Source organism: Lissotriton helveticus, chromosome 5_1, assembly GCF_964261635.1.
Source record: "Lissotriton helveticus chromosome 5_1, aLisHel1.1, whole genome shotgun sequence".
In the NCBI taxonomy this organism is placed as follows: domain Eukaryota; kingdom Metazoa; phylum Chordata; class Amphibia; order Caudata; family Salamandridae; genus Lissotriton; species Lissotriton helveticus.
In genome coordinates, this window is record NC_136065.1 from 82,380,491 (window position 1) to 82,524,669 (window position 144,179).

General features: G+C 48.8%; 1 protein-coding gene across 1 annotated transcript; it reads right to left on the reverse strand.

The window, feature by feature from the left end:
- Positions 1 to 9,334: 9,334 nt before the first annotated feature.
- LOC144754172 (E3 ubiquitin-protein ligase TRIM39-like) lies at positions 9,335 to 102,289 on the reverse strand. The gene is made up of 6 exons (XM_078641753.1): positions 101,876 to 102,289; positions 87,882 to 87,977; positions 84,109 to 84,339; positions 78,483 to 78,505; positions 46,964 to 47,016; positions 9,335 to 10,338 (listed from the first exon to the last, which is right to left on the reverse strand). Exons 1-6 carry the CDS (start codon positions 102,287 to 102,289, stop codon positions 9,827 to 9,829), a joined length of 1,329 nt encoding a protein of 442 aa, XP_078497879.1. The 3' UTR covers positions 9,335 to 9,826.
- Positions 102,290 to 144,179: the final 41,890 nt, after the last annotated feature.

Here is a 144,179-nt window from a genome sequence, read left to right on the forward strand (position 1 = left end):
TCTCCAATAAGGACAGCTCCCTCAGGCCAATCCTTGACTATTGCCCTCTCAACAGATGCATCCTCTCAGAACATTTCCATATGACCACCCTGTAGGATGTCATTCACCTGCTGCAGCAATGCAACTTCATGACCACGTTTCACCTGAAGGACAACTATTTTCATCCCCATTCATCTGGCTCACCGGCACTACCTCTGCTTCATGGTAAGTGGGCGGCACTACTAATTCAAATTGTTGCCCTTCACAGTCACCATACTCCAAGGACCTTCACCAAATGCCTGGCAGCAGCTGCCGCCCGTCTCTGATGGAGAAACTCATGCATTCCTTAGTCTGCCGCATATCTCTGATGAAGGTACTCATGCATTCCCTAGTCTGCCCCCGTCTTTGATGGAGGTACTCACGCATTCCCTAGTCTGCCACCCGTCTCTGATGGAGGCACTCACGCATTCCCTAGTCTGCCGCATATCTCTGATGGAGGTAGTCACGCGTTCCCTAGTCTGCCCCCGTCTCTGATGGAGGTACTCACGCATTCCCTAGTCTGCCGCTCGTCTCTGATGGAGATACTCACGCATTCTCTAGTCTGCCGCCCGTCTCTGATGGAGGTACTCACGCGTTCCCTAGTCTGCCGCCCGTCTTTGATGGAGGTACTCACGCATTCCCTAGTCTGCCGCTTGTCTCTGATGGAGGTACTCACGCATTCCCTAGTCTGCCGCCTGTCTCTGATGGAGGTACTCACGCATTCCCTAGTCTGCCGCCCGTCTCTGATGGAGGTACTCACGCGTTCCCTAGTCTGCCGCCTGTCTCTGATGGAGGTACTCACGCATTCCCTAGTCTGCCGCCCGTCTCTGATGGAGGTACTCACGCATTCCCTAGTCTGCCGCCCATCTCTGATGGAGGTACTCACGCGTTCCCTAGTCTGCCGCTTGTCTCTGATGGAGGTACTCACGCGTTCCCTAGTCTGCTGCCCGTCTCTGATGGAGGTACTCACGCATTCCCTAGTCTGCCGCCTGTCTCTGATGGAGGTACTCACGCATTCCCTAGTCTGCCGCCCGTCTCTGATGGAGGTACTCACGCGTTCCCTAGTCTGCCGCCTGTCTCTGATGGAGGTACTCACGCATTCCCTAGTCTGCCGCCCGTCTCTGATGGAGGTACTCACGCATTCCCTAGTCTGCAGCCCATCTCTGATGGAGGTACTCACGCGTTCCCTAGTCTGCCGCTCGTCTCTGATGGAGGTACTCACGCATTCCCTAGTCTGCCGCCCATCTCTGATGGAGGTACTCACGCGTTCCCTAGTCTGCCGCTCGTCTCTGATGGAGGTACTCACGTGTTCCCTAGTCTGCCGCCCGTCTCTGATGGAGGTACTCACGCATTCCCTAGTCTGCCACCCGTCTCTGATGGAGGTACTCGCGTTTCCTAGTCTGCCGCCCGTCTCTGATGGAGGTACTCAAGCGATCCCTTGTCTAGACAATTGACTGATCAAGAGTTTGAGCTGGCAGGAGTGTGTATCCTACCCAGGCTATCCTCTTCCTCCTTCACAACCTGGTGTTTACAGTCAATGCCACCAAGTTCCTCCTCTAACCCTTTTAGGATCAACCTTCAGATTCTTTGGCATCTGTCCTAAATGCAGTCAACCTCGAGGCATATCCAAGCGACCGAAGGGTGGCTCATTTCAGCGGCTATTGCCTCTTTTTCAGCCACATCGCGTTCCCATAGTCAGACCGGTAATGTACCTCCTAGTGATTATTTCCACTTCTTGGCCATATTCTGCCATGCTCCAAATGGAAATGTGTCCACTGCAGGAGAGTCACAAGCAGAGCAAGAAGATGGAGTGTTAATATGGGCCAGCACCCATCACCCGCTGCAGTGGTACAGCAGTAAACATGCGTGGCAGGCCCTTATGGATCTCATTCTGAGCTGACCATCACCACAGACGCATCACTCTCCGATTGGTTGGCGCATCTCCTAAATATGGCAGTATAGGGTCTGTGGACACCTCATCTCATCCACCATCTGGAACATTTAGCCATCCAACTAGGCCTCAAACTGTTTCTCCAAAACATTCTAGGCAAAGTTGCCTGGGTGCAAACACAACATCACTGCCATGTACTGGCTCTACAAACAGTGTGGCGCACTGTCGCCACAGTTGTCAGCTCTGGCGCAGTTGCGACCGGATACACATCCTAGCTGAACACCTCCCAGGAGTACAAAAACAAATGAAGGAGAAAAACCCAAGAGACAAAGCAGTGTCTCCGCAGTGTTGGGAGTGGTGTACAAGAAAGGAAATTCTCCCTTTCTAAGAAGACCCCTCACTCACCAACCTAGTTGGTGACATGCTTCATCATTGGGGTCCCACCCGAATGGCCGAATGCCATCCCGGTGTGCTACGACACCTGATTACAGTGGAGCGGGTTGATTTTTCTTGTGCCAGTGAGTGAAAGGTGGTTTAAAAATTGGCCAGATATAACTCACAAAAAATATTTTATTCTGGAGCAACCGGACAATATTAACAATATTGGTGAGATGCCGTTCCTGGTTAGATTGACCGTCGGTATCTTTAAAGTGAAAAAAAGTGCATAAAAAGGTCTACATGTTTCTACCTGAAATTGATAGTACCAGGTTTTCGTCAGGACTTGTGAACGTGGCCCGGGCAGTATACACTCGCTAAGGTGTATCCTACCCTTGACCACTGTGACCTAACCGAGTACTCACGGTCAGGTATCCTAGGGGAGTGACGGCGGGTCCTGAGAGTAGGCGTAACAGCCGGTGCCTGGCTCCAAGCAATCATGAAACTGAGCAAGCACCACGACCCCGGCTCCTATGAGGTAAGCAATATCGCGTTCTTAATTTTCCCTTTCTACGAATTGGACGAAAGGACACCTGACCGTTCAGTACTCGGTTAGGTCACAGTGGTCAAGGGTAGGATACACCTTAGCAAGTGTAACCAACTTCACCATTGATATGCTATCCATGTTTAACGTAACTCTTCTGTTCGTCAGTTCCACACAACACACCACCAAAGCAACCGCCAGTGAAAATGTCATTGTTCTGCCCCACCATCCATCCCAGAACAAGCCACAACCAGGGGTCTCTTGCTCAGAAAAAAATCTGTACATGTCACTTTGTCTCTTCCTTTGCAAAAACATGCTTACTCTGTTTAAATTCTAAATAACATGCTGGCATACATGCAGATATGCCCGAGGAGCAACTGTCATTCACCCTCTATGGTGCGGTAAATCCACCCCTGACATGGCAAAGACCAACCTTGTACTAAACATTCTGCCAGCCCTGACCACTCTGCAAAACTGAGAGGCACCAACAAACATTTAACCTTATGGAGCACAAACGTGCGCTCTTTGCAATCCTCTTTGACAATAAACAAATCTCTTGCACGTTGTCTCCTGGCAACTTCACCTGCATCTTCTTTGTGACAATTCTAAAACAAATCAATACAGTACTCGGGCCCTCTGTCTTTTCTGGTGCTAAGGGCACCCCCAAATCCTCTGCCATGTCCAAAAAAATGCCCAACACCTCTCTAATTACCTGAATCTCCCTTCCCAAAAAAGAAGAAATCACCCAGATAACGTGAAATCAGCCTGTGACCAGCTCTTCTTGTCAAACCCCATTATAAGAAGGTGCAGAAAAATTCAACAAGAAATTGCCCAACCCATGAACAAAACTCTGTCTACATATATTGCCCCTTCAAATGACATCCCCAGCAAAGATATCTCCACTATATGAACTGATATTATGTGAAATGCTGAGTTAATGTCACATTTTACCTGTTCTGCCTAAAACTAATAGTATCAACTGATGCATCACACTGCTCTGTTGCATCTTACTGAGTCCTGCAGCCATTCACTTATGCCCCCTCCGGCCACGATAAATAGTGAACTAAACAATATTTCTCTGGGGTTTTCTTTGGAACTACCCCCAAAGAGGCAGCATCAAATCTGGCAATGACCACTCAAACCTGGGCCTGCAATCCTTTCTTCCTCCACTTCTTTCCTTGGTTTCTCCTTCATCATTGACTTAAGCTGACCAGCACTGTTGTCGCGGGCCTTGATATCTCAATGTAAAACCATCACTGAAACCCCCTTTGAGTCTGACGGCCACTTCCCTCTCTGGATAAAATGCCGGTCAAGCCATCATTTAAGGCTCAGACTGCTGCCCCCGGCCCGGGACCACTCCTTCTGTTCCACCACAGTCAACAGCCCAAACATTGTGTAAGTGGGTGTCTCCACACACAGCCACAACATTTACACCAACAACAGCAAAACTGGCGGAAGCACATTCCACTGTTAAATCCGTAACATGCCACTTCTGCGACCCCTGGCTGTCCTCTTCCATAGCTTCCCACCACCCACAGATGGGACAAGCCAGCAAGGGCTGGTATTGAATCGGCATACCACTTGATGTAAGTGCCGCTGGCACCGGTCGTGGTAAAGACGTGTAACACCCCATCAGCAGCTTTTGTGATTGAGTGATCACCTGTTTAGCTGCGATACTTCATGTCAGGATTCTAATACACTGGTAGAGCTGCCAGGGCTGGTTTTACAGAGGTCTCTGAGAGGTGGAATTGAGGGGATTGGCAGAGTTGTGTGCGGACCCCCAGTTCAGAAGGGCGTGAGGGTTATGGGTCAGTATTGTAGGACATTGAGAGATGTGTGCACCTAATAATTTTAGAATAATAAGATGCTAGGACACGAATGTCCCCCGATAGTCACTGATGGTTTTCTGACTCACTGTCAGCCTCTCTTGCAATGACATGACACACAGATCGTTAAGCTCCGGAGCGGCACCCAAAGTGCAACCCTCCTGGATACAATTATCACTGTCCTCCTGCCCTGCTGCAAGGGACTGCCACTGGTGGCAGCATCTCTGCTTGGTATGTTATGTTATTTCAAATTTGTAAGGCGCACAACTAGCCAAGGGGTTCCCGGCGCCGCCTGAAAGGCCAAGGAGAGAGAAAGAAGCAGGAAGCTTATTGATTGAATAGCCAAGTTTTCAGTGACTTCCGAAAGTGGACAAAAGTAGTCTCTTTCTTTAATGGCAGAGGAAGGGAGTTCCACAGGGTGGAGCCCAGGCAAGAGAACGATCTGCAACCCATACGTGACAATCTATGCCGAGGAACCGTGAATTTCATCTGGGTGGATGAGCGGAGAGAACGTGATGGGGCATATTGATGGACAATAGTGTTGAAGTATTCAGGGGCCTTGCCGGTTTTAATCTGGAACATTTTTACATTTGATGCAGTTTTCAACCTTAAGCCAGTGCAGTTCATGTAAAGAGCTTGAAATTGGGTCCGTTTTCGAAATGTGGCAAAGTAGGCGGGCTGCAGCATTTTGCACAACCTGCAACTTGTGTATCACGTCTTTGTTGGCCCCTAAAAAGAGGATGTTGCCATAGTCCAAGCGTGACATGACAAGAGCCTGGATTACAGTTCTTTGAGTAGAGACTGGCAGCATCCACAGAATTTTCCTGAGCCATCTAATCATCCATGATGAAACCTAGATTGCGGGCTTGATGGGTGGGCTGAGGAAGGGCACCCAGTTCAGATGGCCAGTGTTGGGGACCCCAGAGCTTTTTATTATTCCCCAGTATCAACACCTCGTTCTTTTCCCTGTTACGTTTCAGTGAGTTGGCTCGCGTCCACCATGCAATTTTGCGTAGCCCTGCTTGAAGGGATGATAGCTTGGACGCACCTTCAGCAGAAAGGGAGAAGATTATTTGTGCCCCTTGTTACATTTGTATTACTGCAGAAGGGGGGGTGCAGCCTCGGCTTTGCTGCTGTGTCCTTGTCTGTGTGTTTGCAGGGAGCAGGGGGGGGGGGGGTTGACGGGGCAGTCCATGCACCGGTCTCTGCTCTGGTGCAACTTAACTGGGCTGCCATGATCCTCAGGCCGGGGCACCTTGGCACTAGATTACACGACTGTTCATCCATAGGGTCTAGCTGGGCAGGTCAGAAGCATGGTGTCCTCTTAATGCAGATCCAAAGGGCCCAGGTCACCTCAGTCCATCATGGGTGGTGAGAGCCGGACAACCCTCAGACGAGCAGTGCCTTCATCTGAGCAGGCACTCATCCTGTAGACTGCTGGCAGTCTCTCTTTCTCTCTCTGTTTCCCACCACCCACCCTCTTTCTCTATCCCATTCTTTCTCCACTCTCTACCTCCTCCCTCTGTCTCTCTTACACTCACACTCTCCCCACCATCCCTCTCCTCGGTCTCTCGCTTTCTCTCCACTTCCTTCCTATCTTCGCCTTTCTTTCTCTCCACATCAGTGTATCTCTCACTCCCTTTTCTCTTTCTCCCTCTCCTTTCACTCCTACCACGTTCGCTCTACTCTCCTATTCCCCTCCAATGTCACCCCTCTCTCGCTCCCTCTCTACCCATCACTTCTACTGCTCTCTCTCTCGCCCCTCACCAGCATTGGAGACATGCGTCTGGGCACCAACGGAGATAAGTGCTCACGGTAGGGCCGAGGCAGAGTCAGCCTGGCTGCCCCCAGGAGCTCTGTGTGAGCGCGTGCACTATTGGAGTGGCGCCCCCTGACGAGTCCAGTGAGAACACCCTCTAGTGAACTAGAATTAAGGCACAGTGTGAACTGAGACCTTGTACGAAGGGACCACCACAGACATTGGCACCATCACAACTCCATAACTGGCACAGCCCATTCCAGAAGGAAAGGGGGGGTTAACTACAGACCCAGAGAGAGCGGTGAGAGCCTGAGGACCAAGTCCTATTCAACCTTCTGTCCTATTGTATAACTGTCCTACTGCATAACTGTCCTCATTCACAACTGTCCTACAGCACATTCACTGCGACAGCACGATACTGTTATATGCCTGGATTAGGCCCATGTAGCGAAGTTGCTCGTTTCTTACATTGTCCTATTTTTTATAAATGACATTTCTGCAGTGACCTTCTGCACAGATTTCCGTGCACGGCAATGTTGGATTAGTTTCTCTGAAACTGCTTTATTTACATATCTATCTTCAAACAACATTAACACGATGCCTCGTACATTATGTACAAGGCCCTTCTAAGCACTATGTACAAATGTCGTTCTATCTTCATCCACAGGGCAACAGGGCTATATACATGAGGGTCCGTATGGACCACCCCCCAACCTCCAGAGTATAACTAGGTGCATCTTTCCACTCCCTGGACAATCATTTAACTGTTTTATGCTTTAGAGCGTTCTTGGTTTTTAACCCCGCATATTCTCCTTGAGTAAGCCTCGGACAGCTCAACTTCACTACTCTGAGAGTCAAGGGGTGAGAGGTTCACTTGGTGCTCAGTCTTGGACCCCACAGTAAGGTGAAGCCCCAAGGCACCAGTGGCAACAGGTTCTCTTTGTTATAGTTTGAGTCCAGTTACCCCAGATTGACACTGAGCTCCTGAAAAAAGTTTGACAATTGCAAGTATCGTACATTATTCTGTTTAGTATATTTTTGCAAAATGTTTCGCTGGTAATATTAATTTATCACCAGCGAAACTCTTTTTAATCTGATAATGTTAATATTCGTACTGAAGTAAACCAAAACTACAACCCCAGAATTCATAATGATCTTAAATGAATGTGTAAGGCTCGGAGGTCCATTTCTCAGTGACGTCAGCTGCAGCCATTGGTAAAAGCATGAAGGTTTATATAAATGATAAAATACTGTGCAATCATTAGAAAGTCTGAGAAGCACCTGATAGAAGGTTCATCCGTGACCTCTAGATCTTGGGTCTGCAGATGTGCCTCATCCTACTGAGCTACCTTATAAATAGATGTCATGACACTAAAGCTGAAAGAGAACATACTCAGCCCAAGTCTTACTCAAGAAACAAGAATTACATCCAATCTCCATGAAGCAAAGACAAGGATATTAGGAAGCAGAAACCCCCAAAAGGGGTGAAGAGGTGATGAGTATTACACATCATTCCTGCTCTCCCAGGAAGCAGCATTTAAAACTCGTAGCAATGCTTTGGTTGACCTGGTGTGAAAACCTCACTCCAAGTGACCCGCCACCCAACCCCTGATGTTTTGTGTCAATATAAATTTTCATTTTAGGACATATGGTTTGTTGCTTTCTATTAACTACCTTTTTATCTCAGTCCCAGCATGCACTGGTGTTGGCTTAAAAGGCAGATTTGCTTCCGAGGGTCACACATGTAGCTGCTCTTCTTAAAGTTTCATGATAAAAATAGATTCTGCTTTTAATACAGGATGGCCAGTAAATACACAATAACATCTGGAAAAAATGTTGCACACAAGTTAATTCTACCTAATATGTTTGCAGGACCTGGAAATGTTTGTGGAGTCATGAAAGCCCTGCAGGAGGCTATTGTGTTGTATTTGTGCTGCTGGAATATAATCTTATTGCAAATTGTTCACAGAATCTGCATATCTTTGAACAATACACTAACATTTCATAAATTACAATAGTGGCTTGTGCAGCAGGGCAGATGTTTCACAAGAATACAAGTTATACATGGTGGTCCGGAAATGTGATGGAATCTTTGCAGTTTAGGAACTGCAATGTGTAAAAAATAGTTCTGGACTGTGATACATCTCAACTGGCCTCGTCATGCTCACCTTGTCCAAAAGGAGAGACAAATAGATACCCATTTAGTAGGTAATTTGTCAGAAAGGAAACTAGAACACCTGGATTCATTGCAGCTTCGCGACGTAACCACATTTGTGATCATAGACAAATACTTGGCTTCAGCGATGGTCCATTTCTTCTCTATCACCTTCAAAACCGTGAGTTTAGAATACCAGCGCTACAAAACACAATTGCGTTTGAATTAATGGATCTAAAAGAATCTGGGCAGGGCCGGCTTTAGAGTGAGAGGCGCCAGGTGTGACAATATATTTTCGCGCCCCTCCGCCCATGACCGCCATTTCCAAATATTCCCTCACTCCCACCTTCCAACAGTGGCACTCATCTCTACACAGCTCCTCTCTCATACGCATGTCTTTTGTTTTATAGCGCTACTCATGCCAACTCTAGGGTGTCAGAGCACTTTACACCAAACACACATTAACAGAGGCAATGAATCTTACAGGTGTAAATCAGTCTATAGGAAATGTTACACAAACCAATGAGGATCACCGTTCTGTGTTCTGCATGTACACGTTCTTTGCAGCCGGCATATTAACCCTCTGCGCTACTTAAGGATGAGTTGAAACTTTGACAAGACAAAACTTCGATCTCTCTCCAGCAGAAACATTAACCACCTCTGTTATCTTGACATTTTTATTGTTGCCTGAAACCTGCTGGACACACAAGGAAGCAGCAGGTGCTTTTAAAACCCAAAGTTATTTCTGCACACATCGCTGCTCCAAGGTTAGCGTAGGTGCGGCTGCACCGGTCGCACTGTCCTAAAGCCTCCCTGAATCTGGGTTACATACAGGGTTCACGTGACAACTGTCTTGCGTCTGAGGTCATTAATAATATCCCTGTTGTTGGGCGGGGCAGGAATGGTTTCTAGGGTCATGTTTAAAAACAATCACTTTCAATAAGTACTTCTCAGCGCAGCGCTATAATGTGCAGATTAATGTCAAAGCTCCACGTGTTAAAGAAATACACATTTCTGAATTTTACAGAGACTTTATCATATGTTACATGATGTCTGGTGCATGATTCACACGGCAAACATTTCCTGCCCTTGTTTTAAAAAATGTAGAAGGAAAAGAGATATGAAGCAGTCAGTTTCACATGAGGCATCTGGTTGTCATGGCAACATGCGGGAGGGTCGTTGTGAAGAAGATTCTTTGGAATGTTGGCGTTTGAAGATTCTTTGAACTGTAGATGACAGTTGAGGAGGGGAGGGGGGCTCACACCAGCCTCAGCTCCGCTCCTCTCCAGAGACCAAAGTACGGGAAGAGCCTCTGTGTGAAGGGGGCCTGCGGGAAGGAGTAGAGAAGCTCCATGGAGTCAGCATTGTACAGGGACAGCCGCCCCCCCTCGTAGTCCAGATACACCCCCAGCTTCAGGGGCTTTTCACAAGGGGACACAGGGGTCTCAGGGGAGGTGAGAGTCCAGTACTCACCCTCACACCCCCACACAGCCCAGACTCCCCCCTCAGGTGACCATGTGATGTCTCCCTTCCTGTTCACAGACTCTGCTGCGACCCCCACATGCCACCCGTCCCCCTCCTGCAGCGGCTGCACCTCCCAGTAATGTCTGCCGGAGGTGAACCCCTCGCTCCCCAGCACACAGGAGTAGATGGTGAATCTCTTGGGGGTGTCCGGCAGGGTCTGTGCTGTGTCCGTCCATCTCACACGTCTCCCCCCCTCAGACAGAAGGAGCCAAGGAGAAGCCGTGTCAGGATCCAGAGTCACCATCACTGCAGAGAAGAGATTCACAATTAGAGATTTGGGGCCAGATGTAGGTAAAACTTATTTACCGATTCTTAATTACCGAATTTTACCGATTCGGTAATTAAGAATCGGTAAATAAGAAGTGGGGGTATGTAGGAACATCCAGATGTTCCATTTACCGAATCGTTAAGAATCGGTATTTACCGATTCGGTAAATACCGACCGGTAATGCTCCATTCATTCCTATGGGCTTTGAAGCCCATAGGAATGAATGGGGCATTACTGGTCGGTATTTACCGATCGGTAAATACCGATTTTTGGCAAGGGTGCAGGGGGTGTCACTTTGACACCCTCTAGCACCCCCAAAAAAGGTTCGGGGGCCATATGGCAGGCATACCTGCCCTAAGGGCAGGTCTGCCTGTCATATGGCACAGGTGTGCATGCACACATGTGCATGCACACCTGAATCGGTATTTCACCATCAAATTGAATTTGATGGTAAAATACCGATTTCTTAGGCCTTGTGGGACTCAGAAGAGTCCCACCTACATATCAATTTTACCGATTCTGTAAAAATACCGGTCGGTAAATTTACCGACCGGTATATTTACAGATTCGGTAAAATTACCGATTTGCCCAGTTTACCTGCCCCTACATCTCGGTAGCCAAATACCGGTCGGTAACGGCCGAATTCGGCCGTTACCGACCGGTATTTGGCTACCTACATCTGGCCCTTAATGTCACAAAGAAAGGCTGTAATTACTGCTTCTGTTTTACATATGATTAATTTACACCACATCTGGAAGGTTCACACGGCGCTAAAGAGCGCAGCAGTAGACCGCTCACTACACTAAAGTGCGAGGCACTAGACTGCTCACTACACTAAAGCACGCAGAGCACTAGACTGCTCACTACACTAAAGCGAGCGGCACTAGACCGCTGACCACACTAAAGTGTGCAGCACTAGACTGCTCACTACACTAAAGCGCGTAGCACTAGACTGCTCACTACACTAAAGCGCGCAGCGCTAGACTGCTAACTACACTATAGTGCGCAGCATTAGACTGCTCACTACACTAAAGCACGCAGCACTAGACTGCTCATTACCCTAAGGCGAGCAGCACTAGACTGCTCACTACACTAAAGCGCGCAGCACTAGACTGCTCACTACACTAAAACACGCAGGCTAGACTGCTCACTGCACTAAAGCGAGCAACCCTACACTGCTCACTACACTAAAGCATGCAGCACTAGACTGCTCACTACACTAAAGCATGCAGCACTAGACTGCTCACTACACTAAAGCGTGGAGCACTAGACTGCTCACTACACTAAAGCGCGGAGCCCTAGACTGCTCACTACACTAAAGCGCACATTCATCTAGAGCACACACTACACTGAACATCACACTGCACTACATAGACAAGGCATTCTACTACACACCACCCTGCACCTCGCAGCACATACTACACCACAATACCACACAGTAACAGATACAAGATGAGTACTGTACTAGTCAGTACTCAATCAATCAATCAAAAAGTCTTTATTTAGATGATTATTCATAAAAGACGACAATAGTAATACAAAATTCCAGCATATTAAAAAATATATCAATATAGTCAAGGGTATATAATCATTAATTGCAAAACTCCAATCTAGATAAAAACATCCAAGGGTATTGTTACAGACAGCTTTCCGTCCCACAAGTTAAAAATATAAATTAAGTACAAGATAAAATACATTCAAGCTTCCATTATACACATTAAACTAAAATTAAAGATAATTTTTTTTTCTTCTAAAAGGTACTATAAATAAAATATGTATACAGAGGGAAGTTAAAATAGTCATCATGGACATGTTTTAATTGTACGAATTCTCCATGACCAATGTAAAAACTTGGCCACTGCGATGACCACAGACTGAGTAGTATCAGTTTTAAGAATTCTTAGTGCCTCACAGCCATTTTGAAAGCTAAGCTGTAGGCAAATAGGTTTCCGCCATATCCGTCTTGGAGCTTTGTACTCGGGGCAAACAAATAAGATGTGCGCAATGGTCTCCTTTAGAGTGGGGCAGAAAGGACAGGTGGGAACCAATCCTTCTCTCCATTTAGAGGCAAAGAGGTTCGTTGGTAAGGTTCCTCCCCTAAATTGATGATATCTCTTTCTAGCCTCCGGGACGTGATATAGCCCTAGTAACCCTCGTACACAGATGAGTGCTTAAGTTTCAAAAAATCCGCTGTCAATGACGGACCAATGGTAGAGCCAAATCTCTTCAGTGAGACTAGGCGCCAATAAAGATCTCTTAAGGCCTTCCTGGGGGGAAAGATGTTTGCTGTTTGGTCCTCCCATAGGTTAGCCAAACCCATGGCAGAGTAAATAGACTTTACTTCACGCAGCCATTGAATTTTATGGGCCTTGTCGGCGTTTTTAACATCTAAGAACGCCCTTGCGTCCTGGGAGAGTTCGGCAGTGACCCACAATCTCCTCCAGTACGCCACTGGTCTATAATGGGCCTTATCCTTCAGGCGCTGGATGCCTAGATCATAGAAGAGGGGAGTCAACGGGGTCGATACTGGAAGGCCCGTGACCCCACGTAAGAACTTATTTTGGGACTTGGTCAGGTGGGCTAAATTACTGAAGCCCCACAATTCCGCCCCATATAGTACTGCTGTGGCTATCTTAGCGTCATACATTTTCAAAACTAGCATTAATGGCATGGTATGGGATAAGAATAGTTCTTTAGTTAAAGCTCCTGTTAACTGAGCATGCTTAGTAACCAGATGTGTAACGTGTGGTTTCCAATCTAATTTGGATGCAAGGGTAATGCCCAGATAAGAAAACACCTGAGTTTGCTCTAGTCTAACTCCATTCGATGCCACATTGCCTCTAACATATTTGGACTTGTGTAGGACCATAAACTTGGTCTTGCTAACGTTTACTATAAGTCCATGATCCTTGCAGAAGACCTCAAACACATCAATGGCTCGTTGGAGACCCTGCTGCGTTTTAAAAATTAAAAGAGTGTCATCTGCAAACATCAACAGGGGGATCAGCTTACCATCCAACTTGGGAGCATCTGTTGGTTGGTGCGTAAAGTAGCTGATCACCCTATTGATGTACAAAGAAAAAAGGGTAGGGGCTAGTATGCACCCTTGGCGTACTCCCCTCTCTATGGGAAATTTGTCGGTGACATCACCCTGTTGGTTCCATCTGATTTGCGCTAAGTTGTCCTCATGTAATTTTTTAAGAAGGGACAGAATGCTAGGTGGCATGCCGTGATCTGTAAAATCTGCCCACATTTTTTCTCGGGGCACCAGGTCAAACGCCGATTTGAGGTCGACGAACGCCGCAAATAACATGCCTCCCCCAAGGACTACCACCCGCCAGTAAATTAAAAGAAATCTAAAAACTTGGTCTATAGTACTTGTGTGACTGCGGAATCCTGCTTGGGGAGGTGACAGAACTGCTTCCTCCTCAATCCAAGCTAGGATTCTCTGCAGAACAAGCCTTGCAACAACCTTCTGTATGCAATCTAACAGGCTAATGGGCCTGTAATTACCTGGATCAGAGCGTTCCCCCTTTTTATGGATCGGTATGATCACTGCGCCTTTCCAGGTAAGTGGTATGGGCGAGCCGTTGGCAATACCATTTGCTAGGGTTAGGATATATGATTCCCAAAGTTCTTTATCGTGCATGAAAAGGTCGGCAGGAATGCCATCCAGACTTGGTGCTCTGCCTTTAGGAATGGAGTTCAGTACCTTTCTCACCTCCATTCGCTCAAAATGTAAGGGAACTATGCCCATATTGGGAGACCTCAAACCCTCAGTAGTATCCTTGGTCAATTCTTGTGATGCAAACTGAGCGGCATAATGGGAGACCCAAAGATCAGGCGAAACATAATTACTTGGTTCACTCCTCTGAATCCCCCTACCCCACTTGACCATATCCCAAAAGGCACACATTGAGCGTTTCCTACTTGCAGAATACAGATCCCTCCAATACTCGTCATCCCAAGCACGTTTGGCATCATATTGTGTTTTTTAATAAACTACTTAAAAAAAGCCCTAAGTTTATTAAAAAAAATTGTGTGAGTCGGAATTAAATCTGCAACAGTGCCTTCCTGATTTATACACTTTTGAAGATCATTTGTCGCCTGGATAGTTAGTTCCCTCATTGCTGTTAACTTGGCTTCACTTGTTGAACAATTCGCCCATTAAATATGCCTGGTGTCATTTATTAGGACAATGTCTACCCTTTCAGGGGTATTTTCCTCCCTTACCGGTTTCCCTAAAATAAATGTGAGGCAGAGGGGAACATGATCACTTTCAGCCCTTTCTAGTACCACCATGTCCTTAAGATTGGTCCAATTCTCTTTATTGGTGAATATATAATCAATACGGCTGTTACGTAGGCCATTATTAAAAGTGTAAGCCCCGTGTTTATCAGAAGCTGATCTGCCATTGATTGCCCTCAGCCCTGGTCCAACACACAGGACCTTAAGCTGTAGAGCAGCCTCTGTCCATTTTTTGATTGGGGGAAGTGTCAACAGAGGGATGTTCCATATACTATCTTCTTCGGAAGTGAGGTCCACATCATTACTATCCAGCGGTTCAAAGGAACAATTAAAATCTCCTGCAACTATAATATTAGCATTGGTGGAATAAAAATCAAGAAGAGTTTCTAATTCTTCAACAGTTTTGGACGGTTTCCTACCCTGCATTCCCCTTGAGTAAACATTAAAAACAAAAAGATCGCTGCAATCAGGGCAAAAAATTCGAATTAACAGAATATCATTACTTTTGGAGTCTAATTGAATCACATTATATTTACTGTCTTGTCTGACCCACGCTAAGAGTCCTCCTTTTGATCTTCCATGTGAGCTTGGAGTTGCAAGGACACTAAAACTGAGGAATCCAGGTCTATACAGCGGAGCATTCAACCAGGTTTCCTGCAGTAGCACTAAATCCCTCCCATCAAGAAATGTCAGCCAATCTATAGATGATGCCTTACTCTTGAAACCTGCCACATTCCATGAAACCAGTGTCGTTGGGGTATGGTTAATGGCTCTCTTAGAGAGTTCGGGAGGGCCCCCTGCCACACGGTCCTAGTTTACTCCTACTCCCAGTGAGCCTACTTCTCTAGGGGGAATATTCATATCTCCAGGTAGAATGGATGCAACACTATCTAACAATGCAGAAGGAATAATAGAACCCTGTGGGCCAAGATCAAGGGGCGAACACACTCTGGGGTCATCGACAGGACCGGCCGGTTCCTGGTCCAAAAAAGAACTCCCACAACAGAGTCAGTCGTTAGCATCTAATGAACTAAGAGCCTCATATCTGTTACTTAGTGCCACATAACTAATAGAGGGACCCATCTGAGTACAAAGGTCTCCCGTTCTGGTGGGGCTAGTGTTATGTGGTGGATAAAAGAATCCAAGTGGGAGTACATTAACATAGTCATGATGAATCCTAGCTGATCCTGCCTGCCATAGAATGTTATCAACCAAAACTGGACAGCCAAAGTTCACAACGACACAGTCACCCTTCATGATCTTCTTTGTCTTGCCCACCCATGGAACCCCTTTCACCATTTTGAAATTATTAAACAAATGTTGTTCACCTAGCACTGTTTTGTTTGCTAAGAAATGGAGGGCTTTGTTTTTTAGTGTAGTCCAGTGTTCCTCTGTATTGTCCTTACTTTTAGGGACATTTGCCAAAATGATAGAATATGGGCATGCCTCCGGAGGAAGAGGCAGCGAGAATGACTCCCTTTGTTGGGCCTGGACAAGAGGACTTAATCTCCCCACTGGACCCCGGGGACCAGAATTTGCACCTTGTTTGGCTGCTATAGCTATAGATGGAATAGTAGGTGCCGCAACTTGGGGTGCTGGGGTCAGCATAGAGTCCACCAAATCAGTGACTGTGGATGTAAGTGTATTTAAAGAATGAGCTACGGGAAGATTAGTCCAGAGCGTTGAAACTTTCTGTTGTAAAATGTGTCTTTCAATGACATTAACTCTACCATTAATTAGCTCAAGTTTGTCCATCACTGGAGTTAAAAGTGCCCCCAACCGTTCCTCCATTAGCCTCAGAAAGTCAGACAACTTAGCCCCCATTCTGTTAGCTACATCTTGTTCACCATTTGCATTTCCTCCTTTAGCCTTACCCACATTTGCCTGACGAATATCATTTGCTTCCTGTCTACCTAACCCACATGCAGAATTCATATTCCTAGGCTGTTTTGCTTGCTGCCGGCTACCTTTAGGGGCATTACTAGCCTTCCTTTTCCCCGCTAGAGCTTTACTACCATTAGCCATCATAGTCCTTAGCTGCCTAGTGCGTGTCATAGGGGGTGAGGGAGGTAAACTTAATACAGGGGAAGAGCCAGTGGAAATAGAGAAGCTAACATCCAAAACACACCCATTCAAATCCTGAGGAGGATCCATAGTGTCAGGAAGAACAATAATGCTGACGGACTTTTCTATAATTGGTATAGGGGGATCGACTTGTAATGGTGGCTCCAGGGAAAAACTCCTTTCGATAAGTTTGATTTCCTTAGCCACGGCCGATTCTGCCCGTTTGAGAAATGCGTCCAATGTCCTCCCCCCACCCCTGAGCCCAGAGCACACTCTAAGGTTAGATTTAGCCATATTAATGCAGTAATCGTAAGTGAGGTTACAACAAACACCAAACAGATTAGAAACCAACAGTCAGGAATAGTGACTAAATCAGTAAAGTCTCACACCTCAGTATCAGATGTCTCTGGGGCTGGTAGACCTCAGATGAAAAGGGGGGGGGGCCCAGCCCGGCCTCTGTCGGCCCCGGACGGCCACAGACGGTCCCGCCCTTGTCCCGGGCTTCTCCTGGCGCGACCTCGCGGGAGGAGGGACCAGGCGGGGCTTTATGCGCCTCCTGGCACACACCAAAAGTGTTCCTGCCCCGTGGGATCGTGGGGGTTGTAGGCAGGGACAGCGCGACCGGCGGAGCAAAGCCCGGCCGGTCAGCATCCACAGAAGTCCCAGTGATTACAGTCAGGAGCAGGGGGAGCGGAGCCAAGCCCGGCCAACGGAAGAACAAGAGCAACGGGTGATTCCTTCAGCCTCAGCCACCCGCGAAAATTAGACACCAACAGGGGACTCGGCCACAGGCGGGGCTTTATGCACCTCCTGGCGCGCACCAAAAGTGTTCCTGCCCCGTGGGATCGTGGGGGTTGTAGGCAGGGACAGCGTGACCGGCGGAGCAAAGCCCGGCCGGTCAGCGTCCACAGAAGCCCCGGTGATTACAGTCAGGAGCAGGGGGGGGCGGAGCCAAGCCCGGCCAACGGAAGAACAAGAGCAACGGGTGATTCCTTTAGCCTCGGCCACCCGCGAAAATTAGTCACCAACAGTCAGTACTCTATATTACATGGTATAGAGGAAGAGACCTACTAGAAGGAATACAGTACTAGTCATAACCAATGTTCCCTCTAATTTTTTCCTCTGTGTGCGGTAGTGTAAGGTCTTTGTGCGCTGCAACTAAGGCAATGTGCGCCAGTAACCAGACCACGTGTGTGGGTATAGCGCCAAATATCACTCCAAACTTTTGCTTAAAAAAGCGAAAAGACGGTGCATTTCCTCACATACAAATCCATGTGAACGGTGTTAAGGCCTGTTTGAAACAGTCCCACATAGCAATTTGAAAACTTGGCAGCTATGTTGCTGCAGTTCTTTTCTTAATTGAGCTGGGCTGCGGGGTGATTGTGTGCATTTGTTCAAGTTTTCATGTTAATTTCAGTTCATGATGGGCGCTGCGATTAACATGAAAACTTTAACAAATATAGGAAAAATAAAATTATAATAAAGTTGTTCTTATAATTTTATTTTTCGCAGTTTCAGGGGTGGGTTAGGGTAGGGCCGCATCAAGCTTTCAATTAACCCCTTCCACGCTCAGGTAGCCTCCTCGCACGCTCATGACGAGCCCAGCTCGTCATGTAAAGTGCGGTTTTGAAAATCTCAGCGTGCGAGCGGAATTCCGCCCGCACGCATGCGGTTAACACATTTTAATGCTAGTGTCCGCATCACCAAATTAAAATGCATTAGTCACGTATTCCAGTGCCCACCCCCCCCCCCCCCCCCACCCCCCCCTGACAATATTGTAATTGAGGCATACTGCTAAGAAGGCAGTACCAGCACACTAAAATTGTCTAACATATATGAGCATGCAACTGCGCCTTCAAATTTGAAATGCTATGCGTCAGAGATAGAATATTCATGAACAGCACTGAGCAGGCAGGCCGGCCAGAAATTAACAGATCAATTAGCCGTGCCCCAATCAGCTTTCCTGCGAGTCTACTCTGGGGGTACCAGCAAACACGTGGGTGATCCATGGAGCGGGTCTTGCCTGCTGTTTTCCCACAATCACACCACCCTTTTGGTGACCAGAAGCACACACATGCTTCGAAGATTGGACACACCGGCGGGTGGCGGCTTGATTTTGCCTTCCCGCACTCTCCAGCAGAGAAGTCACATTACCTGAGCCTCTTGCGCAGGATGTTATAGTTTACAGCCTGCTGGACCCATTCCCTCCTAAGCCCCCGAATCAGCCTGGACAGAGATTGTTGACAAAACAGTCAACTTCTCAGTCCCTGACGTGCCCTTTGAACATGTGTACCCTCATGAACCGAAGGCACAGTATTGATCTTGTCACTTGATCCCAAGACTTGATTGTCGTCACAAGTGTTTAAGTGCGACCGGCAGAGGTAGGAGGCGTTTTTAAAAAACAGCTTATAATACATATTTTCAGACATTCTGTTTGTATGATCTGGGTTTAAAGCAATAATCGCTTATATACTTTAAAACACTTTCCTTTGGAAATAATATGCTTTGCCACACTTTTCCAATCATCGTTGTTTAACTAGACTCACCGTCAATAAACCTTGCTTTACCTCTCAAAAAAACAAATGTTTTTTGGGAAAGTGGACTTTGGGAGATTTAGGTCATTACCCAACCCTTACCTCAGCTACCACCTTCTCCACAAGGATGGGCGCCCTGCAGTCTTACTGCTTTGTCACACGGTTGCGGCTGTTGACAGCACATCAGTTCAGGGGTCAAGAATTAGGTTTACAGGGAAAGGGAATGGGATTGGTAATTCTAAGTGTTCGTGATTCAGGACCCCAAGAGTAAAAAGTAGAGCTTTCATTAAAATACTCTGCATGCTGCACAGAGAAGGGAATTAAACATCTTTTAGCAATAGAATGAAAATGAAGCTCTGCCGGGGTTTTCTCCCCTTACTGGCAAACAAACTATGTTCATCCTATTCCTTTTCTTTTTTGTAGTGACTCTGTCCATTCATGTTGATTCACCTCATGCACTCTAGCTCAGCCATTCTAGTAGCAAGACGAGTATTAACCCTTGAAGTAGTCTGCTTGCTGCCTGTAAGCACCACACATGCAGTGGTCGAAGTGGGAGGGACTGGCAGGGCACGGCTGCCTCTACTTCATTAATTTGAAAGGTTCCGTTCCCCGTTTTTTTTTTTATTTTAAACATGCGTCACAGGATGGCAGAAATAGCCAAGGCACACAGATCCGGCTCGGCATTCATGACAGTTCGGGGCGGGGCGGGGCGGGTAGAGAAGGAAAAGGACTCTGTCTCTTCCTTCTTGCCCAGAGAAGACCAGGACAGTGTCCACTTCTGCTGTGCCACTGGGAAAAGCACTCACTGATTTCTGAATAAATTAATGTAGAAGCGTTAAGGTAACCATGTTATTCCTACTTACATTTCACATGCTTTACTTAAACTTGCATTACCTATGAGTCTTTGCTTTGTCCATGATTTTGTTACTTTTTTTCTTAGGCAGCATATTACTCTTGTCTAATGCGTAATTTATTTGTCTCACATCCAGAAGTTTATAGCGGGGCACAATTGGGTTGTAGCTGAAGGCAACGCACATTTCTCGCAATGGGGCAGTATGGTGTTCAGTAGAGGAGATGATGTGGCACTATGGTCAGAGCTGACGAATTTGGAACTGGGGAACCAGGTTCAGCCTTCATGACCGGTGAACAACCTTTACAACGCAACTTTTACCACACAGTGCCTTTACGACGCAACTTTTACAATGCAAACCATTACAACGCATTGCGCTGGGGGGCCCTCTAGGATAGGGAATAGGTTTAATGTACTATCCAACACCTTCCCTACTATCCACGGGGACTGGAGTTGGAATAGTAAATTAAACTATTCACTATCCAGCGCCCAAAAGCACTATGCGTTGTAATGGTATGCGTTGTAAAACTTGCAATGTAAAGGTAGGCGTTGTAAAAGTATGCGTTGTAACGTCATACATCCTTCATGACCAGTCCACTAGACCACTCTCCTGAGGGAGCACATTGCCTTGCTAGAACTTAGAAACCCTGGTGTCTTATCACCAGCATGTGGACCCTAACAGTGGCAAATGTGGGTTAACCTTAAAGGCCTGTCATCCACAATCCAGACTGAAGTTCACCGCCAGTCTTGCAGGCAGGCCTATGAAGCAGCACACACTAGCGCGACAGTCACCGAGGTCACAGGACTCTTGAGCAAGGTGGCTCTTGGGCTGTGTGATCGCACCGGGAGCTGACTTCGGGTGGGGTGACATGCTCGCAAATATATTATGTTTCTAAAAGCACTTGCTGCCTCCTTCCTGGCCTCCAGCAATTTTAGGCAACAATAAAAATTACATGATAACTCCGGTGATTAATGTCCTAGGAAGAGATGGAGTTTTGTCAAGTGGAAGTTTTGACTCATGGAAAGGTAGCGCAGAGGGCTAATTTGCCTACTGCACAGAACATGTACCAACCAGATCACAAAGTGCACATAATGTAAATTAAAAAAACACAAGCGGTTTCAGCTGAAGCAGCGCATTTCCAGCCTGCAGTAAGAGAAACTCAATTAAGTATATAGTGCTTACAGACAAAATAACAGGTTCCATGTAACAACCAAAGTAAAGGGGCCAGTACCCATGGGAGGTTCCAATGAAGACAAAGCTGTACTAAGGAGGGACAAACAAGCCTATTAATGAATCTGAAGGCAGCATTTAGGAAAGACAATGACACAAGCCAATGAAAAATATGGGCGGAGAGTGGGACGCTGCTTCTCTGTCATACTCTACTACAGTTTTACAGGATTACTAGCGCGTGTTGGACCCCTGAAGTGTGAGCCGGGGGCTGTCAGTTTTAACTGTGTGCATTTAAATATTTTGCTTTAAAACCTTCGTTATCATTTATTTTTTAAACCTACCAGACCAGGGATTTCCTCTGCACTCGTCCCCGCTCCCAGCGCAGCAGAGTCAGTGCTGACGCTGTGCGAGGCAGGGCTTTAGGAGGCCATATTGGGGGAAATCTGGGTTGGCGCTCGAGTTGTTGGTCGCCTCCCGCCCGCCCAGGTATAAAAGTTGAACGAATGCGCGAGCGCGCTGATTACTAGCGCGTGTTGGACCCCTGAGGCGTGAGCCGGGGGCGGTCAGTTTTAACTGTGTGCATTTAAATATTTTGCTTTAAAACCTTCGTTATCATTTATTTTTTAAACCTACCAGACCAGGGATTTCTTCTGCACTCGTCCCCGCTCCCAGCGCAGCAGAGTGAGTGCTGACGCTGTGCGAGGCAGGGCTTTAAGAGGCCATATTGGGGGAAATCTGGGTTGGCGCTCGAGTTGTTGGTCGCCTCCCGCCCGCCCAGGTATAAAAGTTGAACGAATGCGCGAGCGCGCTGATTACTAGCGCGTGTTGGACCCCTGAGGCGTGAGCCGGGGGCTGTCAGTTTTAACTGTGTGCATTTAAATATTTTGCTTTAAAACCTTTGTTATCATTTATTTTTTAAACCTACCAGACCAGGGATTTCCTCTGCACTCGTCCCCGCTCTCAGCGCAGCAGAGTCAGTGCTGACGCTGTGCGAGGCAGGGCTTTAGGAGGCCATATTGGGGGAAATCTGGGTTGGCGCTCGAGTTGTTTGTCGCCTCCCGCCCGCCCAGGTATAAAAGTTGAACGAATGCGCGAGCGCGCTGATTACTAGCGCGTGTTGGACCCCTGAGGCATGAGCCGGGAGCTGTCAGTTTTAACTGTGTGCATTTAAATATTTTGCTTTAAAACCTTCGTTATCATTTATTTTTTAAACCTACCAGACCAGGGATTTCCTCTGCACTCGTCCCCGCTCCCAGCGCAGCAGAGTCAGTGCTGACGCTGTGCGAGGCAGGGCTTTAGGAGGCCATATTGGGGGAAATCTGGGTTGGCGCTCGAGTTGTTGGTCGCCTCCCACCCGCCTCTAACCCGTATAAAGGGATGTTGTCATCCCGTCCGCGCAGCGGGCGGGCGCAGCGGGCGCGACGGCGGTGTGCCGAAGGCGCGCGAAAGGCAAGCCCATCTGCGCCCGTCCGCGACCAGGGGCCACGACCCCTGCCCATTCTCACGGCCCTCATACAAGATATACCTCTAATGAGCTGCTCAGCTTGAGACCCTCGCCAAAAGGAAAATGTCACCATCTGTATCACCCTTTAAATCTGCCCTCTTATTGTCAACACTGCCATCTCTACCCAAAAGGTATTATGACTACTGAACACCGGCACTCTTTTAAGATGTTTCTTCAAAATTGTAGATCCCTGCCCAAGCATCAAACAGAAGTATCCCTATTGCTCGAAGAACATAATCCGGACGCAGTCTTTTTCACGGAGACATGGTTAACCTCGTCTTCCGCGCCTGACCTCGTTCAAGCATTACCACAGGGCTATCAAATAGCCAGGACAGACCGTATGTCGGGGAAGGGAGAAGGTTTGGCTATAGTAGTTAAAGACAGTTATACATGCCGATGCATCTCCACCTCTGTTCTGGACTGTGAAAGTACATCGTTTAGTCTGGAACTGTCACCAAACTTACATTTTTCCGGAGTATTGGTCTACCGCCCGCCGGGCTCGGTTAGACAGTTTTTAGACTGTGTGCCCTCAGCAGTTGCAGATTTTGCCACTACTACAGCTAACTTCACGCTGTTGGGCGATTTAAATATACATTTTGAAGACATCAACGATCACGCTGCCCAAGAACTAATCGCCGGCCTATGCGCGCTACAGCTGACCCAACTCGTCCCCTCACCCACACATGTGAAAGGACATTTGTTGGACCCTGTGTTTAGCAACTGCCCGGATCTAGTGATAGAGCCCCCTATCGTACTCCCGTGGACAGACCATCGACTGGTCCCGTTAACTTGGTACATCCATAAATGGCCTGTTCTTTCTAAAGGATTACGGGAAGCTCGAAATTGGCCCAAACTGTCAATAGATGAGTGGGCTCACGAACTTCAAGCCACAATACCTTCTATTACTACAGATCCTACGGCAGCTAATGATACCTTTAATAACTGGATAACCCAGTCATTTAACACCATTCTCCCAGTGAAGACAACACGGGCTAAAAGATCTAGGATTTCAGCCCCTTGGTACACCACAGAGCTTAGGGAGATTAAAAGTAAGTGTAAAAGGCTGGAGAGGAAATGGCGTTTGGACTATACAGACTTAGATAAAGCTGTATATAGAAACTCCATCAGGGAATACAAGCTGGAGATTAAGAAAGCTCAATCTCGGCACTATACGCAAAAGATCACTGATGCTAGGTCCAATTCTAAGGAAATATATAGAATAGTGAAAAGCCTTACTGTCCTTTCCCAGCCCCCCATAAACAGTGACAATCTACAAGTCCGTTGTAATGAGCTGGCAGACTACTTTTTTAATAAAATAGACCTTATATACTCTGCCTTACCAATCGCCCAACCAGATATTCCAGTAACCATTTCTGGACATGCCAAACATGGCGTGACAGATAATATGTCACCAGTGCTGGATAACTTTCCATTGCTGCACTCGGACCTATTAGCCACCTTAATGACCCAAGTAAAATCGGGCTCTCCCAGCGACCCCGCCCCTCCGAGTTTCTTAAGGACCGTCGGTCAAACCATCCTCCCGGTTATATTGAAGGTAAGTAATGCCTCCATCTCCACCAACACAGTTCCATCTAGGTGGAAAGAGGCCAGGGTAAAGGCACTTGCTAAGAAGCCTAATCTGAACATCAACAACCTCAGCAATTATCGTCCAATCTCCATGCTTCCTTGGGCCAGCAAGCTACTGGAAAAATATATCAACAGTCTCCTGACCAATTTTCTGGAGAAGAACAGCCTCCTCGACCTCTCGCAGACCGGCTTCCGCCCCAAGCATGGGACGGAGTCGGCCTTGTTGGCGGTCCTGGAGGAAACAAGGGGCATCTTGGATCGGGGAGGATCGGTGGCAGTCATCCTCCTCGATCTAAGTGCCGCTTTTGACACTGTAAACCATACCATCTTATTGCAGCGCCTCCAGGACATTGGGATTCAAGGAGGAGCGTTGGAATGGATCCGTTCATTCTTAACCAATAGAAATTTCCAGGTCTTCGAGGGAACCACCACCTCTACCAGCAGGCCCTTGGATTGTGGAGTTCCGCAGGGTTCCTCACTCAGCCCAACGCTGTTTAATGTCTACATGAGGCCGCTGGCTGGGATCGTCCGCCCATATGGTATTAAGATCGTGACCTATGCGGACGATACCCAGCTGGTGGTCTCATTGGCGCGGGCTGAGGACCCTGTGGGTACAGTGGATCTGGTGGGCTGCTTGAGTGAGGTCAGCAGCTGGATGACCCTGTCTTGTCTCAAACTTAACGGGGACAAGACAGAGGTCATGCTGTTGGGCCACTCAGCTCCATCTGCGATCGACCAGATTTGGCCAGCTTGCTTGGGCACTCCCCCAGTCTCTAAGGATGCCATCAAGAGCTTGGACAAGTCCTTGACGTTTGACCATCAGGCTGTTGTACTATCTGCCACCTGTTTTGGCCTCATCAGAATGTTGAGGAAGATTCTTCCTTTGCTACCTTTTGAGGCAAGACAAATTGTGGTTCAAGGACTGATTCTTTCCAGGTTGGATTTCGGAAACGCGCTTTATCTTGGGGCCCCAGATTTCACACTAAAGAAGCTGCAGGTGATTCAAAACTGTGCTGCTAGGACCCTGCTTCAAATTCCCCGTAGGACTTCTGTGAAACCTGGACTAGCAAGACTGCACTGGCTCCCGGTGAAGGACAGGATTAGTTTCAAATCTCTTTGTGTCGCCCACCAGTCTTTCTGGGAAACTGGCCCTGTGATCAGTCGCCCCTTAATTACCCCCTACCTTCCTTGCAGACAGCTACAATCTACCAATGCTTTACGTGCTGTTGTGCCTAAGGTAAAAAGGTCCAGATCAGGAGGTCGCTCTATTTCCCTGAATGCCGCTAGGCTTTGGAACAGTTTACCTTTTTATTTAAGATCCAATTCGGACCTTACCTCTTTTAGGAAACAGTTAAAAACTTTTTTGTTTAATAAATAGTTGTTTCTGTTCTGCTCACTAATTTAGCTGACAACACTCTGTTAGCACTCAGCGCTTGGACGCCCCCGGGCAGCTATTTGCGCTTTACAAAATTCATTTTCATTTCATTTCAGTAGTCTCGCATGCGCGCTGCCTCTAGGCTCGACCTAAGAAGGTATAATAGGCCTTAAAGTGCACATTAAGGGCTAAGTCTATGGTTGCATGGTCATATAATCAGAATGTAATGCCCTCTATGGGTTGTTTTTATGATTGTACTTGACTGGTTTAAAAGTCAATAACAAGCATTGCACATGCAACCGGTCTCGCAATTGGCCGAGTTAAAGTTATTGGCGCTGTAAATGACAATGTGTTATGGAGTGTATGTATGTATGTAGTGTGTAGTAGGATTATGTGGGTTGGATTGGAATTGATAGTTGTGAAATTGTGTGGCGTGCAATATTGGGGTGTAGAGTGGGCTTGTGTACTGGAATTATGTCGCTATTCATTATGTGGTATTCAGTGTACTGAAATTATGTGGAGAGGGACTGTGTGTCACGGAGTGTGTATATATATATTTTTAGTGTTGTGGAGCGGCATGTAGTGGGGTTTAATTATGTGGTGTGCTGCGGAATTTTGTGGCATGATGTGGAATTTTGTGGCGGGGATTTGCTGTATGTACTGTGTTGTGTGTTGTTGAGTTGAATTATGTGATTTGGTGTTTTTGTCCATGGGTAAATGTATTGTTTTGCCAGTGATTAATACTTTTTTTTGGTTGTAAATTGTAGTTTGGTGAGCAGTTGTTCCATATAAGTTACTGACACTTTGTGTGCCAATAACCAAAGTAAATGAGCATAAAATGCAGGATAGAGTTGGCGCAGGGAGATCTATAGTTTTGTCTTCAATCAATCAAATGCTCTCTACCTCTTAGTATGTTGCCCACACAGGAGGCAATCAGAATGCGTCCATCAGTCATTTCAATCCTACAGCTCATTTGCTGTGTCACCGGATGCCAACAGCATCCATTGATAATGTGTGACAAGGCCCTTCTTATAGTCATTGCCTTCCCACATACTAGTAGTAACCAAATAAATAGCTTTAGGTACAAAGTCCCGAAAATACAAAGGCATGTAGATTTTAATGCCATAACCATTAAAATCTCAAGTTTATCTCTACTACAGCGGAAAAAAATGTCATTGGCGCTTTCCCAGGGTATCATTTTTAATCACTTGAAATAACTAGGGCCCCAGTACACGTGAAACTGAGGCCTCTGTGGATGTTGGAGTTCACTTTAAAATTTCTGCAAATACTTCTTGGGGAAAATGTGTCCCTATATAAAAATTGATCATGTTAGAGTTACAGTACAGATGCATAACAGCTGCGTGAAGATGCAGAGTGTGCTACTTTGGCAGCATTTTTAAATGTTTGAGAAATTAAATTACTGCTCCCGGGCTGCTAAATATATACCACTTTGCACTGACAGAGCTAACTCTGAACAGGACAGCACAAAAACACAGGAATAAATCTGTGCAAGCAGCTTAGGCTGCAAGAACAGCTTACAAAATAAGATAAATGCACGTGCTAAAGGCACCTACAAATGCCACGTTAGTAGGCTTGCTGCATTTCTTCTCTTATTACAGCGCAGCTGCGGCCTTTCTTTTTTTTTTATAATTCTTTTTTATTATTTTAAAGCAAAATAAATAAACAGACATATCCGGTGCCATGTATACATCCAATGATAACAGGGTGAATTGGTACAAGAACAGGATAGACGTATAGCAGCAAAAATATTCGAGAGGCCCGCACTATTAAGCACAAAAATAGAAGTTGCATCAGTATAATCGGAAACCAATTTAGATGCGGGCCCTCAAAACCCTCCCACCCATGAAATCAAAACAGCAGGAGAACCATGGCGACCAGATACTAGAGGTTAGGAATCAAAGTCAGGATATTTCGCTAATATTACAAGTAAAGGAGAGACTAAGAAAAAATTGAGAAAAAAACCATATGGGCGATAACAAAAAGAAATCAATAAACCCATCCCCCCACCCTGCACCCCTGCAAATGGCTATCGCCTAACCCCCAGTAGCAGCGTGCCTGTCGCCCCAACTAACTAGGTTCTAAAAGAAGAGTCTACCGAAGTAGAGAAGAGGAGTGGAGGAGGGCATATTCGTACGAGATCCCACCCCCCCACCCCCCGCCAGATCCAAGAATCCCCAGATTGAAGTCAAGAAATCTATCGGAGAACAAATATTTATCTCAACTAGGGAAACTTCAAACAACGCCCAGCCTTCCTAAAACATAAATTTAGCAGATCCCGTGTCCATCGATACTTGAATCAAACCCAGTCTTTCAAGCTCATCCTTGCCCCTTCCGATCAGACGCATGAGTCCCCTCCGGACAAACCACCTCTTCCACAGGACAGTCCAAGGACGAAGAAACTGTAATAGTACTCAATGCAAGACAAAGCAGAAGAACGAAAGCGCCGTGAATATCGTTAGGTCCAGAGACTCCCTTCCCAGTTATGAACTCCCATCGTTGATTCGTCCGCCATCTTAGCGGCTCCGATGTATAGGGAAATGACGCAGTTTCATTCCGATAACAGTTCTCATCAAAAGTCTCTGGAATGGGAACACCAAGTAGTCCTTCCATAGTCGGCAATGATCGTAGGCTTAACAATCCATTGGTGGCATCGAGCTTGTTCTCATCGTCCAAAACACTGGGCAAAGGCTCCGATACCTCACACAATACGGGGTCTACTTCCTTCATCAGAGTGGCCATCTTGGGTATCTCGAATGACACCGTTTCTTGTGGTGGAGTAGGTTCCGGTCCAATTCATACCATCTCAACCAAGCGCGCCACCATCGTCTGAAAGCGGCTTACAACGTACACATGAATTGACCCAATGGCTGCCAACACAGTTCGTAGTCACCCACGGTCCTTTCTACCACTCTTCGATCGGTGTCGGTCATGATTGCTTCCCCCAGCGAGCTCGATCTCTCAGAGGGGGACAAACGAATAGGGAACGGTCGACTGCAGAGGGAGACTTAACAGTTGTTCCGATGATATCCTAGGTCCGCCACCACAGGCGGAGATCTCAACCCAGCGAACACCAGCGGCCCCGATACCGGGTCACCGGGCAGGACCCCCGTCCACAGCTGCAAGCATTGGGCTGTCGCCCCTCCTCCGACTTTCACCAAGACAGCCACGCGTCATCCACATCAATCCGAAACAGAAGGAATTTTTTTTCACTCCGGTAGACCGGACCCAATCACACCACCACTGCCGATGTTGTTCAACTGAAACCCGGGTGGGCCAGTACTCGAGACCCCGGCTTCCGGGCAGATCTAGGCCGCAAACTTCCACTCAACATATCTTCGTCAGCCGAGCAAGTAGAGATCTCGGGATAGCACCAGTAATCTCACGGCAGGTTCATACACACGGTGGCTGGGTGCAAAGACAGGATAAATGACAGGATATTCCGGCGGGAGTCAGAGGTCGGCGGAGCCGGGAGCCTACGCGGCCATCTTGGTTGCTAGGGTGGCTCCTCCCCCCGCTGCGGCCTTTCTTAACGTTTTCATGTTAATGGCAGCGCCCTTCGTGAGCTGCAGTTAACATGAACACTTTAAAAAAGGCACACATTCACCCGGCAACTCAGCTCAGTTAAGAGAAGAAATGCAGCAAGTCTAGAAACACAGCGTGTGCTTTTAGGTGATTGTAAAAGCACACGCTGTGTTTGGTGTTGAATTTCTTTCATTTTCTAGAGTGTGACTATAGGGCTCATTGTTTGCTTTTGTTTAAAGCATTCATGTTAATCGCAGCTCCTGAAGGGCTCTGCCATTAACACGAATACTTAAACAAAAGAAAACAATGAGCCCCACAGTCGCACTCTAGTAAACAAAAGAAATTTAGCAAGTGCTCCCTCCTTGGGAGGGAGCACTTGCTAAATTCCTCTTCCTCTGAAAAGTTTGAAATGCCCGTTTTTCGCACTGCAGTGGCAGCGCCAATGCTCTCGGGATGTGTGTGCGTGCCACTCATACAGCACTGCGCGCTCGGGGGCATTGATGTGTGCGCGCGCTCAGGCTCGCACGTTCGTGGGAACACTGTTCAGGACACTGTATTAGATGGTGCCGAGTGAGAGAGCCACTAGGAGGGATAGAGTACTAGTCAGTAAACTGCATTAGATCGGACTTAGTAACAGAGGTACTAAAAGTGTACTGCACAAGGCAGTACACTGTACTTGATGGTACAGTGTGACAAAGCTACTCCAAGGCATACAGTACTAGTCAGTACACTGCGTTACCTGGCACAGAGTAACAGAGCTACTCCAGGGTACCCAGTACTAATCAGTAAACTGCACTGGATGGTACTGAGTGATAGAGCTATTGGAAGGTACACTGTACTAGTCAGTACACTGCATTAGATGGCCAAGAATGAAATACACACTCCAAGGTCTACAGTACTACCCATTACACTGCCTTCGATGGTAGTATATAATATATGGTACAGAGCGGGAGAGCTACTAGAAGGTATACAGTACTAGTCAGTACAGTACATTTGAGGGTACAGAGTGACAGATCTACTCGAAGGTGTACTGTACTAGTCAGCACACTGCATTAGATGGTATTGAGTGACAGAGCTACTGAAAGGTAAACTGTACTAGCCAGTACACCAGATTAGTTGGTACAGAGCAACAGAGCTACTCCAAGGTATACAGTACTAGTCAGCACACTGAAGTAGTTGTGACTGAGCTATTCCGAGGCGTACTGTACTAGTCAGTAATATATAATATATGGTACAGAGCAACAGAGCTACTTCAAAGTAAACGGTACTAGTTAGTACACTGCATCGGATGATAGAGTAAGGGAGCTACTAGAAGGTGCACTGTACTAGTCCATACACTGCATAAAAATGTTCGAGTGACAGAGCGATTAGAAGGTAAACTGTTGTGGTCAGTACATTAAATTAGATGGCACAGAGTGACAGACCTACTCCAAGGTGTACTGTACTAGTCAGTGCTATATAATATATGGTACAGAGTAGGAGAGCTACTAGAAGGTATACAGTACTAGTCAGTACAGTGCATTTGATGGCAAAGAGTCACAGAGCTACTCCAAAGGTATGGTGCAGAGTAGTAGAGCTACTAGAAGGTATACAATACTAGTCAGTGCACTGTATTAGATGGTAATGAGTGACACGAGTGATACAAGGATGCACCGCAATCCCAGGAGCGGATCGGAGAGGCTCAGCTCCTGTGAGCCTCCGGCCCTTGCTCCGGTCTGGGTGCATTGCTAGAGCTCAGAGCTTGTACCAGCCTGCGCTGGCATCCCCACGGCTCCGCTCCGAAGAGGAAGTTGCCTGTGCGGTCCCAGCGGGTCCCTTGGCAGAGAGGTCTCAGCAGAAGGGCTCCAGCAGCAAGACACTGGCGTGGGCAGCAGTAGCGGTAGTGTGGCCCTGTGTGGGACATTTACCAAGCTCAGGCTCGCTACGCTCAGCATCAGCCCCTTTGCAGCTGGGATATTCAGGATAATTCAAGAAGTGTGGCTGGTGAACCGGCGAGGACACAGGGGCAACAAGAAGTAAGTGACACTGGAAGCAACTAGAGCTGGGGATTATACTTAAGAACCCAGGAGGCAGGTGGTTGCAGGCAGTGGCATAACAAAGACCTACGCAGCCCCTGTGGTGCAGGGGGAACCTGGGCTGCAGTGGGCCGCTCAGCACAGTACTCAGGACTGAGAGCTCCGGATTAAATGCGGAATGTGTCCCCTCCATGTAAATTGCAGGGAGGTACCCTCAACTTTCGTTACGCCACTGGTTGCGGTAATCTCCGAGAGGCGCAGGAGCGGCTGGCACAAGGCCGGTGCCGCATGCTCCTTCGGATGTCCGCACCTGTAGGTGACCGTCCAACACGCCAGTGGCCCAGAGAAAAGAAACCCTCCCACTAATAGCTTTGCTGGGGCAAAGACTTGTGTCTAACTTTGCGTGTTGAAGTAACCATTGTGTAGTTACGTGGGGTGTGCAGTGTAATCTTTAAGTCCCTGACAGCGCATAAAGTGGAAAACCTGCGAAGGTACTCACCACATGTCGGCTATTATATTTACTCCGTCAATTTAGATACTCAGTATAGCGAGGTTGATAGGCCCACTATGAGCTCAGGAAGAACAGGAGGGGAGCCAATAACTGCTCGGCGTAGACAAAAGTGTTCCAATTGGTTGATATTAAAAAAAAATGAAACACACGCAAGCAGAGGCTACAACAAAACAAGAAGGGGGTACCTTTTATGGTTTACTCTTGTGAAACCGAATAAAGTTTATTTGATTGATTGATTGATTGATTGATTGACTGATTGATTGAACAAGAAGGGGATTTCCTTCAATTACAGTAGAGGTTCCAACTACCAGCCAAACAGTACAGAGGGAAATGGAGACGAAATGTGTTTTTTTTAAAGAATCCAGTGACTGCTTTACTTGCATATCACAACGAGGCAAGTGGATTACAAGCCCGCTGCGTGCATTTTAACCTGGTTTTTCCGAAATAACACCCAAAACTCTGAAGATATCTTTAAAATCGGTTACCTCCGCAGAAATTAAAACTAAAAAATCTGCCTTCCAGTGGGAGGACTGGGTGAAAAGGAGCTTCCAAGCCATGGAGAGAAGGCAAACTCAGGTGTTGAGCTCATTGAAGTCATAATGACTTAGGGATGTTGCAGTCTGAGCTGGATAAAGTTCTCGAGGGACTGGTTCTTAATTCCAATGGCCACTGGCGGCTAAATGTGTAATAGAGCCTAACACTGTCCTGACAAAGGGGTTAGACAAGTGATAGTTGAGGTGCACCAACCATTTAATTCCAACGATAACAACTTTAAGCCTCAACTTTCAGGCTTGGACGGCAAGGATCCTATCCAGGGAACAAAACAGTAAATTACCAATGGGAGGAAGACTCTATTGGATGAGACCTTTCCACTCACAGGTGGAGCCACAGGCAAAGCCTGTGTTGATACAGGGAGAAGGAATACCTCTGGCTGCCCCCCTTATCACTGTAGTACTGGACCGCCACTCCCCTTGCTGGGGAGGAAACAACAATACGTGGGATATTTTGCTTAGTTCCCTTCAAACTGTCCTCAAAGCCTTAACATACCAGTCTAGTAAGTCAGACATCTAGGTGGACTTATTGAATACAATGGCTCTCTACATTACCACAAGCAATTCAAAAATCGGGGCATTAAATTCACTGGTCCAGAAGGCACAAGTTGACACACAATGTGTTCCTGCTTGTGTCTGCAGCCCAGTTTTAGATAAACTGGCATCGCTCCCAAGATTTGTAGACACTGTTTTGGACGACATTAAGCTGCAGTTAAAGACAACTCCAAGAACAGTGGACATTACCACGCCAACCAATTCTGACAATTGTGCTTCACAAAATAAAGTTATTTGCCAAAAAAACAACACAATTAGTAAATGTTACAGTGGAGCCGAGTGAAGTAATTTCGTAACAGCAGCGCGGTGGAGCCGAAAGGTCAATTCAATTCAGAATCTTTATTCGAATTTTTGCAAATTCATAAAAGCAATACAGACAATCCCAAAACAAATAACGTATTTACAATAGTTAAAAAAACAGCAGTATAAGAACAATTATAAATGTAATTCTCAGATTTACTAAGGGTTCTCCATTGTTTTACGAACATGGGTAATAACTCTTAGAAAAGTGCTAGTGCGGAATATCAACTCTTCATTATTTAGATTCAACAACATCAAATTTGATTCCTCCAAACAAAGTGGTCTGTGCTTTTTAAAATAAGGTGCTAAAAACCATTTAAAATATTTTTGATAAAATTTACAAAAGAAAAAGAAATGTAAATCAGTTTGTGGGCTCGTATCATTGCATGGGCACAAGTTGTTTCCAGATTTTAAAAAGGTATAGCCTAGTGGAAAACATAATAAAAATCTCACAGTCCCTGCCCTGAGGCGAAAAAGCAAAGATCCTTCCCACTTTGTCATTGGAAGCGTGAGGTACAGAGGGGTTGATTGTGTATACAGATCTTTGCTCAAGTAAGCCTGGATTGTGGGTTTAATTGATTCCCTTACCAATCTTTCTTCTCTGTAAAGTGCATACAGTGCAGATTTTAAATCGTTTTTATCTTTGAGATTAATTTTACTAGGATCAAGAAAAAGGTGTCCTTTACCTACGCTACTTAATTTTTTAAACACTCCAGAGAGCCAAGTTATTAACATCCCTTTATCACAACAAAGGCAGTCTCTTATAATGTCCTGGGTTAGGCCAGCCATGTCATTTTTCCAAATAGCAAGCCAGAATATTGCCGGTCTGGAAGCAATAAAATCTGATATATAATACAAATTCAGTTCACAGTGGCAGATGTATTCCGAGGAGGAAATAGGTGCTCCGAGGATTTTTCTACAGAAGCGGTTTTCCTCTGTCTGAATACTCTGTATTTTTCCTAGACCCCAGATCTCTGCCCCATAAGTGGCTACTGGTACACATTGTGATTTATACATTTTTAAAATTGCTTTAGTAGCGTCTACTTTCCTCGGCCGTGGGAGGCTAAGAATAGAGTTAATGGATTTTGAGAACTTGCTCGTGGCGTGGGCTAAATGTCCACTCCACGAGCCGCTCGCAGCAAAAACCATTCCTAAATAGGGAAAGGTGTTGGTAGAATGAAGTTTATCTACACCCACTGAGATAAAACTTAATTGTCTCTTACCCGGACCACAAGACATAATAAAAGATTTTTTTAAATTTACTTTAAGATCCAGTTTTTCCATATATTGCACAAAGTCTTTTACCAGGCTGCGCAAGGCGTTCGGGGTTAAACCCATAAGCACCGCGTCATCTGCATAAAGCAGAGTCGGTAACAATCTCCCCCTTATTTTCGGGATATCTGGGGTTATCAATATCAGGGATTTGTTTAGTCCATTTATATAAATAATGAATAACAGGGGTGCTAAAACGCACCCCTGCCCGACTCCTCTTTCTACTTTTATGGGGTCTGACAGTTCCCCCCCCCATCCCAATCCTTACTTGTGCCCTTGTGTCAGTGTGCAAATACGCAAGAAAATAAACAAGTGATTCGTCCAAACCATATTCTAAAAGGATCGCCCACAATTTAGACCTATTTACCAGGTCAAATGCGGACGATAAATCCATAAAAGCTAGATAGATTGGTACAGACCGAGCAATAGTGTATTTACCAATTACTAGGTTTAAATTTAAACACTGCTCGGTTGTTCCAACCCCACTCCTAAACCCCATTTGGCAGGAGTCTAAAATCCCTGTTTCGTCTGCCCATTCATTAATTCTATTGTATAATACTCTTCCCAAGATTTTGAGAGTATTATCTAGGAGAGAAATGGGTCTGTAATTCATTGGGTCGGTTCTCTCTCCTTTTTTATATATAGGCACTATTATGCTTGTAGACCATGTGTCGGGTATGGGCACTAAAGGTAGGCTGTTAAACACATTTGTCAGAATGGGTGCCCAAAGTTCTGGTTTCCATTTAATAATGTCAATTGGGAGGCCATCCGGCCCTGGGGCTTTATTGCCGAGGCTTTGTTTAATACCGTCAATAACCTCACCCAGGCTAATCTCTAAGGGGCGTAAGTCACCTAATACAAAATTATTGTTAATATTTGGCGGTGTTGCATACACCTTAGAGAAATGGTTTTCCCATTGGTGACTGGAAATGGTACAACTTATTGCTGACATTTGTGTACCCATATTACGCAGATTTTTTACTGCGGCCCAGAAAATTGTGCCTTTTTTCCCAGAGGCTGAGTCTGATAACTCCTCCCAGCGTTCTGACAGAATAATTGCCTTTCGTTTCCCTATTTCCGCTTTGTAGTTCTTTCTTGCCTCCCTGACCTTAATTTGACATCTAGGTTTAGCATTCAATGCATTCCGTAGGGCCCTATTTGCGGCAGAGCAGTTGTTATCGAACCACTTAGGGTCCGTATTAATTTTACAATTAGGGACAGTTAAAATTGTTTTTATAACTAAGCACAGATTAGTAAAATCTGAGATCACCCTTTGGTGATTCCCATCGGCAGTTGTACATGAATCTATTAAATTTTGATGTTTGATAGTGAGTTGGTTAGTTATGCTACCACTGTCCACCTTCCTCCATTTCAGTCATAAATTATTTGTAGCGGGGGTTATATCTCTAGCCCCCATAGAGGTTTTAAATACTGGCGACGGTCCTAATCTTATATTCGCAACCAGTGCATTGTGATCCCCGAATGCAGTCACAATAACCTTAGCCAGCGTAAGACTGTCAATAAATTCGGGTGACATAAAAATGTAATCTATGGTTGAGGAGTAATCTCCACCTCTAAATGTGGGGACATAGTTATCATTTGGAGTTGGGCTTGCATCCATGATATTAATTAGCATATGTTCACGGATAAGCAAGTCCAATTCCTGCCCCCTTTTGTCTACTCGGGCATTACGAGTATTGGCCCCTAGTCTATCTGAATTAGAAATTTTTGCGTTAAAATCCCCAGCTAGAATAATCCTTTTACTTATAATATTTTCTAGGGGTTCAGTTAAGATGCTCAAAATTTTAGATAGTTCAGTAAAATTAATGTTTGGGATTGAATGAAAATTGTTATTGTAAAAATTAATAATATAGAAGGGGACCTTTCTTTTATACTCAATAATCTGGATATTAGGGCTCTTGGTTGGTATTACCCTGATAATCCCACCTGCAGTAACCCTGATGCCAGTTAACAATCCGCCCTTCGGTCTACCAAAATCGGGTTTAACCGCAATTGCACTGTTACAGTGAAAGCCCTCAATGTGCAGGTTAGTAGTGGCCCATGTTTCCTGGAGCATAATTATGTCTATGTTAGAAAGAGTCTCTAACCAATTTAGGTCAGACAATCTTGGCTCCAGGCCGGCCACATTCCAACTAAGGATCGCTAGATCAGAATTTGACTTAGTTGGTTTATTAGGTATATTGGTACTGACATCTATGATGCTTTCGGCAGTTACAATTCTTTCTAGCGGGATTTCCCTTGCGGGTAGCGTGCTATCTATACCATCATTGCTACTTATTGCTGGTATTATTATTTCCTGTCTGTCATTATTTATCCCCATGGGTGGGGGATTGGGAGTCTGATAGACATTGAGCTGCTGATTATTTCTACTGTTATACTTGCTATTACCACCCTGTTCCTTATATGGGGTGAAGGTTGGTGTCAGTCAGTCGACCATCTCTAAACAGCTATATCTATTATAGGTAGGAAGCCCCATGAAATTATCCGTGGGGCCAACGTCTCTTCCCATATTTCCTCCCCAGTTACCCAAGTTCCCTCCCCAACTTCCCCATTCTTCACCCCAATCTTGGTAGCCCGATCTGCTCCAATTCCTAACATTTCCTGGCCACACACGACTCCTGGGAGGATAGAAAGGATCGTCAAAATTAATTATAACACAGTCACCCTGGGTAGTTTTGCGCTCTTTACCTATCCAGGGTACTCTGCGGACTGTGAGAATCTTAGTAGGGTAGTCTGGCGGTAATGGTCGGTTGACATTAAGCCAATATTGTACTTTATTTTTTAGAGACCAGTTGGTTTCAGTGATGTGATCAGCTACCTCTGGGACCCCGGTCATGATTACTACCAATGAGCTTGCCTCTGGAGGGAGATGAACCGGAGGGAGATGAACCGTGCGTCTATGCTCTTTTTCTCCCTTCTTCTGGTCCTTATCCTTGTCCGGGGATGTTAACTTAACTTGGCTTCCTATTTGTTTAGTAGATTGGGGAAGTGCGGAATCATTTATTGGTTTCGCTGGGTTTTTATTTACTTGGGCTGTTGATGTCTTAGTTGTGATGGTGGTACTTAGCACTTGTGCTGTAGTCTTCTTGGGCCCAGGACCTACAGTATTGTTATTTCCAGTTTTAGTTTTAGTCCCACCTGTTAGAGAGGGCCCGGGGTTAGGTGTATTCGTGGCAGTCTTAGGGATGATTTTTGGAGAGGCATGCAGCCCAGCTAGTTGTTTTTCAATAGTTGAGAGTCTAGCTAGTTGTTTTTCAATAGTTGAGAGTCTAGTCTCTATAGGGGTAAAATAAGATCTAAAAAGTTCCCCAATTTTTACTAACAGGATGCTGGGTGCTTCACAACAGTTATGCGTGTCCCCCCCTACCACGAGGGTCTCAGTAATTCCTAATTCCAGGTTCTCAGTAGTTTCACCAGGGGTTAATCTGCTATTCCCATTTTTTGTTTGGTGATTTTTTACTTTACTAGACTTTTTCGTTGGTGCATTTTTCTCGTTAGCCAATGCATCTATAGCTTGTTTTTTTTGCTTTGGTATAGCACCCTCTCTCTTACCCCATGACTGTGTGTTCCCTACTTCGTCTGGCGTGTGATTAATAAGTAAATCAGGTGATTTTTCTAAAGCTAGACTTAGTTGGGAATCTGATAGGTGTTGGGATACAGACAGGTCAACTATATTTGGCAGACTAAATCTTTCTATCCTAACATCGTTCACGGTACCTAAGTCTGAATCCTGAGTTTGTACTGGGGTTCTTGCTAAAGCGAGGGGTCCCAAGGATGAGCGCCTAGCTATTTGTAGATATTGGGATACTCTACGTTCAAGGAGAATGATGCTCTGATCTATGGTTTCATTCACCCTTCTTATAAAGGTATCCAATGGCCCAATTATCTGACCTCCTCCCACCGCAGTTTTACTTCTGCTTCTCCTTGTGGACATGTTATCAGTTGGGGCCTTATAGATAGAATGAAACGTGCAAACAACAAGTCTTCAGAGCAAGTACTGAACAAATACCAGAGGACCAAGAGGGGGGGTCCGGTCACAAGCGGTCTCTAACGAGCTCAAACGGGCCCGCCCTTGGCCCGGGCTTGGCCCGGCGCAGTCCCGTGCACGCGTCCCGCGAACCGGGAACCCTGTCAGTGTTTAAATGCGCCTCCTGGCGCCAAAACGAGTGGTGGGCGTGGTCGCCCGCAGGGATCGCTGGGGGTTGTGGTCTCTCCTCTCGGCGGCCGTGCACCGATGGAAACGTGCAGCGGCGGCGGAGGAGACCAGCAGGGTGTCTCAAGCGGCAGCGTGTGTCCCCAGGCAGGCAGGTAGGGTTCAGGCAGAGGAAAAATGTTTTTTCAGCAAAAGGGCTCCCGCTCCTCTGCAGCCCTGTCAGTGTTTAAATACGCCTCCTGGCGCCAAAACGAGTGGTGTCCCGAGGCAGGCAGGTAGGGTTCAGGCAGAGGGAAAATGTTTTTTCAGCAAAAGGGCCGAAAGGTCGTTAACTAGCAGGTGCCACATGAGAACTGAAAGCTGTGGTGTCCCTCTGCTTTGTCCACCTCACAAAACTAGTATAGATCTGGGAGAACCAGTAACCCATATTACCCATACTTTATTAAGGTGCGACCCACTTGAAGACATTGCACAACCGACTAAAAGACAGCGTAAAAGGCTTAGGAAAGCACATTACAAAAATTCACATTTTGGGAAAGAGTGGATCGCATGCTAGTCAGTCTGGTCAAGTCTACCCAATTTTAAATACAACCATTGGAATAGCCAATAGGTCTCGCTTTTGGGACCTTATAAGTGTTTAGCTAGCGCTATTGCCATTTCTGTTACCTTATATATAATTAGTATTATATTATGTATAATTGAACACCTGTATTAAAAAAGAAATGACATAAAAAATGCTGCAACACATGTCTACCATGAAGACGAACCTTGTGGGATGTTTCCGGATTATGTGCACTTGTGTCAGTGCTGGGGCACCTTAAAATCAATCAGAGTACTTGTAGAGTGCGCTACTTACCCGTGAGGGTCTCAAGGCACTGAGGGAGAGGGAGGGGCAGTGCTGCTCCTGCTCGAAGAGCCAGGTCTTGAGGAGTCTTCTCAAGGCGAGTAGGTCTTGGGTCTGCCGTATGTGGGTAGGGAGGGTGTTCCAGGTCTTAGTGGGGAGGTAGGAGAAGAATCTGCCGCCGGAGGTCGTTCGTTGGATGCGGGGAATAGCGGCGAAAGCGATGCTGGCGGAGCTGAGCTGCCAGGTGGGGGTGTAGAAGCGGAGTCTGCTGTTAAGGTAGGCTGGGCCGGCGTTGTGGAGTGCTTTGTGTGCGTGAAAGCAAATGGCAGTGATGATATACTCAAGCTTTAAGTCCCTTGCATGGCAATAACAAAGAAGCTCCCATTAGGAGAATATAGCATGCGCTATCGAGAAACGGAAAAGGGCCTTGTGTGACATCCTGTCACTGCCGTTATATTATTTATATGAAATACTAATAGAGATATCAAAATAAAAAAGATTGCTGTTTGGGCATTTAAATTCACGATGGGTAAACCCGCATTACATGCCGTGCTGTCACTGAATTAGTAAATGTCTTTAGGGATCCATCCCAAACTGAATTTGTTTTAGCATCGACCACAAAGGGGTTCATTTTTGCACAAATATTTCGAGCATTAATGATCTAATAAAAACAAAGCTGCTCTTGTTATGTAGCTGTATATTCATTCATTCATCTTACAGGGAACATTCAATACAAGCATTGGAAATGCAATAGGTCTCGCGTTTGTTTGAGTTAGAGCTGTTGGCATTGTAAATGGCAATGTGCTTTACCTGTGTAAAACACATTTTATGTGTGTGTATGCATGTGTTGTCTAGTGGAATTATGTGGGTGGATTGTAATTTTTAGTTGCAGAATTGTGTCGAGTGGATCTGTGTAGTGGAATTATGTGGCAGGCGTGCAGTGGAATTATGCGGATAGTAATTATGTGGTATTGAGTGTACTGGAACTATGTGGAGTGAGATTGTAATTTTTAGTTGCGGAATGTTGTCGAGTGGATTTGTGTAGTGGAATTATGTGGCATGGCGTGCAGTGGAATTATGCAGATAGTAATTATGTGGTTTTGAGTGTACTGGAACTATGTGGAGTAAAATTGTGTGTTATGAGTGTAATTATGTGGAATGGTATTTTGTGTTGAATGATGGGATATTTACTTTTATTTTAATACCTTTTCTTTCAAACACAAATACAGTGATGAACAGTAAAAACTGTACCTCAACAGAAAATGTTTCCTTCTGTGTTGTTAAACATGGGGCAGTAGTGTGAAAACACGATCGGTAGCAAGTCTTAGGCTGACTAGAAAATGCCCTGTTTATTCCCTTATTCAAGATCAGTGTTTAATGCAGCATGGAAAACAATCAAAACAATGTATTGCTGCAGTCAACAATAAAGCCTGAGGAAAAAAGTCTGTTTTGGACTCGTCAATAAAAGTCACTCATAACCAATATCTTGACTGATTAAAGATAATGCTTGATGTCTTGTAGCAGAGTTTCTGTTCTCCCACAGAACTGTGCATAGAGGATTGGAACCTCAGCAAATTAGGGTGACCCAAAACTCACCTCAGTACCCAACAAACCCCTTACCGAGCTAGCTACAGTGTCTCATTGGTCATAACAAACTCCCAATGTTTAGACAAACCAGAACATGAACTTACAGTACCTCAGGATACGTGGAACACATGAGCACTCTTTCGTTATACAATCATTTCAAACCAGAACATGGAGTAAAGAAGAACACATGAGCATTTGAAATGCTTATTTACTAATGCCGTCTTCTCAGGCGCAGTATCTTAGATAATACAAGTAAACATATTATCAGAAGCAAAGTTACCAGCATAGTTACTAGTCCATAAAAAGCGAATGATGACAGCATGTTAATATGCTGTAAATGAATAAGGGTTAACAACACTTATTTCTCACCCTCCCTAACACACATATTATATTATTAGCTAAGAAGGTCTCTTTGGGTTGAATTAGGGCGGGCCCATACCTCAGTGTCCTAGAATGAAGGGATCACATCAGCATACACCAGCTCTCTCTGCATGCGAACAGCATCAAGTGTGTTTGTGTGCTTCAAGCAAAGCAATATAAAAACCGCCTCAAGCCCAAAGTTGGCAGAAGCTGCACTTATGTTATGTCTATGAAGGCGCGAAGATCAGACCTCATAACAATTCTGTATCGTGTTGTTCCTGAAGCTTCAGCACTCTCTGTACAGACATAGTTTATTAAGCAAAGCTGATATCAGAGTAATAACATATTATTCTCAATTAAACCACAACGAACTACTAGGTTAAAAGCTAAATCAACAATTAAGTGTCGTGTGCAGAAGCAGCAAAAGGAAAAATGGCGTTTAAACATTTAATGAGCCTATGCTAACTTAACACATTATAAAGATATACAGTAGCTATGACAGTCTTTGAAACTCCACCAATACACATAATCAGACATTAAAATGAGCGAGAAGGTTGCACAACCACAACATGTAGATGTCCCTGTGAAGGTCACTCAATTAAACAGCAATATTCCCACAGTCAGCAAACATGGTTTTAGTGATATCATCAAAAATGTTAATAGTGATGTAATATCACCATTAAGATCATCTGTGACCATTTGGGAGGCCTTGATCAGTGCTCTGGGCCCAGGGTCACCGCTCAGTAGATCTCTCAGAAGTGACCGACTCCACGCGTTTTCTTGGGCAAGAGATCCGGGTAACAAGTCTCCTGCTGGGTGCTGTACATGATTCAGAAGGTTGCTCACTGATAGAGGACTAGACTTTGATGTATGGTAGGGATACACGCAAAACGACGACCAGCTCCAGGAATCGGCCAAGACAACGACTAGTAGCAGCTGATCAAACCATGTAGAGAGCGATTACCAGCTTTTCCTGTGTAAATCTATGTCGTTTATCATGGCTAGCCTAACTAGTACCAAATGTATGTGTGAGTAGATCTTAATTAAATGATGGGAGGAGCACACCCACGTTGGGAGGAGTCCTGTATTTATTTAGACCCTACAGTTATCAGCAGGGTTTACTAGTAGTCAGAACTGATCTCCTTCCTTTTCCTACCTGTTTCCTCTACTGCTCTCCTATCTCTCATTCTCCCTCCCTCCAGAAACCAATGGAAAGCCAAGTGTATGCATCTTGTGTGAAATCACCTATACTTCGATGGAGCAGGAAGGCTGGAGTACACCTTGGTTTGACTAAGACACTTCCTGAGAATGAAGAATTGTGCACAGAGGCATGATCAGAGTTGCACACCCACACAAAGAGATGGGCTGCATGTCAATTTCCTGCACTATGTACTGCATGAACAAAGGAACCAAATTCCTTTAAAGAGTAGTCTGTGTTTTTTTTGTCCTTTCACCATTTTCGTGTTCTCAATTATCACAGCTGGAGAGTGCCACATCACTGTTTCCCTTGACATGTTGCTGAATTAGCATGGAGGACCATGAGCCGTGTCACTATTCACCATGCCTTGGAGCCAGTAGTAGTCATATGCATCCCCTAATGTGATTTCATTAAGGTCAAAGGATGTGTGATGTCACTTCCACTACACCTGCCATTTTGGTGTATTGATGTCTATGATTCTGCCCATAGACGAATCTGTGACCAGCAACAGGTCAGTTGCATAACTCGCAAAAGGTGCCAATGCCTTCTAGTCAAATCATTGCAATCAAAGCTATTGATCAACAGAATGGACTGCAGGGATTCGAACATTTACCCCTTCTGAACAAGTCTTTCATTATGATCCCTAAACCAACATTCGCAGGCACTCAGGGGTCATGTATGTGGCCAAATGAATCAGTCTATCTTGGCAACTAATAAAGCTGTGGAAAATGCTGCAAAGTGACTTCTGCACTTAAGGGAGTACCACGTCATGTGTCCATTCAGAACAACCATCTTGTCATGAAGCTCCCGACATTGATGCTAAAGTGTCCCAGAAACGGAGACCATAAACAAGCAGCTGTGCATCACCTACAGTGACCATTTGTCGTGAGCTCGGTCTGGTACATGGACGTAATAACTGTTTAATACCTTGCGCCGAGACACAAGCAAAAAGAAAATCACATATATAAATATTGCCTGAAGTCCACAGCACTACCGCTGCATATGCCAATCAGTCACAATTAGAGAATCCGAATCAAGTTAATGGACATCTCGTATCTTGGTCGGTGTGTCTGCAGGGTATGTGGAACGCGTATATTGTAATTAACTTGAAAATGCCTCCCTGACCAAGCCTACACAGGGAACGGGGGCAGCAATAATGGAGCCAGGAATGGGAGGGGCTGCATAGCAGATCTGCTACGGCCACAGGAGAGGGCAAGGTATGCTAATGGCAGAAGGGATGAACAACATAAGAGGAGCTACGGGCAGTCTCATGGCGGAGCAAAAAGCGGGGGCGGTGATTAGACGAAGGGACACGTAGCACAAGAGGAGGGAGGAAAGGTGCAGAGCGGCATGCACAAAAAGTGGGCAGGCGCACAGTAGTGTTTGTGAAAAGTGACTTTACGATAAACAGTTGCGCTTGTGAAAAGCGCTCATAAATAAATTCCAAAATAGTCCCAAACTCTGCCAAAGTAGTACAACACCATTGTATACTTGGTCAAGGTGCTGTGGGACAGCACCGCTATTCTTCTGATGCTCACACACAACACAAGCAAGGGTGCAAATGTTTCACCTGGGAGTGAAGGCGGTGTACTCGTTTGCCCAGCAACACGCCGTCAGAGGCTGGAGGTGATCGGGTATGCCGCCGCATGTTTCCAAGCTGCTCTCCGCTTGCTCACACTGTCTTGTGGCAAATCTATATACACACTTCTCTCTGCTTATAGAGAGAGCAACTAACAGAACAAGGCCGGGAGTGGTGCGTGCGTGCTCGCGAGGTCTTCACTTTTCCAGCACTGCACTTGTGCTTGTGGCATGCCGCTGCTCGATCCTGCAAGGTGGATGACGCCACAAGCACGAGTGCAGTGCTTGAAAAGTGAAGACCGATGGCTAAAGGCCCTCCTAGAGCACCGCATGCGCGCTGCCTAGGCGAGACCTAAAAAATAACCGCTAACAGAAAAGAATCAGTTAACACGCTTGGAGAGGAGCTGGACCGAATTCAGGTGGCAGATACTCACATTGATCAAAAAGGACACCAGTCGAATAAATAGGACATGATAAGCAAACCTTTATTACAATTAGATCCAACCTTACTACTGGAAGTTTCCCCACTACTGGAAAATAAGAGTCTTAAAGCAGCAAAGTTAGAGCAGAAGCAAGAACTAGGAGGAAAGAAAAGGCTCACAAGAGGTGAAGCTGCTTCTCAAAAATAAACCAGGCTTCGACAGCTGTCCTTCAGGTAGAAAAGGATTAGAAATCTTGGGACAAATGTTCTGCAACTGGGGTGCATCTCAGAGGTGCTAGAAGGTGATCTGTACTAGTCAGTACACTCTATTAGAAGTCACAGAGTGACAAAGCTACTTCAAAGTTATACGGTAGTAATCAGTACACCACAATGGATGCTGCAGGGAAGGAAAGCTACTAGAGGTATACAGTACTAGTCAGGATACTGCGTTAGATGGTACAGAGTGAGAGAGTTATTAGAAGGTATACAGTAGTAATCAGTACACCACAATGGATGCTGCAGGGAAGGAAAGCTACTAGAGGTATACAGTACTAGTCAGGATACTGCGTTAGATGGTACAGAGTGAGAGAGTTATTAGAAGGTATACAGTACTAGTCAGTACACTGCGTTACATGGTACAGAGTGAGAGAGTTATTAGAAAGTATACAGTACTAGTCAGTACACTGTATTACATGGTACAGAGTTATTAGAAGGTATACAGTACTAGTCAGTACACTGCATTGGATGGCACAGAGTAAGATAGCTACTAGTAGGTATACTGTACTAGTCAGAACACTGAATTAGATGGTGAAGAGTCACAGAGCTACTCCAAAGGCATATAGTAGAAGCCAGTAATCCGCATTAGATCGCAAACTACTCCAAGGTATACAGTACTACTCAGTACACTGCATTAGACGTTACAGAGTGAGAGAGCCACTCCAAGGAGTACAGTACTAGTCAGTACACTGCATTTAGTGGTACAGAGCTACAGAGCTACTCCAAGCTATAATGTAATAGCCAGTACAGTGCATTAGATTGTACAGATAACAGAATTGATCCAAGACATACTGTACTAGTTAGTACTCTATATTAGATGATACAGAGCAAGAGAACTACTTGAAGGTATACAGTACTAGTAACTACACTGCATTTGATGGTACAGAATGACAGATCTACTCCAATGAATACAGTACCAGTCATATACTACACTGCATTGTAGATGGATGCACTACATCAGTGTAGAAATATGCGCTAGGTTAGTGTAGGTGCATGCGCTAGGCCAGCATGGGTACATGCGCTAGGTCAGTGTAGGTTCATACACTACGTCACTATAGGTGCATACGTTAGATCAGAGTAGAAGTATGCGCTAGGTCAGTGTAGGTGCATGGGGTAGCTCAGGGTAAGTGCACGAACTACGACAGTGTAGGTACATGCGCTAGGTCAGCGTAGGTGCATGCGCTAGGCCAGCGTGGGTGCATACACTACGTCACTATAGGTGCATACGTTAGATCAGAGTAGAAGTATGCGCTAGGTCAGTGTAGGTGCATGGGGTAGCTCAGGGTAAGTGCACGAACTACGACAGTGTAGGTACATGAGCTAGGTCAGTGTCGGTGCATGTGCTAGGTCAGTGTAGGTGCATGTGCTAGGTCAGTGTAGGTGCATGTGCTAGGTCAGTGTAGGTGCATGTGCTAGATCAGTGTAGGTGCATGTGCTAGGTCAGTGTAGGTGCATGTGCTAGGTCAGTGTAGGTGCATGTGCTAGGTCAGTATAGGTGCATGTGCTAGGTCAGTATAGGTGCATGCCCCAGGTCAGTATGTGCTGGGTCATTGCAGAAGCATGTGTTTGGTCACTGTTGGAGCTAGAACTCTGGAACACAGAATGTGTTATGCAATACATGCCAAATTCTGAGGTGCAATTCCATGCCATCCCATATTATACTATGATCCTATCCCATATCACATCACACCATCCAATTATAACATTCCATACCATGCCGCCTTAAGATACCATTCCATAAAACTCCAATCCACACCATCCAATCGCATCTAATCCCTTCCTACCCCATACCATACCACCTGAACATTCCATGCCATACCATTCCATAGCACACCACACCAATCCACACCACACCATCCCATCATACCATATTTCACCATGATACCAACCCATAGCACAACACACCATCCCATCCAATCATAACGTTCCAAACCATACAATACCATACGATACACAATCTCATCCCTTCCTATCCCATACCATACGAACATAACATTTCATACCATACCATACACAAAACCATACCATACCACATCATTTTCATGAACCATAACATACAGAGCTAATCGTCACAGTGATATTTACCTTTATAAGTCTTCACCACCATCTCTGGGCACTGAATCTTCACATTATTACACCTGTAATAAATAACACACACATCATCTTTGTATTAAAGAGCAATGACAGCTACAGGAACAAAGGATGAACATCACATAAGACCTGTATCTGAAATAAGATTCAGTATTAAAAGCAGCGCCTGCGGACTAGAGCTCAGTGTGAGTTACTGTTCATACACAACAGTCAAAGCTCTAACGATATCCAAAAGTGCCTTTAACCCCTTGCATGCTCATGACGGAACGGTTCCGTCATCAGCGTCGGTGCTCCGGTGCTGATGACGGAACATTTCCGTCATGAGTCAATTTGATTTATGACCCTTCAGCACTGCAGCGAAATTCGCGCAGCACTGAAGGGGTTAACATCTTATGACAGGATGTGGGTGTTCTATGGCAGATAGCTCAGTGAGACGAGCGTGCTTCATGTGAGTCCACGGAGTGTCTCCGATTGGGTCGTCTATGAGCGGTGGTCAGCTCAGTGAGGGGGGGGCTGACTAACAGGTTACATCTGCTTCTGGTGGAGTCTTGTGTATATAAAGTACGCACGGCCGGAGATTGGCCCCAATAATGCACGCATGGCTGGAGGGGATACGTGTGCTCCTAAAACACTACAAATTCAGATGCCACATTAGTTAGGAATATATAGCCAATCATGTCATGAACAAGTGGTCCGTGACTGCTTTAGAGAAGAGTAATTTATAATTTATCATGTGTGTGTTGCTTAATTAAGTCAAACACTAGTAAGACATATCAACAATGAACACAACAACATCTAAGATAGCATTTTCAGAACGTACAGTCAATGTAAAACACGAAAGCGTCAAAGAATTGTTTAAGTCCAGTATATTTAATTTTATATACTTGAAACAGATCAAAAGTTAATTTAGACAAAAGGAAGGTACAAAGATTGCTCAGGGGATGGGAGATGAATGGGTGTGCTCGTGATGGGTAGGAAAAGGTGAATAGTCACTAATATTCAGAGTTTATACATTTCTAATGCTTAGGCAATGGACTGGTAAAGAGACCAGTACAGAAAGGCCTGTCCCCCAAAAATTATTTATAAAAATGTTTACAATTTTTTGTAAATGCATAAATGCAACATCAAGCGAAGGGGATGGGTTGAGATACAGGCCGTTGATGGGTGGGGTGCGTCGACGTTTCGACTCGGCTTGTGCATAGAGGGTGACTTATACCTCCTCTGCGAGACTTCTTCAGGATGAAAGGGGGGGCAACCTAGGGGTGAAAGATCAACTGAGCGTTGATTGGCGCCTATTACCCAATCCGGGAGAGAACTGAGTGACGGTATTAGGTCAGTAGACCTAATCCTACTAAAACTAGTATTGGTTGACTGATCGTGGCTATCCCGTCAGGCTCCTCAAGAAGGCACGTAAGAGGGCCTGGTTTAGCCACATGGAGTATCTTCTGGAACCATAAAACAACAATTCCCAGACAAAGGATCGATTAACTTGTGTACACCAAGAGCAATGACATTCGGAAAACTGTTAACAAACGTTGCCACCTGGTTGCTGACGATCTGGGTACACCAAACCCCACCATGCATGCCTTTATAAAAGAAATCTTTACTTCCACCTAAACCCAACAGTGTCCAGTTACCACTATGGAACATCACCCCCATCAAGGGTCGTTTTAAGTGTCTACACGTACACAATGAGGGATCACACCAATTGAAACTCCTCATGGGTCATATATGCCATCTCATGCCCCAGTAACTTTTTATATATCGGGCAAACAACGCAGAAAGTCAAAACCTGTGTCTTACAACACTGTAGTAGAATACGGTGTGGGGTACAAGGTGCCCCACTAGTAGAACACTTTATCACCTTTGGGCACTCGGCCGAAAACCTAAAAGGGTGGGTGATCGAAAAAGTCCAAAGGAACCCAAGGGGTGGGAATTTCTCCAACACCCTGAACTATTGTGAGTGTAAATGGATTTACACATTTGACACAGCACTTAGGGGATTGAAAAAATCCGAGGAGATAGCCAGACAGGCGGCTACTTTGAGTATTGGCTAAACACCCCCATCCTAAACCTTGGTCCTTAGACCTGCACATTCTGACACTGCATATATAGCTAGTAGGACATATCTTGGCAGGCTATATTGCTACCCAGCACCGACTCTATAGTTTGTAAATAGGCAGAATACATTAGATTCCTTATCACTCTATGTATATACACCGCTTGTAAATATGATTAGTAATATGTATGCACTCCATGTATATACACCGCTTGTGAATATGAATTGTAATATATGTATACACCTCCCATCTATGGCATCATGTACATACACCTAATTGTTGTCGATCCGTACCTTCACATGTGACCTTTATACATGCATAAATATGTATCCCCATGGTTTGTTGAACTACTATGTTTTCTTCTCTTGCATATAAACTCCTTAAGCTTCTCCTATGTTATATGTACAGCTCCCTACGCAAATAGGTATCCCCACATGAATAATTACCACGATTGCGAATACCACATTAGTTTTCTCCCACACTGCGTACTCCCATTACGTATTAGTACACTGCATATAATGGCACCCTATCGTTCTCACTGCACTGTAGGGAGTTAGTACACATACGTGTTATGTAATTCCTACACATATCTCCGATTAGACATGCTTGGATGCACATGTTATTCTCCAATTGAGATTGGAACCCAGTTTCTTGTCGGTACCTTCTCATTTAAGAGTTATCACTGTATATAATTGCACCTTTTAAAATTGCCGACATGGCTTTAAGGATATTACAGTATTGCACTCTCTGGCATCCACCCTGGTGGGCCTTTGAACTTGACGTCCGGGCTCCGTGGATTACAAGCGATGAGCTCCTTGAATGCCGCACGAGGGCTGAACGTGCGACATGCATGTTTCCCCGGCTCACACTGCTTTCTGTATATAAACGGAAGCCTTCTGCCAGTTCATCCTTGCTTCTGAACTTGGCAGAAGGGATTCTACGAGGCGTGCGACGCCCAGCTTTTCATTCAAGGTAAATTTCTGAAACCACGGCCAAAACGATAAGCGTTACTTTGCCAGCTTTTAACCCTTATTTAATTTCGTTCCATCCCCTTAACTTGCAGGTCTTGACAGATTAATTCAAATGTCTGATGACCATATTCTAATTAATTGACGTTTTTAAATACCGGTGAGGACTTCACAAGGTAGTCCCTCATGAGTGGATTTCATCTCACTACTAATGAGTGAGTGCAGAATCAGAGTCTTCACATTGCAGAATTGTATGCATACTAATTTTAGTATTGGTTTTCCACAGAAAGCCCTGACAGAGCCATTAACTACTCAACCTCCAGTGGTTTACCTGAGATGCCTGTGTGGCACCAGGATTAGGTCAGTACTATAACGTCACTCGATTCTCTCGTGGATTGGGTAATAGGTGCCAATTAACCGGCAGTTGATCTTTCACCCATAGGTTGCCCCCTGCCCCCCCTTCCGTCCTGAAGAAGACTCACAGCGGAGGTATAAGTCACCCTCTATGCACAAGCCGAGTCGAAACATCGACGCACCCCACCCATCAACGGCCTGTATCTCATCCCATCCCCTTCGCTTGATGTTGCATTTATGCATTTGCAGAAAAACAGTAAAAAATGTTATAAATAATCTGTTTGGGTCAGACCTTTCTGTACTGGTCTCTTTACCAGTCCATTACCTAAGCATTAAAAATGTATAAACTCTGAATATTAGTGACTATTCACTTTTCCCGACCCATCACTAGCACACCCATCCGTCTCCAGTCAATTGAGCAACCTTTGTACCTTCCTTTTGTCTAAATTACCTTTTGATCTGTTTCAAGTATATGAAATTAAATATGCTGGACTTAAACAATTCTTTTGCGCTTTTGTGTTTTACATTGACTGTACGTTTTGAAAAATGCTATCTTAGATAGCAGGGTATGTTGTTGTGTTCCTTGTTGGTATGTCTTACCAGTGTTTGACTTAAGCAACACACACATGATAAGCTATAAATTACTCTTCTCTAAAGCAGTCACGGACCACTTGTTCATTACCTCATTGTACCCAGAATTTCTGGCAATTATTGGGTTATCCCATTATTTTGTAATGGGCTTATAGCCAATCAGAACATAGCAATCGGGCGCTCCCCATGCCAGACATCTGGATACCTTACCCACTGGCCGCATTGTGTCCATGCAAGGTCGAGGCCCATGTTGGAAATGGGATCCCTGGCTGGCCAGGGCTTTCGCCAAAGTCAGTCAGAGACCACCACTCCCAAGTCAGGGCAAGGGAGTTGCACGCCAAGATAACCCCTGCTCACCCTCAAGGTAACGTGGCGCGAGCAGCAAGGCTAAACTTGGAGGCGATGTAAGTTAAGTATTTGCGCACGCACCACAGCAACAACACCCAGGACCCACCACAAAGGAAACTCCACACAAGGTTATATAAAAAAATAGCCTTTGTATTACACCAAAACACATTAGATAAAACACACACTTTACAATGTGCCAGAGGCACGGGCAGAATATACAGGGGATATTTACAAGACAGGGCCACCTGGACCACTGTCAGGAATCAGCACTTTTAGAAGTAACAATACAATACTGGTAGGCCTAGAACTTAGAACATAGAGCCTATCGGACAGTACCTTCCGGCCTGGTTGCGTGGGATAATGTGACCTCCTTAGTAAACTTTAGCGGGCGACCGGCTAGCTATGAGCGTTTCTCTGGGGCGACCAATGTGTGCGGCTCAGAAGAGGAGGGGGAGGCAGGATGCGGGCGGCCCAGCGAAGCGGCGCGGCTCAGGGGAGAGCGGCGCGGCTCGAGGCTTGGACGGGCTGCCGAAGGGAGTGAACGAGGCACACTTCAGCGAGGCCCCAGTGGCCCAGGGAGATCAGACAAGTCCCAGCAATTTGTCAGGGAAGGCACAATAGAGTCCACTGGTCCTGGGACTCTGGTCAGGGGGCGAGCTCAGTATCAAGCCCTTGGAATATCACTTAGACCATCACAGAAAATCACTGTAGCACAATATAAAAATAGAGCACACAACCAGTAACTACTGGTAACCAGGACCTCACTAGCAGCACCTGTCCTAGGAAGAAAACAACCACCTCAGTATCACAATACAAGTAGGGGCATAGACCTGGGGACAAAACACATGATGCAATGCATACATTCAGAGGTGTAAGGAAGGAGGCACATGACGCATTATCAACACATTCAGAGGTGCAGCGCAGGAGAACACATGATGAATACCCATTCGGAGGTGTAAGAGAAACACATGACGCATCAACACACGTTCAGCGATGTAAGGCACATGATGTATCAACAACACATTCAGCGGTGCAGAACACAGGGTGCGCAAACATACTACACATTGTACATTTCCTAACACCCAAAAGCAATAGGACATAGATCATAACAGCATCTAAACCTCAGTTAGCGCATAAATCACCTTTAGCGCAGAACTCACAAAGTCCAGGTTGCGCCCCTGCGCCAAGACTTAAACGTAGCAGCTGCCCACTACTTGCTGGGCAGCTGAGGGACAGAACAGGGCCTAAACGCTGCAGCTGGCACTAAGTGCTGCGCAGCTGGGGGAGGCCAGGGAGGAAGGAGTGTGTCCACTCCTAAGTCCAGAGACATGTCCCTAGGAAGGAAAATACCTAAACGGTGCAGCTGCCCACTACTTGCTGGGCAGCTGGAATCAGAACTGCGACAGGGCTCTCACTAGCCCTCTGGAACCCAAAGCTGCGCAAACTGGGAGCCCTCTGGCTCTGCAAACAAATATGGGCTGGGAGCCTCGCAGGGCTCAACAAAGGAAATGCCCCCTAGAGCCTCTCTGGGCTCTCAGAACAAATGTGGCGCCTTCTGGAGCCTCTCGGGCTCAAGAACAAAGGAAAGGGCAGGGAGCCTCGGGGTGCTACGCATCTGCCCGGAACGTTGGAGTCCCTCTCGCGGGACTCGATAACAAGGGGGGCCTCAGGAGCCTCACGGGCTCAAGACATCACCATAAAAATGCCCCCGGGCCCTCGTGGGGCAACAACAGCACTAGGCACGAGATCGTGCTCCTGGGGGGGGGGGGGGGGGGGGGGGGGGTTGTGCAGACACCGACAATGTGTCCCGGCACTCCTCCCTTCCTCTTGCGGCCAAACTCACCGGGTCTGGCATCGGCGCTCTGCAGCGTCTCTCTTCCGGGCGGCGGTTCCAGCGGGGGGGTCCTCTCCTCTTCTCGAGGACTCCAGCTCTCCGCGGGACCACCGGGGCTCCCAACAGCTCGCGGGAGCCCCGGGCAGCATCTCGCCATCTTCTCTGCCGGCTTCTTCCTCCGGGGCTCCTCATCCGGGCAGGCAGCCAATCGCGGCGCGGCGGCGGGCGGGACTTCCTGAAGCAAGTGGAAGTCCCGCCCCGCTCCAGGCGCCCGGCCGCCTGACTTCCGGTTTGCGGCGCGAGAGGTGGTGATTCTAGCTTTGGGCACCTCGAATTAAACATACAGCGAGGTGGCAACTCGTTCGCTGAAAGTAATAAAATAAGGCAAATAACGCCGGGTGGGCACTGGCTGAGATCAATAGCGCTCCCAAGCGCTAGCAGGACATCAAGCGCTCCCAAGCGCTAAAAGGCAAATAAAGCGCTCCCCCAGCGCTAGGCACACAGAATACCGCTCTCATGCACCAGGGGTCAATGGAAAGCGCTCCCAGGCGCTAGGGCAACAGCAAGTAGCAAGTCCTTCAGGGGTCCATCAGTAAGCCAGGGGCTGGGCAGGGCCCAGGGGGGGGCAAGCCTTCCCCTGGGCGCCAGCAGCAGCACGCCCCTGGTAGATTCAAGTTAGCAACCAGAACAAGAACCTTTTCCAAGAGGTCACAGCCTCTTTTTATACAGACAAATCCTTTGTCTTTGGGCAGGGTGGGGGCAGAACCAGTCGCAGCTTGTCTGTGAGCACTGCTGATGGGCTCAACCACCCTCTCTATTCACTGGCAGGGCTAGGGTCACCAGTCACACCACAGGGGGCCGGAGCCAGCATTGTCAGGGGAAAACCCAGCCTCATTCAGGACACAGGTACACTCCTCCCCAGCCATCAGCATGCTAATCTCACACTCACCACCGGGCAGACCCATCCAGACTTCCTGGAGCCTGGCATGCCAGCCAGCTCCAGCCAATCACGCTCCAGCACCCTCACTGCACACACACAGCCATGTCTAGAAGTGGCCCTTCCCCACTGGACACATACAAGCCGCACATACCGTTGCGCAGCATCCACTCCCACGAGTTCACACATACCAAACTCGAGCCCGCACTCCCCACGCACGCATGTGTCCCCAGGGACACAGACATTCCCCATGCATTCCTATGGGAGGGCAGGCCTATCTCACACACGCACTCAGGGAGCGCACGCACTTTACACTGCGCCACAGTGTCAAAGTGCGCAAAGACCAGAAATCACTATAGTTTAAGGCAAAAAGTTCAGGGGTGAACCTGCCACAAGGCCCAAGTCCAACAGCCCACCTGGATTATCAATTAAAAATAATTTATGACTCCAGAGGCAGCAACCTATATTCTTCACCATACAAGGATCGCTAGAATAATTTTCCTGCTAATAATGAACTTTATATAAGACTGCTACAGAGTGATTGAAATTTGACCCTGTGCCTGTAACTGTTCTCCCGGCCGCTATGTTTAATCGAACTAACGGTTCCTGTTTTGCCAAATGCCTCTGGTCTCTTGTTTTTCAAAGATCTTTCATGTTCAAGCAACACCATTATAGAGATGATCTCCTTCCAAGGTGGGAAAATCTGGCCCTCGGTATCTATGGGAGGGTGAACATCATTAAGATGCTGGTTCTTCCTAAGGTGATTGTCTTGTTTAACACTAAACCACTTCCTTTCCCCAAAACTCTTTTGCAGAAATCACAAAGGAGGGTCGGAAGCTTTATATGGGCATCCCGGAGAGCCAAGATCTCATGAATGAAGCCCCGGAGGAGACTGAAGCAAGGGAGGGTCAGAAGCTTTATATGAGCATCCTGGGGAGCCAGGATCTCATGAAAAAAGCTCTGGATGAGACTGTTATGCTTTCCAGTTCAAGAATTCACGGCTCTTGGCTGGAGAGCTAGATAATTCTTACATGAGTCAATTGTATGAAGTTATGTTGACGCATTTAGGCCTCAATATGTTTTTTGTTTAAGTTTGGGGACCCAAAATTTTTAAACAAGTTACGTTGAATGTACTGTTAACAGCACAGAGGGTGTGGGTCTTCTTTAGGAAAATTCTCGGGATAGACTATAAAGCGGAACCGGCACCAATTCAATTTAGGGCTCTCCTGGAACCCCCAAGTAGATTAAAGATGAACTTAGTTATCTTCCCCAGCATGGCAACTTTTCCACCTGGGGAGACTTCAGGGAGAGATATCCAACATGTTGGGGGGCGGGGGCGCTTTCCAAATTTAATTACCTATAGAAGTGGTTTTGTCGGTCATCCAAAAAAGTTGTCGGAGGTGAGCTGTTCAGTGCAGGATTTTCTTGAGTGGGTGAGAGCTAAGCAACAACCTAAGAAAGAGGTTTTCCAGTGGTTTTGGATAATTATTTTTACAGCAGATGAGAAAATGGGAGGACCATCCCTGCACTGGGAAAAGGATCTTCCAGAGCTGGCTACAGAGCAATTATGGCGAGTATCTTTAAATCGGTCATACACTCTGGTCAAACCAGCACCACTTAAAAAGAATCATTTGTTGACTCTCCATAGAGCTTATTGGTCACCAGCGAAGTTAGCTAAGAAAGACCATGTTGGAACCATCAAAATCTAAGAAGTACAGTGACACAGAAGCGGACAATATACGAATGGCATGTTTGTGGATTGCCATTGTTGGCCTTCTTCCGGGGAAATGTAACTCAGGTGTTTCAAGAATTTATTGGCTGAAAAACTTAAGGTAAGCCCCTGCCTTATCCTATTTGAAATGGACTTGTGCCCTTACTGGCACGAGTTAAACTTGGATATTTATATATATACACATGTATATTTTTTCTGATATTTCTAGCAAGAAAGGAAATCTGTAAGAAATGGATTACTCCCAACCCACCAAAGTTATAAGAAAGGCTAAGATCTGTAAGAGATGTCAGTAGACTGGACTTGGACTGCAAGTTGGCCTTAGAAGAGAAAAGATGGTGTCCCTTTGTGATATGGCAAAGTAAATCGTAACATCCTATGATTTTACTTCTATCTTGATGAGAAAAGGGCAGTTCTCCTTCCTACAAAAGGGCAAAACTATAAGAAATATTCAGCATGCATGTACGATGGACACTCCGGATGGAGACATCTTGGCTCACAGCTTACTTAGCTGGATGGGGATATGAGGACAAGAATATATAAGCCATTCCTCTACTACCTTGGAAGGATTAGCACACCCTCTGTTACTGCAAACTCCATCATCGCTGATCTAGAACTTTAAAGCACAAACCCCTCTAAAAATATATCCTCAAGTTTACTAGATGGCTCAGTGAGGTAAGTGCTCACTGCTGGCATCTGTCTGACCTGTAAGACATAACTGTGAATTCCAGCAAGGCAAACTCACCCTTTTATCCTCAGGTTGTTACGTTGCACACAGTGGGTAATGGAAATGTTGTTATCAGCAATGATGAATGCTCAAAAGCTGCAGTACTTTGGGAGATCTCTGCCCAGAGATCTCTGCCCACAGTTCTCTGCCCACATACCCTCACTACAGAGGGAGACAGGCACATAATCCCTGCAAGTGTAACCACCATCATCACTGCTCTAGAACCTTGGTGGGGTTAGCACGCAATACCTACAACTTTAAACTCATCACTGCTCTAGAACCCTGGATCAATAAACACACAATCCCTGCAGCTGTAGACCCAGTCTTCCCTGTTCTAGAACTTTTAATGGGATTAGCACAGCATACTATCTCTCTAGAGAGGAGAGTTCATGTCACTATACGCTGTGACCTCGAGGCACTGTTACTTCTTAGGATTCTTCCTTCATCTTTGGCTGAACTTGTCTGTGGCATCCATAGGATCTATCTGTGATTTATCCTATGGGGATCCATAGGGTCGGCATGGGCATTCATTTTATTATTGATATATAATATTACCATCTTGACTCCTTCTTTGTGTATACAGTTGTGTAGAACGAGATGTGTTAAATAAGAACCCACTGTGCACTGGAAGCCTCCACGTGCACGAGGACGTGCATCCAAATCCCTTTATTCAATCCCAGTCTGGGGTTATTTACACCTAAAATGCATCCATCAGATGACCTTTAATGGGCCAAATGTGGGATGCAATGAATTCTGTAGTCAAAGCCTCCCAGCTCCGACTGATTCTCCCTTAAAAACATATTGGCGTTGGTTTACACCCTTGCAGACACTGAGCAAAGGATGTAAGAGGGAAGGGCCTTCCTGATAGAAAGGCTGGGGAGAAGCTGGACCCCCACCCTAATTACACCTCGAAAGATTCACACAAGGAAACTGACATCAGGCCTGGTCTTGCCTTAGTCACTCTGGACAGTTTAGAGACAAGACCAGGGGATGGGGAAGAACTGACCAGAACCAGTTTTGTGGTTGGTTGGGGAATTTACCCACAAAAAGCTGACACCAGTATGAAATGGGGACCTTCAGAACATTCCATCAGTACACTCATGGACATGTGGAAGATCCAGAAGAAGGACTGCCCTGCTGCTGCAAGGACTGCCCTGCTGCTGGGAGGACTGCCCTGCTGCTGCAAGGACTGCCCTGCTGCTGGAAGGACTGCCCTGCTGCTGGAAGGACTGCCCTGCCGCTGGAAGGACTGCCCCGCTGCTGGAAGGACTGCCCCGCTGCTGGAAGGACTGCCCCGCTGCTGGAAGGACTGCCCTGATACTGAAAGGACTGCCCTGATACCGAAAGGACTGCCCTGCTTCTGAAAGGACTGCCCTGATACTGAAAGGACTGCCCTGCTGCTGGAAGGACTGTCCTGCTGCTGGAAGGACTGCCCCGATACTGAAAGGACTGCCCTGATACTGAAAGGACTGCCCTGATACCGAAAGGACTGCCCTGCTGCTGGATGGACTGCCCTGCTGCTGGAAGGACTGCCCTGCTGCTGGAAGGACTGCCCTGCTGCTGGAAGGACTGCCCTGCTGCTGGAAGGACTGCCCTGCTGCTGGAAGGACTGCCCTGCTGCTGGAAGGACTGCCCTGATACTGAAAGGACTGCCCTGATACTGAAAGGACTGCCCTGATACCGAAAGGACTGCCCTGCTGCTGGAAGGACTGCCCTGCTGCTGGAAGGACTGCCCTGCTGCTGGAAGGACTGCCCTGATACTGAAAGGACTGCCCTGATACTAAAAGGACTGCCCTGCTGCTGGAAGGACTGTCCTGCTGCTGTAAGGACTGCCCCGCTGCTGGAAGGACTGCCCTCCTGCTGGAAGGACTGCCCTGCTGCTGGATGGACTGCCCTGCTGCTGGATGGACTGCCCTGTTGCTGGAAGGACTGCCCTGCTGCTGGAAGGACTGCCCTGCTGATGGAAGGACTGCCCTGCTGCTGGAAGGACTGCCCCGATACTGAAAGGACTGCCCTGAAACTGAAAGGACTGCCCTGCTGCTGCAAGGACTGCCCTGCTGCTGGAAGGACTGCCCTGCTGCTGGAAGGACTGCCCTACTGCTGGAAGGACTGCCTTGCTGCTGAAAGGACTGCCCTGCTGCTGAAAGGACTGCCCCGCTGCTGGAAGGACTGTCCTGCTGCTGTAAGGACTGCCCTGCTGCTGGAAGGACTGCCCTGCTGCTGGAAGGACTGCCACGATACTGGAAGGACTGGATTGCTGCGGGAAGGACTGCCCTGCTGCTGCAAGGACTGCCCTGCTGCTGGAAGGACTGTCCTGCTGCTGGAAGGACTGCCCTGCTGCTGGAAGGACTGCCACGATACTGGAAGGACTGCCACGATACTGGAAGGACTGGACTGCTGCGGGAAGGACTGCCCTGCTGCTGCAAGGACTGCCCTGCTGCTGGAAGGACTGCCCCGCTGCTGGAAGGACTGCCATGCTGCTGGAAGGACTGCTATGCTGCTGGAAGGACTGCCCTGCTGCTGGAAGGACTGCCCTGCTGCTGGAAGGACTGCTCCGCTGCTGGAAGGACTGCATTGCTGTCTGAAGAGGAAGGGTTGGCCCTGCTTGCCTAGGTCACAGGCTACCCAGAGTGACTATAAGGGTTAGTTGGCTGACCTCCTGTGTGAGCGACATTGACACCACAAGCTTCTAGAGACCTCCCTGCAATTGCCCTGCTGACCAGAACCAACTTAACCTGCCTGGACCTGCCCGAGCCTGCTGTTGGCCTGTAGGCATTATAGACTGTGCACTCTTGTGATACAACGCAGGGATCCTGATATGGTATAGCCTTACAGAGCGTAGACTCTTGTAATATGACGCCTAACTGATGACATGATGTATCCTTACAAAGTATAGTGTCCTGTAATATGACACCTGGCTCCTGACATGGTGTAACCTTACAGAGTGTTCACCCCTGTAATACGATGCATAGATGCTTACATGGTACAGGCGTACACAGTGTAGACCCTTGTAATAGGATGCCTGGTTTCTGACAAGTTACAGGCTTACAGATTGTAGACTCCTGTACTATAACGTCTGGACCACGACATGGTATAGGAGTATGCAGTGTAGACCCCTGTAATACGATCCCGATTCCTGACATGGAACAGGCTGTAGACTCTTGTAATATGTCGCCTGGCTCCTGACATGGGATAGGTGTACAAAGTGCAGACCAGTAATACAATGCCTGGATCCTGACATTTTAGAGGCTTCAGGAGGTTCCCTTGTTCCGCCTGATGTGTTTACCCGGGTCTGTTATCCTGATGAATCTCTTGGATGGCATCGTCATCCAAGTCGGTTCGTAGCCCCCTGCTTGCTGACAGTTCTCCAACCATCCAACCACTCCCAGGCCTCTTCTGGGGATGTGAAAAACCATGTTATTCCCTTTGCTTCCACTCGTAATTAAGCCGGGAAGAGCAGTGCACACTTAATTGTCTTGTCCCTCACCGCTTTTTGGACTTCGAGAAAGCTGCGGTGTTGTCTCTGAACTTTGAGCGTAAAGTCCTGAAAACATTTTACCTGTACATTATCACAAGTCTCTGGGGTGCCCTGCGGGCAGTTTTTAATATCACGTTCCGGTCACTGAAGTAAAAAATTCAGGCTATGATAGGTCATGGGGCTGCCCCCCCGGAATGGGTGGGACCATTGCACCAAAAAGTATTTAGACAGGCCTCGAGGCTGTAGCTCCTTGGTCACCAGATCTTCAACAAAGAGTTCTACTGCAGGCCCCCCTGCATGCGCCGGAACCCCCAGTATGCGTATTTTGTTGTGTCACATTCTATGTTCAAAGTCCTCCAGTCAGGCCTCCATTGGGGCTTTAGTCTTTCGTAGATTGTGAACTTGGCGTTTGATGGTCTTAGTGTCTAGCCCGAAAGAGGTGGTAGTGTCTTCTATTTCCTTCACTCGTGAGCTCATGTTCCGCAGATCCGCTCTCATTAGGGATACCTCATTTGTGACCAAGTCCATAAGTGTTTCCAGTGAGGACTTTAACCCCTGGATCACCGTCATGATATCTTGCAGCGTCAAGCAGTCCTCCCATTACGGAGGTGGCCTCACAGCAGCGTTTGGTCTCGGGCCTCTTGGCAAAATGGGTGCGAGCTGCCCTCCGAGGCACTGGGGCTTAGCCTGTACCCACTGGTCGGTCGTAGATATGAGGTTTTTTCATCCACTCTTCCCCCAGCAGGCAGCAGAAAGCCCATTAGACCACTAGGGATTATATTTGGAGGGGGGCGCCCCCCTCTGGCAATGGGTAATGCACCCCCCTACCCACAGGCCCAAAAGTCTTTCTACTCCTGTGGGGGCATATTGGTGGTTTTTACCCACTATACACCCAGTGGGGCTGGCACGGAGCAGGGTAGTAAAAGAAATATGTAATCTACCTTCTTTCCACCACGTCTCTTCTAGTCGTCCCTCCTCGTAATGACGGCCCTTCTCGGCCAGAAACGAGGAAGCACTCAGGCTCCCCTTAGCAAATCACAACGCTGCAGTGAAGAGTTGTGATTGGTCTGGCTGCCGTGGTTCGGCGCTCAGCCAGGGACTGTGTGCATGGGCATGTTCACGATCCAGGCTGTAATGCAGCCTGCATGGAGAACATGCAAAACGCGCTTGATGGTTTGGCATGCCTGAGACGGCCGGTCAAACTCTCAGGCGCACTGACAACAGGCCATACCACTCCCCGCGGGTGCCTGTTATCCCCCTGGCCCCTCCTCCCAGACGCCAGGACACAAAATAAAATGATAAGAAACCGTGGTTTATTATCATTTTTTTCTTCTTTTGTTTACCTGCTGGACGGGGGGGAGGGGACACCGCTGTAGATCCCAGGGATGATTGTTTGGGGGAGAAATGGGTGGGATCAGCTGACCTAGGCATTGGGCCTAACCCAACCTCTCAAATGAACGGTAATAGTCTTTCTGTCCAACCCAGGGGGCAGATGAGAAGTCTTTAACCCAATAAGCTCCAGTGGGAGGGGCAGAAAGCCCACTAGACACCTGGGAGCTTTTGTATTGCTACAATGTGTGGGATGGACCGCCCCCCCCACCCCCTTACACATCATGTCTAGCCTTCCCCTGAAATGTGACCCCAACATTCTTTCTGCCCCCTTGGGGACTAAAGCATCCCCATCTATCTGGCAACAAAGGACATTTTGATTTTGGATGCTTTTTTTTTTAAATTACATGCAGGCACCTGTCCTACTCAAGCTGCCACCTCAAGCTCCACCATCACAGGTATGATTAACTGCCCTTCAGGAGGCATGCACGTTTTCACGGGGTATGAACCCCAACTGCCTCAGCTCTTGACATCACTGCGACACAGGTCACCACTCCTGGCTACTGCAGACGTGTTCTCCCTGCAGTATCGCCACCGTAGGCACCAGACTCCAGGTGTGACTCTGACTACCCGCCTGCTCCACTCTGCGTTCACACATCCAGACCACGCAAGATGCCTTCCATCCTTGCCATCAATTCTCTCATGATCTCTTGGGTGTCCTCTTCCAGGCACCTACATGGAAGGTGCGGCCGGACAGGATAGAAATGTATTTCACAGGCACCAGTGTTTTGGAGGCGAGGAAGAAAAGAGACAACACTAAAATCAATGGAGATAAAAATGTATTCCAAATGACAGCCAAACCGACTACCCTTAACAGTAGTGGTCAAAGTGGAACTCACTCATGAGAAACAAGCAGTCAGGACAAAGGTGCACATTAACAAAGAGTGCAGGAATGCTGGCAGGCAGCCACAATTCTTCAGCTGATCCACTTTGCCTCCACTGCTGAGCTGGACAATCTTCTCCAGGAAAGCAACAGCTGTTTCATGGCATTGGGTGTTTGAAAGAAAAGACTTTGGATCTGCAGATCGATCAATCTATTGACATCACCGAGTGGCGATTCATCTTCAGGCAAAAGTGGAAGAGGAGCTATGAAGGCTGGAAGAGGCTGACATCATCGAGCGAGATATGGGCCACTCCCTGGGTTTCCACAACTGTTGTCACCCGGAAGCCCACACAGCCAAGAGACGTGTGGCTGTGTGTGGCCATGCACCTCCTAAATCAGGCATGTCAAAGACAACATATCACGCCTACAAAGGATGTACTAATAAATGAGGTCAAAGGAGCTAGCTTGTTCTCCAAAACAGATCTTAAGTCAGGGTATCACCTGCTGATGCTCGACCCCACTTTTGGATATATCTCGACCTTCTCCACACACCTGGGTCTGAGACTATACACAAGATTAAACTTCTGAATCTCCAGTGTCGCTGATGTTTTTGAGAACACCATCCAAGACGTTCTATATGGATTGACTGGAATAGTTAACATCAGTGATGACATCTTGGTGCAGGCACACAATGTGACAGACATTATTGCCTCCGAAAAGTCCTACAGTGCCTTCAAGAGGCCTCAGGCTAAACCCTGCAAGTGTAACTTTCCAAAGAAACACATCAGTTTCTTCGAACAGAGATTTTCAGCGGGAAACGGTGGCTCCGAGACCGAACAAAGTCAAAGACAAGAAATCTGTACTCCCACCAACTTTCATGACAGGAGTAAGACGTTTCCTAGGCATGATGACATACTGTGGTAAGTGCACAAAGAACTTGACAGCCTTTACGGATCTAACCCAGGCACTTACAAAGACTGATGTCAAGCAATGGTCATAGAGGGTAGATGGTGTTTCAACAGGCCAAGGATGGGACGCCGTAGTATCTGACGCTCCCTCACCTGCTTCTCCAGGCCCCAGGCAATATGACTTCTGCCTCACGACTCTCCCAGCTCCACTCTGGACGTGCCATCGCCGCCTACAGCCTCCGGGAACTAAAGTTCCCAGCAGCCTCCGGGAGGTGGGCCTGGCACGTTTTCACAACTCCGGCAGCATATTAATTCCTTCTGAGGCTCCCGCCTCGCGGGAGCTGTGAGGGTGGTGCCCAGGCAAAACCCAGGCAAAGGGTGAGCCCGTCCATGCCCGTCAGAAACAGAAGGAGGCTGGGCCACCCGTTTTACGCCCACAATTTCAGTTACAGTGCTCCGTGGCCTTGTCCCCCATGACACCGTGCCCGGAGCTCTCCCCTCAGCCCAACTTGCACTAGACTCCCAGTAGTTACTGCCCAGCTGCTCCCCTCTTGACCTTGGTAGCCTGGGCCAGCTGTACTTGACCTTGCAGTCTAGCTTCTTCGTCTTCCCCCAGTCCCTGCCTGCCCCACCGATCCCTTGCCTCCGGCTCTGCTGAGACTTCCCTTCCGCTGCCTGGAGGCCTACCGCTCACTACGCCTCGCCTCCCGCGTCGCTCCTGGTCGTGCCTGCTGTTTCCCCTTATGGTCACCATTGGCACCCTCTTTCCAGTAACCCAGTCCTCTGGAATGGAGATCATAGCGCACCCACGTAGCTGACGCGCAGAGTGGGTAAGCTGTGCATGGACCTCGCTCTGCACTAGGTCTCCACCCACCATGGACCGCCTGAGCTTCACAGCAGACGATCTTTGGGGCAGATGCATCAAGCATTTTTGCATTCACCAACGGACAGATTCTGCGGATCTGCCCGTTTGCGAACACAAAAACTTCTTTTCAGATGCAGCAAACCAAATTTTGCGATTCGGTAACCTGTTACTGAATCGCAAAATGGGTTTGCGATTCGGTATTAGGAAGGGGTGTGTTTAGGTTGTCCCTTCCTAATACCGAATCGCATCGGTATGTATGAATGTTTTGTGACCGTATTTGCGGTGGCATGACATTCGCATGTTACCTCCTACTTCAAGGAGGTGGTAACCCATTCACAAATGGGAAGGGGTCCCCAAGGGATCCCTTCCCCTTTGTGAATGTTTGTAAAACCATTTTTAAGAACCTACTCATTAAAAATGAAAAGAAATCTTTTCATTTTTCCTTTTGTAAAGCATCTTGTTTTCCTTTATGGAAAATGCGCTGCTTCACAAAAAAAAGTTTGCTTTATTTAAAAGCAAACACGGACATGGTGATCTCAGCAGGCTATCATCCCCGTGATTTTTGCGATTCCTAGGCGGTCGCAAATTGCGACCTACCTCATTAATATTCATGAGGTAGGTCATTTGCGACCTCCTAGGAATCGCAAAAGGTGTACTATACACCTTCATACATGGCATTTTCCGATTCCCTAATTTCGAATCCTTGTGATTCGCAATTAGGGTATCGCAAATAGCTATATTGATACATCTGGCCCTCAGAGCCCTGGACCTCGGATCCCAGAACAACTCCTGCGCCCAGGCCTCCCCCTGGACCACTAACGGCCCTTTCTCCTACCGGAATTGCTGATTTATCTGCATCACAAGAGAAACAACAGAAATCTGGAAAATCATCACCACCCCAGACCCCGTCTTCATCACAGAGACCTTGCTGAACTCCGCATCAACACCCAGTATTGCCACAGCCATACCAGACGGATGCAAGATCACGCACAGAGACCGGACCAATAGAAATGGCAGCGGCACTGCCATGATCCACGAAGAGACTCTCAAATGTGGAACCACCACAGACAACACCACCCCCTTCATGGAGCACCTCAACTTCCAACTCCAAAAGAACAGCAAAACCACATTCGGAGATACCCTCGCCTACAGACCTCGGGGACTCCGCCCTCCCTTCTGCAACCCCATCTCTGACTTCATCGCTCATATAACCATTGAGGTGAAACCATCTTCCTAGGGGACCTCAACTTTCACCTTGAAAAAACTGATGATACCAACACGGCTGACATCCTAGAAAGAATGGCCAACCTCAAACTCGAGCAATTAGTCACGGACCCCACTCACATCGCAGGAGACATGCTTGATCCTATCTTTACAGCCAGCAACAGAGTGAACTACACCCACACTGAAGAGCTCACCTGGACTAACTACCACTGCGCCCACTTCCTCGTCTCAGAGCCCCTCAACACCTCCACCTCCACGGCCAACAAAACATTTCGCAGCTAGTCCAAAGCATCAGAACAACGCTGGATCAACCTCCTCAACTTCCACCTACCCACCTCCACCTGGACACGGAATAAGCAGTGGACAACTTCACTAACTGGATCACAGCAAGCGCTGATGGAAGTCGCCCTGAGGAATCCTACCAACCCCAAGAAACAAACACAACACCCACCAGGAGATGAACTAGTACACATGTTATGGAGCTGCCCCCGAATAGGAGTGTACTGGAAAACGATAACCAGGATATTACACACATGCACAGGTCGAGCACTACCTTTTGAATGGTCCGTAGACCTCCTGCATCAATTCAGGAGGACACCTGTCACCAAAGTAGTGTCTAGGTTCCTAGACTTGGGGATAATAGTAGCTAAAAGGCTCCTAACTAGATGGTGGAATGTGGCGGACCCACCAGATGTACGGGGATGGCGTCACTCATTGTTCGCATGGGCCAAGTCCGAAAGCATCTCCATCAAGCATGAAGAAACGTTAGGACTGTGTCGAGAACCCATAGCAGGATGTTGGGACAATCTCTTAAATGAGATGCAACAGATAGAGGGCGGTGACCCTGAGGATTCGCCTGGTCGAGACTTGGGCGAATAGATGTAGCGGACCAATTATACCGCTAACGGGCGTACCATGTTTTCCATGGGTGTACGCAGACCACTTAACAATGTGAATAAGCGTGGACACTACGCAAAGGGGACGTTGAGTAACACAGCAGCAAGGAAACATTACGCAAACATGCACGAAGATGGAGAGATAAGTTACTACAGGCAGGTCATTGTTTTGGTTGTTCTTGTTTATTCTGGATTAATCTGTTAATAAGCCCAATGTCTCAGAACTGTAAGGGCTCTTACAGAGCACTGCATTTGTTTAATTTATACCTCACTATACGTTATTGTAGCTCTAAATAACAGTCCAACTCATGAGGAAACTCCAGACGATCCTGAACACAGCGGCCAGGCTCATCCTCGACCTCCCCAGACGGACGCACATAACCCCTCACCTCAGGAAACTCCACTGGTTACCAGTCATGAAGAGATACCAGTACAATACAAGTCATACAAGGCATCACACAATGAAGGGCCTGCGTTCCTCAACCAACGCATGACCTTTCACCAGCCCACCAGGAAACTCCGATTCGGATCCCCAGCTGCCACCAGTCGCATCCGTTGGACTAACAGGGTGTTGTAATCTCCCTCTTCCCCTTCACCACCCCTTCCCCTCTTTCCCCTTGGTACAGCCCACTCTGTCTCCGGGAGTGCGTGTTAGAATGTTCGGCAGTGAGAGACTGCCGCCAAGCTGGGAGCACCTGTTATACTTATACTTAATAAACTTGATATCTGAACCCTCTACAGTAGTGATTATTACTACATTTCTGGCGACGAGGACGAGGAGCTGAGCCAGGGTCAGTTAGGTGCTTTCCCCCCTGGATATGTGATGCTTGTGCGGACCTTTGAATTGAGAGACTCACCAGTTGACGATTGAAGATCACTGGACAGCAGACATATCGGCAAACCAGGAGGTAATCATCGAGGTGATTCCGGAATGGTGAAGGTGAGCTGGTGCCGTGTGGAAAAGAGGAACGTTCCCTCCTTGTATGAGGTCTGACTGGCGTCGGTGGATTTGGTAACCAGTGTCCCCTGGCGGTATCCCGCGGTGGTGGAAGTAGCGTTCCAGGAAGCAGCGGGAGGTAGAGCCGAGAAATTGTTGGTGACGCGACTGTGAAAAAGGTGACTGGTATCGGGACACGAATCGGTCACAACTGTGACAGAAGACGCTGAGGAGAAGCGGGTGAGGAGGTATACCTGCTGTTAGTGCTGTGGATGAATATAGCCGGACGGGCAGAGCAGCGCGGTTCTGGCACAGTCCTCTTTCGACGTCAGTTGGGCTCTGTCAGTTGCTGTGCTTTCTACCACTACCGCCCTGGTGACAAGTGTGAGGCGGTCTTCAACCAGAAGGGTTACTGATTGGGAGCCAAGGCGGAGCTGAGACGCCGTGTCGACGACAGGAAGTTCCTGTTAATTAATCCTGGCAAAAGAAAGAGGACTTCGAAGCATATTTCCCTTTCTGGTGGCCTGTTGGAGAAAAGTAAGAAATTAGAAAGTTAACTCGGTTTCCCTGTGGTGCCTCCGGGAAACGGTCACGGAGTGGGGAAGCAAGACTCAAGACTATAACCGAGGGATTCGTCTAAGCAGATGAGGTGAGCTTAAGAATCTGCGTGTTTGACGCTGGTCCGAGGCAGAGCGCTTGGTGATCGTGAGTGGAATGAATGACAGCACGGGGAAGCGGAGATCTCCTACTCACAGTATTATCCGAGGCGAGAGAATTATAACATTATAGAATTCGGGAGTTTTCATGTATTATTGGGAGGAAGATCATCCGAAGGGGACCCAAGCTGAAGCAGAAGCAGAAGCGTAGGGAGCCTTTAAAACACGGTGAGGAGCGTGATGTGGAACACAGGGTTTTAGGAAACTCAATAGACTGAACAGTGGCAGTGCGCACAGCTGTGCGAGGAGACAACTGAGGAACAAAGAGTGCAGCGAAACCTTTGTCTCCGGGATTGAAATTAAACTGAGGCAGCAACGTGAGCTGTATGAAGTGACGGTGAAGATCAGGGAAAGCAGTCAATCCCTGTTGAAACGCGCGAAAAGGAATTGAGGGTAACACAGTGTGCTGCATTCTTATAGTACTGTACGGCAGCAGTGAACTGAGCTGTGTGGAGGAAAATCAGAGGAACAGAGAGTGTTGCGAGCTTTCGTTCCAGTCATGGAAGATTAACTGTGGCAACACGTTTGGCAGTATAAATTATCTGAGGTGATCAAGAAAGGGACTTAACCCCTGTGGCCACGCGTGAAACGCAACGGTGGTGTAATCCTATGAAACTGTACGGCTGCAGTGAACTGAGCTGGGTGAGGAAAAATCGGAGGAACAGAGGGTGTAGCGAGCTCTCGTTCCAGTCATTGAAGATTAACTGTGGCAGCACGTTTAGCAGTATAAATGAACTCAGGTGATCCAGGAAGGGAGTTAACCCCTGTGGCCACGCGGGAAACGGAACGGAGTCAGCGCCGAGAAGCGGCGTGAGAAGATTGCAAAGGTGTAGGGAGCGCAAGGAACCCCTGTGGCGGAGTCATTACAGATTCGAGGCAGTACGCCTTGGGAGGGACACGTAACCTCTTTGTATCGCGGACGGTGGATTTACTAGGGCCACAAACCTACAAGCGGCGCGAGCAAGGCATATTTAGGGATTTCAGGGAGCTAGGAAGAATAACAGTAGGTGGAGCAGGAAAGTTTCCTTCACATTTAGTACCCCAGTGCCCTCTTCCAGCGCATTATTTTGAATCTGCTAGGGGCGACAGAGATCTCCACAAAGTACACTCGTACCGCCATCTGTCTGGGTGTGGTGGATACCACATCTTCACGTGAATCACTAGATATAGCGGTGCATTCAACATGGAGTGGGGCCTAAGGTATAATTTTCCGCCTCCAGTGCTGTTTAAGGAGGGGGATGAAACAAACACAACAGAATGGAGTGATTGGAATGAATGCTTTGAGGAGTACATATCAGTCGTCGAGGAAGAGGAAGTATCTCTTATACAGGAGGAAAAGGCTGAAGTATTACTTCACATCTTAGGAACTGAAGGACGGAAAAAGTACCATGAAAAGGGAAAAGTATTCACGAAAGGATCAGTCAGAAATGTGAATGAAGGCATCGGGAGTGCGTGGGATGAATATAAAAAACAAGTCTTGTTGATAAAGGTACAAAGGGAAGGAGTGATCAAGGAAAGAATGGTAAGCCAAGAGAAAGATAATACCAGAGGAATAAACCCGGAGTGTACCACCTTCATAGGTGGAGTAGGGACATATATGATCTCATTTTCAGGATCACGTGATAGTTTGTTAAACAAGAGCAAATGGAAGAGAGAATTAACTAAAAAAAAAAATGGAGATGAATTCAAAGAGGCCAACATTTTCCTAAATATGGACACAGGGGAGGATATCAATGGAATAGGTTACAAAGTAACGGATTTAATGCACAAGAGAAATAATACTTGGAGTACCATATGTATAACAGAAAAAGGATCCACCAGGCCAGGGTGGAAGGATCAAAGGAAATTGGAAATATCAGGTAATGTAAGAAGAAAAGAACACGTGGGTGAGCTGGCACAGATCCAAGGCTCACAGGGAAAAAACAGTGAAGCACGGAAGACCCGTGTGTTGACATTGAAGGATTCGGGTGACATTGATGGAGCTGCAAGTAACAAAGAGTATGGAAAAGAAAGTAAGAAACATGAGAAGAAAAACAGTGAAGAAATGAAGAAATTCGAAAGAAAGGGAGAGTGCATAATTACTACAGCTAATGAACGGCAAAGGATAAAATGTAAGAGTAACCAATTCAATCACAAAGGGACGTGGCAAAGAACCACATCGTCTGAGTCCAAGATCAAAATGAGGAAAGAGTATGAAGACAAACATGAACAGGAAAGAGATATAGTTCTCCACAGACAAGGGCGTGAGGAAGCAGTTAATGGGAGAGCGGCCGGCACGGATGCAACTATGGGTGAAGCATGGATCGCTCGCACGTCACCGTCAAAAGGTTCGGTGGTTTTTCAAGAAGCTGCAAGCAATACAGGATGTGGAAAAGAAGTAGCAAAGGACAAACTAAGGAAAAAACTTGAAATGTACCAAAGTTGGGTGGACGAAAGAGAATTACGTAAGAAATGCGAGAGACAAGGCAGTGGAAGTGAAGTTGTGAAAAACAGAGAATTCGAGAAAAAAGAGCAGCGCATTGTAAATGCAAGAAATGAGCGGAAAAAAGTGAAAAGTAAGAAATACCTCTTTAATCGCAGTGAGACGAGGCAAAGTATCTCACCGGTTGAGTTCAGGACTGAAACAAGAGAAGAGTATGTGAACTATGGTGGGCAGAAAAGAGAAAGAGACTTAAGAGTGTCGGAGGATAAGGATGAGAAGAAAGCTAATTACTTTCAAAGACCTTACAGTGGTAAGATGGAGAGTGAGAGTGGGGAAATGCAGGAATCATTAATAGGTCCTCCACCCAGTGGCCTGTCAGGGAAGAAGGGTCCATTTAATTATAATTGGAGCAAGCAGGAGTGTCATGGCCCAGGATACACTATGGAGTTCTTCCAGGGGAATCAAGGAAGGGAGCAGAAGGTCAGACTGAGGTCAGTAGAGACTGATGCTAGTGATCCGGAGCTGATTGAAATGGAGTTCGTAAAAGGTATGGACTCTGCTTACGGCCAAGGTAAGGAGGGTAGAAGAGGGACCATACCAGTCATCGAGGACGACATTGAGAGAGAGTCTTATCTTGTCAGAGGGAGCAGGCGGGGTGTATCCGGGCCCCAGTTACTGCCCAAGGTAGAAAACAGCGTTACTGCCTACACACCCTCCCCGATGGATATGGAAAGACTAGTAGAGGAGTGCACAACTCCAGGCGGGAATAAACTGTAAAGCTTGTTCACACTTAGAGGATCCTAGGGGAAAAAGTTAGGTTGCACTTTTTTTCCCTGCCTTCTACCCTCGCTTTGAGACTTATCCCGCAGTTCTTAGAATTGCGATGGTGGAGTGGCAGAAGTGGACTTCTAAGGATCGGCATATCCGACAACACTTATTGTAGCACTCAGGGTGTTCATTCCTTTGGGAGAAAGGTCAGGACTTATCACGGGTCCTAGTGGACCAAAGGAACCAATGCTCGGGACTACCTTTTGTCAGATCTACATTGAACTTAACGTGATGAGTTCTATAGTTTACTGTTCAATTGTTCCCTTGATGTAGCCCCAGTTCTCCTTTGCCCTCTCCTTCCTTCTCCTGTCTCCACTCTTCCTCTCCTCCCATCCCCCTTCCCTCTTCCTGTTTTCCCCCCGCCTGGGGCGCCGCATTTCCTTCCTTTCTGTTCTCCTTAGGGGGGAAGGTGTGTTGTAATCTCCCTCTTCCCCTTCACCACCCCTTCCCCTCTTTCCCCTTGGTACAGCCCACTCTGTCTCCGGGAGTGCGTGTTAGAATGTTCGGCAGTGAGAGACTGCCGCCAAGCTGGGAGCACCTGTTATACTTATACTTAATAAACTTGATATCTGAACCCTCTACAGTAGTGATTATTACTACACAGGGGCGTCCGCTCGTTCTCTCATTTGGCAGCCAAGACCTGAAACGGCCTCCCCCTGCACCTCTGAGCCAGTTTATTTGTCACACGCTGCTTGAACTTCCTCACCTTGCACCTTTTTGGGCTACAACAGACAAACTGCCAAGGCCGCATATCCCTCGTGAATCTGACCGGAACCTCAGTGTTGGAAACATGTGCAAATATTTTATGTGGTCCACCACCATCTTTATTTATTTAGTTAAATGATCCAAAGGGCGTGTATCCGTGCAGGCTTTGAGGAGAATATATTGTTAGCTACACAACAGAATACATTACTGAGAAGTTTGATCTCTCATTAAGCTCTGTGAATAATGCCCCGGTTACTTACCGGTAATCTTCATTACTCCGAGTATAGTCTTCCTCGCCACATGACTTACAAAGTGAGCTTCAGCTCCACGACAGAACCCTCCAAAGTAAAAAAAGCCTCCCACCCCCTCCTAACATGGCCGACCAGTCACACCTGACCTCTATAAGAGGCGGGCCGGCCCAACCAACAGCCTGAACAACCAAGCAAACAATGAAGCCGATAGCCAGACAGGGAGGGGGGGAGGGAACTCATGTGGCGAGGAAGACTATACTCGGAGTAATGAAGATTACCGGTAAGTAACCGGGGCATTACCTCCTCGTTAGTCTTCCTCGCCACATGACTTACAAAGTGAGCAAATACCCAAGCCAAAAAGGCTTCATTGACCACCATAAGAACAACACCACACGGCGATGCCGATAAACCAACACAAGGTTTAATCAGTACAATGCAAAGAAAACAGGGATTACAGCAAACCTGAATCAAGACATAAATAACAAAAGGCCATCAAGGAGCCACAGCTCCCGCACTCAGAACGGCCCCAGCGAAGTCCCCAGGGACAGAACCACCCAAGACAACACGATAGTGTTCCATGAACATGTGGGGGGACGACCATGTCGCCGCCCGACAAATCTCCTCAGTGGAGACACCCTTGAAGGAGGCCCAGGACACAGAGACACTCCTCGTGGACTGACCCTGGACCCCCGCCGGAACCACCGAACCCAGTGAAGCATAGGAAAGGACGATAGCCTGTTTAAGCCAGCGACTCAAGGTGGAAAGAGAGAGCTTGTGGCCCGAATGAACCGGACCGAAAGTCACGTACAGGCTATCACACCGGGAAAGGGAAGACGTGCGCTCAAGGTAAACTAAAACAGCACGCCGGAAAACCAGCAAGGACAAGGAAGGATCCGTGTCGGGAGGGAAAGAAGGCAAAGACACCTCCCGAGCCCGGTTCACCAGGGAAGGAAACGGGGGTCATGACGGAGAAGCAACCTGTCCGGCAAAGCCCGCAAGAAGAGAGGGGAGCGGAGGAACGACCCCAGCTCGCCCATTCGCCCAGCAGACACCACTGCCACCAGGAAAACCACCTTAAATGTGACAAACCGCAAAGCCACCGAGGCCAGGGGTTCAAAGGGAGGACCCTGAAGTGCTCGTAGAACGAGAGGTAGATCCCACGGGGGAGACAGGCAGAGCGTCCGAGGGCGACGGAGAAAACAACTCCGGAGCAAACGAGCCACCAGGGAATCCAGCCCGTCGAAATCCGGACAGCGGAAGGCCCGCAAGGCTGCCCACAGGGCCCTCAGGGAAGAAGGGGCAAAGCCCAAGGAAAACCCCTCAGCCAGGAAATCCAAGACCCGCAAGGGATCCACGGAGGCGGGGTCAGCACCCAGCAGACCGCACCAACGCGAGAAAGAAGCCCAGTGCCGGGCATAGGAAGATAAGGTGGAAGACCTGCGGGAGCCCTGCAGCAAATCCACAACCCCAGAAGAACAACCCCGAGCAAGCAGCGTCACCCGCTCAAGAGCCAGGCCTGCAGACGGAGCCGGCGCAACACCGACTCCGGGAGCGGGGGGCCCGTCAACGGAAAGGGCAGATCCGGGATCGGCCAGTAGGCCCGAACCGCCAGCACGCAAAGGAGAGGGAACCCGGGGCGGTGGACCCAGCCAGGAACCACCAGAAGCACCCTGGCTCCGTCCAAGCGAATGTTGCAGAGGACCCGGGGAATCAGAGGGAACGGGGGAAATGCGTACAGCAGACCGGATGGGCAAGTGAATGACAGAGCATCCACCCCCCCTGGACCCGGGAGGAGAGAGCAGAACTTGGGAAGGAGGGCCGAGTCCCCGTCCGCGAACAAATCCACCGGAGGCAGACCAAAGCGAGACACCAGGCGTTGAAACACCACCGGGGCCAGGGAGAGACAAGGCAACGAAGGACAAATCCGACTCAGTCGAACCGCCTCCACATAGTCGGACCCCGGGAGATAGACAGCCCGAAGAGACAGGACGGACGCCTCCGCCCAAGGCAACAACTCCAGAGTCAGCAACCAAAGGGAGCGAACCCTGCACCCCCCCAGAAGGGAGACATAGTACCACACAACCTGGGAGACCGTCCAGACCCAGACACGGTGACCCCTTAGAGAAGGAGCAAAATTGACGGCAGGCCAAGAGGACCGCCACAACTCCCGATAGAACGAGGAGCAGGGTGCGGGCAGGCGAACTTGAGAGGCTAGGTCTCACTATTTTGCTCAGGCTGTGTTACACCTACCGCACACAGGTGCCGACCTACTACCGATGGGCATGAAAGCTGTGGCCAGCACAGTTTCCAGCCTGGGTCGGTGCACGACACAGTACACAACCCGAAATTCTAGAGTACCCCACTAGAACACCACATAGATACCCAACGTAGCATGGACACCCGATCAACACAGCTGAGTGCAGCCCAGAACCCCTGAGCTCAAGCAAACCACAAGCCTCAGCCTCCCAAGCAGCAAGGACAACAGGCACACGCCCCCATGCCCAGCCCAACGACCCGGAATCGACCCAGCGCCCAAGGACGCCCCCCCCAGCCGAGGAGGCAACGGACGTGACCACCCAGGACGGGGAAACCAAGGAGGCAAGACCCCCGGGGAGGCGAGACCCCATGTAGGTAGCAACCAGGCCCGACCCAGCAGAACTCCCGAGAGCAGACGAGATCAGGAGCTAGTAGGGAGGGACGGCCGCAGGCCTCACCAATCAGCCAACCCCACACCGAACGAAGCAGAGGGGAGGACCGGGCCCAGGCACACGACCCTCGAAGGAGGACAGGCCCGAGACAGGCACAGAAGGGACCACAGTTCCCAGAGCAGGGAGCCGAGGGAGGGGACCAACCGGCCCTCAGACCAACCCCTGGGACATGGAAGGAAGGGGACCAGAAAAAGCAGCAATGCCGCCGAGAGCCAAACCGAACACAGAAGCGCGGAGCGGCGGGATACAATCACACACAACCCAAAACAGGCCGAATACATCCCAGAAAACCTTCCAGTGACAGAGGAAGGAGTCGATGTCCGAACCCCCCGAGAAGGGGGGACCCCGAGGAAGGCCCGCATGACCAGCCAGACCGAACGCCGGCCAGCCAGTCCGAAAAACCCCAGACCCGAGACAGACACGTCCCAAGCCGGGACGAAACGGCGGGGACAGCCCCCCCCCAGGGAACCCCCCGGAGGGAGATGGCCAAAAGACAGGATCTAGTGGCGAAAAGGGAGCGGCCGTACCAGGACGAGACCGGGAATAGCCGAAGCTCGGGCCCGGAAGCCAAACATGAACGCACCTTGCAAAGACAGACACCCTGCATCCAGGGTGGCAAGGCCGTAGGCCCCAACCCACGAAGGGGCGAGACGCCCTCACCCACAGGCGGACGAGGAGACACAAGGTTGGCCGAGCCCAGGGGAGCGGGCCCCAAACGAAAGGACAGGAGACAGCCAAAATAGGCCACTCGCCGAAAACACAGTCAGAGAGCACACCTTCGCTGCCAGAGGACAAACCCGAACCATACTCCCTCAACGCCCAACACGACGGACGCAAGCAGAGGAATGGAGTCCTGAGACATGCGGAGAAAACGCATCCAAGAGAACCCCGGGAACAACCACCGCCGCAGGAGGGAAGCGCAAGCCCACCTAGACAAGCGAGAAACCCACTATCCACCACCCCCCCACCACCTCCGACGGAGCGGGGCCATCGAGAGGGAGTCGAGGCGAGGAGGGGGCAGGGCAACCCGCCGCGCAAGGACCCCAAGAAGGGACAGCACAGTAAAACAGGGAGGCCCCGCAGACGGCGACAGAAGAGGGGTCAGGACCCCCGCCTCCCTGAGGAGACCAGAAGGCACAGCAACCCAGAAGAGCAAACTCACTGGAGTCCGGCGTCACAGTCCTGACGGTTCAGGGCGAGCCTAGGACCGACTACACAGCCCACATCCCCACCGGAGGAAACACGGGCCCCCAGGACGCCAGAAAGGGAATACAGAAAGGGATCCGAACCCACGCCTTTCCGCGCACTAATAGATCGTGCAAAGCTCACTAGCAAGAGCCGTCTACACTCTGAGTCTAATCAATACATTTAGTGAAATGGTAAATGAAAACCAATCAGCAGCTCCAGGTGAGGTCCGTCCTCGGCATGGCACCGTGCAAGTACTGCTGTAGAGCACCTCGCGCTATTCGAATGCGCCACCGGAGCTCGCAGTCTCGAAAATTAAATGCCCCCTCCGAGGATCGAACACAGGACCCTCCGAGTAAGAGACCGACGCACTGCCCATTGCCCTAAGCCGGCAGCGTCCAAACAGCTGAGCCAGCAGGGGAATGCCGCGCATGACCGATGAAGGTATTCACCGGCCGCACCTGGCGGAAACCAAACCCCGCCCACAAGAGGCGGGAGGCGTCCGGAGCCAACCCCAGCGCGGCAAACCGCTGCGGGCCGTAGGGGAACCAAAAAATCGCGAATGTAGGCGGCAGCGACCAGCGCCGCGGTACCGAGATCCAGGCCGGCAGGAGGGGAGCACCCGGACCCGGTCAGCAGAGCCCCCGAGGACCCGCAGACAATGAGCCCGCCCCCGCCGCCGCGCCGCCTAAAGAAAGAAGCAAAGGCACCCAGTAAGTGCCGCCTTAACTCCGAGGCTCACCACCTCGGCCAGGTGCAAGCACTAGCAGAAGCGCCGCGCACCTGAAAAGGACAACGGCAAATCCGCTGCTCCAGGCGAGGCTCCAGCACGCGAGTACAGGCAAAACCAAATGCGAAGCCTGCGCACATGCAATTGCCACAGCCCACGCATAGGCGCAAGAAAGCAACCGGAGCCCCATACAGGAGAACCCCCAGCGCTGGACGCAAAAGCCCACATAGTGGCAAGGGCTCTTCAGTAACGACCTTGGGAGACACGGGAATGCACAAACACCCCACATCCCCGGCCGCCCCCCCCCCCCCCTGTAAACCCCTGGCACGCTATAGCAGCACCTAACCGGCCCCACAGGAGCGGGGGAAGGAAGAGGGGGGGTATTTGAGTTTAAGGTACCAGGGACCGCTAAAGCAGGATCCTCAACCCCAAAACCCATGGGCCAGCTAACGCCGGCCCATCTTACCTGTACAGCGCCTCTGGAGAGAATCGCGCAGAACAAAAAAAACAGGCTGTTGGTTGGGCCGGCCCGCCTCTTATAGAGGTCAGGTGTGACTGGTCGGCCATGTTAGGAGGGGGTGGGAGGCTTTTTTTACTTTGGAGGGTTCTGTCGTGGAGCTGAAGCTCACTTTGTAAGTCATGTGGCGAGGAAGACTAACGAGGAGGTAATGAGTTAATAAGACCAGCCAGTAAACAAGCAGCACATATGTGTGTGTCACCGCATGGTGAAGGTTTGGAAACTTATTTACAGGTTTAAGGATTGAAATGAGGCCCGTGGAAGGATCCCTCTGGAATGGAGGCACTCCACAGGAGATCGAGATGTGGGGGCAGTCTCTGCAGGTGAGGGAAGGTGGCTGAGAGGGCTGGAGTCAGCTCCTCCCCCCATTGCCCACAGGAACGGAGACGAGTGTGGACTGACACCCTCGCCAATAGTGTGACCACGGTGCAATAGTTGTAAACAAATGTCTCTTTATCTTATTTCAGAAATGAAAAATTACAATGATGTGATGCCCCAGGAACACACCCCATGTTTTCAATGAAGTACGACAAGATGCTGAGCCGCTGATGTTCATTGTTTGAATCTGTATTGCTACCAAAAATGACACAAAGACCGTAAAAGAAAAGGATGATTGAAATGAGGCTTTGGAAGACACACAAGGAAGTCTCTGAGGACTTGGAGAAGGATGTGGTGCCTGGAATGAGTGGTCAGTGACCCGGTCAGAGGTTTGAGGGTTGAAATGAGGCTTCTAAAGAGGATGCTACGGACTAGAGGGAGGTCATTGAAGACCGGACAGAGGTTTCTTAGGACTAGGAGCAAAGGGTTACAGTGAAGTTTATGAGACCTGGATGAGACCTCTTCTGATTGGAGGGAATTTACTAAGGAATGAGGCCTGAACATGGCTTTAATTACATTTCAATGCTGTTTAGAAGCAGAGAAGGGATGTTTTGAAGACTGGCATCGTAGTTAGCAAACTTCAAATGAGGGTTTCCACAACTCTTAATTAAAGAAACCGGAGGGGAAGTTTCCTGAATGTGTCTTCGTTTTCTGTCTGTTCAGGGAACTCTTCTGAGGACTTCAGGTAGGTTTTATAGATACAAGTATGTTTTGTGAGGACAGCAGCTCATTCTGTAGCAATTATTTCAAGACTCAAAGGAGTTTTCTGATGATTCACAAGGATTTAGGAAAATGTAAGAGCATTTCCTGATGACACAAGGTAGTTTTCAGAGGAATCAAAGGTATTTTCTGAGGACTTAAGGTTCTTTTTGAGGAAACAAAGTGATTTTACGAGGATCTGAAAGCTTCCTAGCACTTTGTGTGAGCTCAGTAGTGGCATTTACACACTGCGGCAGTGAGACCTGCTCGTTACACACTGAGAGGAGGATAATAAACCAGCCTTACCTGCTCAGGGTGCTTCTGACATCCTGCAAAACAGGGAAACAAACACAGTGAAATCAGTTTCCAGAGAAGATGTTAAAGTTATGGCAGTATTTGTAGAAGTGACAAACTTCGATTAGAAAACAGTGGCTGGGGTCACATGACACAGCACATTCTGTGGCATAGCATGACCTGGCACAGAATGTGACATTCTGAATGACGTCAAATGACATAGCAGAAACTGATATTCTGAATGGTAATGACACAGAACAGAGTCATTCTGAATGGAGTCACAAAACACAGCACATTCTGATATTTATTTATTTATTTTTATTTTGAAAGTTTTATATAGCGCGAACAAGATCTTTGCAGATATCAGAGCGCTTTACAGACGAAAGGAACGACCTGTGTGTAACTAACAATTGGGGTGAGGAAGGTACATGCGGGAGCATAGTCAGGCAGATACATCAATAAGGATACAAGTACAAATACGTGGTAGCGTAAACACTCAGGTAGGTCAATAACACGAGTCATACAAAAATTCAAAAAGATCAGTAGGACTGAATGGTACAGTGTCTGTAAATATCATCCCCAGTAATAATTCAAGTGTATTTAGCCATGAGGATAGCTTTTACTTCTTTCTTAAAAAGTATGGAAGATGAGATGAGCCTGGTTTCAGGGGGGAGTGAGTTCCAGTTCCTGGGTGCCATTCCTGAGAAGGAGCGTTTATAGGTTTTTTCCTTGCGGAATCTTTGGGGCTTTAGCAAGAGATTGTTTGTGCCTCTGGTGTTTCTGGAGCCTCCAGAAATCGTCAGCTTCTGGGCGAGGAATCCGGGTGAGCTCAGGTGGACAGCCTTGTGCGTCATGCAGGCGATTTTCAGATGTATTCTGGCTTCAAAAGGCAGCCAGTTCAGGGCTTTCAGGTCAGGGGAAATGTGTGAGTGTTTTTTAGATCCAGTGATGAGTCTCGCTGAGGCGTTTAGAGAAGCTCTTATGGGTGCCGTAGTAGTTAGGGGGAGACCGCAGAGGGCGATGCTGCCGTAATCTATTCGAGGGATGACTAGTGCTTGTACCGCAGTTTGAAAATCTTTGGCTGGAAGGAAGGGTTTGAGTTTCCTTAAGGTATTAATCTGGTAGTTCGCACCCTTAGTTGCTTTGTTGATGTGTTCCTGCATGTTGAGGTTGGTGTCAAGAGTTATGCCTAGAGATTTTGCAGAGTCCACGATGGTGGGATGAACATGGAGTGCGGTTAGGTGTTTAAGCCAGATTTGAGCGGTAGTGAGCTTCGCAGGAGGTGAGATCAAGAGGAACTCTGTTTTGAGAGCATTGAGTTTGAGATGATTAGCGGCCAGCCAGGATTGGGTGCTTCTGATCGTTGAGTTTAAAAGCATAATGTCTTTGGGTGATTGTAATTAGAGATAAAGTTGGGTGTCATCGGCGTACATGTGGAAGTGAACATTGGATGCTTGTAGCAAGGTGGTGAGGGGTTCCATAACTAGGTTAAACAAAGTTGGGGATAGGGAGGATCCTTGTGGGACGCCTAGCGATACAGGTAATGGCGAAGACATCAAGTTGTTACTCTTGAATTTCTGCGATCTGTTGTGTAGAAAGGAAGTGAACCACTTGAGCACAGTTCCAGATATACCCATTCTTGTGTTTAATAGATCCAGTAAGTTCTCATGTTTGACGGTGTCGAATGCAGAAGAGAGATCAAGAAGGATAAGGAGGCAGGTATCGTTTTGATCTAGGATTTGAAGGGCGTCATCAATTATGTGAGTCATAGCAGTTTCTGTACTGTGACCTGCTCTGAAGCCTGATTGATGAGGGTTGAGTAGATCAAACTGATTAATGTGTTTAGTCAATTGTATTTGTGCGCATTTTTCCAACAATTTGGCAAGAGTCGGTATATTGGTAATGGGACGGTAATTATTTAGATCAGAGGGGTCGGCTGTAGGTTTCTTTAGTAGAGGTGTGACTTGACCAACTTTGAGGGAGTCGGGGATGGTCCCTTGTTGAAGTGAACTGTTGATAATTTTAGTCCAGAGTGGGAGGAGCGACGGGGTAAGGTCTATGTGGAATGGGTTCACTTGACACGTATGATGTTCTCAACAGGGTCACATGCAGGGGCATCATTTAGGGCTTGCCAGAGTTCGCAGCTGCGACTCCTGCATTGCCCCTTGTGACCCCTGACACTGCTTGTGCGACCCCTGGCTTCAGAGGTAGTAAAATCAGTGCCAAGGAGACAGAGGCAGCTCGCCCTTGTGAGAGTTGTCCTCCACCTTCGTTTTCTGCCAATTTTTTATTCCATTAACAGTGAATAACCTGTCATAAGTCCTTGTTGTAGATCCTGGTGCGCCATGTTTTATTATACTAATAGTATTATAGGTAACAGGCGTTGCAGGAGTAAGAATGAACAGCAGGGATACTAGAAGAGTGTTCTTCAGAAGAGTAAGGTACAAACAGAAGCATTACTAAAAGAGTGCCATGAAGGAGTAGTTAAGAGGCGAAGGGGTAGAAGAGTGACCCGCAGGAGGAGGCACAAGAAGAAGGGGTACCAGAAGAGTGCCCTGCAGGAGGAGGTACAGCCAGAAGGGGGGGGCTAGAAGGTGCCCTGCAGGAGGAGGTATGGGCAGAAGGGGTACTAGAGGAGTGCGTGTAAGTGGACGCCGTCTAGGAATCGAGATCACAGCTGCACCAGGAAGAACAAAGAACTGTGAGCACCTCTTGTGCAGTTATGGATTTTTGAAGGATCTGCTTGTGTGAAGCTCCCACCAGTTACTGAATTAATTTATCCCAGAATGGGGTGAGCTGGTGGAGTGAAGAGGCTGAGATGGGAGACCCTCTATTAACGTTTAAAGAAGAAACAGGTATGAGCAAAGGATTTGGAATATTGGACTTTTTATGACAAGTTGTCTATGATCCACATGCGACGTGGCTAAGTTCATGTCAGTATAAGGACGCAAACGCACTGTTTAGAGGGTGACGCCAGGTTCACAGCTGGCGAATGGAAAGTGTCCTCATCAGAGATAGAGAATAACTCTAAGAGAGAATATAAACTATTAAAGAAATAATTGTGAAGCACTTTCAGATCAATATTTACAACTGTGAAATCTGTGTGCGTTGTAGTGGTTTATTGATTCACAGCAAATGATAACACCTTGATGACCACTCTCAAAGGACCAGCATTTGTGATGAAATACTCTGTGACATCAGAGCTTTTAGGAAGAGCTGCACATAAGACTGCTATAGTAATTCATGACCATCAATGATGTAAATGGTGTTTTAGGTTCAATAGGATTCAGAATGTGTCAAAGAAAAACATCTTTCTAGTAAACATTGATTTTTTTATATATAACAATATATTGTTTCTATTTACATGTTTCTCTGAAATTCTACCATCTTTGAAGGTACTGCGCCCCACATCTGTGTATTGTCTATTCATGGGGTCTTCAACCTTTTCTGTAATAAGAGCCACTTATGATCAAAGAAACGCCCCCGAGATACTATTATTTGTGTTGTAATAGTGACCATGTCAGACAAGATTACAGTAGTAGTCGTCCCTTGCATGATTACCAGCAATTTGGAATGCCTCTGAATGACATGACGGCCACAGGTGCAATGCCCTGGCCCATGGTAATACTATTAATAATACGTCTCTCCAAAGCTGCATGAGTAATACATGACGGCCATAGGTGCATGATTTATCACTCAATATACAGCTTTAAATACATTTTAGAAATCAATTTTTCCTCAAAAGATCAGTTCATGAGTTCTGAAACTAAATACATATTCATCTCAAATACAGGCTTCAGAATTTTAGTACATATTTATTAATTCAACCAAGCAAAAACATCTAATTTTGAAGCTTGGGCTACACACAAGAGCAACTTGCAGGTATCTGGAGAGATACCAGTAGCTCACAAGCTCCTCGTTGGAGAAGCCTGGTCTACTGCAATCAGAAGTCAGTAGAGTTACTGCCTTAGTGGGTGGTAGCAAGCAGGGGACCACTATCATCAGATAACCCAAATGCATAGGACCCTTTGAAGGTCATCAATAGATCATGGGCCATCGTCGTTGATTACAAAAAAGGTTTATCAACATGTCAGGAGTCACTTTCCTGTAATTACAAGAGAGGTTACTCCATAAGGTCACGGGAGAGCATCCTAAAATGAGTCGTGAGGTCATATCAACTGGTCCGGGTCCATCATTCTAGCAGGGGGCAAGAGTGGTCCTCTCTTGTAAGAAGGATGAGCCTCCCCTGGACTGTGGGTCTAACTGGTTCCATTTCATTTCTCAACACGGACACAAAACTATGGGCCAAACTTTATCTACATTGGTGGTGGTGGGCTTGATTCCCAAATTGGTCAACAGGGGAAACATAGGTTTACGATCTATCATTTTCCTAGAAGCAGAAATGACATTTGAGCATGTGTTTAGACTAACTGGTGAATTACATGTGTGTACGAACCAGAGAGAGGTGCTCTCTTTCACTCTTGGAGGGATGCTCTCTGTCACTCTCAGAGGGATGCTCTCTTTCACTCTTGGAGGGAGGCTCTCGGTCACCCTCAGAGGGATGCTCTCTGTCCTCCTCCGAGGAATGCTCTCTGTCCCCCTCCGAGGAATGCTCTCTGTCCCCATCCGAGGGATGCTCTCTGTCCCCATCCGAGGGATGCTCTCTGTCAACCTTGGATGGATGTCCTGGATAATCTCTGTTACCATCATCTAGTGCCCTTTACATGGAGCTACTTCTCAGGAAGCTTCTTGGCTGTAAACTAATCAAACTATTTGAGCAGAGCATCACAGTGAAAGTGACAGCGTATGACCACAATAAGGAGATTTATACCTCTAAGCCCACCCTAAGCCATATTGTTAAGGAATTTGGTTGCCGTTCAGGGTGTCAAGATAATACAGTCATAAATCAAATTTCTTTTGCTGGCGGGCAGCAAGTTGCGGATTCATTTTGCACACTCTGTAATATAACCTAGGGTTACCCGTCATTTTAAATTGTCACTAGTCTTTAAACTAAAGAGTTTTCTGTGGCAATCTCTATCTTTATCTAGGGTGACAAAAAAAACAGTGAGCTGCCATTACCTATTCCAGATTCCTAGTTATATAGCTGTTCATCCAAACAAGAGGTTTGGTGACCACCTACATCAGGAGAAAAGTAACCACATTAGAACAGAAATGTTTTCAAATTTCTTAGAAAAGGAGAAATTTGGTTTCTTTCCAATTCTCTCAGGTGTTGTCTCTCATTAAGCTTTCCATTTCTATCACATAATTTAACACATTTTTCTCCTTGGTCTTCATATATTATTTACTGTCACTGGAATTGCTTGGTGTTTTGCATTCTCCCTAATAGATAAAATACATAAATAATTTGGATATAGATGGGTTATTAACTTGTATATCACGCTGTAAACGGTCACTGTACATTTCTCTGTTTGTATATTGAGTTGGGCTCACAGCATCAAGTGGGACAATGTAAATTATCCATGTCTGTATATTGTGTGCGGCTCTCAGACTGCATGGGGTCACTGTGCATTCACCCAGCCAGGAGATCATCTGTGTTACGCTCATACATTTAATAATGCACACAAAATATGAATATTTCACTTCCTTCTTCTGTTTTATTTCCCAAACAGTATCTCACCTCCAGGAGTTCCCACGCTGGCGCCTCACACTTCTTTTCTATCTCTGTTATCAGGGCCTTGAGAGAGGTGATTTGATTGGACAGTTTGGTTATATTTGCATTTTCTATCATGGTCATTTTCGTCTCCATCTCCTCCAGTCTTCTGTGCAGTGCTTGCTCATTTTCTTTCAGAAGCTGCCGCAGCTTTTCAAACTCAGATTCAATTTTATTCTTCTCAGCTCTTAGCTTGTTCTGTCAGAAGCAAAGAAAAGTTGTTTAGATATTAAAAAGCTTTCTACAAGCCGTCCTTAGAGTCAGAGTCCAGTAAGAGGGTGGAGGGGTTGATAGTTCCTTCAAAAATTAGACCACTAATGTGCTTTTCCTAATTTCGAAACTGCAATCTCTTAATACCTTTCCTTCTACCGTCTTCCATCCTTCTCACATTCCAGCCCTCCCCCGTCCCTCAGACATCTCATGTACTGTAGAGAGGTCAGAATATGTGCAGCTGCAGAGAAGCCTGATCCATGGAGAGAGTGCAAGGAAGAAAACCCACTGCAGGCAGAGACGCTCGATCCATGGAGCGAGTGCAAGGAAGAAAACCCACCGCAGGCAGAGACGCTCGATCAATAGAGCGAGTGCAAGGAAGAGAACCCACCGCAGGCAGAGACACTCGATCCATGGAGCAAGTGCAAGGAAGAGAACCCACCGCAGGCAGAGACGCTCGATCCATGGAGCGAGTGCAAGGAAGAGAACCCACTGCAGGCAGGACGCTTGATCCATGGAGCGAGTGCAAGGAAGAGAACCCACTGCAGGCAGGGACGCTCGATTAATGGAGCGAGTGCAAGGAAGAGAATCCACTGCAGGCAGAGATGCTCAATCCATGGAGCGAGTGCAAGGAAGAGAACCTACTGGGGGCAGGGACGCTCGATCCATGGAGCGAGTGCAAGGAAGAGAACCTCCTCAGGCAGATACAGTCAAACACTCAGAGACATTCTGAAGTCAAAAGATGATGTAAAAGAAGTGGTGCCATGATGTTTCAGCCCTTTGGGAAGGAAGACACTAGATTTGGGGAGTGCGGACTGCCCCTGTCCTGCCAGCACAATGGATGTGTTTGCCCGTTCAAAATCATAAATAATGTATGTACATTCTGTTACAAAATGCAGAATTACCAGATAAATCAATATTTCTGAAGGTAATTCAGCGATTTCTGTAGAAGATGAGTTAGGAGACTGGTTAGACATCTTGTCCTATTCTAAGATAAGAGGCTGTGAGTTATCAGGTGAGGTATGGCACACTGTGGCTTAGAGCAGGAGCCTGTGTGTTATCAGGTGAGGCACGCCTCGTCCCAGTAGGAATAGGAGGGTTTCAGCAGTGGAGAGAGGTGTGTTTCTCTTGCGTCATCAAAAATGACTAGAGTCAGACATTTTGTGGAGTCGGATATGTCTCCACTGCTCGTAGGGGGTTGTGCTACTGTACGTGTCACTAGTATACAGGTAGAAGGTTGTGCTCCTGTGATGTGACACCAGTCCTGGTAGTGTTGTGCTCTTGTATTGTGTCACTGGTACTGGCAGAGGGTTGCACTTATTTATTTATTTATTTATTTATTTTTGAGATTTATACAGCGCGTACAATTGCCCGTAGGCGTCTCGGCGCTAGAAACTGTGAAACGTATTCCCAAGGTTAGGCCGGTAACTTATTCTTGATCAAACAGCCAGGTTTTTATCCTTCTGCGAAAATGCATCAGGGATGGGCTGTCTTTGATGGAAACTGGCAGGGAATTCCATAATCTGGGAGCTGCCATGAGGAAGCGTCCATCGCCCCAGTTGACTGTTTTTGTTCGTGGTATTTGTAGGTTTTTAAGGTTATTAGATCGGAGCGATCTTATGGAGGACTGGTATCTGAGTTGAGATTTCAGGAAATGTGGACAACAGTTGTGCAATGCTTTATAGAGTATGCACAGCGCTTTAAACTTGATCCTGTTTCGAATCTTAAGCCAATGCAAGTCCCTTATAGTATCAGAGATTGGTGAGAACGTTGGGACTCCGGACAGGAGACGAGCTGCAGCATTCTGGATGGTCTGCATTTTGTTGGTCACTCTTGCTTGGGCGTTGGTGAATAAGCCGTTACAATAGTCAAGAGATGACAACACGAGAGCGCTTACCAGCGTCTTACCTGCTGAGGTTGGTAGAAACGGCATGATTTTCTTGATCAGCCTGAGTTTATGATGGGCTGTTGCTGCTATTTTATTTGAGTGGGCCATGAAATTTAGTTTATCGTCAAAAATCACCCCCAGGTTTCTGACGGTGATGGCTGGTGTAGGTGGTGTTCCGAGCGTAGGGGGCCACCAGGTGTTTGACCATCCGGGGGAGAGGTGTCCAAATATGACGACCTCCGTTTTTTCAGCATTTAGCTTTAGGCAGTTGGAGTTCTTAGCTCTCTCCTTTGAAGAGGGTTGTGTCCTTGTATCACCAGTGTTAATAAGGAATGTGTTCCTGTGTTGTGCAAAACTGTAATGTTATAGCTCCCTGAAGCCCAGAACAGTACCTGTTAGGTGACCTGGAAAGGCACGCCAAGCGTGCCCTCATAACCGAGATGACACTACTTCTCTTGTCCTGGGTTGGCCACCTAAAGAGTTGGTGGCAGCGTACCAAGCTTTGCGGGACATTAGTTATGACCAGACCTCTTTCCTGTGTCCGATGAGAGTACAGTCTACTGTACTGCTTTGGTGTGAGCCCCAGACCCTTGCACTAACCTTCCGTGTGCATGTCCAGTGCATGTAGGTACGGTGGATGTGCAGCACATGTGTGGTAATAGGAATCTCCAGGCCCAACTCATGAGCTCGCACACTGTGGCGCACACACTGCAGACATAACCTAAACCTCATGTCGCTAAGTACGCATACACACCCGATCATGATCAGACCTGGGCACAAGATAGATAATCGTCAAAGATGAATGGTAAATTACGGACAGTTGTTTTTGTTAATGTTAACAATGCTTATGGTGATATATTTGCACAATTAATATGATCTTGAGTTCCCGATGAGACATAGACAACGAACCACAATTCTATAGTATCTGTAATGCTATTATATCCTTGTATCCCATCAATGTTCTATATATACCTGTATGAAAGATATTATGTACACTCACTATGGTCAAGGATCTATCTACAAACCTCTGAAAAATCAATAAATAATATAAAAAAAACAAAAAATGTGTACTAGTTATCCTGGGACATTCCAGTCAGCTATAGCCTATCCCTGTGAGAGGTCTAATGAAGGCATAAAAAATGACACGTCAAACTATTGACGATTAATGAGACTGTTGCAGGAAATCGTTGCAGTGAGAACTGAGCAGAACAGATAATGCCCAAGGTCAGTGGCTGATGCTGAGCCAGGCCCATGTAATTTTTAGATTTAGAAATGCATATGTCCTGAACAAGGGAATGTACATGTCCCGAAACGTGTTAAGATTAGAGGGCATTTGGTTTAGGTGAACTATCGTGGGTTAAAACTCATCCACACAATGCTGGAGCTTCCATGCTCGCTTTATCACTTAGATGAACTCTGTTGGGTGTTCTGTGGTTCAATGATGTATATACAATACTGTAACATGATTACATTGCTAAAACCTTTGTCCGATTTCATACCCAAAATCCAGGTGCAATGACTCCTGTCAGAATATTTGTCTGTAGTGTGACTCATCAGCGCCTGTGTCTTGAACTTTAAGAGGCCACACAAAGACATGGGCACAGATATATACGGAGACACAGCACTCACTGCAGCCACTCACCCTCATGCTTTTATATTGTTCCTCTTCCTTGAGTCTGGACTCCAGAAAATATCCCTCCTGTTTCTTCAGGACAAGCAGCCACTCTTGAAGTTTCACCTGTAGGGATGAGAGAGCAAGAAATAAGTGGATATGGAGAGTGCAAGAAATAAGTGGATATGTAGAGTGTGGTCTTAATTACAAAAGAAGACACTACAGTGCCTGCCACAAGTGCTCAGACTGTACGTACCAGCCACACATTAGTATTGCTAGCACCAGCCACACATATCAGGATTGTGAGCACCAGCCCCAAGTATCACAAACAATGATGTCCCTTTTTTGCACCGGTTCTTCCCAAGAAAGATCAGAATCCCTGGTCCATGGAAACAAGCTTCATCACTGGCACTTACTGTGACTTGACATTGTGCACACTTTATGCATAAAGCATGGAAACAGATAGACTTGACACTAAAGAAGAAACGTTGTCCCAGAGACATTATCAAAAATTCCAAAACAACACAGAACCAAGTGGAAATATCAAAGAAAACACGTCTTATAAGTGCAATAACTGTGTATGCAGCCCTGACACAGACACACTCCAAGTAGTCGACAACACCCTCCTCCTCAACGACTAGAACGACCCCTGACCTCCTGGACCTCTCTGCAGCCTTCGCCATAGGCGACCAGCTGGCCCTGATCAATGCACAAAAAACATGATGGGATTCTAAGACACTGTCTTGAAAATAGTTCACATCCAACCTCACTAACTGGCACCAGTTCATGCAAATAGGTTTCACAAGATCACAGAAATGCCCTGTCTCCCAGAGTGCCTCAGGGCTCCATCCTTTCTCTCATCATCTTTGTCCTCTCCATGGGATCTCTGGATCCATCCTTACAGACAGCAGCATCAAGATCCATCAATATGCAGATGATGCTCTACTCTACCTTAAATCTCCTCACCCAATGACATCCTCAAATCTGCCCTGATCTCATCCAGTCTTGGATGTCAACTAATGTATTAAAGTTAAACCCCACAAAGACTGAACTCTTCTTGTCTGCCACCGTCTGAGAACAGCCACAGACTTAAGCCTGGGTCTCCAACGTAACCCATCGGTCTTCAAGCAACACACTGAATGAATGACAAAGAATGACAAGAACGCTTGATTCCAATGTCCTCTCTTGAAGAAGTTGTTTCTCCTGGAAGACGACCTCAGAACAAACGTACAAGTCCTCTCCCATGGGGGTGAGGACAAGGCCCTGGTCAATGGTCTCCCCAACACCACCCTAGCACCCCTGAAAGGCAGCATACATGACGGAAAGAACCCAGCGGCAGACCAGAGAGTTGATCCAGCAAGCAGGTAAAGTGCACAGTGCAGAATATATTGATTTTTAAAAGCCTCAAGGAGATCACACAATGAAAATGAGCTTAAACGCGTTCCCACTGGCTGCCCAGAAAAGTCCACTCTATTGGTATCAAAAAAGCTTATGAGGAGGTTGGGAGGCTTGTCCTGATCACCCAGAGCCAAGGTTAGTGTTCTGCAATTTGAGGTGAGGATGATGAAGACTCTGAGCTTCCCCAAGCCAGGAGCCTGTGATCGCAGCCCAGCCCGACGGTCATTCATCCTGTGAGGGGTCCGCAAAGCCAGCGAGCTTCAAGCAGCCAAAGCTACAGGAGATCTTCACCCTGTGCCCAATGATGATGTAAGTCTGGAGCCCGGACCCTGCACTTCCCTGTGTGTCTGATGAACCCTGCACTGCTGGGGAGTCATCTGCACAGATGCCATCGTGACCCCGTGCGCTTCACAGTGCATTGCTGCAGCCATTCTTCTGCACCTTCTGCCGCGTCTGATGACCACCTCAGCTCCTGTGCCACACACTGCATTGCTGCACCTCTTCTGCTATGTCTGATGCCCATGTGAGCCCGTGTGCTCACACCCTGCTTTGCTGCACCTCTTCTGCTGTGTTCCATGATCATGTGAGCCCGTGTGTCACACACTGTATTGTCTCATCAAGTCTTCTGACACCGACAACTCACACTGCACTGCCACAGGGAATCCTTTGAGTATAGGTCCCAAAATACCCACACACATCCCTTCTGATCCTCTGCAGCTGCCTCTGTGGCTCACAGTGTACGGCCTGTGATCTCAGCGCTCTGACAGACACACTTTGTTCTCTTTTGCAGGTTCTCATAAAGCCCTCATGGAGTGTATTCACTTACAATCTGTAAACACCAACAAACATACCTTGTATTTTTCAGCAGCCTTCTCGGACACAAACCACCCCTAAATATATATGGCATCCTCTTAAAGAATTAACAAGTGTATTCACTTGTGAATCATGAACCTCCACAAACATACTTTGTGCTCCTCTGCAGCTTTTTCTTTTTAGGTCTCGCTATGGCCATTGCGTTAGCAATGCCTTGCGAGAGTATAGTAAGGGCTCCCAAAAATACTCCCAAAGTCTGCAGGTGGATCGGGCACAGTGCATGTGCGCTGGGCGCGCGCACCATTTGTCCACCTGCAGACTTTGGGAGGAGTTTTGCGGCCACTTTGATGTTCCCAGCCAGCTCACGCGCATGCGCGCCTCTGCTGCCATATGGACACGCATTCAGATTACCATACTTCAGGACACCCCCTCACATCCCCCTTATGCTCTGCGTCCCAGACACACACACAGCCGCACCCATGTACTTCACAGCTCTTTACAACAGAAATGACTTTGTAACTTTTTTATTACTCATTGTTTAAGCACCTACATCTCCACTCGACATATGCTCCCTCGCCAATGTCCCTGCCACCCTTCCTTTGATCTCTGCTTTTCTTTTAACTTTCGGCGCAAGTTCTCACAGGCTCCTCTCTGCCGCCTTCCTTTAATGGCCCTCCCCCAGCAAAGAGCGCGCATCGCTTGTTGTTTGTGTCACCAGCATCCTTTTCCCATTCTTGTGGACTGCACTCATTTTGGGGGGCGTGTGGCGTGTACCTCTTTACTGAAGATTGCCTCCTGTTCCTCCGCCTGCAGCATGTTGTTTGCACCTCACTCATCCTGTAGGTAATGTCCCCCCCTTTTCTCTTACAGGTGTCCTAGCCCACTCTCCTGTTTTATGTGGCTTGCTCCCTATCCTGGAAATCTTGACCTGCCCCCTCTCCCTGAGTACGAGATGTGCACACTTCTGTTGCATGCGCCCTGCAGCCCTCTTTCTCGTACATGTGGATGCTCCCGTCTAGCGGTGGCAGAGAGAGGGGGCAGCGCTGACAGGCCGCAGCTTCCTAGCTTTTTTGAAGTGCCGCAGAACCGGTTTCTAAACCCAAACAATCCTTGACAACAACTGACGGAGCAACCGGCAGCTCTATTGTGTAAACGCAACTATTGTTGCGTGAAGGGGCCAGGCCCCTCTGAACGTTGGGCACCACCACACCCACCACCACTGCTTCCACCACCAACCGCGTCCACCACATCCACCACCACCATGATCACCACCAAATCCACCACCACACCCACCACCACGTCCACCAACACCACGTCCACAATCACCACCTCCACCACCACCTTCACCACCACTACATCCACCACCACTACGTCCACCACCACTACGTCCATCACCACTACGTCCACCACCACCATGTCCACCACCACCACGTCCACCACCACCACGTCCACCACCACCACCACACCCACCTCCACCAGCCACCACTACCCACCACTATCATGTGTATCACCACATCCACCACCACGTCCACGACAACCACCACCACGTCCACCACATCCACCACCACTACGTCCACCACCACATTCATCACCACCACGTCCACCACCACCACATCCACCACCACAGCATCCACCACCACAGCATCCACCACCACCATGTCCACCACCACCATGTCCACCACCACCATGTCCACCACCACCATGTCCACCACCACACCCACCACCACCTCCACCACCACCACATCCACAATCACCACCAGCACCACCTCCACATGCACAACTACATCCACCACCACTACGTCCACCACCACCATGTCCACCTCCACCACCACACCCACCACCACCCACCACCACCACCATGTCCACCACCACTACCACCACCTCCACCACCACCACATCCACCACCAACACATCCACATCCACCACTACCACGTCCACCACCACCACCATGTCCACCACCACCAAGTCCACCACCACCACGTCCACCACCACCACCATATCCACCTCCACCACCACCACCATATCCACCTCCACCACCACCACACCCACCACCACCACACCCACCTCCACCACCACCACACCCACCTCCACCACCACCACGTCCACCGACCACCACCACCATGTCCACCGACCACCACCACCATGTCCACCACCAACACGTCCACGACCACCACCACCACTTCCACCACCACACCCACCACCACTACGTCCACCACCACCATGTCCACCACCACCACCACGTCCACCACCACCACACCCACCACCACCACACCCACCACCACCACACCCACCACCACCACACCCACCTCCACCACCACACCCACTACCACCACCACACCCACCACCACTACCACATCCACCACCACCACATCCACCACCACCACCACGTCCACCACCCCCACGCCCACCATCCCCACGCCCACCACCACCACGTCCACCACCACCACGTCCACCACCATCACGTCCACCACCATCACGTCCACCACCATCACGTCCACCACCACTGCCACCACGAGGCCACCTCACCCTATCCATCTATCGCCCTCACTCTATCTATTGCCCTCACTCTATCTATTGCCCTCTATCTATCGCCCTCACTCTAACGCCCTCTATCGCCCTCACACTATCTATCGCCCTCACACTATCTATCGCCCTCACTCTATCTGTCGCCCTCACTCTATCTGTCGCCCTCACTCTATCTGTCGCCCTCACTCTATCTGTCGCCCTCACTCTCTGTCGCCCTCACTCTATCTGTCGCCCTCACTCTATCTATCCATCTATCGCCCTCACCCTATCCATCTATCGCCCTCACCCTATCCATCTATCGCCCTCACCCTATCCATCTATCGCCCTCACCCTATCCATCTTTCGCCCTCACCCTGTCCATCTATCGCCCTCACCCTGTCCATCTATCGCCCTCACCCTGTCCATCTATCGCCCTCACCTTGTCCATCTATCACCCTCACCTTGTCCATCTATCACCCTCACCCTGTCCATCTATCGCCCTCACCCTATCCATCTATCGCCCTCACTCCATCTATCGCCCTCACTCCATCTACCGCCCTCACTCTAACTCCCTCTATTGCCCTCACACTATCTATCGCCCTCACACTATCCATCTACCGCCCTCACCCTATCCATCAACCGCCCTCACCCTATCCATCTATCGCCCTCACCCTATCCATCTATCGCCCTCACCCTATCCATCTATCGCCCTCACTCTAGCTATTGCCCTCACACTATCGCCCTCGCTCTATCTATCGCCCTCGCTCTATCTATCGCCCTCGCTCTATCTATCGCCCTCACTCTATCTATCGTCCTCGCTCTATCTATCGCCCGCTCTCTATCGCCCTCACCCTATCCATCTATCGCCCTCACCCTATCCATCTATCGCCCTCACACTATCGCCCTCACACTATCTATCGCCCTCGCTCTATCTATCGCCCTCGCTCTATCGCCCTCACTCTATCTATCGCCCTCACTCTATCTATCGCCCTTACTCTATCTATCGCCCTCCCTCTATCTATCGCCCTCCCTCTATCTCTTGCCCTCCCTCTATCTCTTGCCCTCACTCTATCTCTTGCCCTCACTCTATCTCTTGCCCTCACTCTATCTATCGCCCTCACTCTATCTCTTGCCCTCACTCTATCTCTTGCCCTCACTCTATCTCTCGCCCTCACTCTATCTCTCGCCCTCACTCTATCCTTCGCCCTCACTCTATCCTTCGCCCTCACACTATCGCCCTCAAACTATCTATCGCCCTCACACTATCGCCCTCACACTATCTATCGCCCTCACTCTATCTATCGCCCTCACTCTATCTATCGCCCTCACTCTATCCATCTATCGCCCTCACTCTATCCATCTATCGCCCTCACTCTATCCATCTATCGCCCTCACTCTATCCATCTATCGCCCTCACTCTATCCATCTATCGCCCTCACTCTATCCATCTATCGCCCTCACCCTATCCATCTATCGCCCTCACACTATCGCCCTCACACTATCGCCCTCACACTATCTATCGCCCTCACACTATCCATCTACCGCCCTCACCCTATCCATCAACCGCCCTCACCCTATCCATCTATCGCCCTCACCCTATCCATCTATCGCCCTCACCCTATCCATCTATCGCCCTCACTCTAGCTATTGCCCTCACACTATCGCCCTCGCTCTATCGCCCTCGCTCTATCTATCGCCCTCGCTCTATCTATCGCCCTCACTCTATCTATCGTCCTCGCTCTATCTATCGCCCGCTCTCTATCGCCCTCACCCTATCCATCTATCGCCCTCACCCTATCCATCTATCGCCCTCACACTATCGCCCTCGCTCTATCTATCGCCCTCGCTCTATCTATCGCCCTCACTCTATCTATCGCCCTCACTCTATCTATCGCCCTTACTCTATCTATCGCCCTCCCTCTATCTATCGCCCTCCCTCTATCTCTTGCCCTCCCTCTATCTATCGCCCTCACTCTATCTCTTGCCCTCACTCTATCTCTTGCCCTCACTCTATCTATCGCCCTCACTCTATCTCTTGCCCTCACTCTATCTCTTGCCCTCACTCTATCTCTTGCCCTCACTCTATCTCTTGCCCTCACTCTATCTCTCGCCCTCACTCTATCCTTCGCCCTCACTCTATCCTTCGCCCTCACTCTATCCTTCGCCCTCACACTATCTATCGCCCTCAAACTATCTATCGCCCTCACACTATCGCCCTCACACTATCTATCGCCCTCACACTATCTATCGCCCTCACACTATCTATCGCCCTCACTCTATCTATCGCCCTCACTCTATCCATCTATCGCCCTCACTCTATCCATCTATCGCCCTCACTCTATCCATCTATCGCCCTCACTCTATCCATCTATCGCCCTCACTCTATCCATCTATCGCCCTCACCCTATCCATCCATCGCCCTCACCCTATCCATCTATCGCCCTCACCATATCCATCTATCGCCCTCACTCTATCCATCTATCGCCCTCACTCTATCCATCTATCGCCCTCACTCTATCCATCTATCGCCCTCACTCTATCCATCTATCGCCCTCACTCTATCCATCTATCGCCCTCACTCTATCCATCTATCGCCCTCACTCTATCCATCTATCGCCCTCACTCTATCCATCTATCGCCCTCACTCTATCTATTGCCCTCACTCTATCTATTGCCCTCTATCTATCGCCCTCACTCTAACGCCCTCTATTGCCCTCACTCCATCTATCGCCCTCACTCTGTCGCCCTCACTCTGTCGCCCTCACTCTGTCGCCCTCACTCTGTCGCCCTCACTCTGTCGCCCTCACTCTATCTGTCGCCCTCACTCTGTCGCCCTCACTCTATCTGTCGCCCTCACTCTATCTGTCGCCCTCACTCTGTCGCCCTCACTCTATCTATCCTTCTATCGCCCTCACTCTATCCATCTATCGCCCTCACTCTATCTATCCATCTATTGCCCTCACTCTATCGCCCTCACCCTATCCATCTATCGCCCTCACTCTATCCATCTATCGCCCTCACCCTATCCATCTATCGCCCTCACCCTATCCATCTATCGCCCTCACCCTATCCATCTATCGCCCTCACCCTATTCATCTATCGCCCTCACCCTATCCATCTATCACCCTCACCCTATCCATCTATCACCCTCACCCTATCCATCTATCGCCCTCACCCTATCCATCAACCGCCCTCACCCTATCCATCTATCGCCCTCACCCTATCCATCTATCGCCCTCACCCTATCCATCTATCGCCTTCACTCTAGCTATTGCCCTCACACTATCCATCTATCGCCCTCACCCTATCCATCTATCACCCTCACCCTATCCATCTATCGCCCTCACCCTATCCATCTATCGCCCTCACCCTATCCATCTATCGCCCTCACCCTGTCCATCTATCGCCCTCACCCTGTCCATCTATCGCCCTCACCCTGTCCATCTATCGCCCTCACTCCATCTATCGCCCTCACTCCATCTATCGCCCTCACTCTAACACCCTCTATTGCCCTCACTCCATCTATCGCCCTCACACTATCGCCCTCACACTATCGCCCTCACACTATCGCCCTCACACTATCGCCCTCACCCTATCCATCTATCGCCCTCACCCTATCCATCTATCGCCCTCACTCCATCTATCGCCCTCACACTATCGCCCTCACACTATCGCCCTCACACTATCGCCCTCGCTCTATCGCCCTCACCCTATCCATCTATCGCCCTCACCCTAACCATCAACCGCCCTCACCCTATCCATCTATCGCCCTCACCCTATCCATCTATCGCCCTCACCCTATCCATCTATCGCCCTCACCCTATCCATCTATCGCCTTCACTCTAGCTATTGCCCTCACACTATCGCCCTCACTCTATCTATCGCCCTCACACTATCGCCCTCACACTATCTATTGCCCTCACTCTATCGCCCTCGCTCTATCGCCCTCACCCTATCCATCTATCGCCCTTACTCTATCCTTCGCCCTCACACTATCTATCGCCCTCAAACTATCTATCGCCCTCACACTATCTATCGCCCTCACTCTATCTATCGCCCTCACTCTATCTATCGCCCTCACTCTATCTATCGCCCTCACCCTATCCATCTATCGCCCTCACCCTATCCATCTATCGCCCTCACCCTATCCATCTATCGCCCTCACTCTATCCATCTATCGCCCTCACTCTATCCATCTATCGCCCTCACTCTATCCATCTATCGCCCTCACTCTATCCATCTATCGCCCTCACTCTATCCATCTATCGCCCTCGCTCTATCTATCGCCCTCACACTATCTATCGCCCTCACACTATCTATCGCCCTCACACTATCTATCGCCCTCACACTATCTATCGCCCTCATTCTATCTATCGCCCTATCTATTGCCCTCGCTCTATCTATTGCCCTCGCTCTATCGCCCTCACTCTTTCGCCCTCACTCTATCCATCTATCGCCCTCACTCTATCCATCTATCGCCCTCACTCTATCCATCTATCGCCCTCACTCTATCGCCCTCACTCTATCCATCTATCGCCCTCACTCTATCGCCCTCACTCTATCAATCTATCGCCCTCACTCTGTTGCCCTCACTCTATCCATCTATCGCCCTCACTCTATCCATCTATCGCCCTCACTCTATCCATCACTCTATCCATCTATCGCCCTCACTCTATCCATCACTCTATCCATCTATCGCCCTCACTCTATCCATCTATCGCCCTCACTCTATCCATCTATCGCCCTCACTCTATCCATCTATCGCCCTCACTCTATCGCCCTCACTCTATCGCCCTCACTCTATCGCCCTCACTCTATCGCCCTCACTCTATCGCCCTCACTCTATCGCCCTCACTCGATCCATCTATCGCCCTCACTCGATCCATCTATCGCCCTCACTCGATCCATCTATCGCCCTTACTCTATAACCCTCACTCTATCGCCCTCGCTCTATCTATCGCCCTATCTATCGCCCTCGCTCTATCGCCCTCACTCTATCGCCCTCACTCTATCGCCCTCACTCTATCGCCCTCACACTATCGCCCTCACACTATCGCCCTCACACTATCGCCCTCGCTCTATCGCCCTCACCCTATCCATCTATCGCCCTCACCCTATCCATCAACCGCCCTCACCCTATCCATCTATCGCCCTCACCCTATCCATCTATCGCCCTCACCCTATCCATCTATCGCCTTCACGTTAGCTATTGCCCTCACACTATCGCCCTCACTCTATCTATCGCCCTCACACTATCGCCCTCACACTATCTATTGCCCTCACTCTATCGCCCTCGCTCTATCGCCCTCGCTCTATCGCCCTCACCCTATCCATCTATCGCCCTTACTCTATCCTTCGCCCTCACACTATCTATCGCCCTCACACTATCTATCGCCCTCAAACTATCTATCGCCCTCACACTATCGCCCTCACACTATCTATCGCCCTCACTCTATCTATCGCCCTGACTCTATCTATCGCCCTCACTCTATCCATCTATCGCCCTCACCCTATCCATCTATCGCCCTCACCCTATCCATCTATCGCCCTCACCCTATCCATCTATCGCCCTCACCCTATCCATCTATCGCCCTCACTCTATCCATCTATCGCCCTCACTCTATCCATCTATCGCCCTCACTCTATCCATCTATCGCCCTCACTCTATCCATCTATCGCCCTCACTCTATCCATCTATCGCCCTCACACTATCTATCGCCCTCACACTATCTATCGCCCTCACACTATCTATCGCCCTCACACTATCTATCGCCCTCACTCTATCTATCGCCCTATCTATTGCCCTCGCTCTATCTATTGCCCTCGCTCTATCGCCCTCACTCTTTCGCCCTCACTCTATCCATCTATCGCCCTCACTCTATCCATCTATCGCCCTCACTCTATCCATCTATCGCCCTCACTCTATCCATCTATCGCCCTCACTCTATCGCCCTCACTCTATCAATCTATCGCCCTCACTCTGTTGCCCTCACTCTATCCATCTATCGCCCTCACTCTATCCATCTATCGCCCTCACTCTATCCATCACTCTATCCATCTATCGCCCTAACTCTATCCATCACTCTATCCATTTATCGCCCTCACTCTATCCATCTATCGCCCTCACTCTATCCATCTATCGCCCTCACTCTATCCATCTATCGCCCTCACTCTATCGCCCTCACTCTATCGCCCTCACTCTATCGCCCTCACTCTATCGCCCTCACTCTATCGCCCTCACTCTATCCATCTATCGCCCTCACTCGATCCATCTATTGCCCTCACTCGATCCATCTATCGCCCTCACTCGATCCATCTATCGCCCTCACTCGATCTATCTATCGCCCTTACTCTATAACCCTCACTCTATCGCCCTCGCTCTATCTATCGCCCTATCTATCGCCCTCGCTCTATCGCCCTCACTCTATCCATTTATCCCCCTCACTCTATCCATTTATCCCCCTCACTCTATCGCCCTCACTCTATCTATTGCCCTCGCTCTATCTATCGTCCTCACTATGTATCTAACCCCCTCACTCTATCGCCCTCACTCTATCTATCTATTGCCCTCGCTCTATCGCCCGCACTTTATCTATCTATTGCCCTCGCTCTATCGCCCGCACTTTATCTATCTATTACCCTCGCTCTATCGCCCTCACTCTATTGCCCTCGCTCTATCGCCCTCACTATCTATCGCCCTCACTCTATCGCCCTCACTCTATCTATCTATCGCCCTCACTCTATCGCCCTCACTCTATCGCCCTCACTCTATCGCCCTCACTCTATCGCCCTCACCCTATCCATCTATCGCCCTCACTCTATCTATCTATCGCCCTAACTCCATCGCCCTCACTCTATTGCCCTCACTCTATTGCCCTCACTCTATTGCCCTCACTCTATCGCCCTCACTCTATCGCCCTCACTCTATCGCCCTCACTCTATCGCCCTCACTCTATCGCCCTCACTCGATCCATCTATCGCCCTCACTCGATCCATCTATCGCCCTCACTCGATCCATCTATCGCCCTCACTCTATCGCCCTCACTCTATCCATCTATCGCCCTCACTCTATCACCCTCACTCTATCTATCGCCCTCGCTCTATCTATCGCCCTATCTATCGCCCTATCTATCGCCCTATCGCCCTCGCTCTATCTATCGTCCTCGCTCTATCCATCTATCGCCCTCACTCTATCACCCTCACTCTATCGCCATCACTCTATCACCCTCACTATATCGCCCTCACTATATCGCCCTCACTCTATCTATTGCCCTCCCTCTATCTATAGCCCTCCCTCTATCTATCTGTCGCCCTCCCACCCTCTATCTATCTATCGCCCTCCCTCCCTCGATCTATCGCCCTCCCTCTCTCTATCTATCTATCGCCCTCCCTCCCTCTGTCTATCTATCGCCCTCCCTCCTTCTGTCTATCTATCGCCCTCACTCTATCCATCTATCGCCCTCACTCTATCGCCCTCACTCTATCTATTGCCCTCGCTCTATCGCCCGCACTCTATCTATCTATTGCCCTCGCTCTATCGCCCGCACTCTATCTATTACCCTCGCTCTATCGCCCTCACTCTATCTATCTATCGCCCTCACTCTATCGCCCTCGCTCTATCGCCCTCGCTCTATCGCCCTCGCTCTATCGCCCTCACTCTATCGCCCTCACTCTATCGCCCTCACTCTATCACCCTCACTCTATCACCCTCACTCTATCGCCCTCGCTCTATCGCCCTATCGCCCTCGCTCTATCTATTGCCCTCGCTCTATCTATCGCCCTCACTCTATCCATCTTTCGCCCTCACTCTATCCATCTTTCGCCCTCACTCTATCCATCTATCGCCCTCACTCTATCGCCCTCACTCTATCGCCCTCACTCTATCGCCCTCACTCTATCGCCCTCACTATATCGCCCTCACTATATCGCCCTCACTATATCTATAGCCCTCCCTCTATCTATCTGTCGCCCTCCCACCCTCTATCTATCTATCGCCCTCCCTCCCTCGATCTACCGCCCTCCCTCTCTCTATCTATCTATCGCCCTCCCTCCCTCTGTCTATCTATCGGCCTCACTCTATCTATCTATCACACTAACTCTATCGCACCACCACAGCATTACTCAGGGGCACCACAACATCACTTGTCGCCACCACAACATCACTCAGCACCACCCCAGCATCAATCTGTGCAACCATTCAACAACAACTGGTTCAAATATGTTCTCTCAATGTTTGAAGCTTTATTACAAATGTCACAATAAGATGTTATTATTTCACTTCTGTTCTTGGATTTTCGTCATAATAAAATACACGAAACATAATCTTCACAAAAGTTACTTACAAAAGTTTAAGCTATTGCCATTATAAATTACAATAGCTTTTATTTAACTATTAATTATTTAAAAAAAATAAAAACCATTGTTGTTTGTAATATCAATACATCTAAGTCATGTAAATACAACAGATATTGCATTACAAATGCTATAGGTGTCACATTTACGAAAGTTAAAACTATTGGCATTGTAAATGACAAAGCTATTAATTTCGCTATTTTCAAAACCAACACATATATAAAAAATTTGTCATTTACAATACCAATAGCTCAAACTTTCCTAATGCGAGACCTATTGCATTGCAAATGCTTGCTTGGAACTTACAGTGTCTTCACTTGTGAATCGTGAACACCCACATACACTCCTTGCACAGACTTCTCTTTGGGTCCACGGGTGCATTATGATCCATAAACATCCACACACACCCTGTGCTCTTCTGCAGCCTCCTCAATGGTATACACAGGTAGGGTGACCAGATGACTTCATGCCACCGGGACACAACTTTTTCCATTTCAGGGCTTTTGATTTAACATATCAGTGCATTCTGGGAGTTGTAGTTGTGGTTCACTTTACTGGACCCTATTGCTTCAACACACCCGATGAAAATGATATATAAAAGCAAAATCCAGGAATGGAAATGTGTTGTCCCAGTGACATGGAGCCATCTGGCATCTTATAGAAAGGGTGACTCGTGATCTCTGCACACTCTCACACACAACTTATAATCTTAGACTGTCCCTTGGTGTGGCTCTCCAAGCGAATTTGTGATCCCTCAACATCCACAGACGTACCTTGTGCTCCTCTGCAGCCTCCTCTACAGGACTTGCTGAGTGAGTTTTATGCTCCTTGGGACTCCCAGCAGACCCAGCATATCATCCTCTGATCCTCTGCACACACACAACTTATAATCTTAGACTGTCCCTTGGTGTGGCTCTCCAAGCGAATTTGTGATCCCTTAACATCCACAGACGTACCTTGTGCTCCTCTGCAGCCTCCTCTACAGGACTTGCTGAGTGAGTTTTATGCTCCTTGGACTCCCGGCAGACCCAGCATATCATCCTCTGATCCTCTGCACAGAACAACCTCAGCTTCTCATCATGTTTCTCACACAGATTCTCCTCCGGGGGCCTCACGGGGGGCAAATGAAGCTGTTTTAACATTTCCACCATGTTCCCCAGCTGCCTGCTGGGTCGGAGGCTTTTCCCTGAAGATATTTCCCTGCACTGTGGACAGGGGAAGTTTCCATCTCTTCCCTCCCAGCTCTGGGTGATGCAGGAGTGGCAAAAGTTGTGTCCACACTCTATGGACACCGGATCCTTAAAATATTCCAAACAGATGGAACAAGAGGCCTCTTCCTGGAGGTTCCCGAGCTGAGCTGCTGCCGCCATGATGCAGAAATACCGGAAGTGAAGGTAAGTTTCAGTTTCTCTCTTTGTGCAGTGGGTGTGTCTGGTCTGTGCGTCTGTCCCTCTCTGGCTGCAGTGGGTGTGTCTGTGCGTCTGCCCCTCTCTGTGTGCAGTGGGTGTGTCTGTGCGTCTACCCCTCTCTGTGTGCAGTGGGTGTGTCTGTGCGTCTGTCCCTCTCTGGCTGCGCTGGGACTTCCGGGTTCATGTTACAGTCCCAGAGCAGGGAACTGACTCCTCTGCTGCTTGGGCTCTGAAACAATTTTCTTCCTGCATTTGCTGTTTTCCCTAATGTTCCAAAAGCTGAAATATAACTGCTTTCTCAATTCTTCACCTGTAATAATTCATAATCAGGTCACTGGCATTACGTGCAATCGGAGGAAGAATTTCTGGCGCAGGGTTGAGTACATTATACTCGAGATGAGGCAAATTAACAACAATCTGACCGCATTATTTCAATATCGTGCACTTTTATCTCTCACAATCATTGTCTGAGCAGAGGTTGTATGTCATTAGTGCAGTTAAACACCTCATTACAACATTCATCAGACATGCACACGCCACTTTTCTCTTGTAACACAGTTTGCTACCTCTTACATTTTGCTTGCTTTAGATACTTGCACAAGTGCCACCATTGCCTACGTAACGTTTGTTCTTGTGTTTGAGTGTCTGCCATTTATTGCAGTATTATATCGCTACTTGTACTTTGTACGCTTTTGTAACTTAATTGCACACATGTCACTTTTTCCTCCTGTAATGTACCGTTTGCTACCTCTTGTATTTTCTTTGCTCACAATTGTCACTTTTGCATCTTGTAACTTAACGTTTGCTTTTGTTATTTGTTCACTTGTAATTTTCTCCTCATGTATCATTACTGTTCCTATAGTGAAGCGCTCTGACACCTTCGGGTAAAGTCTGCGCTATATAAAACGCATAAAATAAAATAAATAAGTAAAATAAGCATTTGCAATGCAATAGGTCTCGCATTTTCGCGATTTTAAGCTATTGGCATGGTAATTGAGAAAACTTTTTATTTATGTTTTAAAAAACAAAAATAGTAGGCTTTGTCATTGACAATGCCAATAGCTTAAACCCGTGTAAATGCGAGACCTATTGCATTGCAAATGCTTGTTTTTCTTTTTCTCTGGTCAGTGGTTGTTGCCATTTATTGCTACTTTTCAATTTCAAATGTTTGTCACTTATCATCACATCATCCCTTGTTGCTGTATCTTGTTGTCGTTCCTCGTGGCTCGTTGTTGCTTGTTGTTGCTTTATGCTTCTTGGTATTGCGTGTCCTTGCCTGTATTCGTTGTTGGTTCTCGTTGGCACTTCCTGGTGCTCATTGTATTTTAACTCCATTTATATACTGCCTACTACCTCTGACGAGGCGTCAAAGCGCTTTTTCGGCAAGTAACACTGTTGGACCTGGCCCTCCTTCCAAGGCTAACCCCTGAACTTTGCGACACCTTTACCCTTTTTCAAACCTATTGGGTTCCCTTTTTCTACCTACCAGGCACCCCTATGGTCGGCCCTTGGGCAAGGTGCATTGTTAGTAGAAGGTAGGTCCTGCCCTGGTGTGGGTGGCAGGATCTCGTAATACCTTCCTGCCATCTGCATTTTAGTAGCTTTTGCTCGTTACCCCTGATTATTTATCTGACCCAGGGAACCTGGTAACAATACGAGGCTAGCATCCCTAAAATCCGAATTAATTAATACCCTCTTTAGGAAGTGTGTTCTCTTCCTTCTAAGTCTGGAAATAGGACTTCTGGGCAACGACTGTTTCCTCATACACCCGTACTGGATGATACTACCGGGATGTGTATTCCCCGTCTGGAGGTCGTGACAGGGCCTGAGGAAACTCCAACATCTGGTGTCAACTGTCTGCCTCTTAGATTAGGGGGTTGAGTAGTTTCAGGGCTGCGTCCTGTCCCCCACAATACCGACGCCGCTTCCTGCTTGGCGGCTGATGACCCTGCCTTCCTGCTACACAAGGTGGAGTGTCCCATGAGAGGGGACACCCTCCCCCCGGATCTGGGGAGGGAACTCCCGGCTTCATCAAAGACTTGAAAGACAATTTCGGAAATAAAGGAGGCAGCCTTGCAGGAGAGAGAGACTCTTGTTGGGGGAACGAAAGAAGATGCCTCCCCAGAGCCCTGCTGTCATGGACCCCAAAGGTGCACTAACCTTGTGAACGAGATCCAGCGGGAGCGATGATTAGTTCTCGAAGCCCCCCCCCCCCCCCCCCCCCCACACACTGCTCCACCGGAGGAGAAATAGACTCCTTACAGCGGAGCAGGGCCGGAGGGACTGGGGAACGCAAACCGGGATTGTAGGAAAAAACAAGAAGAGACTGCCTTCACCTTCCTGATACTTCTCAGGAACGCGTCTCTGGTAGTTTCTGCAGGTGGGGAGAAGCAACACGGGAGACAGGTAAGTGTCCACTAACGCTTCGTCAGAGAGGACCCTCTCTTTTCCTGAGAGCGTGTTCTGTAGAACTGCCAATTCGAAACAACAGAGCAGCGCAAGGGCGTAAAGGCAACAGGACCTCGGGGAGCTGGGAATCCGTGAGCTTCCCCCGGTTCCTACCGTTAATCAGCCCATGGTCGGTAGTGACCGTGGTAGTCTACAAAATGATAGCCAATTTCCCTTGAAAGTGTAGGGCGTTGAACAAGAGGGGGACCTCGGGGAGCTGGGCATCCGTGAGCTTCCCCCGGTTCCTACCGCGTTAGTACCAAGGCAGGGGACCCCTCTTAGTTAAGAAAGTAAAGTAAAAAACAAAGAAAGGAAATTGCATTACAAGCGCCCTTCTGGCGTTTGTAACGGTACCTCGAGGCGCTTCCTTCAGCGGCCCGGGGTCCGTCCGTAGTCTCGCGGGAACATGCAGCAGCAGCGTCGCTTCACATTCTCAGCAACGATGGTGCCGGCAGGCACAGGAGGTGCGCAGGCGATGGAGCCGGCAGGCACAGGAGGCGCGTAGGCGATGGAACCGGCAGGCACAGAAGGCGCATAGGCGATGGAACCGGCAGGCACAGGAGGCGCGTAGGCGATGGAACCGGCAGGCACAGGAGGCGCGTAGGCGATGGAACCGGCAGGCACAGGAGGCGCGTAGGCGATGGAACCGGCAGGTACAGGAGGCGCGTAGGCGATGGAACCGGCAGGCACAGGAGGCGCGTAGCCGATGGAACCGGCAGGCACAGAAGGCGCATAGGCGATGGAACCGGCAGGCACAGGAGGCGCGTAGGCGATGGAACCGGCAGGCACAGGAGGCGCGTAGGCGATGGAACCGGCAGGCACAGGAGGCGCGTAGGCGATGGAACCGGCAGGCACAGGAGGCGCGTAGGCGATGGAACCGGCAGGTACAGGAGGCGCGTAGGCGATGGAACCGGCAGGCACAGGAGGCGCGTAGCCGATGGAACCGGCAGGCACAGGAGGCGCCTAGGCAATGGAACCGGCAGGCACAGGAGGCGCGTAGGCGATGGAACCGGCAGGCACAGGAGGCGAGTAGGCGATGGAACCGGCAGGCACAGGAGGTGTGCAGGCGATGAAGCCGGCAGGCACAGGAGGCGCGTAGGCGATGGAACCGGCAGGCACAGGAGGCGCGTAGGCGATGGAACCGGCAGGCACAGGAGGCGCGTAGGCGATGGAACCGGCAGGCACAGGAGGCGCGTAGGCGATGGAACCGGCAGGCACAGGAGGTGCGCAGGCGATGGAGCCGGTAGGCACAGGAGGCGCGTAGGCGATGGAACCGGCAGGCACAGGAGGCGCGTAGGCGATGGAACCGGCAGGCACAGGAGGCACGTAGGCGATGGAACCGGCAGGCACAGGAGGCGCGTAGGCGATGGAACCGGCAGGCACAGGAGGCGCGTTGGCGCCGATTCTCCGGGTGGCTAGGAGTACGGGAACCCGTACTCGAGGATCCGCCTTACCTCAGACTGGCGAAATCAATGACAAGCACCGGATCCCCCTGGTGGCCGGCACTATATACCGCCCGACCTCCAGGCAGCAACCGGTGCTTGTCCGAGTGTTTGCTGGGAGACTTAGTTCTCACAGCCTCAGGAAGCACGTCGGACCGTGACAGTACCCCTCCGCAACGGCCGCCGTCCCGGCGGGTTGCCAGGCTTGGTTGGGTTCCGAGCATGGAACAGGCGCAACAGTCTGGGACAATGGAGGTTAGCCAGGGGTTCCCAAGTGCGTTCTTCGGGGCCGTAGCCTTCCCAGTGTATGAGGTACAACACCCTTCCCCTACTTCTTTTGGAGTCCAGGATAGCCTGTACCTCGTACTCCTCCTCCCCTTCTAGCTCTATGGGGTCTGGCCTAGCTGGCAGTCTGGAGTGTGGTAAACAGGGCAGCAACAGGGAGACGTGGAACACGGGGTGTATTCTCCAAGTACGGGGCAGTTGTAGTTTTACTGCTACCGGATTGACAATCTGTGTAATGGCATAGAGCCCTACGTACTTCGGTTTCAGACGGTTGGAGCCCTTCAGGTGTAGGTGGGCTGTAGACAACCACACTTTATCCCCTATCTGGTATGGTGGTTCGGGGGAACGTTTTTTGTCTGCATACCTCTTACTGGTCTCTTGAGCCTTCAACAGATGACGCTTAGCCTCCTCAAGAACTGCACGAAGATGCGCATGGTGGGCCTGTATGGAAGGATGCTTGGTGGTTACAGGCCAACTGAAGGACAGCATATTCGGATTATACCCATACACACAGAAAAAGGGGGAGCAGCCTAGAGTAGTATGCTCGCTGTTATTGTAGGCGAATTCCGCCGTCCACAGCAAGGTACTCCACTCGTCTTCGTGGTGCAGGGTAAAGCACCGCAGATATTGTTCCAGGGTCTGGTTGAGTCTTTCCGTCTTGCCGTCCGTTTGTGGGTGGTAACTGGACGATAGACGCACATCTATGTTCATGACAGAACACAACTCCGTCCAGAATCGGGAAGTGAACTGACAACCACGGTCCGTGATGAGAACAGCCGGTATTCCATGTGCCCTCACCACATGTTGCAAAAAGACGAGAGATAGTTCAGAGGAAGAAGGAATGGATTTCAAAGGCACGAAGTGTCCCATTTTGGTTAAGTGATCAACCAGGACCAGTATGACTGTGTGTCCATCACTGGATGGCATCTCAACGATGAAGTCCATGGAGACCGTGTGCCAAGGGGTGTCTGGTACAGGAATGGGTCGCAGCAGTCCCACTGGTTTGGTGTGTCGAGTCTTGCTTTGAGCGCATACGGCGCATCCAGAGACGTAGAAACGGACATGTTCCTTCAGCCGGGGCCACCAGAAGTGTCTTTCAAGCAGAGAGATGGTCTTATGTATCCCTATGTGACCCCCCCAGAGAGGAATCATGAGCCCACCTCAGAGCCCTTTCTTGCCAGGTGGCAGACGGTAGGAAGAGGGCTTGTTGGTGGAAAAGAAGGGCTGTCTCCTGGCGCCTATTGTCAGGATTCTCCCGTACCCAGGACAGCGCATCCATCCCCCTCACTTCTTCCCTAAGGTGACTCAGGAAGTCAGGGTCTATCACCAGTGCAATCTCTTGTGTAGGGTATACTGCCCTCGTGAGCACTGGGGGAGCAGAGTTCGTAGCTTCTTCCGTTCGTACGATGTCGTTAGGCCGGGACAAGGCGTCCGCCTTGCCGTGTTTGTTTCCAGGCCGGTATTTAATCACAAAATCGTAATCTGCGAAAAAGAGGGACCACCGCAATTGTCTGAGGGTCAAAGCCCTGGCCGTCTTCAGGAACAGCAGGTTTCTGTGGTCCGTAAATATTTCCACGGTATGGCGAGCCCCCATGAGGTGGTGTCTCCATTCTTCGCAGGCCCTTTTTACAGCAAGCAGTTCCTTGTCTGATATGCTATAGTTGACTTCGCTCGGCGTCAGCTTCCTGGAGAAATAAGCCACAGGGTGGAGTTGTCCTGTGTCAGGGTGTCTTTGTGAAAGGATTCCACCCAAGGCATAGTAAGAGGCGTCGGTTTTGAGGACAAAAGGCTGTTGTACATCTGGATGTCTCAGGATAGGAGCCTTCGTGAATCAGTTCTTCAGAATCTGAAAGGCCTCTTTGGCTTGCTCAGACCAAACAAACCTGACTCCTTTCTTGAGGAGGAAAGACAGCGGCTGCAGAACCAGTGAAAAGTCCTTAATGAAACGCCGGTAGAAATTGGCGAAGCCTATGAAGCTCTGCAGTTCCTTCTGGTTCTTGGGGGATTTCCATTGAGTTATGGCCTCCACCTTCCGCGTATCTATACATATCCCCTTGGAGTTGATGACGTAGCCCAGGAACTCAACCTCAGGGACGTGGAAAAGACACTTCTCTAACTTAGCGTATAGGGCGTGCTGTTGGAGCCTCTCCAAGACCTGGGACACATGTTGAACATGTTCAGCCTTTGTGGTGGAATAAATCAGTATGTCGTCTATGTAGACCATACACGACACATCCAAGAGACCCCTTAACACCTCGTCCATAAAGCACTGGAATGCTGCCGGGGCATTAGAGAGCCCAAACGGCATAACGCAGTACTGGAAGAGCCCAAACTTAGTCCGGAAGGCTGTTTTCCATTTGTCCCCCTTCCTCATCCTCACCAGGTGGTAGGCTCCCCGTAGGTCTAGCTTGGTGAAGATCTTGGCTCCCTTCAGATGGTCCAGCAACACCGGGATGAGGGGAAGGGGGTATCTGTTCTTTACTGTGACTCGGTTTATGGCTCTGTAGTCGATCAGCGTGCGCAAGCCTCCTTCCTTCTTAGGGGTAAATAAAAGAGGTTAAGAGGCGGGGGACGAGGAGTGACGGATGAAACCGTTGGCCTAGTAAGCGTCCAGATACTCCCTGAGATGGAGAGTCTCAGGTTCCGTAAGCGCGTAGACTCGACTGCACGGGATCGTCGCGCCTGTGACCAGCTCTATTCGGCAGTCGTAGTCTCTGTGCGGCGGTAGGTGGCTTGCTTCGGATTTGTTGAAGACAGAGGCGTAAGACAGGTACTCAGGAGGGAGGGTAGACATGCAGCCCACCTTCTGCTCGACACAACCCGCAGAAAGGAACACCGCTTGGGCATCCTCTTGATTGCCAGTAAGCACCTGTTGCTTGGTGCAATGGTCCTTGCAGAACTGTGAATCCATCACCACCGATCGGCTAGCCTATCCTACCGTTGGGTCGTGAAACGTAAACCACGGCATTCCCAGAATCAACCGAAAGTGCTGCGCATCAATCAGATCGAATTGGATAGTTTCGAAGTGGTCAGCTCCGAACTGCATGATAGATGGTTTGGGCACTGTGCCACTGCTATTCAGGGCCACAGTGCAAGTGCTCGCTATGGTAAATTGAAAAAATTATTTAAAAAATGAAAAGGAAACCTTCGCCAAGGTGCCAGGTCTAACACGTGTCCCCTCCAGCTGAAATGTGGGGCGAACTGCCCTACCTCCTGGAAGCTCTCATCACTAAGGCGAAAAATCTGGACAGACCTTTGGCTGGATAGGCCTTGCCCATGATTGAGTTGAGGGCAACCTGTAAGAAGGGCTGAATCTGAAGGGGGAGGAGGGAGGGGTCAAGATAAGATTCGGTGGCCTTAATGGTAATCTCAACATGGAGAAGGGAGATGGTGGTGTGAGCGTGTGCCAGGCACTGATGCTTGCCTGCGCTCGTTATTTTCCAATCATTGAGATAGGATGCACAAGAATACCCCCTTCTGAAAGGGCTGGCACCGCAGCTAGGCATTTGGTTAACACTTGTGAGGCTGTTGTGACTCTGAACGTCAGTACTTCGAACTGATAATGTTGACCACTTACCACGAATCGCAGGTAGCGTCCATGAGCAGGATGGATGGGTATGTGTAGGCTATCCTGTTTTCAGTTTCTATTTTTGGTAAGTTCTGGTGTTTTTTTTTCAGTATTTTCAAGTGATTTCAATACCTTAAAAAAACAGTTGTTATTAATTTTCGCACCACTAAAAAACACAGAAAATGTGTTTTTCTCGTGTTTATGGAACTTTTTGCTTTTATTATTGCTTGCTTTCTGCACTGATAGAACATGGTACATAGACAGTGTATGTATAGTGTATATGAGGTCCAAATAGATTTTTGCAAATGAAACTTTTTGTAGTACACCATCTTCAGTGAGTCTTTGGTCATTCGCGCTCGCTCTTTCCTTCCCATGTAAACGTCTGTGAAAAGGCCCTCTCAACGTTGGCACTTGAGACGGGCAATGCCAAAAAAGCCAGTACACAATTTGTTAACTCTGGCCAATGACATAGCTTTCCATGCCAATACTGGTGCACTTGAAGATTGCGATTCTCAGGGCAGGTTCTGCAACATTTGCATTGAGCTTGGCGCTTATGCCCTAAGAGTTACTGAAGCGGTCAAAAATGAAGCAGCACTTTTGAAACTACGGAGGAAATTCCCCTTTACTGAAGGGATCTAGAACTTGTACAGAGTACCACAGTGAGGTTTCATTAACTGCAAATATCATTGGCGGTGAAGGGACATTTCTATTCATCATTGCAAGCCCTTTCTCATACATTGTAAAATAAACGTTCCTGAATTGCTCTTCAACATTGCTTTGCTTACCAAGTGGCAAGCACTCTAACATGGAACCAGTTGCAGTGCCAAAGTCACCAAAGGTGTCGCCCAGCCAACTCTCAAGGAGATGTTTCACATCTAGACCAATTATGCTGAACACTTGGTAGACAAGGGTTTTTTAAGACTCTAGTTTTCATGTCCACTAAAGCAGTTATGTTTTCCTGTAAAAATCTAAGAATGCAGTAGAGTGTACTTTTTTCACATCACTATCAATATGCGACCAAAGATCCTCACATTTCTTGCCTTTGGCATCATCACTCAGCAAATATTCTGTAAACGGTTGCCACATGGATAATATAGCATTCATAGCCCCTTGGACTGAGAACCATCAGTTAAGGGACAGAGTTGGGGTGACTCTTTCTTTGAAGCCACACAAAGCACAAAATGATAAATATTTGTGTTTTAGTTCCTGTGCATAAGAAAACAGTGCACCAGAATGGACTAAAAAGTCAAAAGCATTCTTCATTAACTCTGAAGATTGTAAAGATGTTTTCAGCATACCATCTAACAAGTAGTAAGGATCTCTTACAGGGAAGCACTTCAGCTCAGGTATCGATTTTGACAGGTCATCACACAACTTTTTCATATACGTAGCTGAATCACTGCAAATACAAACAATATCACTCCAATCTTTGTTGAGCTTTGAAAGAACCTTTTTTGCAGAGCATTCCAAGTGACACTGCGTTCCATGTTTTCCAAAGGTCTGGTGTCATGTTTTCACCACTATCCTAGATGCTTGGTGATGCACTCTTTATACATATACTTGTCACTATACCTTGCATTGAATGTTTAAAGCCGGAGGTGTTGGTAATTCACCTACTATCAATACTGACCCACTAGAAACTGTGGGCTGATGTATTAAGGGTTTTTACCCATTCTCTGTGGGTAAATGTGATGACACATATTAGGAAAGATTCTTATGAACCTAGCCATTTTACCTATCAGTGAACGAAGCAAACGCAGCCAAAATATCAAATATGATTTTGATATTTCCTGATTCTCTACAGTTTATAAAATAATTAAACAAGACCTAAACATGCTTCTAAACCCTGCATCTTTAGACCAAAGACCACAAAAATGAAAAAAAGCAAAAGAAAGAAAAAACAATATTTTAGTGGCGTCCCTAAACAACAAAACCCAAGCAGAATAATGTCCGCCCGGTCTTTCTTACTGTAGCTTGTAAAACAAAGTTACATTGTATTGGCCCCTTCAGGAAGATGAATGACTCTTTCACTCTCTTTTTCCTTTCTTTGAATGGTGTTTAGATTGTGGTTGTGCAGGTGTTTTTTCAGTGTTTATATGTTTTCACTGGTGAGGGCTATTTCTCTTTCATTGGAGTTTTATCAGCTATTATAGGTTTAAACCTAAAACTCCACAGCCTAGGTATGTGAAAGTAGACATTTTTCAGATCAAGAGAAGTGATGCAGTCACTTTGCTGCAGCAGTCTGATGTCATCCTGCAGGGTAGTAATATGGAATTGTCTGACAGAATGTAGCTGTTGAGGGGCCTGTGGTCCTGTATGGGTCTTATTGACCCAACGTTTTTGGTGAATGAGAACAAATAAGGAGTTCACTCCTTACCGTGGTGCTTGGGTGGAGCTGGCTCTATGGCGCCTTTGAGGATGAGCCCCTGAACCACCTTTGAAATGTCTGGCTGATGTGTGTTTTGTGGTATAAGGTGCTTGGTGAGGTTGAGGTGAGCTCAAGGCACAGCCCGTACTCTATGATGGAGAGAACCCACCAATCGGAGGTGATCTCTTCCCAGTACGCTCATGTTTTTGTGTATCGTGGTGTGACAAACCGGGATTTCACTGGCTCCTGGGCAGGCTTGATAACCAAATTTGATTGTATGTATATTTTCCAGTACACGCATCCACTGCAATACATTTGTCAAAAGTAACATCTCTGGGTCACATTAACATATAGAGTTGTAATCTCAAACAACTTGTTCTAACAGCAGTATCCCATGGTACTACCACCACCTTTCCCATATGTTGTCGGTTTTTAGAGACCACCCTGTGCCTTGTATATCAGTTTCTCTTGGTGTGCACACCAGACAACTCCCCTCCGCCACAGCTGCAGCAAGGGGGTGAAGGCTGTTTCCACATGCAAGCATTGCATCTTTTCACCACTAGATACTCGAGTCGGGGGAGTCAACTCCGTCAGGCGGCGGTCCCACAGAGTGCAGCCCTCCAACAGAACACCGCCACCTGGGTGCAGGACGGCGTCGATAGGGCCATGCAGCCTCCATAGAGCCAGTAAAGGAGCCCTTCAGACCGCAGTAGGTGGAGTTCTAGGTGGTAAGCAGGGTCATCCCAGCCCCCTGTGCACCATGTATTTATGGGCACTAGCTGGAGTGTTGGGTAATAGCCGTAAATGTCCGACATGCCAAGGGCGCCGTCAACGGGAGATTTTCATGCTGAGTTAAATGCTGTACAATGTTGCATACCCGCCCATATGAAGGATGTCATATTTGAGGAACGGGATCAAAACCATCCCTGGGTGATTGGAGTAGCCATAGACATTGTTGGGCCTCTTCATGGTGAACACCAGACTCCTTATTTGGTTGTGCTATTAGATTTATATTCTCGCTGGATTGATGCGAGTTCTGTGAGGGACATGACTACACAATGCATTATCAAGTTCCTGGACTCTATCTTGAAGCGCAAAAGCTTTCCTTGTTCATTACTTTCAGACAATGGACCACAGTTGAGTTCACGTGAAATGGAAACTTACTTGGAGAAGTGAGGTATTGAACACAAGAAAATTTCACTTTATCATCCGGAGTCTAATGGTACCATTGAGAGGTTGAACAAAACCTTGAAGGAAAGCATACAACTGGCGATAGTTAACAGATTTTCACCTCACTCTTCAACTGGGAAAACACCTTTTGAATTATTCAAAGGAAGAGCTCCTAATACTGTATTGTGTCCAGGGTGGATGTGTTTGGATGAAGGTTTTAAGGACAATGGTATTGGTGCTTGGAGAGCCAAAGAACAAGCTCTTCAAGAAAAAAGGAAGTACTATTTTGATGCTCGAAAGTCGTGTAAGGTTGTCAAGTTTAATCTTGGCGATAAGGTAAAAGTAAAAGCTCCTGTTGGCTGTCAAAACTGGTCCAATATACTTCTGAAAAGACTGTGGTTAAATTATTAAAAAATGCAGTCAAAACCAATGATGATCGCATATAGAATCTCAGTTGTGTTGTTCATGTTAGGCCATTTGTAAGTCAGAGTCTTCTCATGGAGTCTCTTCTCGATAGGAGTGTGAGCCTTCTCGCAAGAGTCTTAGGGCGAGATGTAGGTGGCCAGATACCGGTCAGTAACGGCCGATTTCGGCCGTTACCGACCGGTATTTGTAGTTTCAGATGTAGGGGGCCTAAAAATTACCAATTCTGTAATTACCGAATCTGAAAATTTTCAGAATCGGTAATGTGAGATGTAGGTGGCACTGAAAACAGTGCCACAGGCCCTTAAGAATTTGTTATTTACCATCAAATACTATTTGATGGTAAATACCGAATTCCTGTGTACATGCACATCTGTGCATGTACACCAGTGCCATGTGACACACATACATGCCCTTAGTGACACCCTGTCCCCCTTGTAAATTCGGTAATTTTACCGAATCGGTATTTACCGATTCGGTAATTGCCATTGGTTCCCATGGGCCTCAAGGCCCATAGGAATCAATGGCAATTACCGATTCGGTAAATACCGATTAGGTAATTACCGAATGTTACAGATTCGGTAATTAATTCGGTAAAAATACCTACATAGCATTTACCGATTTGTAAATACCGAATCAGTAAAATTGGGTATTTACGAATCGGTAAATACTAATTACCTACATCGGGCCCCTAGTGTCTGCAAAAGCCCAAATTAGTTCAATGATTTTGTAAGAATTTAATTTTGCATTTTTGTGCATTACAGTTTCTCTTTATTTGTGTACCTTGGGGATAGTTAGTCTATGCTTAATATCTTGTTTAATTAAAAATCAAAGAACATGTTTATTTATATGTAAAGAAGGAATGAAGTGTGAAAATGTCTTTCAAATACAAAAAGGAAGAAGTGTGACATGGCATGGTCCAACGTTCCATGTTCTAGCATGGAACTGTGGCCTCGTCGAATTCTAGGTTTGCCAGTTTGCCCTGCTTGAAGATGGTTGGGGTTGTTTAATAAAGTCTCTCTTGGACTTTACTTGTGCTTCTCCCTTTGGACTTTGTTTAAAACACCTTTGGGAAAGACAGCGATAGTGGCACAGTGGCGATCCAGGGGCGAATGATTCCTGCCACATTGCCTCAGCATTAAGGGCCGGTAAGTGTAGTATCAGATGGGTCTGATATCTTTTGTAGTATTCAATAGGAAAGCTGTTGTATTTTCTTATCTTATTTCTGCTGGCATTTCCCTTTAATTGATGACATTCTTTCTATGCTGATGTCATGGTGCTACTTGTCATCTTTGCATTCTCTGTTTGCCAGTTGCTCCTGAGCCTTGATTGGGAACACCAGCTTCTACTCTGTATCTGCATTAAATACCATTTGTTATTCATACTGCCTCCATGTCTACCTAACTTCGAGTATATCAGATGGCGACGATTGGCTATTGGAGCAAGTAGCGTACAGAGTGAGTTTATTTATTTAAACTTGACTGGTGGAAAAGGACCCATGCGGAGAAATCTTTATTTAACTTCAAACTGAAATCGATCAGTAAGGAGAAGGAAAGAAGATTGAGGAAAAGAAGAATATTCGGCCAAAGAGGGGAACGACTTTGAGAGTTTTGAGAAACACAAAAAAAAGAAGAATGATACAATAATTTGAAACAAATAATTAAATAGACAATCGTCTGCAACATCGCTGAAAAAACATCAGACTGCCTGTGTACAAGAACAGTGAGCTGACGGCATTTGTATCGGAAGATAACAGTGAGCAGTGAAACGAACGGCTAAACTGTGTCTACTATATCGTTGAAGACATTAGATTGCCTGAGTGCGGGAACTGTCGGCGCCTATATCGGAAGACAACGGTGAGCAGTTTATTATTTTTTTTAATCAGCAAAGAGGTTTATTAGACAAAAACAGGCATTCATCAACTTGGATAATTCACCGTTGTATATCTAGCGTCATTTAAAATTTACTCACTCGCGAGCATGCTGCTCGTTCCTTTCTTTCTTCCTGACGCCGTATTTTCTTTAATACGTCACAACGTATACGTAAGGAGCACAGTGCGCATGCGCTGTGCGTAGGATAACGTGGCGGCCATTTTGACACCAACAGTGTATCCTAGCAACCATACGAGTGGGAAATTACCGCTTGGTCAAGGAATAGCGCTTTACACTCGGTGAAATCGGTTGCGAAGAGGACTTTACAAGGAAAACGGCAGTAGAAGGAATTAGTGAGTAAATGTCATTTTTGAAGTATTGACATTTTTTTTGTGCTTCTTCAATTTCAAACGCATTTCTGGTTGGTGTAAAGCGAACTAACTCTGTGAAGCGTTTCACTTGCAAGGGAAAAGAGGTATATAAAGGAAACACAAACTTTATTAGTGGAGCATGGAGAACCCAAGTGTGATAGCACCCCCAATGTTTTTACAGACAAGTGGAAAACCACCCATAGAATGGTATGAGTGGATTGACATTTTTGAAAATTATATAAAGGCTCTAGATGGGAAAGACTACAGTGCAACAAGGAAGAAAGCTTTATTATTGAGTGTTCTTGGAAAGGAGGGTCAACATTTGGGTGTGAACCAGGATGGTAGACCTATTAATAACGTTTATACCGAAGCGAAAGCAAGAATGAAGAAACAATATTCGAAGGAGGTGAATATTGTTATGGTGAGAAATACGTTTTATACACAGCCTCAGAGGGATGAGGAATCTGTTGACCAATTCGTGACTAGACTGCGAGAGCTTTCCTTGAAGTGAAGTTTTGGAGAGATGAGGGATGAGATGATCAGGGATCAGATGATCGTCCAGTGTAAAAACAAGAAAAGTAAACACAAGAGAGAGTACCCCACTATCACCAGGGTACAGTGACAACTTAGTCAAAGGGAAATCCCTGGGTGTACACTAAAGCAAGTATGTGTTATGTTGCTATATAGTTTCCACACAATCATACACATATTTTTTCTAAATACATCAAGGGAGAATTATATAAAAATTAAGCATTAGACATAGATTTCCACACTAAAAATTAACGTTCACAATCTTTTTATTGTTTATAAAAGTGAAGACCTCTCTTCACAAAAGGATAAGTTAAAAATTCAAAGAACACTCTTTGAACAAGTACAATAAAAATAGACAGTTAATGACAAATCATTACTCACATAATCCAAAACAATATCCCAATCATTAAAATTATACAAGAGATAAAGAAGAAAAAGAATCAATAAGAATACAATACAAAAATGCAATTGGATCCTTTTCACAAACCCCCTACAACTGTGGCCTTAAGATTCTCCCGCCACTATTCTTATAGATCCACTGGTCTTTCTTTGATATTGGTGGCACAGTAAACAGTATCAATAGTGCACGAATATCTGTTACTTCCTTGACCTTGTCTGGATTCTAGTACAGTAAAAAGACGCACTTTTCTTTGTTGTATAATTTTAATGATTGTGATATTGTTTTGGATTATGTGAGTAATGATTTGTCATTAACTGTCTATTTTTATTGTACTTGTTCAAAGAGTGTTCTTTGAATTTTTAACTTATCCTTTTGTGAAGAGAGATCTTCACTTTTATAAACAATAAAAAGATTGTGAACGTTCATTTTTAGTGTGGAAATCTATGTCTAATGCTTAATTTTTATATAATTCTCCCTTGATGTATTTAGAAAAAATATGTGTATGATTGGGTAGAAACTATATAGCAACATAACACATACTTGCTTTAGTGTACACCCAGGGATTTCCCTTTGACTAAAAACAAGAAAATGCAGGAAAAACTTTGGGCAGCAAAGAATCCCACTCTACAAGCTGCGATAGATATCGTAAAAGTTGTTGAAGAATCGACTGCATGTATGAAAGAGATGGAAAAAAGAGTCTGTGAGACAGAGTGGGGGTGGGTTAAATGTATCATCTGTTGCACAGAATAAAGTTGCTGTTATGAATAAGAAAGGATTTGATAATGGTGATAAAACGGAGAAGAGGAATTTGGGAGGGTACAACAGTGGTGAGAAAGGGAGATATCAAGTTAGGATGTGTAGCAGGTGTGGCAGCACTTAACATTGTGCTGATTATAAACGTTGTTTTGCCATTGATAAAGAATGTAGGAAGTGTGGGAAACGTGGTCACTTTTCAAGGATGTGCAAAACGACAAATACTGACAAGGTTGCGATTGTGGATGAGAAGCTTGAGGTCGGCGTGCAAGACAGTGTTGAGGGGGCAGATAAAATATTATGTTTGGGAGAAGTCAATACACGACGGATGGAATCTGGGAGGAAGAATAGACCTAAAGCTACTTTTAAGGTGAATAATAAGGTGGTTGAACTGATGGTTGACCCTGGTTCATTTTGGACAGTAGTACCAGAGACCTTATTCAAAGAGAATTGGGAGGGTACTGTGTTGTTCCCTAAAGACATCAATCCCTGTGGGTACCAAGGTGAGTGTATTGATTTATTGGGTTACATGGAAGCTGTGATTGAGTTCCAAGGACGGTCTATCCGAGGCAAAGTCTATGTTGCGAGTTCTGGACCTGCGATATTAGGATGGGGTCACCAGTATGACCTTCATATTGTCATTGATCCCAGAGCAAGTCAACAGGTGATGGTTGTTGAAGCAATGACTGCAGAAATGATTGTAGAAGGCATGCCGAATTTGTTTGCTGAACGCATTGGTGAATTGAAGGGGTATGTTCATAGAATTGTGCTTAAGGAAGATGCAGTTCCTATGCAGCACAAAGTCAGGAAAGTGCCATTTATCGCTAGACAGGAGGTGAGGAAGTTGTTGGATGATATGCTTGTGCATGGTGTGATTGAACAGGTTGAAATCTCTCCTTGGATTTCGCCAGTGGTGATCACGACCAAATCTGATGGAAAATGTAGGTTCTGTGTGTATCTTCGCACACTCAACCAAAATATTGTTGTGGATAACTTTCCACTACCTAACATCAACGAATAGGTTTTGTCACTAAAGGGTGGTAAGTTTTTTTCAAAACTTGATTTGAGAAGTGCGTACCATCAGATAAAGTTGCACAGGGATTCTAAGCCGCTGACTGCTTTCATTACCACTGAAGGCATTTATCAGTTTACTCGCATACCTTTTGGTCTGGCATCAGCGGCAGGAGTATTTCAGAGGATGATGGGATCAGTTTTGAAGGGGATAAGTAATGTCGTGTATTTCCAGGATGATGTTCTGTTGTTTGGAGAGACGATCGAACAACACAATCAGATTTTGAAGCAAGTTTTGTTCAGGATTTAACAGTCTGGGAAGTGTAAATTCGCGGTGGAGGAGGTAGAGTACTTGGGTTACACGCTTTCGGCAAGTGGAGTAAGACCTAAGAGAGATATTTTGGAGTCGATAAGGAAGGCTCCGGCGCCTTGTGATAAAGACCAGTTACGATCTTTTCTTGGTCTTATAGAATACTATGCGAAGTTTGTGGAGAATTTTGCGGCAAGAACTGAGATGATTAAATTGTTATTGAGGAAGGGGTGCAAGTTTGTGTGGGGTGATGAGCAAGATGAGTGTTTCGTTAACATCAAGAAGGCAATATGTGAGGCGGAAATCCTAACCCCATTTGACACCAAGCGGAAGTCTGTGTTGACTGTTGATGCCAGTGCTGTGGGTATTGGTGCGGTGTTAGCGCAAGAACACGATTCGGGATTGAGGACTGTTGCTTTTGCGTCGCGGACACTTACTAGTTCGGATACGGAATTATTCCATCATTGAGCGTGAAGCGTTAGCGGCCGCTTGGGGCTGTGAGTACTTTAGGATGTACTTATGGGGATTTGAGTTCAAGATGTTGACTGACCATAAACCATTGATCAAATTGCTGTCTCCGGGTGGTGCTGGAAAAGGGTCAGCGAGGTTGGCAAGATTAGCCGCTAGACTTCAAGAGTTCTTGTATAGGGTGGAATACATTCCTGGGTGGAAGAACAGTCAAGCAGATGGCTTGTCTAGGCTTGCTTTGCCCTGGGAGGTTGTTGACAAATTGGGTGTTGAGGAAATGCAAAGGGAAGGATCAGTGGCTGCTATTGATGAATTAGTTGATATCTGCACTGGTGCAATTAACAAAGGCAGGTGGAACTCTCGTATGGCTGATGATGAGGTGTTAAGGTGTGTGAGGGATCTGATTGTGAAGGGTTCTAGGAGAGAGAGTTCTCTGCCTTTGGCTGTTCGTCCTTTCGTGAAGGTTCTTGATGATTTGTCAATTCTGGATGTTGAGGGTAATGTTATTATGAAGGACGATAAATTCATCCTGCCTCAGGAATTAAGGTTTGTCTTGTTTAAGTTAGCACACGAAGGACACTTAGTGCAATCCATTACGAAAAGGAGAATAAGGGAGTCTTTCTGGTGGCCAGGAATGGACCAACAAGTCTCCGAGTGGGTGGAGAAGTGCACAGAGTGCTTTGAGAGTGAAAAAAGATTGAAAGTTGGGTCTCAGAATGATTTTGGGAAAATTGACAATCCAGATTTACCTTGGCACACTGTGTGTCTTGACTTTATTGGCCCTTTTTCTTCATTGAGTCAGGACATGAGATTTGCCTTGGTTATGGTTGATGTTACTTCAAAGTGGTTGGTTGTGAAATTTACGAAAGAGATAACAACTAAATCGACGATCAATTTGTTATCTGAGGTTTTCAGGGAAGAGGGCTACCCTGTTAGATTGGTCACTGACAATGGGACGCAGCTTGTTTCGGAGGACATGGTCAAATTTTTGGATGCGTGTGGCATGGTTCATACCAGGACTTCGCTATACAACCCACAGGGCAATGGCATCGTGGAGAGGGCTAATAGAATGGTGAAGGGTGCCATTCAGATGGCTATTAGTTCTGGTGGGTGTGTGCGAAGCTTGGTTAGTGACTTGGTCTGGGCATATAGGACTACGATGAATGGTGTCACTGGCAAAGTTCCGTTTGATTTGATGAGGGGTCGTTTGGCTGGCACCAAACTAGTTCCAGCTTGGATGAAAGAGTGCATTGGACTTGCAGATCTGAGTCATAATGCATCCAAGTCAAATTTTGGGAGTGAAGAGTCTAAGGTTTGTGACAAGTTACGTACGAAGAGATTGTCGGTGAATGATTGGGTGAAGGTGAAGCCTGGTCGTGTTTGTTCGGGCTTAACCAAGTTTAGAGGCCCATTCAAAGTCAAGGCGGTCCATGATAAATTTGTGACGCTTTACAACGGTGAGCACTGGAACCTGAGGAGAGTTGCTCTCTACAAGAAAGCGAATGGTGGCAATGGTGGTGAGCTTCAGTCTCATTCTTCAAATGATATTCAATCTGGTAGTGATTCCATCAGTTGTGGTCATACCAGAGTTCTTCCACCAAGGATCAGCAAGCAACCCAGTTATCTTCATGATTTTGTGTGCCATTGAGTTTGTGTATGGAAAGCATGTGCATATGTTCTTGTTTCTTTTTTCTTTTCTTTTTTTCCTCATCTTTTGGTTAGAAGGACCCAGGATATGTTGTATTCTCTTATCTTATTTCTGCTGGCATTTCCCTTTAATTGATGACATTCTTTCTATGCTGATGTCATGGTGCTACTTGTCATCTTTGCATTCTCTGTTTGCCAGTTGCTCCTGAGCCTTGATTGGGAACACCAGCTTCTACTCTGTATCTGCATTAAATACCATTTGTTATTCATACTGCCTCCATGTCTACCTAACTTCGAGTATATCAAAAGCCATCTGGGCCGTGGGTCATCCCTTGTTCAAGTTCGGAGATGGCCTAATCTGCCTCTCCTCCCATTGAGGGTTGGTCCAGTTCATGGGCCAGGGTGGATGGGATCCAAGGTTGGGGCATGTCCTTAATAAGTGGTCTTTGGGCCTCTGGAGCGGCAGGGGGCGCACCTCGTATTGGTCTTGGTAAATGCAGCAAAGACTCGAACCATGGCCAGTGGGCCCTCATGGAGGTTACCGGCCGAGTCTTTGATAGCGAGTACGATTCTAGTGGATATATTATGGATCGCCAGCCAGTATAGCAGTTTGTCTGAGTTGTCTCTTGATTCATATACTTATTGAGTGGAGGCCTCCAGCGCTGCTTCGCCTCCTCCAGGGAAACTTGTCTCAGGTTGAATCGGTCAGAGCAACGGACTTAGCGTTCCAGAGCAAGGATTAGGGGCCTAGGTCTGTCACTAGTGCCTGTTGTACCAATTCCCTCTGCTGAATGTAGGTCTCGAGCAGTCATCTCAGGGTGGGCTTACTCGCTGCCTTGCGGCAGAGGCACCGAGCCCCATTGGTTTAAAATAAGGCCACAATTCCTCCTTCACAAAGGCGGCGCATTCAGAGTCCAGCGGACGCCACGCATTAAATGTCCGAATGGGGCTTGGGTGCTCAGTAGGGCACCCAATCAATAAGAAGGGGGGGGCACAGTCGGATATCCCACGCTGGAGGATCCGAATGGATCGTAGGGACAAGAGATCGCTGCCGGCAGCCACAAGAGGTCAATCTTCAATGCTGTGTTCTGAGCCGTGGATTGGTGTGTTAGATGGAAGGGCCCACGGGGGAGCAGGCCGCAGGTTCACTCATTTCAGGGTGAAAAGGAAAACCAGTGACTCTCGTCCGCTTTAGAGTGTCTGTGCGGGAGAAGCAGCCGCTTCAGCCACCTCCCGGCCTCGTCATGAAGTCTGCAACCCCCATGTCTGCTCCGGCCCTGTGTGTGGCTGAGAGGTGAGATGGAGCAGGCCTGAAAACAGACCCGGTGGGGCCAGAGCACTCCACACCAGCTGGCAGGGGTGGGAGGTGGGGAGGATTTGGGGGACGGAGCAGTTCTCAAAAAAACTACTTGCGAGTAAATTGTTACCAGGTCGAACTGTTTTTAGCACCTACTAGTCACATTTGGCTAGTAAACTTAGGCTGGAAAGGAAGAGGTGTTCAATTCATTCAGAAAGTGAATTAGCAATAAAGATGCCATAGAATCTTGTTTTTATCTTGACACATTTGCTGTTTTTCAAGGCAAGAGGTCAAATGTCAGGTGGTCTTTTAACTAACGGCTGCTTGGCCATTACATAGCAAGTCATTTCTATGACTTGCTGTATGGGCGCGCTGGACTTAGGAATAGTATAATTTACTATTCCAAAACTCCAGCCTGTGCAACTAAGGAAGCTGTTGGAATAGTAAATTATACTATTCCTTAGTTTAGTGCACCCCCGTACAACAAGTAGTAGAAACAACTTGCGATGTAATGGCTTGCGTTGTATCTACGCGGTTGTTGTGATGACCGCGTTGTCATTGCATGCTATGTAAATACTGTTTCCCTTTCAGGGGCGGCTGGTGACATTTGAAAGTGGGGGGACGTATTTGAAATACCAGCCATCAAACTCCAGCCTGGACCCAGAATTAACATGCCTAGAAACAGTATGTTATAAAGTGGATTAAAAAAGTGGTTTCTAGTACAACTGAATTTAATTCTATTCACACACAACACCGCCTTTGCCCCTGTTCTCGGTCATATTCCTTTAATCCATTAGCTCTGGAGCTCATTTCCTAGAGTCACCAATCACCAGCCACACTCTGTCACCAAGAAGCACCCGCCATGTAGTGTTTCCAAATAAATTGTGCACCAGCAGTGATCTTCCTCCTCTGGCTGGACGCAAGGCACTCTTGCCTGAGTGGCATCACTCAGGTGATAGTCCTGGCAGACCTCCTTCAGTAAGAGTGCACACAGCATGGGGCTTTTCTCCCATCTCCTAGTCCACTATCAGACTTAGAAATTACATCAGGAAATCAGAAAATTAAAATACTCGAACGAAATGGTGTTCTTCTGCAAATTGTATCCTAGTTGCCAGTGTGGACCTTTTAAATTTAGCAACACGCAGGAGTTATTTTTCCTGAGGTATGGGGCTGCAGCAAGTGGCATGACGCAGCCCTCCATCTTGTCATCACCTTGAACAGGTTGGAACTGTACAGGTTTTCATGTTCATTTAAAAAATTCAGGGTAAGTGTCTTGACACTCTTAACTCACACCAGCAGTATCCCACCGAGGACAATGTCGGCATTGTTATCAGGAGCATGTCACAAACCACGCCAAATTAGCCTTGAACCTGCTCCAACATCCCAGGCCAGGGCACTGAACCAGGACCCGAGCTACTTTGTTTTAAAGTCTCATATCGATTGACGATTAACTTATTCTATTCATATAAATACGATCGCACATTGGCTCCTTTGTTGGACCTCCCAGCAGAGAGGCCAGGGACTGTTGGGTTGAGGAGAATAACGAAAAATAAGTGATGCACTCTTGGTTCCACATCGGGTAACAACTGTATGCGGCGAGTTGCCATGTTCAGTGTTGTTACTGTGTGCGCGAAGGTTTTTATGAAATCCCATGAGGGAAACACTTGCCTGAAAAGCGTCTTCAAAACAAGCATTATGCACTCCCACTGTTTCCCAGCGAGCTGACTGCAAATAGCTACAGCACGGGTACAACAAGAGTAAATGTCTGCTGCTGTGAGCTATAATAGGTTATGGAATGGCCATGGAAAATATCCTACATCATTTTCATGTCAATAGGATGATATAAAGGGATGCTCGCCAGCCGAGCAATCTGACTCATTAATATGCGAGCACCAAAACTGTTCTGAGGAAGCAAGAACAGAGGTGAGGCACAGAAACAACTGGATTTTAACGTTTCATTAGTGGCATTCCAAAAGGTTCTCTCTGTCTCAGTGTGCCTCACGGGAGACGTCGTCTTTTTTCCTTTCAGGACACAGAACATGCAAAAGTCCTAATTTGGAAAACGCGAATAAACTCCGCGTGAGAGGTGAAGGGGCGGGCGGGGAAGGGTGACGTTAGACCGGAGAGGGGTCACGGTATAAGCCACCTGTCAGTAGAAGAGCGCGTGTTTTCAAGCAATTGCCACAAACAGTTGTGTCCTTGTTAGTGTTGACATCCTGAGAATCGACGTCACTGGAAATACAAATGTGAGATGTGTGGACTGAACAGATCACTGTCTCAAAGTGTGTCAGATACTTGTGAGTGAGCATCGTGCACCTGTTTCAAACCGCCGGTTACAGCACTCGTATCATAAGATAAGAACTCTGTAAAAATAAGCAAAGCTCGGCAGGGAATTACTAAATACAATATATAAAAAAGAAAACGTACCGCGTCACCTCTGCTGCTCGCCTTGGCGCCTTCACCAACGGCCCTCTCCCAGCCAATCCCAATGTTCGCCCGCAGCACGCCCATTAGGAGGCCGAGGGGCTCCTAATGGGCATGCGTAAACAAAGGAAAACACAAGTGCGCATGAGTGGCCGCAGTGCAAAAATTCGCCCTCCGTCCCCACTCCTGCGCACTTGTGGTGCTGCCTGCTGCCCCTGGTGACAATCATGTCAATCAACATGACGCCAGACCGCCCACCGGGCGGTCCAACGTCATGCTAACTGACATGATTGTCAGTTCTCCCTCACGTCTCTGAACCTAAGTAAACTGAGAGTTTACTTAAGTTCAGAGACGCCGAGGGAGCAGCTGTGGGCGGGGGGGCTACGCCCCCACTCCCCAATGGACGCACCGCGCCTGTTCCCTTTCATCAGGAAGTTGGAGCTGAGCTGCATCATTGGAGACAGAAGAAGGGACTGCCCATGCGGCACAACTGCTGCATCATTGGAGACAAATGCAGGGACTGCCCATGCGGCACAACTGCTGCGTCATTGGAGACAGATGCGGGGACTGCCCATGCGGCACAACTGCTGCATCATTGGAGACAGATAAAGGGACTGCCCATGCGGCACAACTGCTGCAGCATTGGAGACAGATGCAGGGACTGCCCATGCGGCACAACTGCTGTATCATTGGAGACAGATGCGGGGACTGCCCATGCGGCACAACTGCTGCATCATTGGAGACAGATGCAGGGACTGCCCATGCCGCACAACTGCTGTATCATTGGAGACAGATGCGGGGACTGCCCATGCGGCACAACTGCTGCATCATTGGAGACAGATGCGGGGACTGCCCATGCTGCATTATTGGAGACAGATGCGGGAACTGCCCATGCGGCACAACTGCTGCATCATAGGAGACAAATGCAGGGACTGCCCATGCGGCACAACTGCTGCGTCATTGGAGACAGATGCGGGGACTGCCCGTGCGGCACAACTGCTGCATCATTGGAGACAGATGCGGGGACTGCCCATGGGGCACAATCACTGCAGCATTGGAGACAGATGCAGTGACTGCTCATGCGGCATAACTGCTGCATCATTGGAGACAGATGCAGGGACTGCCCATGCAGCACAACTGTGAATCATTGGAGGTGGATGCCGGGACTGCCCATGCAGCACAACTGCTGCATTATTTGAGACAGATACAGGGACTGCCCCTGCTGCACAACCGCTGCATCACTGGAGACAGATGAAGGGACTGCCCATGCGGCACAACTGCTGCATCATTGGAGACAGATGCAGGGACTGCCCATGCAGCACAACTGCTGCATCATTGTAGACAGATGCAGGGACTCTTCATGCGGCACAACTGCTGCGTCATTGGAAACAGATGCGGGGACTGCCCATGCGGCACAACTGCTGCATCACTGGGGACAGATGTAGGGACTGCCCATGTGGCACAACTGCTTCAGCATTGAGGACAGATGCAGGGACTGTCCATTCGTCAACATTGCTGCATCCTTGGAGACAGATGCAGGGACTGCCCAGGCAGCACAACTGCTGCATCATTGGAGACAGATGCAGGGACTGTCCGTGAGGCACAACTGTTGCATCATTGGATACAGATGCAGGGACTGCCCATGCGGCACAACTGCTGCATCATTGGAGACAGATGAAGGGACTGCCCATGCCGCACAACTGCTGTATCATTGGAGACAGATGCGGGGACTGCCCATGCGGCACAACTGCTGCATCATTGGAGACAGATGAAGGGACTGCCCATGCGGCACAACTGCTGCAGCATTGGAGACAGATGCAGGGACTGCCCATGCGGCACAACTGCTGTATCATTGGAGACAGATGCGGGGACTGCCCATGCGGCACAACTGCTGCATCATTGGAGACAGATGCAGGGACTGCCCATGCCGCACAGCTGCTGTATCATTGGAGACAGATGCGGGGACTGCCCATGCGGCACAACTGCTGCATCATTGGAGACAGATGCGGGGACTGCCCATGCTGCATTATTGGAGACAGATGCGGGAACTGCCCATGCGGCACAACTGCTGCATCATTGGAGACAGATGCAGGGACTGCCCATGCGGCACAACTGCTGCATCATTGGAGACAAATGCAGGGACTGCCCATGCGGCACAACTGCTGCGTCATTGGAGACAGATGCGGGGACTGCCCGTGCGGCACAACTGCTGCATCATTGGAGACAGATGCGGGGACTGCCCATGGGGCACAACTGCTGCATCCTTGGAGACAGATGCGGGAACTGTCCAAGCGTCACAACTGCTTCAGCATTGGAGACAGATGCGGGGACTGCCCATGCGGCACAACTGCTGCTTCATTGGAGACGGATGCGGGGACTGCCCATGCGGCACAATTGCTGCATCACTGGGGACAGATGTAGGGACTGCCCATGCCGCACAACTGCTGTATCATTGGAGACAGATGCGGGGACTGCCCATGCGGCACAACTGCTGCATCATTGGAGACAGATGCAGGGACTGTCCATGAGGCACAACTGTTGCATCATTGGATACAGATGCAGGGACTGCCCATGCGGCACAACTGCTGCATCATTGGAGACAGATGAAGGGACTGCCCATGCCGCACAACTGCTGTATCATTGGAGACAGATGCGGGGACTGCCCATGCGGCACAACTGCTGCATCATTGGAGACAGATGAAGGGACTGCCCATGCGGCACAACTGCTGCAGCATTGGAGACAGATGCAGGGACTGCCCATGCGGCACAACTGCTGTATCATTGGAGACAGATGCGGGGACTGCCCATGCGGCACAACTGCTGCATCATTGGAGACAGATGCAGGGACTGCCCATGCCGCACAACTGCTGTATCATTGGAGACAGATGCGGGGACTGCCCATGCGGCACAACTGCTGCATCATTGGAGACAGATGCGGGGACTGCCCATGCTGCATTATTGGAGACAGATGCGGGAACTGCCCATGCGGCACAACTGCTGCATCATTGGAGACAAATGCAGGGACTACCCATGCGGCACAACTGCTGCGTCATTGGAGACAGATGCGGGGACTGCCCGTGCGGCACAACTGCTGCATCATTGGAGACAGATGCGGGGACTGCCCATGGGGCACAACTGCTGCATCATTGGAGACAGATGCGGGAACTGTCCATGCGTCACAACTGCTTCAGCATTGGAGACAGATGCGGGGACTGCCCATGCGGCACAACTGCTGCTTCATTGGAGATAGATGCGGGGACTGCCCATGCAGCACAATTGCTGCATCACTGGGGACAGATGTAGGGACTGCCCATGCCGCACAACTGCTGCATCATTGGAGACAGATGTGGGGACTGCCCATGCGGCACAACTGCTGCATCATTAGGGACCGATGCAGGGACTGCCCATGCGTCACAACTGCTGCAGCATTGGAGACAGATGCAGGAACTGCCCATGCAGCACAACTGCTGCATCCTTGGAGACAGATGCAGGGACTGCCCATGTGGCACAACTGCTGCATCATTGGGGACAGATGCAGGTACTGCCCATGCAGCACAACTGCTGCATCATTGGAGACAGATACAGGGACTGCCCATACGGTACAACTGCTCCATCATTGGAGACAGATGCACAGACTGCCCATTTGGCACAACTGCTGCGTCATTGGAAACAGATGCGGGGACTGCCCATGCGGCACAACTGCTGCATCACTGGGGACAGATGTAGGGACTGCCCATGTGGCACAACTGCTTCAGCATTGAGGACAGATGCAGGGACTGTCCATGCGGCAACATTGCTGCATCCTTGGAGACAGATGCAGGGACTGCCCTGGCGGCACAACTGCTGCATCATTGGAGACAGATGCAGGGACTGTACATGAGGCACAACTGTTGCATCATTGGATACAGATGCAGGGACTGCCCATGCGGCACAACTGCTGCATCATTGGAGACAGATGAAGGGACTGCCCATGCCGCACAACTGCTGTATCATTGGAGACAGATGCGGGGACTGCCCATGCGGCACAACTGCTGCATCATTGGAGACAGATGAAGGGACTGCCCATGCGGCACAACTGCTGCAGCATTGGAGACAGATGCAGGGACTGCCCATGCCGCACAACTGCTGTATCATTGGAGACAAATGCGGGGACTGCCCGTGCGGCACAACTGCTGCATCACTGGAGACAGATGCAGGGACTGCCCATGCCGCACAACTGCTGTATCATTGGAGACAGATGCGGTGACTGCCCATGCAGCACAACTGCTGCATCATTGGAGACAGATGTAGGGACTGCCCATGTGGCACAACTGCTTCAGCATTGAGGACAGATGCAGGGAGTTTCCATGCGGCAACATTGCTGCATCCTTGGAGACAGATGCAGGGACTGTCCATGGGGCACAATCACTGCAGCATTGGAGACAGATGCAGTGACTGCTCATGCGGCATAACTGCTGCATCGTTGGAGACAGATGCAGGGACTGCCCATGCAGCACAACTGTGAATCATTGGAGATGGATGCCGGGACTGCCCATGCAGCACAACTGCTGCATTATTTGAGACAGATACAGGGACTGCCCCTGCTGCACAACCGCTGCATCACTGGAGACAGATGAAGGGACTGCCCATGCGGCACAACTGCTGCATCATTGGAGACAGATGCAGGGACTGCCCATGCAGCACAACTGCTGCATCATTGTAGACAGATGCAGGGACTCTTCATGCGGCACAACTGCTGCGTCATTGGAAACAGATGCGGGGACTGCCCATGCGGCAGAACTGCTGCATCACTGGGGACAGATGTAGGGACTGCCCATGTGGCACAACTGCTTCAGCATTGAGGACAGATGCAGGGACTGTCCATTCGGCAACATTGCTGCATCCTTGGAGACAGATGCAGGGACTGCCCAGGCAGCACAACTGCTGCATCATTGGAGACAGATGCAGGGACTGTCCGTGAGGCACAACTGTTGCATTATTGGATACAGATGCAGGGACTGCCCATGCGGCACAACTGCTGCATCATTGGAGACAGATGAAGGGACTGCCCATGCCGCACAACTGCTGTATCATTGGAGACAGATGCGGGGACTGCCCATGCGGCACAACTGCTGCATCATTGGAGACAGATGAAGGGACTGCCCATGCGGCACAACTGCTGAAGCATTGGAGACAGATGCAGGGACTGCCCATGCGGCACAACTGCTGTATCATTGGAGACAGATGCGGGGACTGCCCATGCGGCACAACTGCTGCATCATTGGAGACAGATGCAGGGACTGCCCATGCCGCACAACTGCTGTATCATTGGAGACAGATGCGGGGACTGCCCATGCGGCACAACTGCTGCATCATTGGAGACAGATGCGGGGACTGCCCATGCTGCATTATTGGAGACAGATGCGGGAACTGCCCATGCGGCACAACTGCTGCATCATTGGAGACAGATGCAGGGACTGCCCATGCGGCACAACTGCTGCATCATTGGAGACAAATGCAGGGACTGCCCATGCGGCACAACTGCTGCGTCATTGGAGACAGATGCGGGGACTGCCCGTGCGGCACAACTGCTGCATCATTGGAGACAGATGCGGGGACTGCCCATGGGGCACAACTGCTGCATCTTTGGAGACAGATGCGGGAACTGTCCATGCGTCACAACTGCTTCAGCATTGGAGACAGATGCGGGGACTGCCCATGCGGCACAACTGCTGCTTCATTGGAGACAGATGCGGGGACTGCCCATGCGGCACAATTGCTGCATCACTGGGGACAGATGTAGGGACTGCCCATGCCGCACAACTGCTGCAGCATTGGAGACAGATGCAGGAACTGCCCATACGGTACAACTGCTGCATCATTGGAGACAGATGCACAGACTGCCCATGTGGCACAACTGCTGCGTCATTGGAAACAGATGCGGGGACTGCCCATGCGGCACAACTGCTGCATCACTGGGGACAGATGTAGGTTCTGCCCATGTGGCACAACTGCTTCAGCATTGAGGACAGATGCAGGGACTGTCCATGCGGCAACATTGCTGCATCCTTGGAGACAGATGCAGGGACTGCCCAGGCGGCACAACTGCTGCATCATTGGATACAGATGCAGGGACTGCCCATGCGGCACAACTGCTGCATCATTGGAGACAGATGAAGGGACTGCCCATGCCGCACAACTGCTGTATCATTGGAGACAGATGCGGGGACTGCCCATGCCGCACAACTGCTGCATCATTGGAGACAGATGAAGGGACTGCCCATGCGGCACAACTGCTGCAGCATTGGAGACAGATGCAGGGACTGCCCATGCCGCACAACGGCTGCATCATTGGAGACAGATGCGGGGACTGCCCATGCGGCACAACTGCTGCATCATTGGAGACAGATGCAGGGACTGCCCATGCCGCACAACTGCTGTATCATTGGAGACAGATGCGGGGACTGCCCATGCGGCACAACTGCTGCATCATTGGAGACAGATGCAGGGACTGCCCATGCCGCACAACTGCTGTATCATTGGAGACAGATGCGGTGACTGCCCATGCGGCACAACTGCAGCATCATTGGAGACAGATGTAGGGACTGCCCATGCCGCACAACTGCTGCATCATTGGAGACAGATGCGGGGACTGCCCATGCTGCATCTTTGGAGACAGATGCGGGAACTGCCCATGCGGCACAACTGCTGCATCATTGGAGACAGATGCAGGGACTGCCCGTGCGGCACAACTGCTGCATCATTGGAGACAGATGCAGGGACTGCCCATGCGGCACAACTGCTGCGTCATTGGAGACAGATGCGGGGACTGCCCGTGCGGCACAACTGCTGCATCATTGGAGACAGATGCAGCGACTGTCCGTGCGGTACAACGGCTGCATCATTGCAGACAGATGCGGGGACTGCCCATGGGGCACAACTGCTGCATCATTGGAGACAGATGCGGGAACGGTCCATGCGTCACAACTGCTTCAGCATTGGAGACAGATGCAGGTACTGCCCATGCAGCACAACTGCTGCATCATTGGAGACAGATGCGGGGACTGCCCATGCGGCACAATTGCTGCATCACTGGGGACAGATGTAGGGACTGCCCATGCCGCACAACTGCTGCATCATTGGAGACAGATGCGGGGACTGCCCATGCGGCACAACTGCTGCATCATTGGGGACCGATGCGGGGACTGCCCATGCGTCACAACTGCTGCAGCATTGGAGACAGATGCAGGAACTGCCCATGCAGCACAATTGCTGCCTCCTTGGAGACAGATGCAGGGACTGCCCATGTGGCACAACTGCTGCAACATTGGAAACAGATGCAGGGACTGGTGATGCGGCACAACTGCTGCAGCATTGGAGACAGATACAGGGACTGCCCATACGGTACAACTGCTGCATCATTGGAGACACATGCAGGGACTGCCCATGTGGCACAACTGCTTCAGCATTGAGGACAGATGCAGGGAGTTTCCATGCGGCAACATTGCTGCATCCTTGGAGACAGATGCAGGGACTGTCCATGGGGCACAATCACTGCAGCATTGGAGACAGATGCAGTGACTGCTCATGCGGCATAACTGCTGCATCATTGGAGACAGATGCAGGGACTGCCCATGCAGCACAACTGTGAATCATTGGAGATGGATGCCGGGACTGCCCATGCAGCACAACTGCTGCATTATTTGAGACAGATACAGGGACTGCCCCTGCTGCACAACCGCTGCATCACTGGAGACAGATGAAGGGACTGCCCATGCGGCACAACTGCTGCATCATTGGAGACAGATGCAGGGACTGCCCATGCAGCACAACTGCTGCATCATTGGAGACAGATGCAGGGACTGCCCATGCCGCACAACTGCTGTATCATTGGAGACAGATGCGGTGACTGCCCATGCAGCACAACTGCTGCATCATTGGAGACAGATGTAGGGACTGCCCATGTGGCACAACTGCTTCAGCATTGAGGACAGATGCAGGGAGTTTCCATGCGGCAACATTGCTGCATCCTTGGAGACAGATGCAGGGACTGTCCATGGGGCACAATCACTGCAGCATTGGAGACAGATGCAGTGACTGCTCATGCGGCATAACTGCTGCATCATTGGAGACAGATGCAGGGACTGCCCATGCAGCACAACTGTGAATCATTGGAGATGGATGCCGGGACTGCCCATGCAGCACAACTGCTGCATTATTTGAGACAGATACAGGGACTGCCCCTGCTGCACAACCGCTGCATCACTGGAGACAGATGAAGGGACTGCCCATGCGGCACAACTGCTGCATCATTGGAGACAGATGCAGGGACTGCCCATGCAGCACAACTGCTGCATCATTGTAGACAGATGCAGGGACTCTTCATGCGGCACAACTGCTGCGTCATTGGAAACAGATGCGGGGACTGCCCATGCGGCACAACTGCTGCATCACTGGGGACAGATGTAGGGACTGCCCATGTGGCACAACTGCTTCAGCAATGAGGACAGATGCAGGGACTGTCCATTCGACAACATTGCTGCATCCTTGGAGACAGATGCAGGGACTGCCCAGGCAGCACAACTGCTGCATCATTGGAGACAGATGCAGGGACTGTCCGTGAGGCACAACTGTTGCATCATTGGATACAGATGCAGGGACTGCCCATGCGGCACAACTGCTGCATCATTGGAGACAGATGAAGGGACTGCCCATGCCGCACAACTGCTGTATCATTGGAGACAGATGCGGGGACTGCCCATGCGGCACAACTGCTGCATCATTGGAGACAGATGAAGGGACTGCCCATGCGGCACAACTGCTGAAGCATTGGAGACAGATGCAGGGACTGCCCATGCGGCACAACTGCTGTATCATTGGAGACAGATGCGGGGACTGCCCATGCGGCACAACTGCTGCATCATTGGAGACAGATGCAGGGACTGCCCATGCCGCACAAATGCTGTATCATTGGAGACAGATGCGGGGACTGCCCATGCGGCACAACTGCTGCATCATTGGAGACAGATGCGGGGACTGCCCATGCTGCATTATTGGAGAGAGATGCGGGAACTGCCCATGCGGCACAACTGCTGCATCATTGGAGACAGATGCAGGGACTGCCCATGCGGCACAACTGCTGCATCATTGGAGACAAATGCAGGGACTGCCCATGCGGCACAACTGCTGCGTCATTGGAGACAGATGCGGGGACTGCCCGTGCGGCACAACTGCTGCATCATTGGAGACAGATGCAGGGACTGCCCATGGGGCACAACTGCTGCATCTTTGGAGACAGATGCGGGAACTGTCCATGCGTCACAACTGCTTCAGCATTGGAGACAGATGCGGGGACTGCCCATGCGGCACAACTGCTGCTTCATTGGAGACAGATGCGGGGACTGCCCATGCGGCACAATTGCTGCATCACTGGGGACAGATGTAGGGACTGCCCATGCCGCACAACTGCTGCAGCATTGGAGACAGATGCAGGAACTGCCCATACGGTACAACTGCTGCATCATTGGACACAGATGCACAGACTGCCCATGTGGCACAACTGCTGCGTCATTGGAAACAGATGCGGGGACTGCCCATGCGGCACAACTGCTGCATCACTGGGGACAGATGTAGGGACTGCCCATGTGGCACAACTGCTTCAGCATTGAGGACAGATGCAGGGACTGTCCATGCGGCAACATTGCTGCATCCTTGGAGACAGATGCAGGGACTGCCCAGGCGGCACAACTGCTGCATCATTGGAGACAGATGCAGGGACTGTCCATGAGGCACAACTGTTGCATCATTGGATACAGATGCAGGGACTGCCCATGCGGCACAACTGCTGCATCATTGGAGACAGATGAAGGGACTGCCCATGCCGCACAACTGCTGTATCATTGGAGACAGATGGGGGGACTGCCCATGCGGCACAACTGCTGCATCATTGGAGACAGATGAAGGGACTGCCCATGCCGCACAACTGCTGTATCATTGGAGACAGATGCGGGGACTGCCCATGCGGCACAACTGCTGCATCATTGGAGACAGATGAAGGGACTGCCCATGCGGCACAACTGCTGCAGCATTGGAGACAGATGCAGGGACTGCCCATGCGGCACAACTGCTGTATCATTGGAGACAGATGCGGGGACTGCCCATGCGGCACAACTGCTGCATCATTGGAGACAGATGCAGGGACTGCCCATGCCGCACAGCTGCTGTATCATTGGAGACAGATGCGGGGACTGCCCATGCGGCACAACTGCTGCATCATTGGAGACAGATGCGGGGACTGCCCATGCTGCATTATTGGAGACAGATGCGGGAACTGCCCATGCGGCACAACTGCTGCATCATTGGAGACAGATGCAGGGACTGCCCATGCGGCACAACTGCTGCATCATTGGAGACAAATGCAGGGACTGCCCATGCGGCACAACTGCTGCGTCATTGGAGACAGATGCGGGGACTGCCCGTGCGGCACAACTGCTGCATCATTGGAGACAGATGCGGGGACTGCCCATGGGGCACAACTGCTGCATCCTTGGAGACAGATGCGGGAACTGTCCATGCGTCACAACTGCTTCAGCATTGGAGACAGATGCGGGGACTGCCCATGCGGCACAACTGCTGCTTCATTGGAGACGGATGCGGGGACTGCCCATGCGGCACAATTGCTGCATCACTGGGGACAGATGTAGGGACTGCCCATGCCGCACAACTGCTGTATCATTGGAGACAGATGCGGGGACTGCCCATGCGGCACAACTGCTGCATCATTGGAGACAGATGCAGGGACTGTCCATGAGGCACAACTGTTGCATCATTGGATACAGATGCAGGGACTGCCCATGCGGCACAACTGCTGCATCATTGGAGACAGATGAAGGGACTGCCCATGCCGCACAACTGCTGTATCATTGGAGACAGATGCGGGGACTGCCCATGCGGCACAACTGCTGCATCATTGGAGACAGATGAAGGGACTGCCCATGCGGCACAACTGCTGCAGCATTGGAGACAGATGCAGGGACTGCCCATGCGGCACAACTGCTGTATCATTGGAGACAGATGCGGGGACTGCCCATGCGGCACAACTGCTGCATCATTGGAGACAGATGCAGGGACTGCCCATGCCGCACAACTGCTGTATCATTGGAGACAGATGCGGGGACTGCCCATGCGGCACAACTGCTGCATCATTGGAGACAGATGCGGGGACTGCCCATGCTGCATTATTGGAGACAGATGCGGGAACTGCCCATGCGGCACAACTGCTGCATCATTGGAGACAAATGCAGGGACTACCCATGCGGCACAACTGCTGCGTCATTGGAGACAGATGCGGGGACTGCCCGTGCGGCACAACTGCTGCATCATTGGAGACAGATGCGGGGACTGCCCATGGGGCACAACTGCTGCATCATTGGAGACAGATGCGGGAACTGTCCATGCGTCACAACTGCTTCAGCATTGGAGACAGATGCGGGGACTGCCCATGCGGCACAACTGCTGCTTCATTGGAGATAGATGCGGGGACTGCCCATGCAGCACAATTGCTGCATCACTGGGGACAGATGTAGGGACTGCCCATGCCGCACAACTGCTGCATCATTGGAGACAGATGTGGGGACTGCCCATGCGGCACAACTGCTGCATCATTAGGGACCGATGCAGGGACTGCCCATGCGTCACAACTGCTGCAGCATTGGAGACAGATGCAGGAACTGCCCATGCAGCACAACTGCTGCATCCTTGGAGACAGATGCAGGGACTGCCCATGTGGCACAACTGCTGCATCATTGGGGACAGATGCAGGTACTGCCCATGCAGCACAACTGCTGCATCATTGGAGACAGATACAGGGACTGCCCATACAGTACAACTGCTCCATCATTGGAGACAGATGCACAGACTGCCCATGTGGCACAACTGCTGCGTCATTGGAAACAGATGCGGGGACTGCCCATGCGGCACAACTGCTGCATCACTGGGGACAGATGTAGGGACTGCCCATGTGGCACAACTGCTTCAGCATTGAGGACAGATGCAGGGACTGTCCATGCGGCAACATTGCTGCATCCTTGGAGACAGATGCAGGGACTGCCCTGGCGGCACAACTGCTGCATCATTGGAGACAGATGCAGGGACTGTACATGAGGCACAACTGTTGCATCATTGGATACAGATGCAGGGACTGCCCATGCGGCACAACTGCTGCATCATTGGAGACAGATGAAGGGACTGCCCATGCCGCACAACTGCTGTATCATTGGAGACAGATGCGGGGACTGCCCATGCGGCACAACTGCTGCATCATTGGAGACAGATGAAGGGACTGCCCATGCGGCACAACTGCTGCAGCATTGGAGACAGATGCAGGGACTGCCCATGCCGCACAACTGCTGTATCATTGGAGACAAATGCGGGGACTGCCCGTGCGGCACAGCTGCTGCATCATTGGAGACAGATGCAGGGACTGCCCATGCCGCACAACTGCTGTATCATTGGAGACAGATGCGGTGACTGCCCATGCAGCACAACTGCTGCATCATTGGAGACAGATGTAGGGACTGCCCATGTGGCACAACTGCTTCAGCATTGAGGACAGATGCAGGGAGTTTCCATGCGGCAACATTGCTGCATCCTTGGAGACAGATGCAGGGACTGTCCATGGGGCACAATCACTGCAGCATTGGAGACAGATGCAGTGACTGCTCATGCGGCATAACTGCTGCATCGTTGGAGACAGATGCAGGGACTGCCCATGCAGCACAACTGTGAATCATTGGAGATGGATGCCGGGACTGCCCATGCAGCACAACTGCTGCATTATTTGAGACAGATACAGGGACTGCCCCTGCTGCACAACCGCTGCATCACTGGAGACAGATGAAGGGACTGCCCATGCGGCACAACTGCTGCATCATTGGAGACAGATGCAGGGACTGCCCATGCAGCACAACTGCTGCATCATTGTAGACAGATGCAGGGACTCTTCATGCGGCACAACTGCTGCGTCATTGGAAACAGATGCGGGGACTGCCCATGCGGCACAACTGCTGCATCACTGGGGACAGATGTAGGGACTGCCCATGTGGCACAACTGCTTCAGCATTGAGGACAGATGCAGGGACTGTCCATTCGGCAACATTGCTGCATCCTTGGAGACAGATGCAGGGACTGCCCAGGCAGCACAACTGCTGCATCATTGGAGACAGATGCAGGGACTGTCCGTGAGGCACAACTGTTGCATCATTGGATACAGATGCAGGGACTGCCCATGCGGCACAACTGCTGCATCATTGGAGACAGATGAAGGGACTGCCCATGCCGCACAACTGCTGTATCATTGGAGACAGATGCAGGGACTGCCCATGCGGCACAACTGCTGCATCATTGGAGACAGATGAAGGGACTGCCCATGCGGCACAACTGCTGAAGCATTGGAGACAGATGCAGGGACTGCCCATGCGGCACAACTGCTGTATCATTGGAGACAGATGCGGGGACTGCCCATGCGGCACAACTGCTGCATCATTGGAGACAGATGCAGGGACTGCCCATGCCGCACAACTGCTGTATCATTGGAGACAGATGCGGGGACTGCCCATGCGGCACAACTGCTGCATCATTGGAGACAGATGCGGGGACTGCCCATGCTGCATTATTGGAGACAGATGCGGGAACTGCCCATGCGGCACAACTGCTGCATCATTGGAGACAGATGCAGGGACTGCCCATGCGGCACAACTGCTGCATCATTGGAGACAAATGCAGGGACTGCCCATGCGGCACAACTGCTGCGTCATTGGAGACAGATGCGGGGACTGCCCGTGCGGCACAACTGCTGCATCATTGGAGACAGATGCGGGGACTGCCCATGGGGCACAACTGCTGCATCTTTGGAGACAGATGCGGGAACTGTCCATGCGTCACAACTGCTTCAGCATTGGAGACAGATGCGGGGACTGCCCATGCGGCACAACTGCTGCTTCATTGGAGACAGATGCGGGGACTGCCCATGCGGCACAATTGCTGCATCACTGGGGACAGATGTAGGGACTGCCCATGCCGCACAACTGCTGCAGCATTGGAGACAGATGCAGGAACTGCCCATACGGTACAACTGCTGCATCATTGGAGACAGATGCACAGACTGCCCATGTGGCACAACTGCTGCGTCATTGGAAACAGATGCGGGGACTGCCCATGCGGCACAACTGCTGCATCACTGGGGACAGATGTAGGTTCTGCCCATGTGGCACAACTGCTTCAGCATTGAGGACAGATGCAGGGACTGTCCATGCGGCAACATTGCTGCATCCTTGGAGACAGATGCAGGGACTGCCCAGGCGGCACAACTGCTGCATCATTGGATACAGATGCAGGGACTGCCCATGCGGCACAACTGCTGCATCATTGGAGACAGATGAAGGGACTGCCCATGCCGCACAACTGCTGTATCATTGGAGACAGATGCGGGGACTGCCCATGCCGCACAACTGCTGCATCATTGGAGACAGATGAAGGGACTGCCCATGCGGCACAACTGCTGCAGCATTGGAGACAGATGCAGGGACTGCCCATGCCGCACAACGGCTGCATCATTGGAGACAGATGCGGGGACTGCCCATGCGGCACAACTGCTGCATCATTGGAGACAGATGCAGGGACTGCCCATGCCGCACAACTGCTGTATCATTGGAGACAGATGCGGGGACTGCCCATGCGGCACAACTGCTGCATCATTGGAGACAGATGCAGGGACTGCCCATGCCGCACAACTGCTGTATCATTGGAGACAGATGCGGTGACTGCCCATGCGGCACAACTGCAGCATCATTGGAGACAGATGTAGGGACTGCCCATGCCGCACAACTGCTGCATCATTGGAGACAGATGCGGGGACTGCCCATGCTGCATCTTTGGAGACAGATGCGGGAACTGCCCATGCGGCACAACTGCTGCATCATTGGAGACAGATGCAGGGACTGCCCGTGCGGCACAACTGCTGCATCATTGGAGACAGATGCAGGGACTGCCCATGCGGCACAACTGCTGCGTCATTGGAGACAGATGCGGGGACTGCCCGTGCGGCACAACTGCTGCATCATTGGAGACAGATGCAGCGACTGTCCGTGCGGTACAACGGCTGCATCATTGCAGACAGATGCGGGGACTGCCCATGGGGCACAACTGCTGCATCATTGGAGACAGATGCGGGAACGGTCCATGCGTCACAACTGCTTCAGCATTGGAGACAGATGCAGGTACTGCCCATGCAGCACAACTGCTGCATCATTGGAGACAGATGCGGGGACTGCCCATGCGGCACAACTGCTGCATCACTGGGGACAGATGTAGGGACTGCCCATGTGGCACAACTGCTTCAGCATTGAGGACAGATGCAGGGACTGTCCATTCGGCAACATTGCTGCATCCTTGGAGACAGATGCAGGGACTGCCCAGGCAGCACAACTGCTGCATCATTGGAGACAGATGCAGGGACTGTCCGTGAGGCACAACTGTTGCATCATTCGATACAGATGCAGGGACTGCCCATGCGGCACAACTGCTGCATCATTGGAGACAGATGAAGGGACTGCCCATGCCGCACAACTGCTGTATCATTGGAGACAGATGCAGGGACTGCCCATGCGGCACAACTGCTGCATCATTGGAGACAGATGAAGGGACTGCCCATGCGGCACAACTGCTGAAGCATTGGAGACAGATGCAGGGACTGCCCATGCGGCACAACTGCTGTATCATTGGAGACAGATGCGGGGACTGCCCATGCGGCACAACTGCTGCATCATTGGAGACAGATGCAGGGACTGCCCATGCCGCACAACTGCTGTATCATTGGAGACAGATGCGGGGACTGCCCATGCGGCACAACTGCTGCATCATTGGAGACAGATGCGGGGACTGCCCATGCTGCATTATTGGAGACAGATGCGGGAACTGCCCATGCGGCACAACTGCTGCATCATTGGAGACAGATGCAGGGACTGCCCATGCGGCACAACTGCTGCATCATTGGAGACAAATGCAGGGACTGCCTATGCGGCACAACTGCTGCGTCATTGGAGACAGATGCGGGGACTGCCCGTGCGGCACAACTGCTGCATCATTGGAGACAGATGCGGGGACTGCCCATGGGGCACAACTGCTGCATCTTTGGAGACAGATGCGGGAACTGTCCATGCGTCACAACTGCTTCAGCATTGGAGACAGATGCGGGGACTGCCCATGCGGCACAACTGCTGCTTCATTGGAGACAGATGCGGGGACTGCCCATGCGGCACAATTGCTGCATCACTGGGGACAGATGTAGGGACTGCCCATGCCGCACAACTGCTGCAGCATTGGAGACAGATGCAGGAACTGCCCATACGGTACAACTGCTGCATCATTGGAGACAGATGCACAGACTGCCCATGTGGCACAACTGCTGCGTCATTGGAAACAGATGCGGGGACTGCCCATGCGGCACAACTGCTGCATCACTGGGGACAGATGTAGGTTCTGCCCATGTGGCACAACTGCTTCAGCATTGAGGACAGATGCAGGGACTGTCCATGCGGCAACATTGCTGCATCCTTGGAGACAGATGCAGGGACTGCCCAGGCGGCACAACTGCTGCATCATTGGATACAGATGCAGGGACTGCCCATGCGGCACAACTGCTGCATCATTGGAGACAGATGAAGGGACTGCCCATGCCGCACAACTGCTGTATCATTGGAGACAGATGCGGGGACTGCCCATGCCGCACAACTGCTGCATCATTGGAGACAGATGAAGGGACTGCCCATGCGGCACAACTGCTGCAGCATTGGAGACAGATGCAGGGACTGCCCATGCCGCACAACGGCTGCATCATTGGAGACAGATGCGGGGACTGCCCATGCGGCACAACTGCTGCATCATTGGAGACAGATGCAGGGACTGCCCATGCCGCACAACTGCTGTATCATTGGAGACAGATGCGGGGACTGCCCATGCGGCACAACTGCTGCATCATTGGAGACAGATGCAGGGACTGCCCATGCCGCACAACTGCTGTATCATTGGAGACAGATGCGGTGACTGCCCATGCGGCACAACTGCAGCATCATTGGAGACAGATGTAGGGACTGCCCATGCCGCACAACTGCTGCATCATTGGAGACAGATGCGGGGACTGCCCATGCTGCATCTTTGGAGACAGATGCGGGAACTGCCCATGCGGCACAACTGCTGCATCATTGGAGACAGATGCAGGGACTGCCCGTGCGGCACAACTGCTGCATCATTGGAGACAGATGCAGGGACTGCCCATGCGGCACAACTGCTGCGTCATTGGAGACAGATGCGGGGACTGCCCGTGCGGCACAACTGCTGCATCATTGGAGACAGATGCAGCGACTGTCCGTGCGGTACAACGGCTGCATCATTGCAGACAGATGCGGGGACTGCCCATGGGGCACAACTGCTGCATCATTGGAGACAGATGCGGGAACGGTCCATGCGTCACAACTGCTTCAGCATTGGAGACAGATGCAGGTACTGCCCATGCAGCACAACTGCTGCATCATTGGAGACAGATGCGGGGACTGCCCATGCGGCACAATTGCTGCATCACTGGGGACAGATGTAGGGACTGCCCATGCCGCACAACTGCTGCATCATTGGAGACAGATGCGGGGACTGCCCATGCGGCACAACTGCTGCATCATTGGGGACCGATGCGGGGACTGCCCATGCGTCACAACTGCTGCAGCATTGGAGACAGATGCAGGAACTGCCCATGCAGCACAATTGCTGCCTCCTTGGAGACAGATGCAGGGACTGCCCATGTGGCACAACTGCTGCAACATTGGAAACAGATGCAGGGACTGGTGATGCGGCACAACTGCTGCAGCATTGGAGACAGATACAGGGACTGCCCATACGGTACAACTGCTGCATCATTGGAGACACATGCAGGGACTGCCCATGTGGCACAACTGCTTCAGCATTGAGGACAGATGCAGGGAGTTTCCATGCGGCAACATTGCTGCATCCTTGGAGACAGATGCAGGGACTGTCCATGGGGCACAATCACTGCAGCATTGGAGACAGATGCAGTGACTGCTCATGCGGCATAACTGCTGCATCATTGGAGACAGATGCAGGGACTGCCCATGCAGCACAACTGTGAATCATTGGAGATGGATGCCGGGACTGCCCATGCAGCACAACTGCTGCATTATTTGAGACAGATACAGGGACTGCCCCTGCTGCACAACCGCTGCATCACTGGAGACAGATGAAGGGACTGCCCATGCGGCACAACTGCTGCATCATTGGAGACAGATGCAGGGACTGCCCATGCAGCACAACTGCTGCATCATTGGAGACAGATGCAGGGACTGCCCATGCCGCACAACTGCTGTATCATTGGAGACAGATGCGGTGACTGCCCATGCAGCACAACTGCTGCATCATTGGAGACAGATGTAGGGACTGCCCATGTGGCACAACTGCTTCAGCATTGAGGACAGATGCAGGGAGTTTCCATGCGGCAACATTGCTGCATCCTTGGAGACAGATGCAGGGACTGTCCATGGGGCACAATCACTGCAGCATTGGAGACAGATGCAGTGACTGCTCATGCGGCATAACTGCTGCATCATTGGAGACAGATGCAGGGACTGCCCATGCAGCACAACTGTGAATCATTGGAGATGGATGCCGGGACTGCCCATGCAGCACAACTGCTGCATTATTTGAGACAGATACAGGGACTGCCCCTGCTGCACAACCGCTGCATCACTGGAGACAGATGAAGGGACTGCCCATGCGGCACAACTGCTGCATCATTGGAGACAGATGCAGGGACTGCCCATGCAGCACAACTGCTGCATCATTGTAGACAGATGCAGGGACTCTTCATGCGGCACAACTGCTGCGTCATTGGAAACAGATGCGGGGACTGCCCATGCGGCACAACTGCTGCATCACTGGGGACAGATGTAGGGACTGCCCATGTGGCACAACTGCTTCAGCAATGAGGACAGATGCAGGGACTGTCCATTCGACAACATTGCTGC

What these genes read in the sequence shown, in the direction of transcription:
- LOC144754172 (XM_078641753.1), bottom strand. Translation starts at nt 102,289, where the DNA reads ATGGCGGCAGCAGCTCAGCTCGGGAACCTCCAGGAAGAGGCCTCTTGT. An exon ending in CAGCGTGGGAACTCCTGGAG is followed by an intron (nt 78,506 to 84,108) that starts GTGAGATACTGT and finishes CCTGTTTTGCAG; the next exon opens with GATGTCAGAAGCACCCTGAG. An exon ending in GGTGGTGAAGACTTATAAAG is followed by an intron (nt 10,339 to 46,963) that starts GTAAATATCACT and finishes TCTTCTCTGCAG; the next exon opens with TGATGGTGACTCTGGATCCT.